General features: G+C 41.8%; 1 protein-coding gene across 6 annotated transcripts; it reads right to left on the bottom strand.

Moving 5' to 3' along the window:
* Positions 1–6,813: 6,813 nt before the first annotated feature.
* ttll4 (tubulin tyrosine ligase-like family, member 4) lies at positions 6,814–115,449 on the bottom strand. Of its 6 annotated transcripts, XR_012098990.1 has the most exons (20): positions 115,166–115,449; positions 77,587–79,111; positions 66,836–66,900; positions 65,538–65,643; positions 64,330–64,439; positions 62,064–62,174; positions 58,956–59,032; positions 57,730–57,924; positions 56,110–56,192; positions 38,955–39,083; positions 34,903–35,025; positions 33,542–33,640; positions 32,993–33,127; positions 25,550–25,666; positions 25,028–25,118; positions 21,522–21,732; positions 18,357–18,427; positions 17,566–17,648; positions 12,672–12,836; positions 9,517–9,633 (listed from the first exon to the last, which is right to left on the bottom strand). XR_012098990.1 is itself a non-coding variant. In XM_073046178.1 (19 exons), the coding sequence occupies exons 2-19, from the start codon at positions 79,032–79,034 to the stop codon at positions 9,549–9,551; spliced, it is 3,339 nt and encodes a 1,112-aa protein (XP_072902279.1). In that variant the 5' UTR covers positions 79,035–79,111; positions 115,166–115,449; the 3' UTR covers positions 6,814–9,548. The 6 variants fall into 6 exon arrangements, 4 of the variants coding, with proteins under 4 accessions (XP_072902279.1, XP_072902278.1, XP_072902281.1 ...); XM_073046178.1 differs by lacking the exon at positions 12,672–12,836 and having other exon boundaries at positions 6,814–9,633; XM_073046179.1 differs by lacking the exons at positions 12,672–12,836; positions 17,566–17,648 and adding an exon at positions 14,597–14,723 and having other exon boundaries at positions 9,503–9,633.
* Between the last annotated feature and the right edge of the window lie 10,732 nt (positions 115,450–126,181).

Here is a 126,181-nt window from a genome sequence, read left to right as displayed (position 1 = left end):
TGCTCATGGGCTGATTGTTCCACTCCCATCAGGGAGAAGGTTACTTAGCATCCATGCCAGGACCACCAGACTCAAAAACAATTACTTTCCCCAAGCTGATCAACAACTCCACCCATTAACCCACCCCACCATTTCTTCACCACTATATAATTTCCCGTCAGTCACCTTATGTGCAATACTCCAGTACCTAGTGTCACTTCATGAACATACAATCAATATTTGTATCCAAGCTATTGTATGTATTTATATTTACTGGTATTTATATTTATTTGTAGTGTGTTCTTTATCATATTGGTTTTTTGCTACATCTAATCCAAAATAACAATTTTTTTGTTCTCCTTACACTTGTGTTCTGGAACGACATTAAACAATCTTGAATCTTGAAGTCAAGAGGATTGAGAGCTTCAAGTTCTCAAGAGTGAACATCAGCAATAGCCTATGCTGGTCCAACAATATAGATGACATCTCAACTTCCTCAGGAGGCTAAAGATATTTGGCACCTCCCCTTTAACTCATACCAATTTTGATAAATGCATCATAGAAATTATCCTACCTGATGCAGCACAGTTTTTAGAGTCACCAGAACAGGCCCTTTGGCCCATCTAGTATAATCCAAACCATTAATCTACCTAGTCCCATCGACCTGGACCCAGACCAAAGGCCTCTATATATACCCCTCACATCCATGTACCTATCCAAATTTCTTTTAAATGTTGAAATCGACACAGCATCCACCAATTGTGCTGGTAGCTCACTCTACATTCTCACAACCCTCTCAGTAAAGCTCACCCTTATGATCCCCTTAAACATTTCACCTTTAACCCATGACCTCTAGTTTTAGTCTTATCAAATCTCAGTGGAAAAAGCCTGCTTGCATTTACCCAATCTATACCTACATAATTTCGTATACTTCTATCAAATCTCCCCTCAGTCTTCTACATTCTAGGGAATAAACCTCTTCAACCTTTACCTATAACTCAGGTTCTCAAATCCCAACATCCTCAAAAATTTTCTCTGCACTCTTTCAATCTTATTTACATCTTTCCTGTAGGTAGCTGACCAAAACTTGACACAATACTCCAAATTAGGCCTCACCAATATCTTATACAATTTCAACATCCCAACTCCCACACTCAATATATTGATTTACGAAACCACTATGCTGAATTTTTTTTTAAATGACCCTATCGACCTGCGACACTATTTTCAAAGAATTATGGACCTGTATTCTCAGATCCCTCTGTTTTACCTCACTCCTCAGTGCCCTACCACTCACTGTATAAGACCTACCCTTGTTGGTCTTCCTAAAGTGCAACATCTCACACTTGTCTGCATTAAATTCCATCTGCCATTTTTCCAGTTGGTCCAGATCCCAGTGAAAGCTTTGATAATCTTCCTTGCAGTCCACTACCTCCCTCAAACTTGGTGTCATCTGAAAATTTGATGATCCAGTTAACCATGCTGTCAAGGTCATCTATATCAAAAATCTAGATGATACACAACAGACCCAGCACTGATCCCTATGGCACACCATTAGCAACGTACCTCCAGTCAGAGAGGCAACCAACCATTCTCTGGGTTCTTCCACAAAGCCAATGTCTAATCTAGTTTATTATCTTTTGCAGGACCTTGTCAAATGCCTTGCTAAACCACTGCCTTTCCTTCATCAATTGTCCTGTTAAATTCCTCAAGAACCCCTATAGGATTGATTAGACACTTATTATGCTCAATGTTGACTATCCATAATCAGTCCCTGTCTACCCAAATACGAGGGATGATTGATAAGTTTGTGGCCTAAGGTAGGAGGAGTCAATTTTAGAAAATCTAGCACATTTATTTTTTAACATAGTCCCCTCCTACATTTACGCACTTAGTCCGGTGGTCATGGAGCATACGGATCCCTGCTTTGTAGAAGTGCTTTGTAGACCTCCAGAAGTGGTCAACAGCAGGGGTGATTGATAAGTTCGTGACCTAAGGTAGAAGGAGATGAGTTATACAGCTCTCGTTACATGCACGTGCAGTTCAACACTTTGAGTGACTATGCAGAAAGTTTAAAGTTAATAACTCATCTCCTTCTACCTTATGCCACGAACATATCAATCAGCCCTCATACTTCTATATCCAATTCCTGAGGATACCTTCCAATAACTTTTCCACTACTGATATCAGGCTCATGGGCCTACAATTTCCTGGCTTATCCTTAGAGCTTTTCTGAATCAATGCAACAACATTAGCCATCCTCCAATCTTCAGCACCTCATCCATGGCTAAGGATGTTTTAAATCTCTCTGCTAGGGCTCCTGGATTTTCTGCATTAGGCTTCCACGGCATCCAAGGGAACACACTGTCAGGCTCTGGGGATTTATCCACCCTAATTTGCCTCAAGACAGCAAACACCTCCTCTGTTATCAATATAGGGTCCATGACCTTGCTGCTGCTTTGCCTCACATCTATTGACTCCTTGTCTGCTTAAGCAACTTCAGGTCTTCTTTTAGCCTTCCTGATTTTCTTCTTAAGTGTTCTCTTGCATTTCTTATACTCCTTAAGAACCTCATTTGTTTCTGCCTGCCTATACCTGTTATGCACCTCCTTTTTCTTAATCAGGGCCTCAATATCCTTCAATGACCAAGGTTCCTTAAACCTATTATCTGAGCCTTTTGTTCTGACAGGAATATACAAACTCTGTACTCTCTAAATTTCACTTTTGAAGGCCTCTCATTTACCAAGTAAGTATGCCTTTTCCAGAAAACAACCTGTTGTAATCCACACTTGCCAGATCCTTTCTGATAGAATCAAAATTGACTTTTCTCCATTTAGAAATCTCAATCCCAGGACCAGATGTATCATCTTCTATAATCACCTGGAAACTACTGGCATTCTGATCATGTGATGCAAAGTGTTCCCTATGCAAACTTGTCATCCACCCTGTCTTATTCATTAATAGGAGATCTAGTATCACACACTCTCTAGTTGGGACTTCTATGCACTAATTAAGGAAACTTTCCTGAACACATTTTACAAACTCTTTCCCATCCAGCCTTTTTACAGTATGGGAATCCCAGTCAATATATGGAAAATTTTAAAAATCACCTAATATCACAACCATTTGTTTCTTGCAACAATTTGTGACCTCTACAAATTTGCTCCTCTAAATCCACAGACTGTCATGTGGGTCCATAATATAATCTTATTAACCTGGTCATACTTTTCTTAATCCTCAGCCTACCCAGAAAGCGATCTCTCTATAAATTTGCTCCTCTAAAACCTGTGGTCTGTTTTATTTATTTTAGAGATACAATGCGCAGCAACCCCTCCCCCCCAATTCAATTCTAGCCTAAACATGGGACAATTTACAATGGCCAATTAACCTATGAACTGGTATGTCTTTGGACTGCAGGAGGGAAGTGGGGCACACAGAGAAAACTCATGCATTCCACAGGGAGGATGTAGACTCCTTACAGATGATGTCAGAATTGTACTCTGATGGCCAGAGCTTTGGTAGCTTTGTATGCTACCAAGGCGCTGACTGCAAGTGGTCTATGATATAATCCTATTAATTTGGTCATGCCTTTTGAATTCCTCAGTTCTACCCATAAAGCCTCACCAGATGAGCTCTTCAGTCTGTCCTGACTGAGAACTGCCATGACATTTTTCCTGACTGGTATTGCCACCTTTCCCCCTTTAATCCCTCCCACTGTCACGTCTAAAATAACAGAACCCTATAACACTGAGTTGCCAGCCCTACTCCTCCTGCAACCAAGTCTCACTCATGGCTACAATGTCATATCTCCATATGCTGATCTATACCTTTTCTACTGTACTCTTTGCTCTAATATATGCAGCTCAGAACATTAGTCCCACCATCTTCAACCTTTTGATTCCTGACCTTGTGTGGAGGCTCAATGACATCTTTCTCCACCACTCCACTATCTGTTCTGGCACTCTGGTTCCCAATCCCCTGTAACTCTCGTTTAACCCTCCTCCCTTGTAACACTGGCAGACCTTCTCAATAGGATACTAGTACCCCTCCCAGTTCAGGTGTAAATTGTCCCTTTTGCATAGGTCCCACCCTACTTTCCTAGAAGAGGGCCCACTGATCCAAATATCTGAAGTCCCCACACCAACTACTTAGCCACATTAAACTGTATGATCTTCCCATTCCAGCAGAAACGGTGATGAGAAGACTGATGGGACTGAAGGCTGACAAATCCCCAGGTCCAGATGGTCTGCACCCTAGGGTACTAAAGGTGGTGGCCCTGGAAATTGCGGATGCATTGGTAATCATTTTCCAATGTTCCTTAGATTCAGGATCAGTTCCTGAGGATTGGAGAATGGCTAATGTTATCCCACTTTTTAAGAAAGGAGGGAGGGAGAAAACAGAGAACTATCGACCTGTCAGCCTGACATCGGTGGTGGGAAAGATGCTAGAGTCCATTATTAAGGATGAAATAGTGGCATATCTAGATAGCAGTAATAGGATTGGGCCGAGCCAGCATGGATTTACCAAGGGTAAATCATGCTTGACTAATCTGTTGGAGTTTTTCGAGGATGTAACCAGGAAGTTAGACGGGGGAGATCCAGTGGATGTAGTGTACCTCGATTTTCAGAAGGCATTTGATAAGGTCCCACATAGGAGATTGGTGGGTAAAATCAAAGCTCAGGGCATCGGGGGGAAGGCATTGACATGGATAGAAAACTGGTTGGCAGATAGAAAGCAAAGGGTAGCGGTGAATGGGTGTTTCTCGGAATGGCAGGTGGTGACTAGTGGGGTGCCACAGGGCTCGGTATTGGGACCACAGCTGTTTACCATTTACGTTAACGATTTGGATGAAGGCATAGAAAATAACATCAGCAAATTTGCTGATGATACTAAGCTGGGTGGCAGTGTGACATGTGATGAGGATGTTAGGAGAATTCAGGGTGACTTGGATAGGCTGGGTGAGTGGGCAGTTACTTGGCAGATGGCGTTTAATGTGAATAAGTGTGAGGTTATCCACTTTGGGAGTAAGAACAGGAAGGCAGATTATTATCTGAACGGTATAGAGTTGGGTAAGGGAGTAATACAAAGAGATCTCGGAGTCCTTCTTCATCAGTCACTGAAGGTGAATGAGCAAGTGCAGCAGGCAGTGAAGAAGGCTAATGGAATGTTGGCCTTTATTACAAAGGGAATTGAGTACAAGAGCAAGGAAATCCTCTTGCATTTGTACAGAGCCCTGGTGAGACCACACCTGGAGTATTGTGTACAGTTTTGGTCTCCAGGGTTAAGGAAGGACATCCTGGCTGTAGAGGAAGTGCAGCGTAGATTCACGAGGTTAATTCCTGGGATGTCTGGACTGTCTTACGCAGAGAGGTTAGAGAGACTGGGCTTGTACACACTGGAATTAAGGAGATTGAGAGGGGATCTGATTGAAACATATAAGATTATTAAGGGATTGGACAAGATAGAGGCAGGAAATATGTTCCAGATGCTGGGAGAGTTCAGTATCAGAGGGCATGGTTTGAGAATAAGGGGTAGGTCATTTAGGACAGAGTTAAGGAAAAACTTCTTCTCCCAGAGAGTTGTGGGGGTCTGGAATGCACTGCCTCGGAAGGTAGTGGAGGCCAGTTCTCTGGATGCTTTCAAGAAGGAGCTAGATAGGTATCTTATGGATAGGGGAATCAAGGGATATGGGGACAAGGCAGGAACCGGGTATTGATAGGAATTGATCAGCCATGATCTCAAAATGGCGGTGCAGGCTCGAAGGGCCGAATGGTCTACTTCTGCACCTATTGTCTATTTCTGGTCTCACTAGCACATGGGGCAGGTAGCAATCCTCAGTTCACAGAACTGGTGGCCCTCTTTTAACTTAGCACCTAATACTCTGAAATCACTTTGCAGGACCTCATGCAGGACCATCCTACCCATGTCATTGGTACCAACATGAACCATGACTTCTGGCTGCTCATCCTCCCACTGAAGAATGCTGTGGACTCAATTTGAGATGTCACTGACCTTGGCACCCAGGAGGGAACAAACCACCTGGAAGTCTTCTCCTCATCCATAGAGCCAACAAATCCTCTTTCATAATTGCTTGCCTCTGAGCCACAAAGCCAGACTCAGTGCCGAAGACCTGACTGCTGTAGCTTTCTTTTGCTAGGTCGTTCCCCCACCAGTATCCAAAATGGTGTATCTGTTGTTGAGGGGAATGGTCACAGGGGTATTCTGCTCCCACCTGACGGCATGGTATGACACTACTTTGCCCAAGACAGCAAAAAACTTCAGAAGGTTGTGGACGCAGCTCTGCCTCCATGAACTCAATAAAACAGCTAGCATAATCAAAGACCTCTCTCATCCCAGACATTCTCTCTTGCTCCCCCACTCCTCCATCGGGCAGAAGCCTGAAGGTTCACGTCACCAGACTCAAGGTCAGTTTCTATCCCACTGTTAACAATTTTCTCATTTGTAATTTAACGAATTTCACGGTACATGCTAAATATATAGTAAACCTGATTCTGATTCTATAAGACTATTGAACAGTCTCCTAGTATGATAAAATGGACTTGACCTCCCAATATGCCTTGTTAAGGCCTGCATTGCACTTTCTCTCCAACTTTAATAGTTTATCCTGCATGCTGCTATTGCTTTACTGATGTAATTAAATAATCTGTCTGGAAGCCACACAAAAAGATTTTCACTGCACCTCAGTACATGTGACAAACTAATTTACCAAAAATCCTTAAATTACACAAATCAACACTGCAGCCCCTCCACAATTTCATGGATTTTGAAACTGGATTGAGATATTTAGGTAAACAAACACCAGGCAAACAGGAGTACACAACATAGTTCTCTTTATTAATGATTTTTAAAAATCTGTTCAACACAACAGATTTTGAATTATTACAAAATGGCGTCACAGCTTGTAACTAGTGCACATCTCCATATGTTTATTGGAACACTGGCTCCTGCAGCTGGAAGCAAGTGCAGAACTAACGGTGGAGAAACCAAAGGCTGAACCATTTTGAAAATTTGAGAGACCTTCCCGTCTTGTAAATAATTCCTTTCATGAATGGGTTAATGTAGGCGAGACGCAGCTCTTTACAGGATTACCCATATAGTCCTTCATAGACACTGGAAAAACATCAAACCATTCCAGCTGTATAAAATTTAATACAGATACATGTAAAAATGGTGTAGATTCAACCCTTTTACTGTTAAATATTATTAAGAATCTTATGTTTAAAGCAGTACCACATTTCAGTCTTCAGCCTTGGGAATCTGTAATTAATATGCACACAGATGTTCTGAAACTTATTCAAATTATTGCCATGATGGAAGCTTGACTGATTCTGTTATGGGGGAGATAAAGGGCTCCAAGTGGTGACAATCACTAATTGCTCTTGCACCAACAGGCTTATTATTATTAAACCAAGTGGACTAAGCAGGCATCCCATGAGGGATATCCACTGCTTTGCTAATTAGTTGTTCTTTTACTAGTCAGAGCTAGTTTGACCCCTGGTTCATAGGTATATTGTAAACGTTAAAACTAGAGTAAGCACAAGACATGTTTAAGATGACGATGAAAGCAATCTGATGGTAGTAATGGTTCTATTCTTTCATCATTTCTAATAAAATTATCATTGTTTATGAGAGATCAGCTGTGGAATTTTATTGCAATCCCAGCATTTTCTAAAGGCTACAGAAACACCAGCAAAAGGAAACTGCAGCCCATCACTGCACAAACTTCAGTATGCCTATCTCCATCAGCTAAAGTGTCCCCAAAAGCTTCAGCAGGAAGCAAGCTGGACCAAGTGTTTCGTGGATTCCTTCAGCTTTCACAAGGATAGGGATACAGGTAAAAACAAAACAACCTTGTGGGGGCAATGGGAGAGGAAAACATCTCATTACATTTGGAAGGGTCAACATGGTTAAGTCTTTTACAACCAATCAGAATTGGGACACAAGGCACACTTTTTAATGCCTAGGGTGACAGAACAAAAAAAAATTTTGGATGAGGCACTTCACTCTTCAAGGCACTTTGTACGTATGCACATAAGGGTTGATTAATACTAGAAGTTGGAACCATTTGTCCTGAAGGGAGGGAGGGTATAAATGCTCACAATGGAATTTAGCCATTTTGTACATCCAAGAACAAGCAGTCAAATCAACTCCTCTCAAAATTAGTTGGGGCAGTTTATCCAGGTCACCATATTGACCTTCTGATAACATGCAACTGAAAGATGGAGATTAGAGACAATACTTCCTCTAGGTAGAAAGAGGTGAGAACTGCTCACCGAAATGAAGGAACTTATTCAACTTTTGAGAGGTAAAGACCAACGTACTGGGCAGAAACCTGCTCTCCCAAGTGAGTTCAGTTGTTTGTGTACAAAATCTCAGGTAGGAAGATGACACAAACAAGGTTAACATAACCTGATGGTTAATACACAGTGTATTCTTTTCTATTAAAATCCTTTTCCCATTCTTTTCTATGGTCAAGACTTTGCAACAGAACTATTCCCATCCCATCATCACCCACTGATACACTCTAACTTTGACAAGACTGGGTGTGTTCCAGTGGGTACAGAAAATACAAATCATTTATCAAGTCATCACAAATGCTACTCTCAGACTAATCAGTCATTTAGCTCAGATCTTAAAGCCTGTAAAAAGAAAACAACTGGTTACCGACTGATTAAGGCAGTCATGGTGCAAGACTGTTCACCAAATGCTGTAAACTGTTTCTGCAAACATTGCAGTTTTTACAAAATTCTAAAGTAATATTTTGCGAGTAACTTCTAGCTGTAAGGCAACATTAGACCTTGAGGGCTTTTTGGCATAAAAGAATGATAATCTTTAAATCACACAAGACACTAAGTCAATGACAGGTCACACAGCGATGCTTGCACAGCGAGGGATGGAAGAGAAAACAGCAGTGGAAGTTTGCATTGGATCTTAATGATAAATGAGAATTAACATTACACATCTTGCAAATATTCACTGGGCATGTCATAAAACACTTCTATCACGTCACTTCAAAGTCATTCTTGGTGGCATAGATCAACAATTTTGTTCAGCACAAGAATTTACAGCCCAATTGCAAGGCCATTTTAAATACTGTATAACAGTTAACTATGGAGAAGTAGCACTTGCGTTCATCCGAAATGGAGGATTATCAAGAGGTTAGCTGTTTTCTAACATCAGCCAAACGAGGAGTGGAGTGGAGTGCCGCAGGAAGCTGGTAAAATTTCTGTACATTAATTCAGCATTTCCTTAAGGCTAGCACTCATATAGATGCATAGTTTGCACTGTCATAACGTAGTAAACAACTGGTGTTAACGCCAGGTCCTGAATTGAAGAGGTTCTGTGCTTAACAAATATGGTCCGGAGAACAAGTCTGCACATGACAAAGGGTTAACTTCCTTGCTCTCCTTGACCTCTTCCTCAGCTGAGGTAGACTTAGAAATCAAGCTCTCAGGAATTGACTGTAGGTTCTGCCAGCAGAAAGGGATTGGCGGGAAAACGAGTATGACTCTGCTGGCCATCTGTGGTAGCAGCTTGTTCGACAGCCCTCAGGTCAGCTGTTGAGTGGTTAACTGCTTCTGTGGCGATGGATTGGATTCTTGCTTCATGGCTGTGCTTTGTGGTGAACTTTGACTGTGGGGGGGGGGAAAAGCAAGACATATTATGAAACATGTTGAAGCTTTATCTCAACCAATTTCAACTGTTATAATAAGAATGCATTGGGAAACTATGACTAAAACCTCTGTTGTTCAGTTGGCACCAACCATTTTTTAAACCAACATTCTATTTACCCAATCACATTTTGTTTAAAGTTTCAGAAGAGAAAGGCAACATGGAGTTGGTGTCTGAACAAAAGGGATTTATTGAAACTTGGTGCACATTAGGAGACCAGAAAAAAAACTAAACAGGACTTTCGAACAGCCTCATTCAAAGTTCAAGATTCAAAGTGCATACATATCATTTTCTTGTGGGCATACTCAAATCTATAGAATAATAAACATAACAGAATCAATGAAAGACCAGACCAACTTTGCACACTAGCTGAACACCCAACTGTGCAAATACAAAAGGAAAGAAATAATATAAATAAGCAACAAATATTGAGAACATGAGATGAAGAGTCCTTGAAAGTGAGCCCATTAGTTGTGGGAACATTTCAATGGTGAGACAAGTGAAGTTGAGTGAAGTTATCCCTTTTGGTTCAAGAGCCTCATGGTTGAGGGGTAATAACCGTTCCTGAACCTGGTGATGTGAGACTCCTGCACCTTCTTCCTGATGGTAGCAGTGAGAAGAGAGCGTGTCCTGGGTGGTGGGGATTCCTGATGAAGGATGCTGCTTTCCTGCAACGGCATTTTGGGTATATGTTCTCAATGGTGGAGGGCTTTACCCGTGATGGACTGGACTGTATCCACTACTTTTAGTAGGATTTTCCATTTAAGGGCACTGGTGTTTCCATTCTGGGCTGTGATGCAGCCAGCCAATATACTCTCCACTACACATCTATAGAAATTTCTCGAAGTTTTAGATGCCATGCTGAATCTTTGCAAACTCCTAAGGAAGTAGAGGCACTGCCATGCTTTACTTGTAATTGCACTTGGGTGCTGCACCCAGGACAGGTCCTCCAAAGTAATAACACAAAGAATTTAAACTTGCTGACCATCTCCACTTCTGATCCTCCAATGAGGACTGGTTCACGGACCTTTGGCTTCCTTTTCCTGAAGTCAATAATCATCTCCTTGGTCTTACTGACATGGAGTAGGAGGAGGTTGTTGAGATGGCACCACTCAGCCAGATTTTCAATCTCTCTTCTATGTGCTGCTACAGCAACACCTTTGATTAGACCCTGAATATGGTATTTTTGCTGGGCTTTGCCACACAGTCTTAAGTATAAAGTGAGCAAAGCAGTGAGCTAAGAGCACAGCCTTGTGGTACACCTGTGCTGATGGAGATCATGAAGGAGATGTTGTAGCCAATCAAAACTGACTGGGGTCTGCAAGTGAGGAAATTGAGGATCCAATTGCACCAGGAGGTATTGAGGCCAAGGTCTTGAAGCTCAACGATTAGTTTTGAGGGAACAATGGTATTGAACACTGAGCTGTAGTCAATAAAGAGCATCCTGATGTATGCATCTTTGCTGTCCAGATGCCCCAGGGTTGAGTAAAGAGCCAATGAGATAGAATCTGTTGTGGACCTGTTGTTCCAGTAGGCAAATTAGATCCAAGTCACTTCTCAGGCAGGAGTTGATATGTTTCATCATAAACCTCTCAAAACACTTCATCACTGTGGATGTAAGTGCTACTGGACAATAGTCATTGAGAAAGGTTACCACATTCTTCTTAGTCACCGGTATAATTGAAGCCTACTTTAAGCAGTTGGGTACCTCAGACTGCCGAAGTGAGAAGTTAAAGACCTCAATGAAAATTCCAGCTAGTTGATCAGCACAGGTTCTTAGTTATTAGCCAGGCAAACTGTCTGGGCCTCGGAGACTGAAATCACAGGATCAATATGGTTGTGGGAGCTCCTGATGGCTCCTCCATGTTTTGATGGTCAAAGCAAGCATAGAAGGCATTGAGCTCATCTGGGAGCGAAGCCCTATAGTCACCTATGTCACTTGACTTTACTTTATAAAAGGTAATAGTATTCAAGTCCTGACACAACTGTCAAGTATCCTTCGTTGGTTCAAGTTTAGCCCAAAATTGCCACTTCACCCATGAGCTGGCTTTCCAGAAATTGTACCTGGACCTTTTGTAACTTTTTGGTCACCAGACTTGAATGCCCCTGATCTCACGGTTCATTCATGGCCTCTGATTGTGTAAGACCAAGGAGCTGATTATAGACTTTAGGAGAAGGAAACCATAGGTCCATGCGCCAGTCCTCATTGGAGCATCAGAGGTGGAGGGTCAGCAACTTTAAATTCCTCGGTGATATTATTTCAGAGGACCTGTCCTGGGCCCAGCACACAAGTGCAATTATGAAGAAAGCTCTGCAGCGCTTCTACTTCCACAGGAATTTGTGGAGATTCTACATGACATCTCAAACTCTGACAAACATCTATAGATGTGTAGTGGAGAGTATATTGACTGGCTGCCTCACAGCCTGGTATGGAAACACCAATCCCCCTGAATGGAAATCCTACAAAAAGTTACAGCCAAGTTCCTCATGGGTAAAGCCCTCCCAACTATTGAGCATATCTACATGAAACGGCATTACAGGAAAGCAGGCTCCATCATCAGGAACCTTCCCACCAGTCAGGGCATGCAAACTTCTTGCTGCTGCCATTAGAAAGAAGGTACAAGAGCTTCAGCACTCACCATCATTAGGTTCAGAAACAGTTATTACCCCTCATCCATAAGGCTCTTGAACCAAAGGGGATAACTTCACTTGCACCATCATTGAAATGTTCCCACAACCTATGGACTCACTTTCAAGGACTCTTCATCTCATGTTCTTGATATTTATTGCTTATTTATTATTATTATTCCTTCTTTAATTTGCAGTGTGTTGTGTTCTCTGCCTGAACACCCTAATTAGGCAGTCTTTCATTGATTCTGTTATGGTTATTATTCGATAGATTTATTGAGTATGCCCTCAAGATTAATCTCAGGGTTGTATATGTACCTTGCTAATAAATTTACTTTGAACTTTGTATGACTTTGTGGGGACACACTCACCTACAACTGTTTTAATAAAGTCTGTGAAAGCCATTCAGATCCACAGATGAGTTCTTTAGTACAGCCCAGGCCACTGACTCAAAGTAATCCTACAGCCACTCCTCTGCGTCCCGCGACCACCACTTTGTTGTCCTCATCTCCGGAGCCTTGCTCTTTAGCCTCTGCCTATATGCAGGTAGCAGAAGGACAGCCAAGTGATCCCATTCTCTGATCATATGTGATTACGCATTAACCTAACTAACTGTATTTTGATTGTTATGTTTCTCCGAGTACATCACTACATGGGAGGCTTAATTAACAGCAAATCTAGACCTTGGTTTACAGAATAAAACAATTATCCATGAGTCTAATTTAGTTAATAGCAAATCTAAGTCTTTGCCACAACAATAGTTGCAAACAATGGTGTAGTTATAGCTGCATCCTTCCTCTTTATTGTTGAACCTTATCAGTGGTTCCCTGTTACATCAGCACAAGCTACATCCGATTCCACTAGTTTAACCCTCTCTGTTCCATAAGACATAGAAGTAGAATTAGGCCATTTGGCCTATCAAGACTGCTCCACCATTTCATCACAGCTTATTTATTTTCCCTCTCAACACCATTCTCTTGCCTTCTCCCCCATAAACTTTGAAACCCTTTAATCAAGAACCTATCAATATCTACTTTAAATATACCCAATGACTTGGCCTCCACAGCCATGTGGTAATGAATCCCACAGATTCACCACCCTCTGGTTACAGAAATTCCTCTTCATCTCTGTTCTAAAGAGATATCCTTGCATTCTGAGGCTGTGCCATCTGTCTAGACTCTCCCACTCCTCTACAAATAAAAGATAAAAGGGACATTTAAGAGACTCTCGGAGAGTAATACTGATGAAAGAAAAATGGAGGGATATGTGGGAAGAAAGGGCTAGATTGACCTTGAGGTAGGTTAAAGGGTCGGCACACCGTGGGTCAAAGGGCCCGTACTGTGTTATGCAGATGGTGGTCTATAAATGGAATGAGCTGCCAGAGGAAATGGCCAAAGGAGGTACAGTAACAACAAGCATATGGACAGGTACATGGATAGGAAAGATTTATACAGCTAATTTATTTTCTCTCTCAGTTTCATTCTCCTACATACCTTCTCTCTGTAACCTTTGATGCCTTTACCAATCAAGAACCTATCCACCTGTTTTAAATATACCCAATAAATTCCACAGATTCTAAGTCTGTGCCGTCTGGTCCTGGCTCTCACTATAGGAAATATCCTCTCACATCCACTCTACCTAGGCCTTTCAATATTTGATAGGTGTGAGGGGTTTCTTCTTTTATGTTACTGCTAAGGCTAATAAAATGGCTTCTTTGTTATGTTAACTGGTGAGAGAGTGCCTTCTCTCACAGCTTGTTTGGGTACTGATAACGAGAATTGTATTCATTTGTTAACCAATTGGGATAGGTGTTATTCTTTCTTTGGGGAGATGGCGCAAGGGGGTTAGAGGGAGTAGACGCGATGTTGTAAGCTGGGCGACGGAACAGACCCCGAGCAGGGAGACCAAGGCCCAGGGTTTTTGGCGAGGAGAGGAGATGAGGACAGATTCGTGTGGAGAGTCTGGTCGACCACCGTGGTTGGTCCCAGGCGGCAGGTCGAGGAGGTCGGAGGGGATCGAATGGTGGCAAGAAGACTTCGTTAACGGTTATGCACGAAGTGGTTGGACTTTGATAAGTTTGGTGCCTTTTACTTTTCCTTTTATATTGTATCTCTATTAAGTACATAGCTCCAGTAAGGTCTATAAAGTGTAATAATTTAATCGCATCTGGTGCATTGTCCGTTATTTGGCGCGGTGGGGACATCACACAGCGTCTACACAAGCTGATTACCCAGTTTGGCGGGGCCAAAGGCTGCTCCCTCTAGACGGAAGCGAGCTGAGTGAGCCTGAGGCTTACCAGGGGGCTACATTGTGGGTTTTACTTGTCCGGGATTGGATTCTGTGGAAGCAGACATCAGCAACCAAGATCCTTCATAGTTCGCACGCTGGATGGAAGAGTCTACAGGCGGAACAGGAAGCATCTGCTAAAGACAGGCGAGAGGGAGTTTCCATGTACAGATGCACTGGACATTTCCACAGATACAGACATGGAAACAAACGACACCAAGAGTGAGGGGCGTGACAAAACCCCACGACGCAATGAAGGTGAAGGTTTGGCACAGGCCGACAGAGGTGGAAATGCAGACCGCAAAGACTCAAAGGTCACTCGAGAGACTGACTCTGATGAACGACAAGCACAGTCACAGTTGTATCGCACGCGGTCTGGGAGACAAGTCAAACTTCCAGCTAGATACAGAGACTAGATCTACCTACAGTCTCACACAGTTTGAGGCAAAGTCACACATGTTATAAGTTCCAAGGTGTGAAATAAAAGGTTTATTAGTCTATGTTAGTAAAAGGAAATATACTGCTGTTAGTATTGTAAGATACAATGTAGAATACAGCATAAGAAATTAAGATGCTTTTAAGTTTATGTCATGACTGTTGCAATGTAAGAAAGGCATTGTTTTGTAATTCAGTGTTGTAAAAAAAAATCTTGAGAAGGGGGATGTAATGTACTGTGTGAGTATTCATAGGTCAGAGTGCGTATGACATCAGAATGGGGGTTAAGAAAATGGAGGTCTGTTGAACAAACGTGGTTGTTCAATCTACAGCAGTGTCCGAGTCACATCAATACTACAAAAGCCACTGTTGGGAAAAAGAACTCACATGGAAGTTTCAGCTAGAGTTTACCAGAAGGCATGTGAGAAATCAGCTGGAAGAATGTTCTATGGTCTGACGAAACCAAAATTGAGCTTTTTGGCCATCAGACTAAATGCTATGTTTGGCATAAGCCAAACACCGAGTCATCAAATACACACCATCCCTACTGTAAAGCAAAGAGATGGCTGCGTTGTGCTGTGGGGATAATTCACTGCAGCAGACCCTGGAAGGCTTGTGAAGGTAGAGGGTAAAATAAACGCAGCAAAATACAGGGAAATCCTGATGCAGTGAGAACTGCAACTTGGGAGAAGATTTGTTTTCCAGCAAGACAATGACCCCAAGCATAAAACCAAAGCTACAAAGAAATGACTTCAAAACAACAAAGGCAATTCCTGGAATGGCCAAGTCACTGTCTAGACCTCAGTCCAATTGAGAATTTGTGGCTGGATTGTAAAGGGCTGTTCAATCATGATCCCCATGCAATCTGACAGAAGAATGGGGAAAACTTAGTGTCCAGATGTGCAAAACTGATAGAGACCTACCCTCATATTCTTGAGGCTGTAATTGCTGCCAAAGGTGCACCTACTAAATACTGACTTGAGGGGATGAGTAATTATGGAATCAATTATTTTGTGTTTAATAATTGTAATAAATTTAGACCAATCTGTTGACATGTGTTTTTACTTTAACACAAAAGGGTATTTTCTGTTGATCAGTGTCAAAAAAGCCAAATTAAATCCACTATGATTCAATGTTGTAAAACAAGAAAACATGAAAACTGGCAGGAGAGGGTGATTGCTTTTTATAGGCACTAATTATATTAGTCTAATTATATGTCCATAAAGTGATATTAGGCACAGAAGTGTCTGGACATAAAGTGACTCTGACAGGAAGCAAGGTAGTGGTGGTGGAGGGGTGGGTTTGTGGGTGGTGGTGTTGATCAGCCTTAATGCTTGGGGAAAGTAAATATTTTTGAGTTTGGTGGTACCAGCATAGATGCTACATATCCTCCTCCCTGATGGAAGTGGGATCAATAGTGCATAAGTAGAGTGGATGGAATCCTTCACGTTTTCTGTATATATGCACTCGATGGCAGGTATGGGAGTTTTGACAACCCTTTGTAGAGCCTTCCTGCCATCTTGGACAATGTCTCCCATCCACTCCATAATGTACTGGTTAGGCACAGGAGTACATTCAACCAGAGACTCATTCCACCTAGATGCAACACTGAGCGTCATAGGAAGTCATTCCTGCCTGTGGCCATCAAACTTTACAACTCCTCCCTCGGAGTGTCAGACACCCTAAGCCAATAGGCTGGTCCTGGACTTATTTCCACTTGGCATAATTTACTTATTATCATTTAATTATTTCTGGTTTTATATTGCTATATTTCTACTCTATTATTGGTTGGTGTGACTGTAACGAAACCCAATTTCCCTCGGGATCAATAAAGTGTCTGTCTGTCCGCCACAGTGCAGTTTCCATTGAGGATGATGGGGAGGGAGAAGTAGTTGTGCATTCTGACTCTGAGGTCCATTGGTTAGGAAGTCCAACACTCAGTTGCAGAGGTGTATTTTGACCGAGGAGTAGGAATTTGTTGACTAAGGTATGTGGGGCGATCACGTTAAATGCCAAACTGAAATCCAGTAATTCTCAGATAAGTGTACTTGAAAGAATATTAAAGATTAGTGAGCGCACCTATTGTTGGATTAGAAAATTAGGTTTACTGTTAGATCTGTGGATAATCATTATATTTTGTAATCATGACCTAGTCTGTTAGTTAATTAAGTAATCCTGTAGTCACCATTATTATCAAAATGTAGTTTACTGGTAATCTCTTCAATTGAGAATGTAAAAGCTGTACCAAATTCATGTTCAGGTAGATCAGCTTTGACTGGTCCCCTAGTGTTCACCAGTTTTCAATGAATCGTCCATTATTTCAAATACTCATTCTGTGTGATCTCTCAGTCAAAAACTGATGAAATAAGGATGATTGTGTGTACATAAAAAGGCTTTCCTCGATGTTTTGGAAAAAACCACTGTAATTACACTGTTTAAAAATGACATGTAAAAGTAAAAGGAATTAAATTTAAAATGATTTTGGTTTAAAATGTTAGCTCCCATCATCCTTCCCCATTGAAATGTATCCTGTGATGTTCCTACCTCTCAGAGGAAGAGTTCAGCTTGCGCACTCCATTCTGGCTGACATCTACCTTTGGAGTCAAGTTATTTTTGGGTGCATGCCACTGGAGAAAGGGGGGAAAAGAATCTCATTGCTTCACCCAAAACAAATTAATGATCAATAATTGAAATTATGATAAGCAGACTGCCTGATTGCCTAAGGTTCAGAGACGTTGAGTGTTTATTTTGTACAGAGATCACGGAGAAAACTGAAAGCTCATGAAGGTAGTGCAAGGACACTAGGTTGGAGAGGGGAGATGAAGAGCAAGGACATTATGCTTTAGTTTGCAGGAAAACATTTCACAGAAACGTCAAACTATACTTAATACTGTCTCAACATAAGAGATTCTTCAGATGCTGGTAACACACACAAAATGCTGGAGGAACTTAGGCAACATCTAAAGAAAGGAATAAAGTGTTGACATTGCAGACTGAGTCCCGTTGAGGGGTTTTGGTTTGAAACGTCGACACTTTATTCCTTTGCATAGATGCTGCCAGATCTGATGAATTCCTCCAGCACTTTATGTGCGCTACTTAATAATATCTTGCACCTTATTGGCTACTGTACTTTCTCTTTATTCGGCACTAATTCTTTTATCTTGTACAACCTCAATGCAGTGTTGTAATGAAATGATCTGTATGGATGGTATATAATAGTTCTCTACTGCACCTTGGTGTATATGACAATAATAAACAAGTTCAACAGTACATCTTTTAAAAATTCTTCAAGTTAGATACCAAGGACTGAAGAGTTACAATTCTTAGTTACTCACGACATGTGCAGGATTAACAGATAATCCCAAGTGAACTCTTCTATAACTCAGTTCTTGCAGCATTTCTATTCCTGCGCATACAAGAGAAGATAATGATTTTCCTTTAAAACAAAACGTCCTTTATCATCAAACCAATGTATTCTTTTTTCCTAGTTTGATGCGATATGGCTCTTAGGAACTAGCTTCATTTAAATAATCAATACACAAAGCAGATGGAGGAACTGAATTCAGCAAGGAACAACTGAGAACAAGTTCCCAAGCTGTGACTCTGGTATATCTCAATTAAAAGCAAAATAAAACCATAAGTGTACAGTGAGTCATCATATTTCTTCCCCCCTCCCCCCCCCCCCCACCCAATGACAACCTCTGCACACTTCAGGTCATGTCATGTAATAATATTGCAAGCAAAATTGTGTATTAGTGCTGTATCCAAAACTTCAAATCAGATCTTTGACTTAAACTTTGGCACTTCTACACACTGTGCTTGGCAAACAGTTTGGAAATTAACTGCTGAGAAATTTGCAAGAGGATCACATTTCAAATGCAAAGCTGAATTAGCAATTGGCAATGCAGGCCGCAATGACAATTGCATAACTTGCAATACTAATCCAACTGTCAGTTCAAATCAAATCAAATGTACAGCAAGATCTGTACATAGACATGTATGCAAACTCGCTCTAGGGGGTGGAGGTGAGCTGCTTTCCTGAATTGCCCCAGCCCCTGTGGTGAAGGTGCTGGCAGGATGCTGTTTTTTAATTTTATTTAGAGAAACACCACCGTAACAGGCAAGCCCACACCATCTAATTACTTGGAGCAATGGAGGATGACAGGTGACCTGATAGAGGTGTATAAGAATGATGAGTATTGATTGTGTGGATAGTCAGAGGCTTTTTCCTAGGGCTGAAATGGCTAACACTGCCAGCAACAGTGGTAAAGGCAGATACAGTAGGGTCTTTTAAAAGACTCTTAGATAGGTACATGGAGCTCAGAAAAATAGAGAACTATGTGGTAGGGAAATTCTAGGCAGTTTCTAGACTAGGTTACATGGTCGACACAACATTGTGGGCCAAAGGGCCTGTATTGCGCTGTAGATTTCTATGTTCTATTATACCCATTTGACCAATTAATCTACTATCCTGTACGCCTTTGGAAAGTGGGAAGAAACCAGAGCACTGCAGGAAACCCATGGGTTCAAGGGGAAATTGTACAAATTCCTTACAGACAGCAGCAGGAATTGAACCTGGATCGCTGGCACTAGAATAGCATTTTGCTAAGCACAATGTTACCATGCCGCCCTGTTAGGTCACAAAATCGAGGGGGTAATATAACCCACTAATAATGAAGAAACAAAATTTCCAAGACAATCAGTCTCTGACTTAGAATAGATCTTGCAGGTGGCAGTGCTTCTTTGAGCCTACTCTCATTGACTTTCCAAGTAGTGGAGGCTGTTTGGAGAATGCTGCTGAAGAGATTAGATTTTTGCATTAAATCAAATCTGCAAAGATTGTGGTGGGCAGCTGATAAATGTCACCATGCTTCCAATGCCAACACAGCATGCCCACAACTCAAATAGCTGCATTACACTAACCACTAAGCTACTGTGTTACCCTGACAATTACAGGCATAAACATTGTTTCACTGAAGGGAACCCACCCTACATTTCATTCCCTGAGACCATAAGACATAGGAGCAGAATTAGGCTATTTGGCCCACTGAGTCTGCTCTGCCATTCAATCATGGCTGATCCATTTTCCCTCTCAGCCCAATCTCCTGCCTTCTCCCCGTATCCTTTAATGCCCTGACCAATCAAGAATCTATCAACCTCTGCCTTAAATATACATAAAGACTTGGCCTCTACAGCTGCTGTAGCAACGAATTCCACAGATTCACCACTCTCCGGCTAAAAAATAAATCCTCCTCATCTCCATTCTAAATGGATGCCTCTCTATTCTGAGGCAGTGTTCTCTGGTCTTAGACTCTCCTTCCATAGGAAATGTCCTCTCCACATCCACTCTATCAAGGTCTTTCACCATTCGATAGGATTTAATGAGGTCACCCCTTATTCTTCTGAATTCAAATGATCTTCATATGACAAGCTGTTCAAACCTGAAATCATTTTTGTGAACCTCTTTTGAAACCACTCCAGTTTCAGCATATCCTTTGAGTTCAGGGGCCTAAAACTGCTCACAATACTCTGTGAGGCCTCACCAGTGTTTTATAAAGTCTCAACATTATGTCCTTGCTTTTATATTCTAGTCCTCTTAAAATGAATGCCAACATTGCATTTACCTTCCTCACCACATACTCAACCTGCAAATTAACTTTCAGGGAATTCTGCACAAGGACTCACAATCCCTATGTGCTTCAGTTTTTTGTATTTTCTCTCCATTTAGAAAATAGTCAAGCCTTTCATTTTTTCTACCAAAGTGCATAACCATACACTTCCCAACACTGAATTTCACCTGCCATTTCTGTGTTCATTCTCCTAATCTGTCTAGGTCCTTCTGTAGCCTCTCTACTTCCTCACAGCAACCTGCCTCTCCATCTATCTTTGTATAGTCTGCAAACTTTGCAACAAAGCCATAAATTCTGGAACACCAACCAGAAAAGGCTCCCTTTATTCCCACTCTTTGCCTCCTGCCAATCAGCCATTGCTTTATCCATGCTAGAATCTCTCCTTTATTACCATGGGCTTGTAGCTTGTTAAGCAGCCTCATGTGTGGCAACTTGTCAAAGGCCTTCTAAAATCCAAATACACAATATCAACCTATTCTCTTTTGTCTATTCCGCTTGTTATTTCTTCAAAGAATTCCAACAGATTTGTCAGGTAAGATTTTCCTTTGAGGAAACCATGTTGACTACAGCCTAATTTTATCATGTACCTCCAAGTATCCTGAAATTACATCCTTAACAATCAACTCCAAGATCTTCTCAACCACTGAGGTCAGACTAACTGGCCTATAATTTCCTTTCTTCTGCCTCTCTCCCTTCTTGAAGAGTGGAATGACATTTGCAATTTTCCAGTCTTCCGGAAGCATTCCAGAATCTAGTGAATCTTGAAAGATCATTACTAAAGCCTCAACAATCTCTTCTTTAGCCACATCTTTCAGAACTCTTATTCTCTCTCTACTTCAGAGACAAAGACTTTATAACATTTTGCAGTACCTTCCTGCCTGTTCTGGCCGTACTTTTGCTCCCACAGGTCAAGCAAGATGTTATAATACCGGGGCTGTTCAAAAAATTGGAGATAGCGTGAGGACAACAGGCAGGGGAAGATCCGTTCGAATTGTCCCCGACGACTGTACTCATCCTCTGACTCCATTAACATCCGAATATCTTCAGGGGTGAGGATGTCCAACAGAGTGGAATAGAAATCCTGAAAGACAAAGAAATTAAATATAATTAAATAGCACTGCCCTGCCTTTAAAAAAAAACATTGCATCATTAATGTCTTGTTTTGAACAAGCTTTTTGTTCACTATCTTTTTTATGTATAAATTTTACATTGTCTAAATGACATATAGAACATCAAATTATACATATATAAGACAGTGATGCTACTGTAAATTTTTCCACTTTAGTTGGACTTGCTTTACATCGCACCTGCATTCTATCACACATGCATATGAGAATAGACTTGACCTAAGCATTTGTTATAAGGGGCTAATATTTAGATTGGGTGGCGAGGTGAAGATACCTCTCTTATCAAAGGAGGTACAAGGTACTCCTTCCCTCCTCTAGCCTGTAGATTACCCTTGGGCAAGATACCTTGCAGCTGCTTAGCCCCTGATCAGGGTCACATGAAGCCATGGGAGCAGGTAGTGGATAGTCATATTAGCAGCTAGTGCATTTCACAAGTCCTGGTTACATGACCACTGACACCAGGCAGACAACCTATGGTCTAACATGTCAATCATGGCCTCCTCTTGTGCCAAGATGAGGCCACTCACAAGGTGGAGGAGCAACAACTTATATTCCGTCTGGGTACCCTCCAATCTGATGGCATGAACATCGATTTCTCCTTCCAGTGAACATATTCCCCACCACCCCCCATTCCTCACTTTGACTTCTTACTTCTTCTCACCTGCCTATTATTACTTACCCCTGGGTCCCTTCCTTCTTCCCTTTCTCTTCTGGTCCAATCTCCTCTATCAGATTCTTTCTTCTCCAGCCCATGACCTTTCCTACCCATCTGGCTTCACCTATCACCTTCCAGCTAGCCTCTTTCCCCTACAGCTACATTTTTATTTTGGCTTCTTTCCCCTTTCTTTGCAATTCTGAAGCAGGGTCTCAGCCCGAAATGTCAACTGTTTATTCTTTTCCATAGATGCTACCCGGTCTGCCGAGTTCCTCCAGCATTATGTGTGTGTTGCTTTGAATCTCTGAAGAATACTGATAATGGATGGGGTCACCTATCTTGTAAAGACACTACTTAAAAGGTAATGCCAAACCATTTTTGTAGAAGAATTTGACAAAAACAATCATGGTCATGGAAAGACAATGACTGCCCATGACATACAACATGGAACATAACGAACAACGAACGTTTAGATAATAAACCCACTGTCAGACTTCACTCTAAGTGCAGTCTTAATAATCAAATCTATGCAAGATGATTGAACAGTTTTTAGATCAATTGATTTAGATTACATGTTAGCTCAACATAATATATTAAAAACTGATTTGCAGTATTTCATGTCTGGCTAAAATTTGATTTGCCAACTCTTCCTATTATTACTTCAAGATGGCGGCACGACGCAGTCTGCAGCGGCCTCTCTGGAGTTGATATCTGTTATTTGTCAAGCGGAGTGCCGTGCACAATTCTAATCTAATGAAAAACGGACGTGGGAGCACAGAGGAACATCTGGAAATCTCCAGGAAGGCCTTCTTCGTTGCTGCTGCTGCTGTGAGGTCCGGGTCTCTGCTGAGAAGAACAGGCCCCCAGTCCTCAGGGTTGCATTGCCAATGGCTGGTGGCGGGGGCATCTTAATACGCTCGGCAGAGGATGGTGCTCGGAGAAGCTGTGCCGGAGGGGATGGTCGGAGGCTCGGTGGTTCGACGGACTCGGAGTCCACTGCGGTCAGGTCGCCTTCACTGTGTGCTGTGTCTGTGAGGCTGGGTTCGACGGAGCTTTCATTGTGTGCTGCGTCTGCGAGGCTGAGTCAGGCGGCACCGTGGAAGTCCATAGCAGGGGTATTCCCTTCTGCCGCCGGCATGGAATGATGGGTCTATCGGGACCCTGAGGACTTGTGGAAACTGTGTGTGGTGGTTTCTTTCGAACTTATAGTCTTTTAACATCTTTGGACTATTTTTACCGTGCCCATGGTCTGTTTTTTAAATCAAATTATGGTATTGTTTGCACTGTTGTAACTATATGTTGTAACTATGTGGTTTTGTGCAGGTCTTGTAGCTTTAGTTTTTGGTCTTGTTTGTCTGGTGGGTTTGGAGCTCCTTTCCGGGAACGTGCTAAGATGGTAGCGCGATATTAAATAATATGCAGCAGCCTCTCCGGATTCTGGATTGGGGATTGCCAAACGTTACGTGGATTTTCTGGTGTAGTCTATTTTGTCATGTGCTTTGTTGATATCATTCTGGAGAAACATTGCCTCATTTTTTAACTGCATTGCATTTGTGGTTTTTAAATGACAATAAACTGAATCTGAATCTGAAAGTTGACTCGTGGCTTTGTATATTTTAGTCGGGACTGTGCTAACTTCATTCACGGTACAGCTATAACAACTCAGCATCCCTAAAATCCCTAACAGATTTTGCAAGATGCTGGAAATCTTGAGCAACACAAAATACTGGAGGAACTCAGCAGGCCAGGCAACAACTATAGAGGGGAATAAATCCTTCATCAGGACTGGAAAGGAAAGGGGGTGGGGGGTTCAGAAGTCAGAATAAGGTAGGGGGAAGAGTACAAGCTGGCCTCCCACCTTCCCTCCTGACCTCCCTTATTTGGTTCCATACTTCACCTTCCTCTCCTTTTAGTGTCAATCAACTGCTGTCTATTGTTGCCTCCACCCATCACTATTTCCACTTGTCACTCCTCCATCCGCCCATCACCTTCTCTCACCTGGATTCACCTGCCAGCTCGTGCCCCATCCTTTCCTAATGACTTCAGTTCCCCTCTATCTTTCAGTCAGAATGGAGAATCTCAACCTAAAAAACCAAGATTGTCCATTTCCCTCTAGAAATGGACCCATTCCTGACCCACAAAGTTCCTCCAGCAGTTAGTCTATTGATTCTATTATGCTTGTTTGCACAAACTCTACAATGTTAAATCATGGCAAGAAACCCAAACTGACAAAGGTAGATGGCTTCTCAGAATTAATTATTTGATCTCAATTTTTTTTTAAACAAAATAAACTTTATTCACAATAAAAAATATCTACAAGAATAAACCATACAATGCTTTTTCATTCTTTATATTCAAAGTCAATACTTTTAGTACTGTTCTATTACATTTCTACACTTCAATCAATAGCACTCTGCTGCAACTCATGTGGCCCCTTGGTCTCTTCTCCAACCTGGCCCTTTCCTCTCCAGTAGCAGAATAACCCTACACTGTGATCCTTCGCCACCGATGATAGTACATTACTTCAGGCGCACCTGTTAAAATTTTTTTGTACTTCAGGTAATGCACATTTAAGCAATGGAAAAACTACTTGCCTTGGATGGCGATTTCTGACTCAGGTAATATACCCGCTTCAGCTTCTCATCTGGTGAAAGTTCACTACTTTTTGGCCTGGTTGCTGATGTACTGTGGTTAAACAAAGATTATTATTTTCTTCCAAAAAAAACAAAGGAAAGACAAATGCAAAGAAAGTGGAATATTTAATCATCGTGGCTCTCCCCAGCACAATCCTTGGTCTCTGTTGCTGATTAGAGGGATGTATAAAGGGGGATGTCAGAGATAATTCTTGTGTTTAGACAGAGTGGTACCGTAGGTGCATGAAACACACTGCCAGGGCAATGATAGAGACAGACACATTACAAATATTTTTAAACTCAGATAGGCACATGGATGAAAGAAAAATAGAGGGCTATGTAGGAGGAAATGATTAGATTGATTTTGGAGTAGATTAAAAGGTTAGCACAACAATGTGGGCAGTGTTGTACTATTCGATGTTCTAAGATTTTGTCTAGTATATACCCTCCCAACAAAACCTTGAGAGACAGCAAACACCTTACCTTTTTGTGAGATTTGGCGTTACATCTTTTTCAGGGATAATGAATCCAGCTAGATTCAGAAGATCACTTATCATCTGCCCCTTGATGTTAATGTCCAATGGAGAATTTGAGTGCAGACTGAGCAAAGAGATTAAGAAAACTGGAATTTACAATGGTTCAAATCACAGCACAATATTTACCTACATAAATTGTTGCAAGGTAAATAAGTTTAGAAAAGCAAACACTTCTTGAAAACTATGGTAAGAGTCAGCTACTATTTTAAAAAACAAGCCTTCATTAAGAAAATCGAGGTAGATACTGTACTGAAAAACTGAATAAATTGTTGGAAGCAGAAGCAGCTTTTGTAGAGAAATAAATACAACAGTTCAGGTCAGTGAGTCTCCATCTCAACGGTTTTGGTTTGGCTTGCTCTGTTAATCATCTCCAACACTGATGGACTGGCATTTTTCTTAAATTATTATTGAAGGAGTTAGCCAAGCACATGGCCATACCATTGATCCTGTCTGCTCGTACTTAGTCACTCAAATCCTGCAACTCTAGCCTGAAAAAGCAAGCTAGACAGCAGATGGACTGCAATCTAGTGGATCACTGAAATATACACAGGACATTCGACCCATAGCACTGCACCAATTATTGGGTCTTCCCAATGAGTCCAAATCTTGAACACATTCCCTATTCCAATGGTACAGTAGCTTAGCGGTTAGTGCAATTACTAACCACACCAGGGAACATCGACTGGGGTTCTATTTCTGCCACTATCTGAAAGGAGTTTGTACATTCTCCAAATGGTTGTGTGGATTTCCTCCAGGTGCTCCAGTTTCCTCCTGCTTTCCAGTGATGTACAGGTTAAGGTCATGGTTAGTAAGCCATGAACATGCTACGTCGATGCCAGAAGCATGCAACTAATGTGGGCTGCCTCCAGCACAATTGTTGGACTGGGTTGGTCATTGCTGAAAATGGCGCATTTCACTGTATGTCTCAATGTACGTGTGACAGATAAAGCTATTCGTTGAAATGTTATCAACATTGTTATTTTTATTTTTCAACTTTGTTTAATTACATTTTGAATTTTCCCAGTGCATCTGTTTCTCTTTTCAGGCTGTGGGTTCAATCATGGCCCTAATGCTCTAATGGAAGCATTAATACAGCCAAGATTATGAAACCACATGTATGCTATTCTACCAATACATACCTTTTTTGAAGTTTGAATCTTTTAGCTCACCTCTGCAACAGAATCATTTTCTTGTAGTGGATTTGACACAAACCCAACCAATCGTGAACTTAATTTTACAGAAAATAGCAATTTTTGTATTAAAGCAGCATGCAGCACAAAAGCACATAAATTAATATCACTTGTTGTTATGCTTCATCTTGCATTTGTCATTAAAGAGAATTATTACTAAATAAGGCCTCAACGGTGGACTGGTGGTTGATGATGACACATCACAACAGCAGCGAAGGTGAAGAAGGCTACAGCAGTGAAGGATTCCCAGTTGTCTTGCATTCCATGCCACTGGACCCTGCCAAGGACTGTGTGGTGGCCACCTATGCATCAGCCTCCCCACGTTAAACAAAGTTACACAAAGGATATCTCTGTTAAGGGAATCCACCTTAACATCTCAGAGCTATACTTTACTGTCACCAAACAATTGATACTAGTGTACAATCATCACAGCGATATTTGATTCTGCGCTTCGCGCTCCCTGAAGTACAAATCAAAGTAAATAGAATAAAAATTTAAATTATAAATCATAATTAGAAAATAGTAAAGGGAAAGTAAGGTAGTGCAAGTCAGGTCCGGATATTTGGAAGGTGCGCCCAGATCCGGGTCAGGATCCGTTCAGCAGTCTTATCACAGTTGGAAAGAAGCTGTTCCCAAATCTGGCCGTATGAATCTTCAAGCTCCTGAACAAAAAGTGTGTTGGCTGGGTGGGTCTTGTCCTTGATTATCCTGGTAGCACTGTTCTGACAGCGTGTGGTGTAAAGTGAATCCAAGGATGGAAGATTGGTTTGTGTGATGTACTGGGCTATGTTCACGATCTTCTGCAGCTTCTTTCAGTCTTGGACAGGACAACTTCCATACCAGGTTGTGATGCACCCTAGAAGAATGCTTTCTGCGGTGCATCTATAAAAATTAGAGAGGGTTTCAGGGGACAGGCCAAATTTCTTCAGCTTTCTCAGGAAGTAAAGGCGCTGGTGGGCCTTCTTGGCAGTGGACTCTGCTTGGTTAGACCAAGTCAGGTCATTTGTGATATTCACCCCGAGGAATTTATATAGATCCCAGATCTGCCTCTACAATTACCTGAAGACCCAGCAATAAACAACTCCTTTGGAAAACATCATACTCAACTTGAGTGAATGCACTACTACTAAATACTGTTGCACTAACAAAAGCAACATTACCTTATAGGTTAGGTTTAGCAAAAGGCAATTCAATGAAAAGCAGCCTGCATTCACAATGGGCCATTTGTTTTTTAACTTTGCAGATGGAGCTACACAAATACCCATGTACAAAACTTAAAAAAGACAAAATGGTGGGCAATACAGGAAAACTGTGGTTAGAAAGGCTCAAGGATATCATATTTGCTTGTGGTGAACTATTGTTTTTCCAGGAGGAAGGAAATGTACTATGTTGGGGACATTAATTAACCAATTTGATATACAATGGATTCCGGTTAATTGGGTCACATTAAGACCAGTACACTTTGGCCCAATTAGGCAGCTGCCCCAATTAGTTGAAGTTTCATGGAAAGAGTTAAAAGGGTATTTAAAAAAAAAGACAAGCTGTAGCGGTGTGCTACACGCAGCGCTAAAATAACGACACGGAGTCGGTAAACTGCAATTAAAAATGATTTTATTCGAACTTCACAGCCTTGCTTTAAAGCCTCCCTCATCCCGCCCTCCCGGGCGCGGATGCTCTAAGGGACACGTACTCACAAACCCCCGCAGGCTTTTTCCCTTTGTTGCAGACCTGGCCTTTGTGCCTGAGCGCTGGCTATTTGTGAGCCGGTTCGAGTGCGCTAGGAAGTGGGTCGCCACATAACCCCCCCCCCCCCCCCCCCCAGAACCGGCGATACACCCCCCAATGTCCACAGTCTGGGCCGGACCCTGTTTGGGAGGTCGGCCTCTGCGCCGCGGTGCCGGATCACCAGGTATAGCGCCAACAGTTCCCAGTCAAAAGCACTGTATTTGAGCTCAGGTGGCCGCAGGTGTTTGCTGAAAAACGCCAGCAGTTGCCAGCGCCCCTCGATGAGTTGTTCCAGCACCCCACCGACTGCCATGTTAGATGCGTCCACTGTGAGGGCGGTAGGGATGTCCATTCTGGGGTGCACTAGCATTGCGGCGTTCGCCAAGGCTTCCTTCGTTTGAATGAAAGCAGCAGCGGACTCCTCGTCCCAGGCAATGTCCTTGCCCGGACCCGACAGCAGGGCGAACGGGAGTGCATGATTCGGGCAGCTGAAGGGAGGAAGCGGTGGTAGAAATTAACCATACCTACGAACTCCTGAAGGCCTTTGATCGTGGTGGGTCGGGGGAAATGGTGGACTGCATCTACCTTAGCGGGCAGAGGGGTTGCCCCGTCTTTAGTAATCCTGTGGCCCAGGAAGTCAACGGTGTCGAGCCCGAACTGGCATTTGGCCGGGTTGATTGTTAGACTGTATTCACTCAGTCGGGCGTAGAGTTGGCGGAGGTGGGACAGATGCTCCTGACGACTGCTGCTGGCTATGAGGATGTCGTCCAAATAGATGAATGCGAAGTCCAGGTCGCGTCCCACCGCGTCCATTAACCGCTGGAATGTCTGTGCAGCATTCTTCAGGCCGAACGGCATGCGGAGGAACTTGAAAAGGCCGAACGGGGTGATGAGAGCCGTTTTGGGGATGTCGTCTGGATGCATCGGGATTTGATGGTATCCTCGGACGAGGTCTACCTTGGAGAAGATCCGTGCGCCGTGCAGGTTTGCTGCAAAGTCCTGAATGTGTGGCACAGGGTAGCGGTCCAGTGTAGTAGCCTCATTCAGCCTGCGGTAGTCGCCACATGGTCTCCAGCCCCCTGTCGCTTTGGGCACCATGTGCAGGGGGGAGGCCCGTGGGCTGTCGGACCACCGGATGATCCCCAATTCCTCCAGCCTCTTGAACTCCTCCTTCGCCAGTCGGAGCTTGTCCGGGGGAAGCCGCCGAGCACGGGCGTGGAGGGGTGGTCCCTGGGCCGGGATGTGGTGCTGTACGCCGTGTCGGGGCATGGCTGCCGTGAACTGCGGTGCCGAAACCAATGGGAAATCCGCCAGGACTCTGGTGAAGTCATTGTCAGACAGCGTGATGGAGCTGAGGTGTGGGGCTGGCAACTGGGCTTCTCCCAGGGAGAACGTCTGAAAGGTCTCGGCGTGGACCAGCCTCTGCCTCGGCAGGTCAACCAGCAGGCTGTGAGCCTGCAATATATCCGTGCCCAGAAGCGGTTGGGCTACGGCGGCCAGTGTGAAGTCCCACGTGAACCGGCTGGAGCCGAACTGTAGCTGCACCGTACGGGTGCCGTAGGTCCTTACCGTGCTGCCGTTCACGGCCCTTAGGGGGGGACTCGGTGCCCTGTTGCGGGTGTCGTAACTTGTCGGAGGTAAGACGCTGATCTCGGCACCGGTGTCGACCAAAAAACGGCGTCCCGATCTCTTGTCCCACACATACAGGAGGCTATCCCGACGGCCAGCCGCCGTAGCCATCAGCAGCGGCTGGCCCTGGCGTTTCCCGGGAACTGGCAGGGCGGGCGACAACGGCGGGCTTCTGCGCCCCACCGCTGGTGGTAGAAACACCAGTGTTCGTTGGGTTCCCCACCCCTGCCTCTGGGGCTAGCGGGCTCTGCGGCCGGGCCTGGACTGGTTTGCTGCTGGGAGCGTGGCCTGGTGATCTGTGCGATGGACGCCCCACTCACCTTCTTGGCATTCCACAGCAAGTCCGCCCGGGTTGCCACCTTCCGGGGGTCGCTGAAATCCGCGTCGGACAGCAGCAGGCGTATGTCCTCGGGCAGCTGCTCCAGGAATGCCTGCTCAAACATGAGGCAGGGTGTGTGTCCATCGGCCAAAGACAACATCTCATTAATTAAAGCCGATGGAGGTCTGTCTCCCTAGCCATCCAGGTGCAGTAAGTGGGCAGCCTGCTCGCACCGTGAGAGTCCGAAAGTCCTTAGGAGCAGGGCTTTGAATTCCGTGTACATGCCGTCCACCGGGGGAGACTGTACGAACTCCGCAACCTGGGCCGCTGTGTCCTAGTCAAGGGAGCTCACCACGTAGTAGTAACGTGTGTCCTCTGAGGTTATCTGCCGAACGTGGAATTGGGCTTCTGCTTGCTGGAACCATAGGTGAGGTTGCAGCGTCCAGAAGCTTGGCAGTTTCAACGAAACCGCATGAACAGATGCGGCGTCGGTCATCTCCGGTCCAAAAATCGTTTGGACCGTCGGGGTCACCAATTGTAGCGGTGTGCTACACGCAGCGCTAAAATAACGACACAAAGTCGGTAAACTGCAATTAAAGATGATTTTATTCAAACTTCACAGCCTTGCTTTAAAGCCTCCCTCATCCCGCCCTCCCCGGGCGTGGATGCTCTAAGGGACACGTACTCACAAACCCCTGCAGGCTTTTTCCCTTTGTTGCAGACCTGGCCTTTGTGCCTGCGCGCTGGCTATTTGTGAGCCGGTTCGAGTGCGTTAGGAAATGGGTCGCCACAAAGCTACCAATTAACTCAGTAACAAATTATTTAAATGAAATACAGAAAAAATTAAAGCAGTACCATACTGCAGTGTATTAGTTCCTAGCTATTGACAAAGAAATTCATCCAGTTATACTGCTATGTTCTTTTGATTAACTGTAAATGAATAAAATCAGCACAGATACCTAGTGCAGACAACGGACTGCCTTCATTGTCTTCCTGCATGAAGTAGTATCAAAATCCAACAATAAATTTCCTGGCATCCTGTACAGTCACTACCTCGTGTCATCTTTATCACTTTTCTCATCTTCATTTATCCTTCCTTGGTGTTTTGATACAATGCTTTCGGTCATTGCATCACTTAATTAATCATTTTCATTGTAGAATTCATTTGATTGTTGATACCTTCAAATTCTTCATAGTTCCTAACTTGATGAAGTAGTGAAGTTTGTTTTATTTTCACTCCCAGCTAGTGACTGATACCACTGATGCTATTTAAAAACTATTCACTCTAAGCAGCATGTAGTGTCTAATGGTCACACAAGTGCACATGACTGATGCTAGTTAGAAACTGTTCAGCAACTGTATCCTGCTCCAAATTACTGTTCAGCAAGTCTCCTGGCCCAAATTAAGCAGGACACTGTTCCAAAGAATTGAAGGGAATCCTAGCTAGTTTCCCAATTAGATTTTTTTTTTAAAGAATTGTCCCAAATAAGCTGTTATTCCGATTATCCAATGCTGCTGGATTAAAGAACATGTCTTACATGGGGTTATGAGGCTCAGCGAGCTAGGGCTTATCTCTTTGGACAGGCAACTTGATAGAAGTGTACAAGAGGCATAGGACTGAGTTAATAGGCAAAGATTCTTTCCCCCCCCCCCCCAGGATGGAAATGGCTAATACAAGAAAACATACTTTTAAGATATTGGAGGAAACTACAGGGAGGATGACAGAGGCAGGTTTTTTTTCTACAGAGAATAGAGTGTGTGGACACTGCCAGGGGTGGTGGTAGAAGCAGATACATTAGGGACATTTAAGATACTCTTAGATAGGCATATGGATGATAGAAAAACAGAGGGCTATGTAGGAAGGAAAGGTTAGATTGATCTTGGAGTAGGTTAAAAAGTTGACACAACAGCATGAGCCAAAGGGCTTGCACTGTACTGTGCTGTGCTATGTTCTATGTTCCATAATAGTCTATCTTATCATTTTATATAAATTAACTGAATGGCCCCATGTGTTTATGAAAATAAATCAAACACAATACAAGGGGAAATAATTTTATGGTGATTCGAACAAATTATAAGGGGGCTATCAGAGATTTTTTTTAAGAACAGAGTGGTGAGTGTATGGGTCATGCTGCCAGGGGTGGTGGTTGAGGTAGAGACATTACTGGCATTTAAGGGACTCTTAGCTGGGCACACAGATGAGAAAAGGGAGGGCTAATTGGGAGGGAAGGTTAGATTGATCTTAAAGGGTTGGCCCAACATCATGGAACAAACGTCCTGTACCGTACTATTCTGTTTTCTATGTAATCACTTCTGCTTGCATGATTTTCAGTATAGGTCTCATAAGTAAAGGGGGAAAGAAGGGAGCTGATAGGATGATGAAATAGTGTAAAAGTAAACTTCTACAGAGAATAAACATTGAAAGAACTTTCATGACAGTGTGGAGGTTACTAATTTGTCATCAGTAACTTCACAGAAAAGCAGAGTAAAACAGATGTATAGGTGGGTAAATATTTCAATCTTATACCTTGGTGAAATGTTGACTTCTAGAACCCACATCTTCAAGTTCTCGTCAAGCATTATGTCAAATCCAAACAGTTCATGGCAAGTATAACGATTCTTTACATACAAGTTTATCTGGCTGTTCACATAAGACTCAGACCTGCAAAGCAAGATAAACAACAAATAAAAAATGAAACCACTCACAATTCATGGCTGCGTGAGCAGATTTTGCTCTAACTCCATCCATATGTTTGCAGATGATTCTACCATAGTGGACTGTATGTCAAATTACGATGAGTTGGAGTACAAGAGAGAGATAGAAAGCATAGTGACATGACAACAACCTTTCCCTCAACGTCAGCAACAAAAAAAAAAGCTTGTCATTGACTTCAGGAAGGGTTGTTAGTGTACATGCTCCTGACATCAACAGTGCTGATCAACTCAGCTCTCTAAAAGAAAAGTCACATACAAAAAAAAGACCATACTCACTGGGTTTGCTGTAAAAACAGAAAACAGACTGAGTTTGTCCATATATTCTGCACTTTACCCAACTGCTACTCATTTTATTACTCACGATATGATAGTTTTGATGATCACATCTTTCATTTGCTCCTGTAATTTTTCAATCTTCACTCCCTTTTGAGTCAGATACACCCACAGTGCTTTAAGACTCCTAGAAAGATGGGGGGGGGGGGGGGAAAACAGACAAATGATCAACTTTATTCGTAATGTATGTTTATACATATTTGCTGTGTTGTGTTGGTCAGGACGTGAAATGCAACAAAAAAAAAGACAATTGTAAAGAATTACATAAAAATGAGAACAAAGAATTACATAAAGAATTCATATATGTGGCCCAACATGGAACAGTACAACACAGGAACAGACCCTTCAGCCCAAAATGTTGTACCAGACCAGCTAAATTAGTTATCAAACACCCGCTAAACTAATTCCTTCTGCTTACGCATTGTCCATATCCTGTACATTTACATATCCAAGAGCCTCTTGAACACTCATATTTGCCTACACTTCCACCTTAGGCCACACATTCCAGACACTCAACACTCAAAAAAAAACTTGCCCCACACATCTTGCTTGAATTTAACTCCTCTCACCTTAAATACACTTGTTCTAGATATTAAGTATTAGACAATAACACTAAGCCTGACAAAAACTTTTGTAACTTCAAAAGACCAGTACAAGTAGTTAATAGATGGCAAAGAACAAGAAAAAAAAACAGAATAACCTCAGTATGGATGAAAAAGGATCTCCATAGGAATGAAACAGAGGCAGAGACAGGAAATGGAGATGTTGAGATCAGATCAGCTGGAAATAACTAAGGAAAAGAAAATGCACACAAAAAGCTGGAGGAACTTTGGGTCAGACAGCATCTATGGAGGGATGAAAGCTCAAAGCCGCCCATTGTGTAAAATGCAAGTGTTTAGTGGTAACAAGAAATATAGAGAGTTAATCTATTATAAAATTATTGTGCTTTATTTTCTAGCTTGCTTTTAGCACAAGAAAATGGAATTTTCCAACCCTGATCTAGATAAAGGCATCATTTCTGAGGAAATCTTGAATTTGATATTGAACTTGAATATGTATTTGATAACACAATGTTCAACCATGGTGCAAGAGTGATGAAGGTTACTTTGTCCTGACGATTTTCCATCTGCCTAGCTGAGTGTACCAGCAACAAGACTCAAACAGAACAATGTTAAATTTGAAACACAAGATATTCTGCAGATGCTGGAAAAACCAGAACAGCACACACAAAATGCTGGAGGAACTCAGCAGGTCAGGCAGTACGATGGAAATGTTAAATATGAGTCTATTAAGAGGTGTACTCATCTAGGTGAATAGAAAGTCATACATCACATTCCTAATGCATTCCAGAACAGGATCACTGAACAATGGTCCAAAACTTCTACTTACCACTTATGTCCTTGACAAAGCTTTTCACTACAGTTGGGCTTGTATTCAGCATTTAGTTTATTTACACTGTAGTTTGTGAGATGCATAAATTTGTTACCAAGCGTCTTCATGGAAGATGAATACCTGGACAATAAAAGTAAAATATGTAATTTTGCACAGAGGAAATGGGTTGAACTAACACTGGCAAATACCATTATTTCATGGAAGTTGTAGTGAGTAGTACTGTATTCAATACATTCAGTAAAATATGAACACGAGTACTGTTACACAGGTACCTGCTTAATGCAGAAGTGTAGTGCAAAATACTCCTAGCATTGTAATTTACACCAACAATAAAACCAGTAAGTTCTACCGGTCAGAAATCTTAAGGAAAAGTAAAACACAAATACAAGTAAAGGTCTTGGCCCAAAACATCAACTGTTTCTCTTCATGAATGCTGTCTGACCTGCCATGTTACTTCAGAATCCTGTGTGTGTTGCTCAATGGAATAAAAACAAACAGGTAGGAAGTAAATTGTAACATACACAAAATGCTGGAGGAACTCAGAAGATCAGACAGCATCTATAGAGAGGAACAAACAATCGACGTTTTGGACTGAGATCCTTTATCAGGGCTGGGAAGGAGGGAAGGATGCCAGAATAAGGTGGGGGAGGGGAAGGAGTGCTAGCTGGCAGGAGATAGGTGAGAGCTGGGGAGGAGGAAGGTAGGGACAGAGCAGATGAAGTGAGAAGCTGGGAGGAGATTGATAAAAAAGGTAAAGGGGCTGAAGAAGGAATCCAAAAGGAGAATAGTTCATGGGAAAAAGGGAAGGAGGAGGGGCACCAAGATAAATGGGCTAACTGACCTGACAGTCAGCCTCCGTGGAGCTGCTGCCTCACAGCTCCAACAGCCTTGGTTTAAACCTGACTTTTTGGTGCTGTTTGTGCAGAGTTCATACCTGCTCTCATGGGCTACTGTATGGTAGGACAGAGTCACAAAGTAATACAGCATGTAAATTTGTCTGTTGGCCCATCAGGTCCATGATGACTATAACATCCTCCTGGCTAGTCCTAGTTACCTACATTCCGCAATTGTACCCACCTTGGCCAGTTCCACTGGCAGCTTGTTCACTACCGTCTCTTTAAAGCTGTTAACTCTCAGGTCTCTTTTAAACCTCTCCCTTTCTGTATTTATGTACCAATCTTTCCCTGTAATTTATGTCCTCTAGTCCAGGTAGTATCCAGCAGTCCAGTACTATCATCCTCTGCGTACATCTACATTCATTAGTTTTCCTAAAATGTTTTGTCCCATATTAGAACATCCTATAGATCACTACAGGACAGTGCAGGCCCTTTGGCCCACTAAGTTGTGCCAACCTTGCAATCTACTCAAAGATCAATCTAATCCTTCCCTCCTACTTAATCCTCCATTTTCTTTTCTATCATCCATGTACCCAAGAATTTCTTAAATGCTCCTAATGTATCTGCCTCTCTACTACCTCTAGCAGAGCATTCCATGCACCCACCACTACCTGTGTAAAGAACTGCACCTACTGCAAATAATGGACTACCTTCATTTAGAGGATTGCATCCTCTAAATCTTTATTTTTATTGTAATATTCAGAATGAGTGTTGGTACCTTCAAATTCTTTGCATTTCCTAACTTGAAGTAGTGAAATCATTTCATTTTCACTCTTGGCCATATCTGGCATCTCCAAGCCTGAATGCATGAAATCTTGGTGAGTAAAGCAGTTCCAAATTGTCTTACTGTTTATTGTTTACCAACTGTGACAAAAATTCATTGATTTTTGCACACTCACACGCAACTGACAGCTTAAAAACTGATTGCTCTAAGCACAATGTCCAAAGGCCACACAAGTGCATACACTAGTTAGAACCTGTTCAGCAATAGTCTACTGCTCCAAGACGTACAAAAAAGCTGGATGAACTCAGCAGGTCGGGCAGCATCCGTTGAAAGAAGTAGTCAATGTTTCGTGTCGAGACCCTTCGTCAGGACTGTGTAATAGCCCGACCTGCTGAGTTGATCCAGCTTTTTGTATGTCTTGATTTGACCACAGCATCTGCGGTGTACTTTGTGTCTACTGCTCCAATTAAGTAGCATAGGGAATTCTGGCAGTTTCTCAATTTAGTGTCTGTTCTTTAAGAATCGTCCCAAATAATCAGCTGCCCCAATTAACTGATGGCTCAAATAATGGGAATCCACTGTATTCAAAGCAGAAATTGGTTCTTAATTAGTAAGGGCATCAAAGGTTACAAGGAGAAGGTAGGAAAATGGGGTTCAGAGGGATAATAAATGAGCCATGATTGAATGGCAGAGCAAACTCAAAGGAACAAATGACCTAATTCTGCTCCTATTTACTTGTGGTCACATCTTCTCTCACAGCATGTTCCAGGCACAAGCTCCATCAACCATACTTTCAACTGATCTAAATCCTTTGACGGCTTTCTTCACTGCCCACGACCCTGCTAACTTTCATGTCATGTACCAATTTATTAGCCTTAACAGGAGCTGCACAGCAGTATAATTGTCAGCACAATATTTTACAACACCAGCTTTAAGAAGGGAGTTGAATTCCCTTTTGCCGTCTATACATTTCCTGGTGCTCTGGTTTCCTCCCACATTCCAAGGTCAAAAGTGTTGTGGGTTAGTAAATTATGGGCATGCTATGTTGGTGCCAGAAGTATAGTGACACTTGCACCTGTCCCTGGCTCATCCTTGGATTATGCTGGTCATTGACACAAAAGATACATTTCACTGTATGTTTCAATGTAGATATGACAAATAAAGATTAAAGCTAAGCATTAATTGTCACGACACATTTCACTGTATGTTTCAATATACGTTTGCCATCAAATCAGTGAGGATTGCGCTGAGCTGCCTGCAATTGTCACCATTCCTCCAGGATCAACATACGAAACGTCTAAATAACAGAGGGCAAACACTTAAGGTGATGGGGGTAATTTCAAATTTGATGTGAGGGGCAAGTTCTTTTTTAAAAACAGAGTGGTGGGTGCCTGGAATGCATTGCCTGGAGTAGTGGTTGAGGCAGAAATATCAGGGACTTTTAAGAAACATTTAGATAGGCACATGAATGTGAAGAGAATGGAAGGATTCTGTAGGCAGAAGAGATTCATTTAGTTAGCCATTTGATTACTAATTATTTGGTTTTGCATAGAGTGGACTGAAGGGCCTGTTCAAGTTCATTGTCATCTGACTGTACCAAATATATAACCAAACAAAACAATATTCATTCAGATCACAGTGCATCCACCAAACATTAACACACACACCGCACACAAACCAAAATATTAACATAAGTTAATAAAACTCAAATGCATGCAGCATGCAGGTAAACCGTAAACAGTTCAGTACATAGTAAAGAGCACATTGACTTAGTGACAAAACCTTGATGGTAGAAGGGTATTCATTAGTCTCACAGCCTGAGAGAAGGTGGTGTTACCCAGTCTGGCAGTCCTAGTCCTGATGCTTTTGTACCTCCTTTCTATACTAATATTGATTTTCACTTCTCATATCGCTTGTGTCTACTCAAGTGCAAATGCTGTGGAGGCCAAGTCATTGGATATATTTAAAGCAGAGGTTGATAAAATTTAACTAGTAAGAATGTCAAAGCTTACGGTGAGAAGGCAGAAGAATGGGGTTGAGAGGGATAATAAAAACAACCATAACAGAATGGCAAAGCAGACTTGATGGGCCAAATAGCCAAACTCTGCTCCCAAGTCTTATGGTCTAAAATATCAAAAACAAGAGATTCTACAGATACTGGAAATCGAGAGCAATACACACAAAATGCTGGAAGAACTCAGCAGGTAAGGCAGCATCCATGAAGGAACAATTGACATTCGAGCTGAGATTGTTCATCAGGACTAAAATATCAATGCAATTTAAAAATTACAATACTCAAAGAGTAGATCAGCATCCAATTAGGAAAAACCATTAGAACTGCATCATAAAGCATACAATCAAAATCATTCTGTGACTCAAATTATACACCAACAACCATTTCATACACTAACCTTTTTTTAAAAACTTACTTGCAGCTTGCAAAGCGGACCAGGCCATCTGTAAACATGTATATCCTGAGAGGATCATACGAGGTTACGTAGACATAAATTCTCAAATCAAATTTACTCTCACCAATGAGGTAGGGTTTGTGCAAGTATCTAAAGCAAGCAAAATAAAGTAGATTTTACTGCAATGCTTGGAATTATTCAAAACTTAGAAAAGTTTGCTGCTCTTAAGGACTCTTTAATTCTGAAATAATAACTGAACTTCTGGAAACTCTCAGAAGGGCAGGCATCTGTAGAAAGAAATACAGAGTTAACATTTCAAATCCAAAACCCTTCTTCAAAACTGGGGAAAATTAGAAACTGATTTCAGTTGCAAAGAGGAGCAAAGCAATAGTTGGGACATAGGGAACATTTGTAACAAAGTAAGGGCATTAGATTGGCAGGTAGGGACGTTAGCGGTTGATCACGCATTTGTAATGGTAGCCCAGGCTGTACTAAAATACAGAACACTTTAGCACAGGAACAGGCCCTTCGGCCCACAATGTTGTACCAAACTAGTTTAAAAGTAAATCAAAAACCCCCGAAAACTAATCTCTCCTACCTACACAACATCCATATTCCTCCATCTTCCTCACATTCATGTATCTATCCAAGCATCTCTTAAAAGCCTTTCATGTATTTGCCTCTACTGCCACACCAGGCATCCACCACTCTGAGTAAAAAAAAATTACCCCTCACAACCCCTTTGAATCAACCCCCTCTCACCTTCAATGCATGCACTCTGGTATTAGACATTTCTACCCTAGGAAAAAGATAGTCTTTGTCCATTCTATCTATACCTCTTATAAACCTCTATTAGATCTCCCTCTCAGCTTCCACCACTCCAAAGAAAACAACCCCAGTTTGTCCAACATCTTATGATAGCACATGTCCACTAAACCAGGCAGCATCCTGGTAAAACTCTTCTGTACTCTTTCCAAAACCTCAACATCCTTCCTATACTGGGGCGACCACAAATATATGCAATACTCCAGATGTGGCCTAACCAGAGTTTTATAAAGTTGCAACACTTCCTCTTGACTTTTTAACTCAATGCCTCAGCTAATAAAAGCAAGATTTCCATAAGCTTTTTTAACCACCCTATCAACCTGTGTAGTCAACTTATGGAGCTATGAACTTGGGATTCCAAGATCTCTCTGCTCAGCAACACTGTTAAAGACTTGTCTTTAACAATGTACCTTCTCCTTGCATTTGCCCTACCAAAGTGCAACACCTGACATCCATCTGCCATATCTGCAAATGATTTATATTGCGCTGTATTCTTTGCCAGTCTTCTACACTATCCACAACTTCACCAGTCTTGCTGACATCTGCAAACTCCACCCATCTAATTTTCATCCAGGTCACTTATATACCGTACATCACAAACAGCAGATGTCCCAGCACAGATCCCTGTGGAGCCCCACTAATTACAGATCTCCAGGTCAAAGGAGTCCCTTCAACCACTACCCTTTATCTTCTATGCATAAACCAGTTCTGAATCAAAACGCCTAATTCACAGAAGACTTCATGCATCTTAATCTTCTGGATTAGCATCCCATGAGGGAATTTGTCAATCGCCTTACTAATTTCCATGTAGACAACATACACAGCACTCTCTCGTCATCTTGTCAAAAACAATCAAGTTGGTAAGGCACAACCTGCCACACACAAAACCATGCTGGTTCTCCCTAATTACTTTTGCATAAATATGACCTAAAATGTGGTCAGATTTTCATGCAAGTCCTAAAGCTAGATAAATAGAACAATTAAATAAACAACATATTATACTTGTTTAAAGAGCAAACACGAGGAAACCTACAGACGCTGGAAATTCAAACAACACATACACAATATGCTGGTGGAACACAGCATTTTGTGTGTGTTGTTTGATATTATACTTGTTCATTTATTTATTGAGAAAAATTATCCAAATTTACATGTATTTGTTGGAAGAAGTATGTGAACCTTTGGAGTAATGCCTTCTACAATAGCTATTTGGAGTCAGGTGTTACAATCAATGAGCTGAGATTGGAGGTGTGGGCTGGAGAGGTGCCCTGCCCTACAAAAGACACACAAAGTCAGGTTACTGCCAGAGCCTGCTCTTCTCAAAAAAATTTTTTACGTGCACCACCTCTCGAACAAAACAACTTTCAGAGGACCTTAAAAGTATTGTAGAGATGCATGAAGCTGAAAAAAGCTACAAAAGCATTTCTGAAGACTGAGTCTTCATTAGTCCATCATAAGATATATTGTCTACAAATGGAGGAAACTCAGTATTGCTGCTACTCTCCCTAGGAGTGAGCATCCTGCAAAGATCACACCAAGAGCACAATGTGCATTGCTGAAGGAGGTGAAAAAGAACCCAAGGGTAACAGCAAAAGACCTGCAGAAATCTCTAGAACTTTCTAAAGTCTCTGTTCATGTGTCTACTATAAGAAAAACACTGAACAAGAATGGTGTTCATGGAAGGACACCATGGAGGAAATCACTGCTCTTCAAAAAAAAATAACAACAACATTGCTCCATGTCTCAAGTTTGCAAAATACTATTTGGATGTTCTACAATGCTACTGGGACAATGTTCTGTGGACAGATGGCGAAAAACCATATATATTTGTAACCATATATGTTTATAAGGTTGAACTTTTTGGCAGAAATGCACACTGCTATGTTTGGAGGGAAAAAGGCACTGCACACCAACAGCAAAATCTCAACCCAACTGTGAAGCATGGTGGAAGGAGCATCATGGTTTGGGGCTGCTTTGCTGCCTCAGGGCCTGGACAGCTTGCAATTGTTGAGGGAACAAAAATTTCAAAATTATATCACGACATTTTACAGGGGAATGTCAAGGTAGCAGTCCATCACCTGAAGTTTATTAGAAGTTGGATAATGCAACAAAACAATAATCTGACAGACAAGGGTAAATTAACAACAGAATGGTATAAAAAGAAGAAAATTAGTGTTTTGGAATGGCCGAGTCAAATCCTGACCTTAATCTTATAAAAATATTGTAGAAGGACCTGAAGCAAGGAAGCCCACCAACATTCCAGAGTTGAAGCAATTTTGTAAAGAGGAATAGCCTAAAATTCCTCCAAGCTGATGTGCAGGACTGATCAACAATTACCAGAAACGTTTGGTTGAAGCTATTGCTATACAAGGGGGTCACACCAGTTACTGAAAGCAAAAGTTCACATACTTTTTCCACAAATATATGTAATATTGCCTCATTTTCCTCAATAAATAAGTGAACAAGTATAATATTTTGTGTTATTTATTTAGTTGGGTTCTCTTTATCTACTTTTAGGACTTGCATAAAGATCTGATCACATTTTAGGTCATACTTATGCAGAAATAGAGAAAATTCTACAGGGTTCACCATCTTTCTAGCACCACTCTAAGCCATGGGTTTATAAATGCACATATATCCTATTCCTAAGAACTTTCTCCAGCTCTTTCCCTCAACTGACGTGAGACTCACCAGTCTATAGTTCTCAGGATTTTCCCTTGTTCCTTTCTTAAAGAGAGGTACAACATTAGCCACTTGCCAGTCCTCTGGGACTTCCACTGTGGCTACAGAGGACACTGGTCAAGCACCCAGCAATCTCGTCTCCTTCCTCCTTCAATAACCTGGGGTAAATCCCATCATGCCCTGGAGACTTGATCACCTTACTACCCATTAGGAGACTTCATGCTTACTCCTCCTTGACATCTGAACACCCTTAACAATCAGCATTGATGTCCTGGTCCATGTCCCAGAAAAAGTGTTCTCAATTAAACTCTTCTTAGTTCCTGAATAATGCCCTGATAATTTCCAATTTAAAACTATCCGGCAAGGACCATACCTATACTTATCTATAGCTAACTGCTCACCCACTGAAAGGTCAGTCGTCTGGCCAGGCTCATTACCCAACATCAGGTTCAGTACAGCTCCTCCTCTCATTTGACTGTCCACATTTGATTTAATAAACCCTCCTGGATACAGTTAACAAATTATGCCCCATCTAAAGCCCTTGCACTAAGGAAATCCCAGTTTAAATTAGGGAAGTTGAAATTCCCCATGACAACAACCCTTTTATTTTTATACATTTCCTTAATCTGTTTACATATCTATTCCTCTATGTTCTGATGGCATTTGTGAGGGGGTGGGAGGAGTCAGTAGTACAATCCTGTCAGTGTGATTGCACCCTTAATATTCCCGAGTTCTACCCAAATGAATTCACTAATGGAGAGAGAAAAACATTGAGCCAATATCATATGGATAATTTATCACCGATATGGTTGGTTCCGTATCATAGGGAGGGGAAAAAAAGTTATCTGAAGTTGGAGAATTCAATACTGAGTACAGAAACTACCAAGTGCCCTGACAGAAGGTATTCCTGAAACTTGCAAAGGGCCTCATTATATCAATGCAAAAGGCTGCAAAGAGATAGAGTCAAAGTGCAAGAAGTGGAGAGTAAAAACAGACAGGCAACAGAGAAAAAAAAAAATCAGGACTCTTTACAGGTGCTCCACTAAGTAAATCACTCAGTCTGCATTCTGAGACCACATTGTGAACAGCAAATGCAGTACACTAGATTAGAAGTGAATCACTACCTCACCTGGAAATACAGGGGGGTGGGGGGCAGGATGCATCTAATGCAGTTACATATTTGGCAGGGGATAGGAGAGCAGACAGTAGAGTAATGAAGACTTCAAAATATTATTAGGGAGATGTGGGGGAATGCATAGTGGCTAGTGGAAATTATGAAGGATTAGATTCAAATGCAAAGGTTGAAAGGGTGGCTCAAATTTTAAAGTAAATTTATTATCAAAGTACCTATATGTCACCATTAACTACCCTGAGATTCATTTCTTGCAGGCATTCACAGTAGAACAAAAAAAATAACAGAATCAATACAAAAGTACATACAAAGACTGCCAAACAACCAAAGTGCAAAAAAAGACAAACTAGTCAAATGCAAAAAAAAAAGAAATAGAAATAATAACAATAAGTAGTAAATAAATAACACTGAGAACATGAGTTTTAGAGTCCTTGAAAGAGCTTCTGTGGGTGGTAGCTAACTGATCAAAATTCTATCCTGGCTGTGTTAAGAGAGTTAAGAGCAGATATGTTGGAAATAGGTGATGCAGTCAAGAGCCCTGCCGATTATGGTGGAGGGGAAGTCATGGATTGGGAAAACTTTCAGTGTGGTAAGTCTCATTGGAGATGGAGGAACTGGGAGAAGGAAAAGGAACATTAACAGAAGGCAGGTAAAAGAAATATAGTCATGACTGCTTGGGCTTATGACAGATATTTGTGGCTGGCTTGTCTCCCAAGATCGAGGCAGTACTGAGAAAGGAAAGAGACAAGAGACTGAAGGCGAGTCAGGGTGAAAAATGGTGGCAAATATAATCAAAATTTTCAAGCTTTGTATAAATGCAGGAAACAGCATCAATGTAATCATTGACGTACTGGATAAAGTTGAGGAGAGGGTCCAAGTAGGATTGAAACAAGGCCTGTTCTATGTATCTCATAAAAGACAAGTATAGCTTGAGCCCATAGCTACACTATTGATATGGAATAAATGAATTAATATTAAGAAGTTGCTCAATGTGAGAAAGATAAGCGAGGGGAATGAATGTGATTGTGATCTCCATCACGGACACTATCCATCATAAAGGACCCCATCACCCAGGAATGCCCTCTTCTCATTGCTACAATCAGGGAGCTGGTACAGGAGCCTGAAGAGACACACTCAACATTTTTGGAACAGTTTCAATCCCTCTGCCATCGGATTTCGGAATAGATTAGAACTAACCCATGAACACTACCTCATTACTTTTGCTCTCTTTTTGCGCTTATTTAATTTTTAATATACATTTTTATTATAATTGATAGTATTTTTATGCATTGCACTGTACTTCTGCTGCCAAACAACAAATTTCATGACCTATGTCAGTGATATTAAACTTGATTCTAATTTTAGTGGAGGATAGTTGGTTGAACCTCTGTTCGAGGAGAAAGCAGGAGAATAGGATTGAGGGATAATATATCAGACATGATCGAATGGCGGAGCAGATTCAATGGGCCAATTGACCTAATTCTGCTCCTATGTCTTAAGATACAAATGAAGAGCCCACACACCCTCCTGAAGAGGGATAAAGATGTAGAGGGATTGTTCATGCATAAAACTAGGAAACTATCAAAATGACCAAGTACCACAGATGTCACTGGGAAGGAAAAAAAGGTAAAAGTACTAAGTTTAATGGAGCAAGAGTAAGCTGAAATAGCTTGTCAGCCCATAGACTTCTGCTTGTGGATCGTGGACAGAAGACAGAAGGCCACAGGAGAATTGTGCACCACAAAGTCAGAAGGTGAGGAGGAAAGACCTTTGAGAAGATAAAGTCTGATGAACTGGGAGACAACACCCTGATGCTTTATGTCAGGGGGTAATTCAAGGGTTCATAAACAGTGAGTATCGAGTGATAATAATCATAAATTTTAAAAAAGCAAAAATGACTGGCTACATTGAAAAGATGGGCACATTTGATTGCACAAGAGATATTTGGATATTGTGTACTGAGTAAAGTGAGCACCATTTTAAAGCAAGTGAAATGGCCAATAAAAAGCAAGCGCTAGTTTGCTGAATGCATTCAGTGGGGAAGCACACAGTTTGATTTGAAGTTCAACTGCTCCAACCAAACCAGCCAAAATGTGCTTTGCTAAGATCATGAATGTAATGCAGGAACATTTAGAACTGAACACTTTACATTTCATAAGCACAATCAAAAGGAAAGGGAGTCTATTTCAGCATACATGGCAGAATTGTTGTCTGAGCATTGCAAGTTCAGTGATGGGTTTAATGATGCACTGATAGATCATATAGTTTGTGGAATCTTACAAGGAAGCATTCAAAAAAAAGGCTCCAAACTGAAGCACAACACAGTTTTAAAAAAATAAATAAATAAATCGCTGTATTATGGAAACTGCAGACACAGACACAATTGAGTTACAGTCAGGAATGAAACTGAGTGTGAACAAAACTGCAACATCTAACAGAAAACTGCCTGGCTGAACAAACTGTGTTACCGTTGTGGCAGGGGCTCACATACATCAGACCAAAGCAGATTTAAAGGTGAAACTTGTAGAAAATGCAGCAAAATAGGACACGTACAAAGAGATAAAGATTAAAAAGTCAAATCTATTTGCAAAAAGAGCACTAATCTGCATGTTGTTGACAAAGAATCTGAGAATGCTAAGAATGACAACAAACTGAATAGCATTGAGATTTATAATATCAAAACTAACGATAGATAAGCAATATAGCTTACCCCAGAAGTGAATGGCAAATTAATGAAAATGGAATTGAACACTGGCTTGGCTATTACAGTCTTTCCACAAAAAGTTTAAAATGCTATTTCAAAGATACAACTAAGATATACTTAAGAAAGGGTAACTCCTGTGCAAATGACATTCGTAACTGTGAAGTATAACAATCAACAAACCTCATTTGATTTGTATATGGTACAAACGGGGGGGGGGGGGGGCACCATTTTGGGGACATAAGTGGCTGAGACAACTACAAATTTATTGGAGATCCATACTCTATTTGCATGCCACATCCACTAATAGAGCATGTAAAAATGAATTAGGAAAGGTAGTGGATGAAGCCACATCAGTATTCAAGGATGGCACTGGAAAACTCAAACATATCCATGGTAAAATAATATTAACTGAAAATGCTACATCCAAGTTTTACAAAGCCCTTCCAATTCCGTATACCACCCATGATAAAGTAGCCAGTGAGCTAGATTGTACAGAGACTGAAATAATTCTTTCCAAGTTTAAGTGGAGACCATGGGCAACACCAGTGGTCACAGTAGTCATGAAGATTGGGTCTGTCAGGATCTGTGGTGATCTTAATGTCACCTTTAACCCAGTACTGAAGATAAATTAATACTCTCTGCCCAGGATAGAAGTTATATTTGCAAACCTTTCTGGAAGGAAACATTTCAGCAAAGTGCACTTAGCTGAGGCCTTCCTACAGATAGAGGTAGAAGAACAGTCCAAATTGTTGCTTGCTATAAATACTCACTAAAAGCTTTATCGCTATAATAGACTTATTTTTGGAGTAGCACTTGCACCTGCACTCTGGCAGAAAGCAAAGGACCAGGTGTTACAAGGCTGCCCAGACACTCAGTGTCACCTGCATGATATCTTTGTTACAGGAAAGGATGACAGGGAACATCTCCAAAATCTCAAGACAGTGTTGAAAAGATTAGAAGATTATAGGCTCACAGCATGACTCGTGTGAATTCTTTTAACCAAGCGTCACTTACTGTGGTCACATCATGGATGTACAAACATTATACAAGTGTGTGAGAAAATTCAAGCAGTGGTGGATGCCTCAAGGAAAGAGGACATGTCACAGCTGCAGTCTTTTTTGGGATTTCTCAATTACTATAACAGGTCCCTGCCAAACCTAGCTACATAGTTCCATCCTTGAACTCATTACTACTGATTGGAAAGCAATGGCAATAGACAAAGCAGTGTGAGGTGGCTTTCCAAAAGACAAAGGAAATGGTGACCTCAAACACTGTCCTCACTCATTATGATCCACACCTTCCAATGAAGCTTGCCTTATGGTATAGGAGTAGTCCTGTCACATGTTATGAGTGAACATCCCATAGCCTTTGCATCACATTCCCTGACCACTGCAGAGAAAAAATAGGTACTTATTGACAAGAGAGGCCTCGAGTCTGCTTTGGGGTGCAAAATATTTCAACCAGTACTTGTACGGGAGAGGGCTTACCCTTATTAGTAATCATCAGCCACTACTGTCCATTTTCAATCCTCAAAAGGGTATTCCATTAACAGCAGCAGCACTAATGCAGAGATGGGTTCTTTCTTGGAGGACACAATTACAAGATCAAATACAAGAGGACAACTAATCATGGAAATGTTGATGGATTGTCCCATTTACCCTTGAAAAAGGAAATATTTGAAAATTTACAAATGAAGACACTCTTCTTGACTTTTTTCCCTAATACAAATCTAAAGTTTTCATATTACAGCAGAGACAATCCAAAGCGAAAACAGAAAAGACCCCGCACTGTCTCAGGTCTACATAGCCATCCAAAATGGCTGCAATATGCAACAGAAACCTCAGTTCCCCCATTTTTTCCAGCTCCAGGATGAACTTGCCCTTGACTGGAGTTGCCTTATGTGGGGACTGCAAGTTGTTGTACCATCCAAGCTAAGAGCTAAAGTGTTGAAGGAACTACATGCTAATTATCTAGGCGTGCGTGGTCAAAATGAAAGCGCTGGCTCGAAGCTTTGTCTAGTGGCCTAGGATAAATCGGGAGATCAAGCAGCTTGATCCTGTTCAGAATGCCAACATGTCCAAAAGGTGCCCAGAGCAGGGCCTCTCCATCCCTGGGATGGCCTGCATTGACCTGGCAGAGGATTAATGTGGATTTTGCCAGACTATTCATGGGCTCACATTTTTTGGTAGTTGTGGAGGCAGCTACAAAATGTCCAGAAATGATCCCAATAGCCTCACATACTGCTGATGTGCTGAGAAGCCTCTTCTCAAGGACTGGTGTTCCACAACAGTTTAGACAATGATAATAGACCACAGTTTGTTGTAGAACAGTTTTAATTATTCTTGAAAATTAATAGAATAAGACATTATGAGACCGCCTCTGTCTGTTGATGGAGTAGCACTAATTCTCTGCTGCTCTTAGTTTTCTCTCCCTCCCCCCAGCTTAAATTTTGAATTTAAAAATTTTAAATTGCTGATTCTTGAAGGGGAGTAATATGTCTATGTCTACGAGAAGTGGGAAGAATCCGCATGAACCTACTGACAAAGGTAATGGAAAAGGAAAGATGCCTTAGGAAAGATCTGATGAAATGCCAGCATGGGCTGAAGATATCGTTCGTACACTGAAATCAATTCAAGATCAGAATAAGGCAAATAAAGATCAACTGGAAAAGAATAATGAAATGAAGTTATTTCTGGGAAAACTTAAAAATGTGGAAACTCAAGTTACTAACCATGAAGAGGAATTGAAGTCAACTAAGCAAAAACTGTCTGAAACTACAACTCGTTTGGAAAAATATTGTAATAAGATTATTGATTTGGAAACAAGTCTTGCCGAAACAACATACGAATCGTTGGATTGCAAGAAGGAGCTGAAAATGGAGACTTAATGGTTTACTTTGGTAAGCTCTTCCATGATCTATTTCCGACTATTTTATCACAGTCGCCTGCTATTGAAAGAGCGCACAGGCTGTCCACTTCAAAATTTAAAGATTCAACCAGACCAAGATTTATTTTGGTTTGTTTTCATCACTTTAAAATTAAAGATCAAATAATGCGACAGGCAAGAAAACAGAGTTTTCAGATTCAATGAGTCTGAGCTCCATTTTTATGAAGATTATCTGAAAGTAATGGAACAAAGAGCAAGATTTGCTTTGGTAATGAAACAAGCATATGATAAGAAACTATTTCCCTCTTTGAGTTACCCAACAAGAATGAAAGTTTTTCCTCCTAATTCTTCCCCACGTACTTTCTTTGATCCAAAAGTCACGCCGGATTTTGCCCAGGCTATACCTGTCACCGCCACTGACGTTACTACCGAATGAACTATTTGAAAAGTTGTTTGATTATCTGTATATTACTCACATTTCGAAAAGAAGATATATGAAGGCTATTTGAATATTTCATTGACAGATTAATAAAAGAAGAAAGAAAATCTGCTCATCATTACATCCTACTGGATTTTTTTTTGGAAAGAAGATTTACGGTTCAAGTTTGACTGTTTAAATGGTTAATTACATATTTGACTGAGAAAAGAGGATAAAAGGATTTGTTCCTTTTATCTAATATTTGGCTTGATGTTTTTTTGTTGTTTCTTAAATTACTAACTGATAGTTTTTTTTCCTACCAATAGGGTTTCCTTTTATATATATATCTGGGAGGGTTTCATTACTATGATATTACTAATTAATATTTTCGTAAATTTAGTTCGGTTAAGTATACTGTTAACTATTTTTTTTAATCTGTTTTATTATAGTGCCCTATAACCGAATTTAAAGTTTTCTTAGGGATTTAAAGCTAAACTTAAGATGGCGCTGGTTTTTCTCTCTTTTTCTGTTTAATACATGACGGAATGTAAACACTCTCCTTTGTCGAGACGTTACTGTCTTTCTTGCAAGGTCATTTTTTTTGTGTACTGGCTGGGGGGAGGGAGAGACGAGACCAACAGAGCGGCCCATGGCTTTGCATCTATCTTAGTTCGCTTGCCTTTTTTTCGGGATTTTGGGAGGGTGGGTGGGTTTAGAGTTAGGAGTTTTTTCCCATTGGGTGGTTTCAGAGCATGCGTCTTTTCTATATGGCTGTATTCTTCATCACCGCCATCTTTGATAATCCCAATAAAAAGATTGAAAATGAAAAATGGATAAAGTAAATCGGAATAAAATTATAGCATGGCAGTTAAATGGATTAATGTAATAAGTTGGAATGTACGTGGTTGGAATCATCCTATTAAACAAAAAAAGACTTTTAACATTATTAATCGATTCCAACCTGATACAATTTTTGCTCAGGAGATGCATATCAAGGTGGGAGATCAAAATAGATTTTTTCGCTGGTGGAATGGAATAGAACTCCATGCTCCTTCTCAGAGCAAAACTAAGGGCGTGTCTATCTTTATTAAATCTAATATATTTACTCAAGAGGATATTGAATCAGATTCTAATGGTAGATTTTTAATTGTTAAAGGAGTAATTTGTAATAGGAAGGTTGTTTTGGTTCATTTGTATGGTACTAATTTAGATGATCTTTTTAAAAAAAATATTTGCTTTACTGCCAGATTTAAATAAGTATATGTTGATAATGGGTGGGGATTTTAACTGTTGTTTAAATCCTATAATTGATAAGAGCTCAACTAATCAACGACTTCCAAATCGTTCTGTGTCAGTTATTAACTCCTTTTTGACAGATTTTGGGTTGATTGAATTATGGAGGCATTTACACCCTGATAACAGAGAATATTTTTTTTTCACGCTTATAAAAAAAAATTCGAGGATTATATTATAGTTGATCCCCGTCTTTTGCCTAATGTTAAAAACTGTGAATGTGACGCTACTACTATATCTGATCATGCGCTTTTGAGTTTGTCCTTTGAATTTGACTATGTCATTTTTGCCTGTCCACTATGGCGCATGTCTCAGACTTTATTGCAATCTCTGACTTTATCAGTTTTATCGACAGCCAGATAAAAGAATTTTTTCTTTTTAATGATATAGGAGGTATGCTTAAATTAATTATATGGGATACATTCAAAGCATTTTTACGTGGTCAGATTATTTTTTTTATTCAACTAAACTTAAAAAGCAGACTAAAGCAGAATTAGATAAAATTTCAAAACAAATTAAAGATTGTTAATATCTATGTGACTTCCCCTAATATTGACTTATTTTTAAAAAGTGTGTAACTTCAATCACAATATAACCTATTATTAACTCATCCAAATGAAGGTTATCTAATTAAGTTAAAGAGCCAATTTTATGTTTGGAGATAAAAATAATAAACTACTTGCATCTCAATTAAAATCAGCTGGAGCCAAGAGGCAAATTTTGAAAATTCGTAGAAAAGATGGTACCCTGGCTCGGGATTATGAAGAAATTAATAAGATTTTTCAAGATTTTTATACTGAACTTTATAAATGTCAATGCCCAGTAAACTCTTCTGAAATGAATGCTTTTTTTAAAACAAAAGATTGCTTTTCCTAAAATTTTTGCTGAGGATCAAAAAACTTTTGATGCTCAAATTACTGAATCCGAAATTCATAAAGCAATTTTCTCAACAGACAATAGGTGCAGAAGTAGACCATTCAGCCCTTCGAGCCTGCACCGCCATTCTGAGATCATGGCTGATCATCTACTATCAATACCCGGTTCCTGCCTTGTCCCCATATCTCTTGATATCCCTATCCATAAGATACCTATCTAGCTCCTTCTTGAAAGCATCCAGAGAATTGGCCTCCACTGCCTTCTGAGGCAGTGCATTCCACACCCCCACAACTCTCTGGAAGAAGAAGTTTTTCCTTAACTCGGTCCTAAATGACCTACCCCTTATTCTTAAACCATGCCCTCTGGTACTGGACTCTCCCAGCATCTGGAACATATTTCCTGCCTCTATCTTGTCCAATCCCTTAATAATCTTATATGTTGCAATCAGATCCCCTCTCAATCTCCTTAATTCCAGCGTGTACAAGCCCAGTCTCTCTAACCTCTCTGCATAAAACAGTCCGGACATCCCAGGAATTAACCTTGTGAATCTACGCTGCACTTCCTCTACAGCTAGGATGTCCTTCCTTAATCCTGGAGACCAAAACTGTACACAATACTCCAGGTGTGGTCTCACCAGGGCCCTGTACAAATGCAAAAGGATTTCCTTGCTCTTGTACTCAATTCCTTTTGTAATAAAGGCCAACATTCCATTAGCCTTCTTCACTGCAATCCTTCTCAATGCAATCTGGTAAGGCCCCAGGACTTGATGGTTATCCTGTAGAATTTTATTTAAAAAATTGGAAAATTGCTTTCTCCATATATGTTGGAGATGTTTAAAGAATCTTTTGTGAAAAGTGATTTACCCTCTACTTTTTATGAAGCTTCTATTTCTTTAATTCTCAAAAAGGATAAAGATCCTACTGATTGTGCCTCATACAAACCTATTTCATTATTGAATGTTGATGCTAAGATTCTCTCAAAGATAATGGCCAATTGGTTGGAGAGTATTTTGGGTTAAATCAGTTTTAAAGATCAAACAGGCTTTATAAAGGGTCGTCACTCTTTCTCAAATGTTCGGAGATTATTTAACATTATATATTCACCTTCTTCTAAAACTTCACAATGCGTTATATCTTTGGATGCTGAAAAAGCATTTGATCGAGTCGAATGGAAACATTTAATTAATGTTTTAGAAAAATTTGGTTTTGGTATCAATTTTAATAATTGGATTAAAATGATGTATAAAGCTCCTATTGCTATTGTTGTCACTAATAACTGTAGGTCTCCTTTTTTTCAGCTATCACGGGGGAAAAGACAAGGTTGTCCATTAAGTCCTTTGTTATTTAACTTAATATTAGAACCCCTTGCTATTGCTCTTCGTGAAGCTACAAATATTCATGGGATTTTTGTGAATGAGACCATGCACAAGATCTCTCTTTATGCTGCAGAATCTATTCCTGCTTTGCTAAAATTATTTGACAAATTTGGAGACTTTTCAGGATATAAAATAAATTTTAGTAAAAGTGAATTACTTCCTTTAAATGAATCTGTCTCTATATATGATAATATTCCTTTTAAAGTCACAGATTCTTTTAGATATTTAGGTGTTATAATTACTAAAAAATATAAAGATCTTTATAAAGCCAATTTTCCTCCTTTAGTGGACTCTATGAAGTATTCCTTTAGTAGATGGAGCCCACTTACATTTTCACTTGTTGGTCGTATTCATGTAGTTAAAATGATGATTTTACCAAAATTTTTATATTTATTTCAGAATATTCCTGTTTTTTTAACTAAGAAGTTTTTTGATCGGATTGATTCTATTATTCTATCTTTTATTCGTGATTATAAAAGACTAAGAATTGGTAAATGTCATTTGCAAAAGTTGAAAAAGGACGGAGGTCTCGCTTCGCCTAATCTAAGAATGTATTATTAGGCTGTTAATTTGCGGTATATGTCCTTTTGGTTATATTGGGGTGATAGGAATGATCGGCCAATTTGGGTAGACCTGGAACTGAGAGCTGTGAAACAGTTTTATTTAACTTCATTATTAGGAGTTGCTCTACCTATACAATTAGCTAAAGTTGCTCATTTAAACCTATATCCTGTGGTTAAGCACTCTTTACAAATTTGGATCCAGTTCCGCAATTTTTTCTTAAAAAATTTAAACTTTGTAGTATAATTTATTGTAATTACTTTTTTTAAACCTTCTTGGAGTGATCCAATTTTTTTACTTTGGAAAAATAAAGGTATTAATTCTTTTTTGGATTTATTTAAAGAAGGCCGATTGATGTCTTTTGAACAATTAGTTGATAAGTAATCTCTCTCATATTCACACTTTTTACAATATCTTCAAGTCAGACATTTTTTACAAAAATATTTAAGTCATTTTCCTTACATATTGGAGGCTGACTTGTTAGATATTATTATGAATATGAGCCCCTCGTTGAAAGGTTCTATTGGAAGAATTTAAAATTTATTATTACAATAGGATAAGTGTCCTTTACTTAGGATTAAACAGGATTGGGAGAAGGAACTCAATTTGACTTTTATATGGGATGATTGGACACAGATTCTGAAGCTGGTTAACTCTTCTTTGATATGTGCTAGTCATTCACTGATTCAATTCAAAATTGTACATCGTTACCATTTGATGAAGGAGAGACTTTCTAAAATATTTCCCAATGTTGACAAGTATTGTGATAGATGTAAAACTGTGATAGCTACACTGACACATATGTTCTGGTCATGTTCTATATTAAAACAGTAATTTCTAAAGCACTCAGAATCAATTTACAACCTAATAAATTGACTGTGCTTTTTGGAATAATTCCTCAAAATATCCATGGTATTTCTGTGTCTGACCAACATGTTATTGTGTTTGTTACATTGATAGCTCGGAGGGCCAGCTTGTTGAAATGGAAGGATATATCAGCTCCTACTTTGTCACAATGGTTCTCTCAAGTGATGCAGTGTCTTAGCTTGGAGAAAATTCGAAGTCGAACCTTTGAACTTTTATTTGATTTTGAGAAGAGATGGGGCTCATTTGCTCATTATTATCATTTCAGTTAACTGATAGATTTCCTCCACGATCTAAATGTAAATTTTTTTTGATATATCTTTTTCTTCTTGTTGGCAGTTTGATGTTTATTTTTAGAAGCTTTTTGTATGACGCATGGCTTCGGGGTTGTACCTCCAATGGGTTTCCTTTTTTTTCCCCCTCACTTTTCTTGCTTAGTAGGGTTTTTTTAAAAATTCACAAAATTTTCAATCCTTAAGATAATTTCCTCTTTTATGAGGCATTGTAAGTGGTGTTACTTCGATGTACTTGTTCTATTTTTGAATAATAATAATAATAATAATAAAAAGATTTGAAAAGAATAAGACATTATATCTGCACTCTTCCACCCAGGTACAAATGGCTTGGTGAAAAGCAGTGTCAGCAAAATGCACTACACTAATATTGAATTAGAAACTCACCAATTTCCTCCTTGCTTATCACAATGCAGCACATTCCACAACTCAATAGCTATGCCGTTCCTAGCTTGCCTCTTGCTTTCACACTTGGATCTTCTCAAACCCAATCTCAGAGGAGTTTGCAGGTCAAGCAGCTAAAATAAATTGAGGGCTCCTCATGCAAGGAGCTTCGATTTTCCACTCCTGGATAAGCAGTCTTGCTGAGGAACTATAGAGGTAGATCAAAAGTGGGTACTTACAAAGAACTAAACCACTCTCCCACACAGTTGAGATTGCATCTGATATCACCAAGAGACAACACATTGATCAGTTGAGGAGAGCAGTCAATTGTTAGAGAAGGAAGATGTCCAGAGCTGTCAGAACCACGTTGTACAGTCCCAGAGTCAACCACCAGAGGAGGCCACAGAACCTCAGATTGTTTCACGAGTGTCACCTGCCAAGCAGAGTGACCACCAACCACCCCCCCAAAAAAATCAGGAAAGACATTATCCCACGAGTAAAAAATCCTCCACAGTGATTAATTCTTTAAGCCTGAGTGGGACAATTTAAAATTTACTATGCTGTGAATGTTTACAATTTAATATTTCAGTAAAATGTTATTAATATTGTAAATATATTGTTTGATTGAGAATTCTTTATTTATATATTACGGGTAATATGTATATAAGTACGTGAATGGCATACATCATCATGCCACCCAAGCCATATGTGTGCACTTAATTAAAATAAAAATGAAATTTACACACCTCTTGGGCTCCCTTGTTTTACTTTCAAATAGTTTTATGTTTTGGATTTATAAAACATAACAAAAACACTCAGTAAAAGTACATTTGCACATTCATGCATAAATGTTTGTAGATAAATTAAGAAAAAAAAATCATACTTCTGAACCAGCAGAGGCCGCTTCTTTGGGATCTGATTCCACTTGTGAATGACTTGGATCCCAATTCCTCTTGCAGATGCAGGCTATTTAAAAAAAAGACAACACAAGAGCAGAGAAAGGCCATCAAAACGCCAATAGATTATTACTTCAGTCATGTTTCTCACAGTAAATTGACGAGTTCCATGCTAACAGGATTAGTTATTGATATGAATCATGAAAAGACAACAGCAATAAAACTCACAGCAAGTCATGAACCTCTGGTTTACAAAACACAAAGACAGTAAAATCGAAGAATCACAAATATAATGTAGAGGTTAGCGTAGTGCTATTACAGTATCAATGACACTCTACTAAGGAGGTTGTACCTTCTCCCCATGATTGCATAGGTCATCTCCGAGTGCTCCAGTTTCCTCCCACATGCCAAAGACCCATGGGTTGGTAGGTTAATTGGTCACATGGGTATAATTGGGTAGTATGGGCTTGTTGGACTGAAAGCCTGTTGCATCTCAAAATAAAATACAGGCACGTCACTACAGGCTGGGGTTTCCAGGGTTCTGTATGACCCATTTTTGCACCTTGGATGCAATTCATGTGGAAGAAATGAACAGTGAAAGAGCACCAAAAATATAGCCCAGTAACAAACTACAGGGTAGGAACAGGACTCACAACCAGATTTTTGCTGTAAATGTACCATTCGGACTCCAAGTTTACAGTAGTCCAGCCCCTCATCTAAAATGGGGTTCAATTTAGCCAGAGCACAGATAAACCACAATGTCTTGAAGTAAAAAAGTGCAATTTTCAAAACAACTAACAAACACAAAATGGTGGGAGGAATTCAAGTCAGACAGCATCTATGGAAAAAAACAATCGATATTTCAGACCAAGACTTCATCGGGACTTGAAGATTCTTGACTTGAAACGTCGACTCTTTATCCCTTCCCAATGATGCCACCTGACTTGCTGAGTCCCTCCAGTATCTTGTGTGTCTTGCTCTGGATTTCCAGCATTTGCAGATCTCGTGGTTATGATTTGCAGAATATGAGTATTCAATGCTTGTTTTCAGGAGCATAAAAAAAATTCCAATGAACTTAACTGGGGGATGTACAATGCATATTCCTGTGTCTTGCTTAAACATCTTCAATCAACTTTGGTGCAGGAAAAAAATTATGCATTTTTCCCACACTGTACTTCACACAGTTAATGGTTGTAAAGATCATGGAGAGGTAAACTTTGGCAAAGTACCAACAAATATTTTTGCTAACCAACAGGTATGCAAAGAAAAAGCAAGGAAATGAAACTTGGCTGCAGGGTTAAACCTGACCTCAGACAATGGAAGCCAAGATTGGAGGGCCCAGATAATATCCTTCTGTTTTAGCTATTAACTTAGTCATTTGGCTCAACTAGTCTGTGTTAATGGTTTGCAATAGGGATCCACTGAACGACACTCCTAATTTTTCTTCCCAGAGTCTTGTTAAGTGTACAAACAATGCTTTTTTTTGCTATTTCATCTGCTTCTAACCTATAAGTTTCACAATTACAGATCATAAATTGCTAAGTAAAATAGTTCTCATCTTTGTTCTAGTTCTTGTGTGGATCTTAGATAAACTGGTAGCAACTTACTGGTTTGATGATCCATTTCTGTTTGGTAGAGCCCTCTGCCCAGACGCTCTTCAGCAGTTTGATGTCATGAGGGAGGATGAAAGATTGTGGAAAAAAGTTGAACTCTCTTTTCCCAAATCGTACCTGCATTTTCAGTAGGTTACGCCACAGGCGATCCTTGCGCCCGATTTGAAATGATCCTGGAAAGTGATTCAGCTGGAAGGAAAAGTAAATACAAAAGTCTGACAACACACACAAAATGCTGGAGGGACTCCTCAGGTCAGGCAGCATCTACAGGGAGGACTGAACAATCAATATTTCAGGCTGAGATCCTTCACCAGGACTGAAAAGGAAAGCGAAAGCCAGAATAAGGTAGAAAGAGGGGAAGGAGTACAAGTTGGCATGTGATAGATAAGTTTAGGTGATGAGGTATGTGGGTGGGTAGGGGAGGTGGGATGAAGTGAGAAGCTGGAGGCGATTAGAGGAAGAGGTAAAAACCATCAATAAATGACACTATTAGTGTCTTAAACCATCTGGGTTCAAACTTGTGTCATTTATTGATTTTTATTTACTACTGAAATACAAGCAGGAATGCTGGAAATACTCAGCAGGTCAAATAGCATCTGAGAGAAATCTTTGTCAGTTTATCTCTAGTATTAAAGGGCATTTTCTTGCTTTTTATGTCAATTAGTCATAGAACACCAAACAGGCCCTGTAATCCAATTGGACCATTAAAGTTAGTCACATTTATAAGCTCTCCATATAACCTTCTAAACCTTTCCAATCCATCTTTTAAGTATTATTAATGTACCTGCCTCAACAACTTTCTCTGGCAGCTGATTCCACATAGATCTTAAATTCTTAAACTTTTATTATCCTCTCACCTTATAACTTTTCCCTCTAGTTTTTGATACTCCAGCTCAGGGTGAAAGGATGAATGCAATCAGCCTTTTTCCCAATCGATGCCCCTCATGATTTTATACAGCTCTGTAAGATCACCTCTCAGTTTTTCCTCTAAGGAATAAAGTCCTAGCCTGTTCAGCCTCTCAAGTCCTGGCAGCAGTCTTGTAAGTCTTTACCGCACCTTTTGCAGTTTTATAACATCATTCTAACAGCAGGCTGATCAAAACTGAACACAATACTTTCCAAGTGCAGCCTCAGCCAGGGAGTGGAGATTACACATGGAGGTCAGATTCAGATAAACAGATTGTAGAAGAACATCAGGTTCTCAAGTTCCAATCACTTACCTTCTGATACTCCCGGAGAGTTTTGAAAAGTGGTGACTTCATATGGTGTCCCCAGCAACCCAACCAATCGTACGATCCTGAAATGCACACACATCAAACTTTCAACTCAGGAAGGGTGGTTTCTCTCTCTCCCTTTTCGTGCCATCCCATCACATGCAAGCTTATCCTGCAACTTCTCGATCTGAAGGCCATTTGTTATCTTTGAACCCACCTGTGTACAGGAGAATATTGCAGGACAATGTGATATATACATAATGGCCACTTTATTAGGTACACCTGCTTGTTAATGCAAATATCTAATCAACCAATCGTGATAGCAACTCAATGCATAAAACCATGCAGATATGGTGAAAAGGTGCAGTTATTGTTCAGAATGAGGAAGAAATGTGATCACAGTGACCTTGACCATGGAATGATTGTTGGTGTCAGAGGGGTTGGTTTGAGTATCTCAGAGACGTGGGATTTTCATGCACAACAGTCTCTAGAGTTTACAGATAATGACTCTAAAAACAGAAGACATCCAGTGAGTGGTAATTCTGTGGGTGAAAATGCTCTGCTAATGAGAGATGTCAGAGGAAAATGGCCAGACTGGTTCAAGCTAACAGGAAAGCACCACTAACTCAAATAACCATGCGTGCTACAACAGTGGTGGGCAGAAGAGCATCTATGAACTCACAACACATCAAAGTGGATAGGATACACTGGGTTCCACTACTGGGCTACACTCAGGAGCCCAGCGTAGCTTCCACTGGATGCCCAACCAACTCTTACCCAATTTAAGACACTACACACATCAGTGAGAGGACCATAGATACACATTGGTGAAAGTTATACAAAAGCAGTGCTTAAACTACCAGCAATCAAGGGAATTGGCCTCAAAGTATAAAAAGTTTCAAATCCCTGCTTTATAACCAGGGTATCCAAACAGCTAAATAAATCTGAAATACATCAGCAATGGTGAATGTGAAAATATTAAATTAGAAACATAGAAAACCTACAGAACAATACAAGCCCTTCAGCCCACAATGCCGTTCTGAACATGTATTTATTTTTAGATATTACCTAGGGTTACCCATAGCCCTCTACTTTTCTAAGCAAAATAAACTGCTTATAAATTGTTGCAAAAATCTAAAATTATATTTTTACCAGGACACTGCTTGGATTTACAGAGAATGTCTTATGAGGACAGGTTGAGTGTGCTTGAGTTTTTCTCTTTGAAGCAAAGGAGGATGAGAGGCAACTTGACAGAAGTGTACAAGATGATAAAAGACAAAGATAAGAGTGAACAGCCAGAAACTTTTTCCAGGATGAAAATGGCTAATACGAGTGGGAATAATTTTAAGTTGAATGGAGGACAGTCGAGGGGGGATGACATGGGTCGTTTTTATTTTGCTTTTTGCACAGTGAAGGGTGCATGGAATGCCCTGTGTGGTAGAGGCAGATCCATTAGGGCCATTTAAGAGACTGCTAGATGGGCACATGAATGAAAGAAGAATGGAGGGCAATGTGGTAGGGAAGGGTTAGATTGATCTTCGAGTAGGTGAAAAGGTTGGTTCAACACCATGGGCTGAAGAGAATGTACTGCTCTGTGTTCTGCAAAATATGCTATCCTCCCCAGAGTGGACTACCTGTGGCTTCAGACTGCCAGAAATACATTTGATGCTTAAATGGTTCACCTAGTTGAAGAACCATAAATGTTGACTTTGCCAGCAATGGCAACACCAAAACACCAAATGAAGCAAAATATTATCCCAACCTCTGTTGAGGATGTTCAATGTTACCTACATTAGAATCAGATAACTGCAACATATTCCAGTCTAAGTACTGCAGGACATTCAAGAGCCAAGCTGAAATTCCACTTTTATTATTTTAGCTACAATTTTGAGATTCTAATGGACATATTGAGAATCAAAGAGCAAGATCTTTATCATTAGGAGTAAATTAGGCCATTCACAGTCCCACAAGTCTGCTCTGCCATTCCATCATGGCCGATTTATTGTCCCTCTCAACCCTGCTCTCTTGCCTTCTCCAGTAACCTTTGACACCTTTACTGAGACCCTCCGTTGGTCAGGGTCGACATGTATATTCCACCCTAGTTACCTGTATGATATGCAAGCCAGGGCAGTACGATATGGAGAGCAAGCTGTTGCCCATGCAGCAGGCTCCCCTTCTCCACATAACTGATGAATCCAAAGGAAAGGGAGGGACCGATACAGTTTGACTGTCGCAGGAGTTAGCAGTCAGCATTTAACTCAACATAGGACTGCCTCAGGGATTCCATCTCTGGGTTTATTCTCAAAGCCTTCCCCATGACTGGGTGTAGCAACAAGGCAGTGGAGATATGAGATCAGAGTTTTTCTTCTCTTAGATGAACTGCCAATTATGGACGAAGAGCCCCATCTGCCCAAAGCGACTAGTTTTAAGGCATGTAACCTGCTTTTGCCCCTTCTCTTGTCAAATAAAAACCATTCAGCCAGGGTTAGTAGCTAAACAAGTGAAGGCCAGGAAGTGAACTTAGTTGTCAGAGGTTATATAAGACGCATGTCATTGGGAACGTTTTAATAGGTCATGGGAGCTCATTGCCACTACCAACCGGCAATGGCAACCTAACTAATCAAGAACCTATCAACCTCCATTTTAAATACACCCAATGACTAAACAATGAATTTCACAGATTCACCAACTTCTGGCTAAAGAAATTCCATTAAAGGCAACAAACTAGTTCCAGTTATAAGTACTTGTAACAAGTACAATCAAAGATTAGTTTCCATTTTCTACACTCACACAAGTAAATACATTGCAATTATTTGCTAATGTTAGATGGACAATAGCTCTCACATCTGCAATCTATAAAATATAGAAGGCACATACAAATTAGCAGTAGCTATCGATTCCTCTCAGAGCAATATTTCACAGTGACCTTCATTGTTGCTGGGTCTAGATACAGGAACTCCCCACTCAATCCCAGCATCAGTTCAAAAGGCAGTAGTTCACAGTCACCTTCTAAAGGACAATTAAAAGTTAAACAACAATTAAAGGATAGGCAATAAATTCTGGCCATGCTCGGATGCTCTCACCATGTAAATGAAAAATAATGCAATATCTTACTTTTAGTGATTTTGAAGTGGGATCTGGCTACAGTGTTTTTCACAACTATGGGGGTTACAGCTGACATCTTCCATTTCATTTGCTTCCTTTGCTCCCATGGCAACTGTTCGACTATAAAGGTGACAATACAAGAAATTAAACAAACAAAATTTATATTACATTAGGGCATTATGATAGTGGCGTGCTTAGCACAATTGCTTTACAGCACCAGCAATAAAAAATTGGGTTTTGATTCCCATCTCTGTCGGTTAAGTTTGTACATTCTCCCTGTAACACTGTGGGTTTCCTCTGGGTGCTCCAGTTTCTTCCCACATTCCAAAGATGTATGGCTAGTGTAGATGAATTATGGGCATGCTATGTTGGCACTGGAAGCATGGCAACACTTACAAGCTGCCCCTATCACACCTAACACTATGAAAAGTTCAATTATTTAAAACAGGAAGCAGACAAAACACATGGATCAGCCAAGATTGGAGCTTTAATTTTGTGTGTGTTTGAGTTAGGTTCACTTGGCTTGTTTAGTGTTACACACAAGAGTCCTCAGCATGATTTTTTGCGACTAAGAATTACAGGAAACACACACAAAATGCTGGAGGAGCCCAACAGACCAGACAGCATCTACGGAAAAGAGTACAGTCAGTGTTTCGGGGATTTTCTCTTTTTAAGAATTACAGGAATAAGGTAATGAGAAAGGTAGCAATGATCCCCTTCTCTCAATACCTCCATCTCCGTGATATCTGCTCTCAAGATGAGGCTTTTCATTCTAGAACGAAGGAGATGTCCTCCTTTTTCAAAGAAAGGGGCTTTCTCCACCATCCACCATCAATGCAGCCCTCAACTGCCTCTTCCATTTCACACACGTCTGCTCTTACCCCATCATCCTGCCACCCCACCAGCCTCCATGTTCAGCACATAATTCTCTGAAACTTATGCCACCTCCAACAGGATCCCACCACCAAATACACCTTCCCCTCCCCCCAACTTTTTGCTTTCCACATGGATTGCTCTCTACACGACTCCCTTGTTCACTCGTCCCTCCCCACTGATCTCCTTCCTGGCACTTATCCTTGCAAATGGAATAAAGTGCTACACCTGCCTCCACACCTCCTCCCTATCATCCAGAGCCCTAAAGAGTCCTTCCAGGTGAGGCAACACTTCACCTGAGAGTCTGTTGGGGTCATTTACTGTGTTCGGTGCTCCCGGTGTAGCCTCATATATATCGGTGAGACCCAATGAAGATTGGGAGACCCGTTTTGCCGAGCATTTACACTTCGTCCACCAGAACAAGTGGGATCTCCCAGTGGCCACTAATTCTACTTCCCATTCCCATTCCGATATGTCTATCTATGGCCTCCTCCACTGTCGTGATGAGGCCACACTTAGGTTAGAGGAACAACACCTTATATTCCGTTTGGGTAACCTCCAACCTGATGGCATGAACATCGATTTCTCAAACTTCTGGTAATGACACCCCCCACCCCCCCCCGCACCATTTCCCATCCCTCCCTCACCTTATCACCTGGCCCTCCCATCACCTCCCTCTGGGGCTCCACCCCTCTTTTTCTTTCATTCATGACTTTGTCTCTTCCACCAATCAACATCCAGCTATCCTTCCCCCTCCGAGTTTTACCTATCACTTGGTGTTTCTCTATCCCCTCCCCCACCTTTTAAATCAACGTCCAGCTATCCCTCCCCCTCCGAGATTTACCTATCACTTGGTGTTTCTCTATCCCCTCCCCCACCTTTTAAATCAACGTCCAGCTATCCCTCCCCCTCCGAGATTTACCTATCACTTGGTGTTTCTCTATCCCCTCCCCCACCTTTTAAATCAACGTCCAGCTATCCCTCCCCCTCCGAGTTTTACCTATCACTTGGTGTTTCTCTGTCCCCTCCCCCACCTTTTAAATCAACGTCCAGCTATCCCTCCCCCTCCAGGTTTTACCTATCACTTGGTGTTTCTCTGTCCCCTCCCCCACCTTTTAAATCTACTCCGAGATTTTTTTCCTCCAGTCCTGCCGAAGGGTTTCGGTCAGAAACATCAACTACTTCTTTTCCATAGTTGCTGCCTGGCTCGCTGAGTTCCTCCAGCATTTTGTGTGTGTTGCTTGGATTTCTAGCATCTGCAAATTTTCTCTTGTGATTTGAAAATAGTACATTAGGCTTAATGGAGATCAGCAGAAATTTGCTAATTTATTTTTCATTGTAAATAAAGGCATTTGTTAATTAGTATAATTATCCTAAATAAGATTTACATTTCCTTTCTTACTTTTCTCATTCGGTGTCCCAAAGTAAATCATCAAAGGCATATCATGAAACAGGCTTTTTATTAATGCTGGCTTAGCAACTTGATGTTTACACCCAACATCAAAAGCATTCCTAAGGAAAAGGAAGAACAATTAGATCTGTATTAGAGCATGACCATGAATTTACACAGACAAAACACATGGAGGTATAAATACCTTAAGAACAAATAAATAATTGTTATAGTCTCAATATGAAAAACTCCCAACTACCTAGTCCATACTAGCAACTGGAATTCTAAGGAAGCATTTTTCAACTACAATGGAATAAAACCCTTTGGAAGATACAGATTAAGGAGTTAGGTGCCCAAAAAACCCTTTATTAAGCAAAAATTACTTAAGCAGGTGGTACAGTAAAACATCACATTTTATAGGGGATATCAGTTGCTATTAAAAGGTATAAAAAAGTTGGAGACTAGTCAAATTCTTCCTAATATTTGGTGGCTGTGGCATATCAAAAGCAAATCAACTTGTTTTGATAAGGTGAGCAGACATGGTGAAACTTAAAATTCATTCATCCCATGATTATTGTTGGATAGTAGGAGAGCAAGTGAGTCAGTAAATACTCCCACTTAAGTAGCTTTGTTAATAATAAAGTAGCTTAATTAATATATTGCAAACTATTAATTATAATATATCTATTTATATATATATGTATATATCTCTCATTTTAAAAAAATGTACCACACTGAAATGCTGTCACAAAACATTTCGTGACATTGTAATATTTTATTCTGTGCTCCGTAATTGCTTTTCCTTTGTACTATCTCAATCCAGTGAGGAGATGAAATTACCTGTTATAGTGGAAATTTAGTAAGTGAATGTTTGCTAACCAGAGGAGAACTGTATAATTCCTTCAACCTCACCAGAACGAGTGCAACATCTCATGGTGGCTGCTCACCACTGCCTACTCTACGATAATTAGAGATGAGCCACCAAATGTTAAGTACTTACATGTTTAAAAAGACCACACTATAAATAAGACTACATTTATTCATCCTAAATGACAATCTATACAACTTCTACACAAACAGGTACATAGCAAAGACAAAATCTCCTCAAAATGTGGCAGAAAGCAAAAGGAGAAGTAGCATACTGGATTCCAGGGAGTAGACTAGGGAAACGCAGGTACATGGAGTCAAATGAAATAATGTTGCTTTTTCAGAAAACCTACTTTATATCAGGAAACTCAGGCATTGCTTCATGAAAATTCATCTTGGTTGAATCGTCCACTGACATCGTAGAACAAGAATCTGCAATCGTTGAACACTCAGACTCTTCTGAAAAAGGTAACAAGAGGTATTTATATAAGGCTACTTAAATATCATAAAGGATTAATATAATTCTGAGAACAGCCCTTTATCATTAAAGTACTTCTCAAAAAGTAACATGTCTAAGGAGTGTAGCACAGATTGACTTAAATATGGATGATTCAAGTGTTTATGTCCGCTAAATTAACCTGAGTAGAGTCTATACAACTTGTAGGTTCAGTTTTAGACCTGACAAAATGATCACAGAATTATTATAGCATGTATAGAAGCCATGCAGCTAATCAAGAATAGGCCATCTTTCTGCAAGAGCTAACTGGTTAATCCCATTTTCCCCACAGCATTTCTTACTCCTCTATCTATTCAGACCTGTTTATACTTGAACAGAATTATACACAGTTTGTGGCCTGAAACTACACTTGGAATCTTGAGAACATTTTTCCCCAGGAGAGAGGATAAATTTGCTGGTGGGGGAAATGCTGATAATTTGCCATTGTAGCTCCTAGGGTGTCTAATATGGACAAAGTAAGTAGGCTAGGCAACTATTCTTTAGATTTTAAAGAATGAGGCAACCTTATGAGACCAATAAAATGCTTAAAGGACTTGACATGCTAGAAACAGAGAGGGTGCTCTCAGGGAGAGTGTCAAATAACAGTTAGTACCTTAGAAGGGCAATGAATGCTCAGTCATTGTAATCAAAATTGAAATTGATGTATTTTTGGATATTAGAGTAATAAATGGAAATGGAGATGAAGAAGGTAGAAGATCCACTGGACAGAACAAACTCAAGGAACTAAGTGCTCTTGCTCCCATTTATGATGTTCTTCTGTTCTTTGTGGGCTCTGAGTCTTGTGTAAGGAGAGCTGATCTTATATTCAAGGAAAAGTTCTTGCAAATCTCAAAAAACTAAAAAAAAGCAATAAACTACTTTGATTCAATCAGAATAAATATTAAAACTAAAAACTGGGAATGAAGGTCCTAACAATTAAAAAAACAGACTAAATCTCAAAGCTAGATGCAAATTTTTAAAAATAACAATGAAACTACTCAATAGCTTGAAGCCCAAAGGCTCCATTAGGAATTTGGTACAAAGTTAAACAACTTGTTACAACAATATCCACAGCATTTCACATAGGCTTGGAGTTTCTAGGGGGTAACATGAACACAACAGAATCTCTAAAGAACACCCAAGAACCAAATTTACCATCACAGTCCTGGCTGCTGGCATCCTCCAAACCATCTGCAAAGTCTTCCCCTTCAATGTCAACACTAGTTTAAAAAAAACATAATTTAGACGATTTCCAGAGTATTACACTCTTAATTATCAGAGTCATTTTCTTCAAAGTAATGTGTTTCTTCCACATAAAACTCTTGATAGCCAGGAAATTTTTAATAAAATGGTTGAAAGATGAGATTTTCACTGCATCTTGGTACGTGTGACAATAATAAATCAATACCAAACTATATGGTTGACAGCAACAGCAGCAATTGATATGAGAGGGGAAAAGAGTAGAAAATTATATAACTAGTTCTGCTTTCTGCTGAGTGACAGAGCTAAGGTAAGAAACTCACCCAGTAGGAAAATATATAACAGTTTACAACTTTTTATAGAGCGGACAAAAACATTGTTCACTTCCTCTAAAAAAGAAAGAGGAATATTTTTCAAGTACTGATAAAGGGTCTCACCCAAAATATTGACTGTTTATTCCCCTCCATAGATGCTGCCTGACCTGCTGAGCTCCTCCAGAATCTTAATTGTGTTGCTCTGTATTTCCAGCATCTGCAGAATCTCTTCGTGTTTATGACTTGCCTCTATACATTATCTCCTCTTCCACTGAAAAAGTGACTTGTAGGCATAACATTTCCATCAGTGCACAGGAACAGACCCGATGGCCTATGAAGTCTGTTCCAATCATGATGCCAAATTAAACTATGCCCATGGTCTATATCCCACCATTCCTTGCTTGTTCATGTATTCCTCTGACTCTTAAGCATCGCTATTATCTCCACTTCTACCACTCGGTAAATGACCTTTAAACTTCCCCTTTTTCACATTAAAAGCTGTGTCAAATAGTGGAGAATATTTCCAACCTGGGAAATAGACTATCTACTCTTTTAGACATTCCCAGTTTGATTCTGATGAATGGCGAGCAGATCACAAGCAAGCTAAGAGAAAAGCCCTTCAGAATTTGCAGCAAGAATAGGATCAGGATCACATAGTGATAGTTACTGCACTCAGCTCTAGAACATAGCACAACAGTACAGGCCCTTCAGCCCACAATATGCTGACCTTTTAACCTACTCCAAAATCAACCTAACCTTTCCCTCCCAAGCAGCCTCCATTTTTATTTTATCATCCATGTACAATCTAAGAATTACTTAAGTGTCCCTAATACATTTGTCTCTACTACTACACCCGGCAGCGTGTTCCACACATCCATCACTCTCTGTGTAAAGAACTTACTTTTGATAGACCCACCCCCATATTTTCCTCCGATCACTTTAAAATTATGGCCCCTTGCATTAGCCATTTCTGTACTGGGAATAAATCTCAACTGTCCACTCAATCAATGCCTTTTATCATCTTGTACACCACAAAAAGGCACTCACATCCTCCTTCACTCTACAGAGAAAAGCCCAAGCTTGCTCAACCCATGCTCAAAAGACATGCCCTGTAGTCCAGGAGGCATCCTGGTAAATCTCTGCACTCTCTCTAATGCTTCCACATCCTTCTTGTAATGAGGCGACCAAAACTGAATACAATATTCCAGAGCAAACACGAGGAAATCTGCAGATGCTGGAAATTCAAACAACACACACAAAATGCTGGTGGAACACAGCAGGCCAGGCAGCATCTATAGGGGGAAGCACTGTCGATGTTTCGGGCTGAGACCCTTCGTCAGGACTAACTGAAGAGAAAGATACTAAGAGATTTGAAAGTAGTGGGGAGAGGGGGTAATGGGAAATGATAGGAGAAGACCAGAGGGGGTGGGATGAAGCTAAGAGCTGGAAAGGTGATTGGTGAAAGTGATACAGAGCTGGAGAAGGGAAAGGATCATGGGACGGGAGGCCTCGGGAGAAAGAAAGGGGGAGGGGGGAGCACCAGAGAGAGATGGAGAACAGGCAGAGTGATGGGCAGAGAGAGAGAGAAAAAACAAATAACTAAATATGTCAGGGATGGGGTAAGAAGGGGAGGAGGAGAGTTAACGGAAGTTAGAGAAGTCAATGTTCATGCCATCAGGTTGGAGGCTACCCAGCCGGTATATAAGGTGTTGCTCCTCCAACCTGAGTGTGGCTTCATCTTGACAGTAGAGGAGGCCATGGATAGACATATCAGAATGGGAATGGGATGTGGAATTAAAATGTGTGGCCACTGGAAGATCCTGCTTTCTCTGGCGGACCGAGCGTAGGTGTTCAGCGAAATGGTCTCCCAGTCTGCGTCGGGTCTCACCAATATAATGTGAAGCTCTTAGCTTCATCCCACCCCCTCCGGTCTTCTCCTATCATTTCGCATTTCTCCCTCCCCCCCACTACTTTCAAATCTCTTAATATCTTTCTCTTCAGTTAGTCCTGACGAAGGGCCTTGGCCCGAAACGTCGACAGTGCTTCACAATATTCCAGTGTGATTTTACAGAGCTGCAATATTACCTCGTAGCTTTTGAACTTAATCCTCCTACTAATAAAGGCCAACACATCATATGCCTTAACATGACAACTTTGAAGGATCTATGGACATAGACCCCAAGATCCACCTGCTCATCCACACCGCCAAGAATCCTGCCATTAATCCTATATTCTGCCTAAAAATTCAACCTTCTAAAATGCATCACTTCACACTTTTCAGAGTTGAATTCCATCTGTCACTTCTCAGGCCTGCCATGCATCCTGTTAATGTCCTACAAAAGTCCTCCACACTATCCACAAATCCAACCTTCATGTCATGTTTAATACTGGGAGTACTCTGTAGCACCCACCCCCCACCGCTTCCAAATCACCCCCCAACCCCATAGCCACTGGGACAATGAGCAGCAGATAAATACAGTACACAGGTTTAGGAAAGTTGCAAAAACTACAGGGTTATTGTCATGGTTGACTTTGACCTCCCTAATATTGATTGGCCCTTAGTATAAAGTGTTTAGATGGAGGTTAAGGGTAAGCATTTTGATATCAAGGATGAAGGGATTGGAGCTTCTGGAAAAGATAGAGAAGTTCCTGGGGGCAGACAGGACATTACCCAAGGTACTTTGGGAAGCGAGGGAAGAGATTGCTGACACTTTGATGACAATCTTCACTCCCTCCTTGGCCAGAGGAGTGTACCAGATGGTTGTTCGATGGCAAATGTTGTTCAAAAGTAGGTAATAAGGATAATCCTGTGAGTCCTACATTAGTGATGGGCAAATTATTGGAGAGGATTCTTAGGAACTGAATTTACAAGCATTTGGAGAAGTACATTCTTATTAGGGATAGTCATTTGTGAAGGGAAGGTTGTGCTTCGTGAGCCTGACTGAATTTCTCAAGAGGTTGACAAAACAAACTGATGAAGGTAAAATGGTGGATGTTGTGTATATGAGTTTTAATAAGGCATCTGACAAGGTTCCCATGGCAGAATCATTCAGGAAGTCATGAAACATAGGGTCCATGGAAACTTGACTGCGTGGATTCAGATTTGACTAGCCCACAGAAGATGATAGAGCGTATTCTATCTGGAGGTTGTGACTAATGGTGTTCTGCACAGATCTATTCTAGGACTCCTGCTCCTGGTGAGTTTTGTAAATTACTTTTCTTTTTTAAAAATGGAAGCTGAGAGATGGGTTAGTAAGTTTGTAGATGACAAAAAAATTGGAGGTACTGTGGATAGTACAGAAGATTGTTATCAGCTACAACAGGATAAAGACAAGTTGCAAAATTGGACATAAGTAGCAGATGGAGTTTAATCTGAAAAAGTGTGAAGTGATACATTTGGGAAGATCAAACTTGAAGACAGAGTACAAGGTATTCTTAGCATTGTGGAGGAACAGAGGGACTTTGGGTCCAAGTCCATTGATCCTTCAAAGTTGTTGAGGAAATTGACAGGGTGATAAAGGGATATAGCCGACTGGTCTTCATTGATGGGGGGGGTGGGGGGGGGGGGGTTGAGTTCAAGAGCCATGACCCAATGCTGCAGTTCTATAAAATTCTGGTTAGACCATACTGAGAGTATTGTCCTCAGTTTTAGTCACCTCACATTAACAAGGATGTGGAGTTTCAGAGAAGATACAGAGATTTACCAGATGTTGCCTAGATTAAGAGAATATGTCTAATAAGGAAAGATTAATTGAGCTAGGGCTATGGATGAGAGACGATTTGATAGTGGTATATAAGATTATGAGAGGCATAGTGGACACCCAGCCCCTTTTCCCCAAAATGGCAATGATCAATACCAAAGGAAATCCATTTAAGGTAAATGGAAGGAAGTTTAACAGAGATATCAAAGGTACATGTATATAAACATATGTACACCCTGGGAAAGGTTTCACTGCTAATGTAATGGTCTGTCTATAAAGTGTTCAGGTTAGGGTTAGAGATAACGGGTGCTTTGGAATGTGAACCATCCAATGATTGTTTCCGTGCCATATGCCTGACACCAGGGTGATCTGGGTCTTTTGTTCAGCAGGAGATAAAGAGAGAAGATGCCGGAGGAAGGAGATCGTAGGACTCGACCTGGAGTGGAGCCATGATCTGACAAAGGCCGGGGAGATTGAAGGAAGATCAGCAAAAGGGAAACTGTGAGCTCCAACTTGTGCACATTAGACTGTTTCATTCAAATGGGCTCTTTTCTTTTTTTGCTTTTTCTTCACTAACCTTGTAGTCAAATCAAGAATTAAAAAGCTAAATCGTTTAATTGTATGCAGTGTACTGTCTTTTATTTTGTGGTACTGATTTGTAACAGGGTAACAAACCACACAGCATCCACACAAACGGGAGGTTTCAGGGTGGATTCGCATCTCAAACTCACCCATTTGGCAGGGCCAGAGATAGTCTTCCCTAGAACTACGCAGCCGACAGAACCTGAGGGTTACAATTGTGGCGGTATTGTTCGGGATTGATTTTATTGGATGCTGTGTGATTGCCCTGAGCATTGAACCAGTAGGTTGTATGTTTAAGTCTGTGCTAAACTATTGCCCAGTAAAGTGATTACGATACATGAGTATGGATGCTGCCGGGATTAAGCAGTGATGTGAATCTACAGGGTTACTGGTAATGAATGTGTACGTGTTGAGTGGGATAGATATTCGTACTCCTGATGTGTTGTTAATTCGACTTGTAAGTACTGTTAAAGCTGTAGGGAAAGTTATGAGTGTGGGGCAGAGGTTTGATAAAACGACGGACATAGACTTTTAGTTCAGACTAGTGCTGGCGTAACGGCAGTGGAACTACCTGTTACTATTGGGGCCCAGGGTGGGGGGGTGCCATGGACTGTCCATACTTTCCGGGAGGAGGAAAGCAAGGGAGCAGGCTGAATCGCAAGTCAAGTCTCCCGTAGCTGGGAGCAGAGACTTCAAAAACAGGGTTCTCTCATTTCTGTAGAGCAAGGGGAAGGAGTGGTTTGACTTGGAATGTCTAATTAGTCCCCCAGCAAGGAGGTAGCGGCCCTTACCTCCCTGGCGAATAAATGGGAAAATGCCCAGATTCAAAGTCCCAGCTATGGTAGCCTGTTCTCAGCGTGTACTCAGGAACGAAGTCCACCCTTAAAGGGGAAAGAGGAGTATGCGACTTGGACGGAGCAGACCTCTGAGTTGTTAGATGAGTGGCAGTGCTCTGATGACGTAAAACAACAGCAATTGGTTCAAAGTTTGAGCGGGCAGGCTGCTGACCTAGTGAGATCTGTAAAGGCACAGAACCCACTTGCCACTTCTGCACTCTACATGCAAGCACCAGTAAAGGTATTTGGTGCAATGGGAAACCCAGTGGAGCTCATGGTAGGGTTTCAGAACATGTGTCATGAGGAGGGGAGAAGCTTTCTGCCTATATTTTCGGCTAGAGAGGTAGCTAAATTGCTTGCGGCACAGAGGTGGACAGCTGAGGTGGATCAGTTATGAATGGACCAAATAGTGAAAAGTGCCCAGTCCCAGATCACTTGGGGTCTCTGACTGTCTCACAAGACGCACTCCCCTCCCCTCCCTTCCCTCATTTGTTAAGCTGATTGGAGAAGTACAAGGGGAGGAGAATGCATTGTTATCAGTGGGTGTGCCCAGCCCCCCGCCCCCATATGATGGAGCTGATAGGGAGGCATTGCCTCTAGGAGGATGGACTATGCAGAGGACTGCTAGCAGCCAGGGTCCTGTGAGAAGGGAGTGACCGATATTGCCTGTGGCGAAGAGGGACACTTCAGGCAGGAGTATGAACAATGGGAAACCCCCTGGAACCTAAGCAATGTGAGACGTTAGGAAAACTTAAGAGATTCAGTGAGGGGACGGCCTGACATATTGGGGGGAACACGTTCCCAGAATATATCAAAGAACACCCTAAAGCAAAAAACCATATTCCCGGAGGCTTAGTGGGGCAAAGCTCCACTGTATCACTAAGATAGAGGGCATTTATGCTAGAGCCATATTTGACACAGGGTCACAGGTCATTTTGCTGTAACAGTCACTAGAGATCTGGGGTCTTAGTGTGGGAGATCATCCATATAATGGTTATTTGTCAGTGAAGCTGGAGTTTTCGGAGGCCAATGTGGGATTGGTTGAGGTCCTTGTTACATTAGTGCTGGTTTGTCTGGACCCTGTTGAGAAGGGCGGTGTTTCAATTCTTGTGGGGACCAACATCCCTATTGTGAGGAGGCTAATGGGAACCTGCAGGGAGAAAACTGGAGAGAGCTTTCTGAGAATATTGTCCGTTCACCTGGTGTTTGAGCTGCTTTTGAGGAAGTGGTGGCTGCACTGGGCCAGATAACGAGTTTAAATGAGGGACTATGGGGTATCAAAGTCAATTGTGATATGGCCCAGGGAAGCAGCGAGAGTAATGGGAAACCCCAAATTTCCTGGAATGCCTGAGAAGTCAGACGTGCCTGCTGGGGTACTGGCGAGGCCTGAACTGCAGAAGCCCTCCGTTGTACAGATGAACAGGATGGCAGCAATTGTCAGGAAAACTACAAACAGGGAGGTCACCTTCAAGTGGGGGATGTCCCTGGCACATCTCTTCCTGGTGATGGTAATGTCTAGAATCCCTATGAGACAAGCCGGGGAGAAACTATCTGCAAAAGGGGGAAAGTTGACCATTGAGTCATTCAACTTTGGAGACTCCCCAGTACCTGCAGGTTGGAAGAGGAGGTTGACAGAGAAGATGTTGAAGGTGGAAGGTGTCTTTTCCACTGACGAGTTTGATGTGGGTAACCAAGGACAGTCGCAGCAACTTGCCCCTGCAGAGGTGGAAGACGTTCAGCAGCATTTGTGTAAGTTGAAGGAAGCTGGGATCATCACCAAGTCCAGAATCCCCTATGCATCCCCAGTAGTAGTGGCCAGGAAGAAGAATGGGAAGGTATGGATGTGTGTGGACTATAGGAGTCTGAGGGTAAAGAGTTTCTTAGCCCTTTGGAGCGAGGTGGGATACGAAATGTGGTGGCCTTTCAGTTGCTAAAGGCGCCTGTGCTGGCTTTTGCAAACCCCTGATTGCCATATGTACTGCATACGAATGCTAGCAGAGAGGGCTTAGGGGATGTCCTGTATCAGGATCAGGGCACTGGGTTGAGACCTGTTGCGTTTATCAGCTGGAGTCTATCGCCCTCTGAGAAAAACTATCCCACGCACTTTGGAGTTTCTGGCGTTGAAATGGGCTGTGGAGGATAAGTTGAGTGGCTATCTCTATGGTGCCAAGCTTGAGGTGAGGATGTTCAACAATCCCTTAATTTATGTCCTGATCTCGGCAAAATTGGATGCCACAGGCCATCGGTGGTCGGCAGAGTTGTTTGCCTGTGATTTCAACCTGAAGTACCGGCTGGGAAGCAGGAACGTTAATGCTGATGTTTTGTCCCGACATGCACATGAAGAGCTGGACAGGGACGGAGAGTGGGAGAGTGTTCCTGCCCCGGGAGTGAAAGCCATGTGCCAGTTTGCCATCATGGTGAAGGCAGATAGAAGGCAAGGGCAGGGTTGAACAGTAGATCAATTGGGAGCTTCTAGTGATGCTATTCCACAAGTTCACTGTAACCTGACTGCTCTGAAGACAAACCAGTTACTGGAATTGAGTCCTGGGGAAGTGGTAGCTACTCAGCAAGATGACCTGGACATCAATTCCATTCAGTCAACGATTGAAAAGGAAGACATGGCCCAAGTGGAGAAGACGAAACACGCTGCGGTGCCTCCATTACTGACAGAATGGCCTGGATTGGAGTTGAGGAATCGGATCCCATACTGGGTCACGTTGCCTATGTCAGCTCTTTGTAAGGATTTGATTTCACTTTTTACGACCAGAGCCACACCACCTCCTCTGCCTACCTGCCTGGTCATTTTAATACAGTGTGTATCCTTGGATATTAAACTCCCAACTATGATTCTCTTTCAGCTAGAACTCAGTAATGCCTATAATGTCATAGCTGCCAATCTCTAACTGCTCTATAAGATCATCTGTATACTACGTGCATTCAAATATAACACCTTCAGTCTGCATTCATTACCCTTTTCAACTTTGGTCCTATATTACACTTCCATCTCATCCCACTGACAGCAATTTTCCCCTATCATCTACTTGTCCTTCCTCAGTCTCACTAAACACTGCCCCTTCCTCAGCCCCATCAGGTCCCATCCTCCTGCCAAATTAGCTTAAACTCTCCTCAAACAGCTCTAGCAAACTTCCCCTCAAGGATATTGGTTCCACTCGGGTTCAGGTGTAGCCCCCCCTTTTTGTACAGGTAATACCTTCCCCAGAAGATATCCCAATGTTCCATAAATCCGAAACCCTGCCCCCTCCACCAATTCCTCAGACACAAATTCATCTGCCAAGTTATCATATTCTCACTCTCACTGGAGCATGGCACAAGGCAGCAATTCAGAGATTACAACCCTGAAGGTGCTGCATTTCAACCTTCTACCCATCTCCCTATATCCTCTCTTCAGGACCTTGTCCCTTTTCTACCTATTCTGTCAGTACCAATATGTACATGACTTCTGGCTGCTCACAATGGACCCGATCCGAAACACCCCTGACCCTGGCACCTGGGAGGCAACAAACCATGCCGGTGTCTCTTGCATGTCCACTGAATCATCTGCCTGCTGCTCTAACTATGGAATCCCCTGTCACTACTGCACTGGTCTTCTCTAACCCCCCCCCCCCTCCCCCTTTCTGAGCCACAGAGCCAGACTCAATGCCTGAGACCTGACCACTGTAACTTTCCTCTGCTAGGTCATTCCACACACCCCTCTCCCCAAAAAACTATCCAAAGCAGTATACCTGGTGTTGGAGGGAATGGCTACTGTTAAGGGTAGATCTCATCCCTTAGAATACTCTCCAGTAACTTCCCTGCAAATGAAATCAGGCTCACTGGCATGTAGATTCCTGACCTATCCATGCTATGCTTCATGGGACATTAGTCATCCTCCAGATACCTGGAACTTCACCAGTGACTAATGAAGCAAATATCTCTACAAGGGTTTCCACAATTTCTTCCTTGACCTCCCAATAAGGTCCATGGGTGCACTTGGCCAGTCCCTAGGCATTTACCCACATAATCCTCATAACATGCACATGATCCACATGCTCTACTTATTATCTCATTTCTTTGTCATCCATGATATTCTCCTTAGTAAACACTGAAGAAAAATAGTCATTAAACATCTCAGCTGTTCCGTACATAGTCTTGATGGTCTTTAAGAGAACCTAATCTCTCCTTAGTCATCCTTTTACCGTTAATATAATTGAAGACCCTCTTGGGATTATCCTTAACCTCACCTGCCAAATCCATCTCATATCTTCTTTATACCCTCCTGATTTCCTTCTTAAGTCTGCTCTTAAACCTTTTTTTAATATTCATTGAGGGATTCATTCTTACCTAGTTGCCTGAACATGAAGATCCCTTCTTTTTCCTTGACTGAGCCTCAATATCTTTCATCATCCAGGGTTTCCTGAACTTGGTATGCCTACCCCTCACCATAACAGGAACATGCTGCCCAAGTTTTTTGATACTACACTTTTAAAACCAACTGTTTCTTTGCCTTTAAATAGTCATCCAGTCAACTACAGCCATGTTCTGCCTCATGCCATCAAGTTCAACCTGTGGATTTGTTCTATCTTTGTCTATAACTATTTTAAAACCAATATATTTGTGGTCATTGGACCAATGTACTCACCAACTTTAGTAAATTGGCCCAGCTCATTTCCTATTGCATTGCTCCTTCCCGAGAATGTTCCCCTATATACTGCATGAAGAAACTGTCTTGGACGTACCGCACAAATTCTGCCCAAACCAGGCTCTTTGCATGCTGGGTTGACCAGTCAATAACAGGAAATTTGAAATCTCCTACTAGTATTACCTCACTATTCTCATAATCGTAGGATAAGTGTCAGAAGGAGATTTCAATTTTGACAAAATGTATATATTTCTATCAATTCTGATAATTACTTCAGTATCATTTCAACCCAAAATACAAAACCAGTACAGTTTTAAATAAATTGGGTATTTTATGGAATATCATGGATGCCAAAGTCCTGTGAGAATAAGAAGTGAGGTCTTGGATGAAACCACTGGGTATATTTAAAGCAGAGAATGGTAGGTTCCTAATTAGTCAGGACATCAAAGCTTATGGGAAGAAGATAGGAGAATGAATTTGAGAGGGATAATATACCAGCATGATGGAATGGCAGTAGACTCGATGGATCTGCTCTTATGCCTTATCGTCTTATGGTCTAAATATTTACAAGAACAATCATCTTTGATAGTGTACTAACATCACAAGAACAATTTGAAACACAATGACTACTTACTCTGAGTCCTGAGAATCTGCCTCGGTCTTGGAGTTTTCTGGATCTGTAACAATTTTGTTTCCAGGCTTGAGCTGCATGGCAGCTATCTGAAGTGTGAGTGAGCCAACATTAGCTTTGGGGGTGGAAAAGATCAATTGTTTCTTTGTCTGGTCAGATCCCTGATGCATACCAATGTTCTCTGGTAAGGTGACTGGGCTATTATTGTGGATGTTCATACTGGTGGACAAAACACCAGATGTTTTGCTACAACTAGTGATGGTATTTTCTTTACTTGTACTGTTTTCTTGAACTGGACGTTCCAAGTTACCATTGGTATATACATACTCAGACTTCAAGGCTGACTGTAAATTACTCTCCTTAATGAGATTTGGTACAGTTCTTTTAAATATTCCCCCAGCACTGTTGTATGTAACATTGTGAAGGTGAATACCTTGGGAAGACAAGCCTTCAGTTTCTTTAGAAAAAGTCACACATCGCTCATGGACATTATTCTTTGGAATGCGGTCTTCTGAAGATCTTTTCACAGCTTCAGTAAATTTTAATTCTGGATCACCAGGGATGCTCTTTGTTAGTTTGATAGCACTCTTCAAGTTATTACGGAAATGTTCATTTTGATGAACGGGTCGCTCAATTTTACCCTCTGTGTTAAGGCGAACAGGACTTCCAAGGGAGACCTTGGCACTGATCCCATTGTATTTAGTCGGGCTTTCAGCATCTCCAAACTCATTGTTACCATGAGAAGTCATAGGTTTGGGGCTTTTTTCCCATTTCTGGTGCAAAGGCACTTTGGCACTGGTAGGTCTCATAAATGCATTAGTGTTTAACAATGGTTTCCGATAGAGTGAAGTAGATTTACCTATATGATGAGGGTTATTTTTGCTCATGGACACAGGCTCGCAACCTGCACTATAAGAATTATAATGGTGTGTAATAGGCGAAATACCACTGTTCAATTTTATTAGGCTGTCACAAGAGGTTGCTCTGGAAGAAATTGAATGGATAAATCCATTAAAACATGATGAAGATGCTATTGTTCTATTTCCTAGCCCACTGAGCCGTGAACCAAGGGACTCGAGCCTCTGATACGATCTGTAGCTGTGATTAGTTCGATCATAAATTGATGAGGTTTCAAAAGGGCTAACCAAAACATTAGAATGAAAACCACTGTAGGAACTTGGCATTGTTAGTCTGCCATTACCCCCTGTCATAGCAGGATAGGAGTGAGAAGGAACATGATGAGATATTCCAAAGCAAGCATTTTTTTTTCTTACAGGTACAATCACATGGTAACCACCCCATTCCCATAGTGGGTGCTGGGCAACAGAATAAGATGGCCTACACTCCTGCGTTTGAAAAGCACTGAAGGGTTTTATGTTCGAGCTCGAAGTTTTGTGGTAGTTCTTGGAACTGGGATCTGTAGCACACTCCTCACTCTTGGACGAGGCCATGAACTGCCATTTTACTCACAACACAAGCAAACAATGGGAGCTGTGAAATTGGAAGACAGAAAACCCCTTCAGTGAACCTGAAAAACACAAGTAAAACAATAGCACTGAATGAAAGTTGAATAAATAACAAATTCAGACATAAAACAAATGAAAGTACTGCACGTATCAATAGACAATAGGTGCAGAAGTAGACCATTCGGCCCTTCGAGCCTGCACCGCCATTTTGAGATCATGGCTGATCAACTACTATCAATACCCGGTTTCTGCCTTGTCCCCATATCTCTTGATTCCCCTATCCATAAGATACCTATCTAGCTCCTTCTTGAAAGCATCCAGAGAATTGGCCTCCACTACCTTCCGAGGCAGTGCATTCCAGACCCACACAACTCTCTGGGAGAAGAAGTTTTTCCTTAACTCTGTCCTAAATGACCTACCCCTTATTCTCAAACCATGCCCTCTGGTACTGGACTCTCCCAGCATCTGGAACATATTTCCTGCCTCTATCTTGTCCAATCCCTTAATGATCGTATATGTTTCAATCAGATCCCCTCTCAATTCCAGCGTGTACAAGCCCAGTCTCTCTAACCTCTCTGCGTAAGACAGTCCAGATATCCCAGGAATTAACCTCGTGAATCTACGCTGCACTTCCTCAACAGCCAGGATGTCCTTCCTTAACCCTGGAGACCAAAACTGTACACAATACTCCAGGTGTGGTCTCACCAGGGCTCTGTACAAATGCAAGAGGATTTCCTTGCTCTTGTACTCAATTCCCTTTGTAATAAAGGCCAACATTCCATTAGCCTTCTTCACTGCCTGCTGCACTTGCTCATTCACCTTCAGTGACTGATGAACAAGGACTCCGAGATCTCTTTGTATTTCTCCCTTACCTAACTCTACACCGTTCAGATAATAATCTACCTTCCTGTTCTTACTCCCAAAGTAGATAACCTCACACTTATTCACATTAAACGTCATCTGCCAGGTATCTGCCCACTCACCCAGCCCATCCAAGTCACCCTGAATTCTCCTAACATCCTCATCACATGTCACACTGCCACCCAGCTTAGTATCATCAGCAAATTTGCTGATGTTATTTTCAATGTCTTCTTCCACATCGTTGACGTAAATGGTAAACAGCTGTGGTCCCAATACCGAGCCCTGTGGCACCCCACTAGTCACCACCTGCCATTCCGAGAAACACCTATTCACTGCTACCCTTTGCTTTCTATCTGCCAACCAGTTTTCTATCCATGTCAATGTCTTCCCCCCGATGCCCTGAGCTTTGATTTTACCCACCAATCTCCTATGTGGGACCTTATCAAATGCCTTCTGAAAATCGAGGTACACTACATCCACTGGATCTCCCCCGTCTAACTTCCTGGTTACATCCTCAAAAAACTCCAACAGATTAGTCAAGCATGATTTACCCTTGGTAAATCCATGCTGGATCGGCCCAATCCTATCACTGCTAACTAGATATGCCACTATTTCATCCTTAATAATGGACTCTAGCATCTTCCCCACCACCGATGTCAGGCTGACAGGTCGATAGTTCTCTGTTTTCTCCCTCCCTCCTTTCTTAAAAAGTGGGATAACATTAGCCATTCTCCAATCCTCAGGAACTGATCCTGAATCTAAGGAACATTGGAAAATGATTACCAATGCATCTGCAATTTCCAGGGCCACCTCCTTTAGTACCCTAGGATGCAGACCATCTGGACCTGGGGATTTGTCAGCCTTCAGTCCCATCAGTCTTCTCAACACCGCTTCCTTCCTAATGTCAATCTGTTTCATTTCCTCTGTTACCCTATGTCCTTGGCCCATCCATACATCTGGGAGATTGCTTGTGTCTTCTTTAGTGAAAACAGATCTAAAGTACTCATTAAATTCTTCTGCCATTTCTCTGTTTCCCATAACAATTTCACCTAATTCATTCTTCAAGGGCCCAACATTGTTCTTAACTATCTTCTTTCTCTTCACATACCTAAAAAAGCTTTTGCTATCTTCCTTTATATTCCTAGCTAGCTTGCGTTCGTACCTCATTTTTTCTCCCTGTAGTCTTTTTAGTTAAGTTCTGTTGTTCATTAAAAACTTCCCAATCATCTGTCCTCCCACTCACCTTAGCTCTGTCATACTTCCTTTTTTTTAATGCTATGCAATCTCTGACTTCCTTTGTCAACCACTGTGGCCCCTTTCCCCCCTTTGAATCCTTCCTTCTCTGGGGGATGAACTGATTTTGCACCTTGTGCATTATTCCCAAGAATACCTGCCATTGCTGTTCCACTGTCTTTTCTGCTAGGCTATCTGTCCAGTCAACTTTGGCCAGCTCCTCCCTCATGGCTCCATAGTTTCCCCTGTTCAACTGCAATACTGCCACCTCCAAGCTGCCCTTATCCTTCTCAAATTGCAGATAAAAACTTATCATATTATGATCACTACCTCCTCATGGCTCCCTTACTGCAAGATCGCTTATCAAATCCTGTTCATTACATGACACTAAATCCAGAATAGTCTTGTCCCTGGTCGGCTCTCGTACAAGCTGTTCCAAGAATGCATCCCGTAGGCACTCTACAAACTCCCTATCCTGTGGTCCGGCACCAACCTGATTCTCCCAGTTCACCTGCATGTTGAAATCCCCCTTAACTACTGCGACATTACCTTTGCCACATGCCAATGTTAACTCCCTATTCAACTGGCACCCAATATCCATGCTACTGTTTGGTGGCCTGTAGACAACACCCATTTGGGTCCTTTTGCCCTTATTGTTCCTCAATTCTATCCACACAGACTCTACTTCTCCTGACCCTATGTCCCCCCTTGCAAAGGACTGAATCTCATTCCTCACCAACAGGGCCACCCCACCCCCTCTGCCCACATTTCTGTCCCTATGATAGCACGTATACCCTTGAACATTCATTTCCCAGGTCTGATCTCCCTGCAGCCATATCTCCGTTATCCCAACAACATCATAGTTACCCATTCGCACCTGGGCTTCAAGCTCATCCGCCTTATTTCTGACACTTCGTGCATTCAGATATAGAATTTTTAGCCCATTTCTCCTCTCTCTGTTTGAATCGCTGCCTATTGTGCTTAACCCAGCTCCCCGAACTCCCATCGGGCTATACACCCCTAGAATTTTGTTGTCCTTGCTAAATTTACTTATTCTTTCAACACATTTAACTCCATGTTCCGTCAGACCATCCCTCTGTACATGTGTCCTCCTTATCACTTGTTCCGCCTCACCTTTCTCTACTACACACTTAATATTCCGGAACCGTGTAGTCCCCACGTGTGCTTTATTCTTCCTCTCGCTATCCTCTCTCATATTCTGGATCCCCGCTCCCTGCAAATTTAGTTTAAACCCCCCCAAGAAGCACTAGCAATCTTCCCTGCAAGAATGTTAGTACCGCTCCAGTTCAGGTGTAAACTGTCCCTTCGGAACAGATCCCACCTTCCCTGGAACAAAGCCCAATTATCTACAAACCTGAAGCCCTCCCTCCTGCACCATCCTCTCAGCCACGTATTAATCTTTATAATCTTTCTGTTCCTTGCCTCACTCGCATGTGGCACAGGTAGCAATCCAGAGATTGTTACCCTGGGGGTCCTTCTCTTCAGCTTCGCGCCTAACTCTCTGAACTCCCTACGCAGGACCCCCTCACTCATCCGACCCACGTCATTGGTCCCTACATGGACCACAACATCTGGATTCTTGCCCTCCCTCTCGAGCATAACCTGTACCCGATCTGAGATGTCTCGGACCCCGGCACCAGGGAAGCAACATACCATCCGAGACTCCCGATCTTCCCCACAAAATCTCCTATCCGCGCCCCTGACTATAGAATCCCCTATCAATACCGCTCTCTTCTCTTCCCTCCTCCCCTTCTTAGTCGAGGGTCCAACCTCAAGGAATCACAAATACCAAATTTACACTACATTGATGACTCACATAACATTAATTTTAATGACTAAATTCTAATGACTGTGCAGGTGATGCCTCCCTCCCAGATACGCTGAATAACTTCTATGTCAGTTTGAGGCGGAAAATGCCGTGGAAGTCAACCCCTCCTACAAATGACTGGGTGCTGTGTCTCACTATGGCCGATGTGAGAAGAACCCTGTGCAGGGTCAACCCACGGAAGGCTGCTGGACCAGACAATATCCCTGGTAGAGCGCTCAGAGGATGTGCAGACCAGCTAGCAGATGTTCTCACTGACATCTTCAATATCTCCGAGCAGCGCCACCGTTCCAACATGCCTCAAGGCCCCCACCATCGTCCTCGTGCCGAAGAAGTCTTCAGTGTCCTGCCTAAATGACTACTGTCCCGTTGCACTTACATCCATCATCATGAAGTGTTTCGAGAGGCTCGTCATGAGGCATATCAAGACCCTGCTGCCCCCCTCACTGGACCCCCTGCAGTTTGCGTACAGTCCCAACCGCTCAACAGATGATGCCATTGCCACCACCCTCCAACTGGCCCTAACCCACCTGGACAAAAAAGACACATACGTTCTGATGCTGTTCTTAGACTTCAGTTCAGCATTCAACACAATCATCCCTCAGAAACTGATTGGAAAGCTGAGCCTACTGGGCCTGAACACCTCCCTCTGCAACTGGATCCTAGACTTCCTGACTGGGAGACCTCAGTCAGTCCGGATCGGGAGCAGCATCTCCAATACCATCACACTGAGCACGGGAGCTCCCCAGGGTTGCGTGCTCAGTCCACTGCTGTTCACTCTGCTGACCCACAACTGTGCTGCAACACACAGCTCAAACCACATCATCAAGTTCACCGATGACACGACCGTGGTGGGTCTCATCAGCAAGAACGACGAGTCAGCTTACAGAGAGGAGGTGCAGAGCCAACAACCAGTCTCTTAATGTGAATAAAACAAAAGAGATGGGTGTTGACTTCAGGAGGGCACAGAGTGACCACTCCCCACTGAACATTGACAGCTCCTCGGTAGAGATCGTTAAGACCACCAAATTTCTTGGTGTTCACCTGGCGGAGAATCTCACCTGGTCCCTCAACACCAGCTCCATAGGAAAGAAAGCCCAGCAGCATCTCTACTTTCTGCGAAGGCTTAAGAAAGTCCATCTCCCACCCCCCCATCCTCATCACATTCTACAGGGGTTGTATTGACAGCATCCTGAGCAGCTGCATACTGCCTTGTTTGGAAATTGCACCATCTCGGATCGCAAGACCCTGCAGCGGATAGTGAGGTCAGCTGAGAAGATCATTGGGGTCTCTCTTCCCGCCATCACGGACATTTACACTACAAACTGCATCTGCAAAGGAAACAGCATTATGAAGGACCCCATGCACCCCCATACAATCTCTTCTCCCTCCTGCCGTCTGGGAAAAGGCTCCGAAGCATTCGGGTTCTCACGACCAGACTATGTAACAGTTTCTTCCCCCAAGCTATCAGACTCCACAATACCCAGAGCCTGGACTGACACCTTGCTCTATTGTCCTGTTTATTTATTGTAATGCCTGCACTGTTTTTGTGCACTTTACGCAGTCTCGTGTAGTTTAGTGTAGCTTTCTCTGTTGTTTTTTTACGTAGTTCAGTCTAGTTTTTGTACTGTGTCATGTAACACCATGGTCCGGAAAAAAGTTGTCTCATTTTTACTATGTACTGTACCAGCAGTTATGGTCAAAATGACAATAAAAGTGACTTGACTTGACTAAATCAGAGAGGATAGCCATCTTCCTAACCCTTAACTAACCAAGAACAGAAATCAATGAAATCCCACAATTGTTCAAAGAAATAGCATTTTATTTTTTATTTTTATTTAGAGATACAGCACAGTAACAGGTCCTTCTGGCTCAACGAGTTTGTGTCACTCAATTACACTCATGTGACCAATTAACCTACTAAGCCATACATCTTTGGAATGTGGGAGAAAACCGGTGCATCTGGAGGAAATCCATGTAGTCATAAGAATATAGAATATCTTTACAAAGAGCAGCAGAATTGTATCTGGGTTACTGGTGTTGTAATAGCCTTATGTAACTACGCTACCATGCCATTCTTTCAAAGAATATGTTGAGCTAAGCAAATGATGATGGGTGGTTGTTAGGCGTTCATTTAAAGGAAAAATTACACTAGAGGGATTGGGTATTTCAAGTTCAAGTTTATTATCATTCAACTATACACATGTATTAATCTAAATGAAATATTATTCCTCTAGAGCCAGGGTGCAAAACACAGTGCATATAGTCACACACCGCATATAGTTATGATCTAGTATAGTGGTCACCAACCTTCTTAAGCCCAAGATCCCCTACCTCCGCCATAGTCAAAGGCGAGATCAACCCCCAGATCGATTAGTTACATGCATGCACACTGAGGCAGAAGAGATCGGAAGTAAAACCCTGCAACCCGGAAGTAGAAATAATGTATAAACACCAGGGGTACCCACCCTTTATTTGCACTGCAGACCAGTTTAATATTGACAATATTCTTGCTGCCGCCCGACGGGGGGTGTTAAACACGACCGGAATATAACGATACTCGAAGCAGGTTCCTTATGCCCAGTCTATTCCGCAATGTAGTTTTAGCAGCTCTCGGCACTTAGCTTCTGTCCTGCTTGCCTGTTTTTTCTGCTCAAAAAACTCACTGGGTTTGTCTTTAAGTGCGGGGTGCTTGGACTCAGGGTACCGAAGTAGTTTTGAGAGCTTAATTGCCTCATTAGACAGCCTCCGTCCGCCCGCCGCCAGATGCTCTGGCCAGGTGCGGCTGGTCATGGGTAGGGTGAGAGGACAAGGTCAGGGCCGGAGGTCCCCGTGCTGGAGCCGCGGCGGTTCCAATCCGGAGAGAGCTACTGAGCGAGGAGTGCAACAGGGTGCCCGCCCACCCCCCGTTGTAGGGTCTATCAGCCGACAAAAGTTTGTTTCAGTAGATCGCAGCGCAGTAGCTGCTCTGATATTTACGGAACCCTGAGCCCGAATTAGATCGTCTGCGAATATTTTAACACCGGGTTCCCCACGAACATTCGATGTAGTGAACAGGTTTAGAGGCGGCGCCCATCTGTCCGCGCTTCGGGCCAGTAGCATCGGCGGTTCTCGCTGGCCGCTCAAGGCGAACCAGTGATCCCTGGCGCAAGGGTATCACCGCGTTTAGGCGACTGATGACCTCGCGTGCGTTCCAAGTTCAACAGTGGGCGTGACAGGGAATGAGGAAAGGTGCAGCTCACTCATATTGTTTCCTCGCCGCCCGGTGGTTGGGGACCACTGAATTACACTGTGTAAACACAAAGTACACTGCAGATGCTGTGGTCAAATCAACACGTACAAACAAGCTGGATGAACTTAGCAGTCAGCAGGTTGACTTTCATTTCACGGATGCTGCCTGACTTGCTGAGTTCATCCAGCTTGTTTGTACGTGTTGAATTACACTGTGTAGTGCAGGGAGCTATACACATGCGCGCAGGGCAGAAAGAACGGAACTAAAACCCCGCAACCCAGAAACAATCTCCCAACAGTATTTGTGTATTTATTTTTGATTTTTTTTTCCCCGGGATCTACTGGGGAAGTCTCAAAGATTGACCAGTCGATCGCGATCGATGGGTTGGTGACCGTTAATCTAGTACATACTGTCACAGAACAATATCAGCACAAGACCAAGTGGCATGGCCCGAAGATTGACAGGATGACAAAGTACATAGTACATGTTTATGCATTTGTAGATATCCCTGTTCCAAGTTTTAAAGATTTTACTGAAACATCTCCAAATGTTTCCATGTCAGTTATCCACGGAAACAAGGTTATGTCAAAGTTTGAACTACTTTTTCCTCTCCTGGCTGATGCTGCTCAACTTGCTGGGTGTTTCCATCTTTGCAGCTTAAAAACAAACTCTCTAAGATATCACAAGTACAATGGGTTGGCCACATGACTTTCCTAAAGACACAGGAACAGAATTATTCCATTCAGCCCATTACATCTGCTCCACTATTTCATCATGGCTGATTGACCATCTCAACACATTCTTCTGCCTTCACCCTGTAACAATAGACAATAGGTGTGGATTCCCCTATCCATAAGATACCTATCTAGCTCCTTCTTGAAAGCATCCAGAGAATTGGCCTCCACTGCCTTCTGAGGAAGTGCATTCCACACCCCCACAACTCTCTGGGAGAAGAAGTTTTTCCTTAACTCTGTCCTAAATGACCTACCCTTTATTCTTAAACCATGCCCTCTGGTACTGGACTCTCCCAACATCTGGAACATATTTCCTGCCTCTATCTTGTCCAATCCCTTAATAATCTTATATGTTGCAATCAGATCCCCTCTCAATCTCAACCTTTGATGTCTTGATTAATCAAGAACCTATCAACCTCCACTTTAAATGTACCTAATGATTTGGCTATCACAGCCGCCTGTAGCAAAGAATTCACCACCCTCTGGCTAAAGAAATTTTTCCTCATCTCTGTTCTAAATGGATGTCCCTCTATTCTGAGGCTATGCCCTCCACAACCATAGGAAACATCCTCTCCACATCCACTCTGTCTTTTCTTAGATAAAGGGCCCAAACAACTGACAACACCCAAGTGCAGTCTGACCAATACTTTATAAACCCTCCACATTACATCATTGCTGTTATAGTTTAGTGTTCTTGAAATTAATGCTAACATTGCATTTGCCTACTTTACAACTGACTCAACCTGCAAATTAATCTTTAGGGAATCCTGCACAAGGACTCCCAAGTCCCTTTGCACCTTTTCTCTTTGAATTTTCTCCCCATTTAGAAAATAGTTCATGTTTTTATTCCTTCTACCATGCATTTCCCTACACTATATTCAGACTGCCATTTCTTTGCCTATTCTCCCAATCTAAGTCCTTTTGCAGACACACTGCTTCTGCAACACTATCTGTCCCTCCACATATCTTTGTATCATCCACAAACTTGGCCACAAAGCCATCAATTCCTTCATCCATATCATTGGCATATAATTTGAAACAGAAGTGATCCCACACTGAATCCTACAGAACACCACTAATCTCGGCAGCCAACCAGAAAAGGTCCCCGTTATTCTGACTCTTTGCCTCAGACCAGTCAATCTTCTATCCATGCTACTTATCTTTCCTGTAATATCAGGGGTTTTATCTTGTTAAACAACTACATGAGTGGCACCATGTCAAAGGCCTTCTGAAAACCCAAATAAACAACATCCACTTATTTCCCTTTGTCTATCCTGTCTGTTATTTCCTCAAAGTATTCCAACATATTTGTCAGGCATGATTTCTCCTCATGCTGATTTTGGCCTATTTTGTCATATGTTTCAAGTACCCTGAAAACCTCATCCTTAAGAATGTACTACAACAAATTTCAAAACCACTGTCGTTAGGCTAACTGGCCTAAAATTTTCCTTCTTCTGCCTCCCTCCCTTCTTAGAGCAGAGTGACATTTGCAATTTTGCAGTCCTCCGGAACCATTCCAGAATCTAGTAATTCTCGAAAGATCTTTGTTAATGCTTCCACAATCTCTTCAGCTATCTTTCAGAATCCTGGGATGTAGTCCATCTGCCCAGGTTACTTATCCACCTTCAAAGTGTTCAGTTTCCAAAGCACCTTCTCCTTCATAATAGCAATGACAATCACTTCTGCCGCCTGACACTCTCGCATTTCTGGCTTTCTACTGGTGTCTTCCACAGTGAAGACTGACCAAAATATGTGAGTTAATTTGCTATTTCTTTGTCCGCAGTTACAATCTCTCCAACATCACTTTCCAGAGGTCCAATATCCACTCTCATCTCTCTTATACTTTTTACATGTATGAAAAAGCTTATTGTATCCTTTTTATATTATTGATCAGTTTACCTTCAGATTTCCTCCTTTCTTAGTGGCTTTTTAGTTGCGTTCTACTAGCTTTTAAAAGCTTCCCAGTCCTCTACTTTCCCACTAACTTTTGCTGTATTATATGCTCTCTCTGCCTTTAGAGTACTTCTACATTTTTGGAATCTATCTTTCCTGCACCTTCTAAATTGCTCATAGAAATTCCAGCTATTTCTGTTCAGCTAAGGTACACTTCCCATCAACTTTGGTTAGCTCCCTCTCATGCCTCCGCAATTCCCTTTACTCCACTAATACATCTGATTTTAGCTTCTCCTTCTCAAACTGCAGGATAAATATGAATTCTATCATATTATGATCACTGTCTCCTAAGAGTTCCTTAACCTTAAGCTCCATAATCAGATCTAAGTCATTACATAACACCCAATCTAGAACTGCTGTTTCTCTAGTAGGCTCAACCACAAGCTGTTCTAAAAAGCCATCGCTTAGGCATTGTACAAAGTCTCTCGAGATCCAGCACAAACCTGATTTTTTGCAATCTACATGCACATTGAAATCCCCCATGACTGTTGCAACTTTGCCCTTTTTACGTGTCATTTGTATCTCCCATTGTAATTTGTAGCCCACATCCTGGCCACTGTTCAGGAAACTGTACACAACTCCCATCAGGGTCTTTTTACACTTGCAGTTTCTAACCCTACCAGTAAGGATTCTACACCTTCTGATCCTACGTCACCTCTTTGTAGGGATTTTATTTCATTTCTTACCAACAGAACCACACTACCCCTCTTCTATCTACCTGACGTTTCAAGACAATGTGTATCATCAGATATTAAGCTCCCAACTATGATCTTCACAACTCAGTGATACCTATGTTACCTGCCAATCATGAACTGCGCTACGAGATCATCCTTCTTATTCCAAATACTACGTCCATTCAAATAAACTATAAGATCTTGCGAATAAAAATTGCGAGAGTCAAGTCATGCTAAACAAAAGCCACTGCCCTTACCTTACACTGACATCATTACGTCTTAAAGTAAACAATAACTCAATGATGGTGTTTGTGAATTATGTAGAACAGCTTCTATTACAAACAATAAGTGTCATCTGTCATCTATTTCATTACCCTACAAAGCCCCACCCCAGAATTCTCCAAACCAGCACTGAGAGTCCATCTGGAACTCTTACGAGCAGCTTGGCTCGAGTTCTGTATGCCTTGGTTGGAGTAACGGCAGTGTCTCTGGCTCATCCGGGGGTGGGCTGACCCGCACGTGGGAAAATGACAGTGGAACCATCCAGGTTTTGCTGGGCCGGTTTAAGGCAAGCTACAGAATAACATGCAGGTTTATACTTCCCATTTACAATGTCTTTTTGACCCATTCCAAACTGCAGAACAGGCCACCGTAGGGGAGCTTAAGGCAGTGATGATGTGTATCATGGCGGACAAAAACAAATGAGATAGAACGCAGGTCAATTGAAACACAAGAGTGCTATACGCAATGATGGGAGGTAGAAATAGGTGTAAAAGATTTGAGTTTACTGATGCGGGTGGAATGCTACTGAGAGGCAAGTCTTCTTATGGAGCCATTCGGAGCCCCAGCAGGACCCACAGGAAATGATCATGCCAACATTTTCCTGTCAGGAAGGCCCTCCGAGCAGCCTTTAAGGAACGGTGAAACTGCTTGCTCAGGCCATTGGACTGCAGGTGATATGCCCTGGTGTGATGTAATTTAATGCCAAAGTTCTGGGCCACTGCAGCCCAGAGGTTCAAAAAGGAGAAGTATTAGATGGGATGCCGAACCGAGTGACACAGGTGCCTGATAGAATGCCTGAGCCACATCCGCAGCCATCGACGATGCTAGATGGGCAATCTCTGGCCACCTGGTGGCACAGTCCACTGTGGTAAGGAGATGTGTGAAATTGTGGTGGGGGGGGTGGGGGGGAGAAGAAAAGAGGATCAACCAGTCCCTCATTGGTTTGGCCAAACCATTGCTCAGGGATCTCACCTCGAAAGGTGCTGATGGCACCCGAACGTGATGGTTAATTTTCACCCGCAGACACACAAAACATGCTGCACTCCAATCTCATGCATCTTTCCTAAGGCTGTGCCATGCAAACTTTAAAGCAACCAGTTTCTGTGAAGCTTTCCCACCTGGATACAAGAAGCCTTGAATGGAGTTAAAAAGAGTGCGCCTCCAGATTTCAGGCACTATGGGGCGAGAGCAACCAGTTGAGACATCACACAGGAGAGAAACTCCTGCATCCCCGAAGCCAGACAACCAGAGGCCCATGACAGCTGTCCTCTAAGCCTGGACCTCTGGGTTCGTAGCTTGGTCAGCTGCCAATGCCATGTCAGCATAGTCAACACTAATGGCAGCAGGTTGTGAGAGACAATCAGTCACAGTATTATTTTCACCCTCGATGCGCTGTGATGTCAGTTGTGAATTCCGGAATGTGGGCCAGGTGCCGTTGCTGCCTTGTAGACCAAGGATCTGACGCTTTGCCCACTGCATGCACGAGGGGTTTGTGGTCAATGAACCAACTCTGCAGTAAAAACAAAAATCATGGAGAAGCTCGCAGGCAAACTTCCTGTACTTCCTTTGGGGGGTGGGGGTGGGGCTGCTAGCTGAAGGAAGTGAGCAGCTGCCACACACCTCCAACTGTTCATGCACAGCACCCCACAGCATAGTCTGAGGCATCAGTGACAATGGCTGCAGGTGCGCTGGGGAATGGATGTGCCAGTAAGGTCATGTTCAAAAGACCTCGTTCGGTGTTGTCAAATACTCTGGTCATATCTACCAACTACACAAGCATGTGATTAGGGGCACTGCCTTTAAGGATACTATACAAGGGGACCACAAGTTCTTCAGCTCACGGAATGAGATTGTGATAGAAACTCACTGCACCCAAGTACTTTGGTAATGTGGGGCAATGGAATGCCCAACATAGCAGCAACTTCTAACAGCAGGGGTGTCTTAGCTTCTGCAGAGATGCTGTGGCCGAGAAAGTCAATAGTAGACAACCCCAAACTAGCATTTATTGGGGTTAATAATCAGCTCATGTTGGCTTAAGTGCTTGAAAAGAGTGGAGATGTGATATGTGTTTGGTTTTGGATGCGCTGGTGACAAAGTACGTCATCCAGGTACACAAAAAGAAAATCAAAGTCTTTTAACACAGAGTCCATTAGCCACTGGAAAGTCTAAGCTGCATCTTCCAGTCCAAACAGCATGCTCAGAAACTCAAATCTCACTACACACTGCATCTATTTGTATACCAACTGCCCCCTTCTCAGCTCCATCACTCCGGTTCCCATCCCCCTGCCAAGTTACTTTAAACCCTCCCCGACAGCTCTAGCAAATCTGCCAATAAGGAAATTGGTCCCCTTGGGTTAAGATGTAGTTTGTCCTTTTTGTACAGGTTGTACCTTCCCCAAAAGAGATCCCAATGATCCAGAGATCTGAAAAGCGGCCACCTGCACCAATTCCTAAGCCACACATTCATCTGCTAAATCATCCTATTCTTACCCACACTGGCATGTGGCATAGGCAGCAATCCAGAGACTACTAAGGGAGGTCCTGCTTTTCAGTCTTCTGCCTAACTCTCTTTATTCTCTTCAGCATGTCCTGATTCATGGGGTCCTTAATGATGTATGCCTTAAATGTTGTTATTACACCTACCTCAACCATTTTGTCTGCCAGCTTGTTCTACATACTCACCACCCTCTGCGTGAAAAAGTTCACCTCAAATTCCTTTTAAATCTTTCCTCTCTCACCTTAAATTTACACCCCCTAGTTTTGGTCTCCCTTACCCTGGGGAAAAGACTTACCTTCCATCTTATTTGTGCCTCACATAATTTTAAACATATCCATGAAGTCACCCCTCATTTTCCTATGCTTCAAGGAATAAAGACTTAGCCTAACTAACCTCTTCCTATTACTCAGGCCCTCTAGTCCAGGCAAGGTCCACATACTGTAAATCTTTTCTGCACTCTTTCCAGTTTAACTGCATCATTCCTTTAATAAGGTGACCAAAACTGCACATAGTGCTCCAAGTGTGACTTACACTCCTGTAACATAATGCCCCAACTCCTAAACTATAACTAGTACCCCAACTGATAAGAGCTAGTGTGTTAAATGCCTTTAACTCTACCACATCTATCCATCACACCACTTTCAAACTATCCACTTGTATGCCCACTATTCCATTGCACTCCCTAGTGTCATACCATTCATATTACAGGTCTTATGCTGGTTTGATTTTGCAAAATTTATCAGCCCACTCAGCCTAATTCAGAGTATTTATTAGTTGCCAGAGAAAAACCCCTAAGCTAAGGAAGAATTTGTATCGATGATAAAGAAATTCAGCATTGTCACAATTCACCCACCATCACATACAGTATGATCGTGTTCAATCTAACATTAATGATTTAAATAGAGTTTAATAAGAACTCCTCTGCTTGCTTCAGGCAAAGTAAATTTATTATCTAAATACGTATATGTCTCTATGTACTACCCTGAAGTATATTTTCTTACAGTCATTCACAGTAGAACAAAGACATACAATAGAATCAATGAAAAACTACACAAAGACTGACAAGTGACCAATGTGCAATACAAAAAAAAACAAATACGGTGGATTCTGGTTGTTTGGGACACACTGAGATGAGTACATTTTAGCCCAATTACTGACTGACCTAGTTAGCTTAAATGTCATGGAAATAGTTAAAAGGCATAACAAAGACAAACTACTGTTTAAATGAGTAACAAATTATGCATTTAGATGAAACACTGAACAAATCAGAGCACTATCAATATTACTACAGCATTCTAAAACTGTGTTGGTTCTCAAAAGTTATCAATGGAAGAATTCATGTTCTTTTGATTGCCTGTAAATGAACACAAACACCTAGTGCAAATAATGGATTGCCTTCCTGCATAAAGTCAAAACTTCAAAATAATCAAAAAATTGCAGCTTTTTAAAATCAGCATCCATCGGCCCAAAAGGATAGCATAATACAAGCACGTGCAACTGATACTACTGTATTTAAAAACTGTTTGCTCTGTAAATCTAACAGCTGTTTCTTGCATTTCCAAGCCCGACTGTTTGAAATTGCAGTAAGCAAAACAGTTCTAGATTGTCTTACTGCTTATTTCTCACCTATTATTAGTGACAAAAGTCGATGTCTTTTGAACACAGAGACATGAAACTGATGCTATTTAAAAACTGTTTGCTCTAAGTATGGTGTAGAGTCTAACTGCAACACAACTGCATGCAACTGACTCTAGTTAGAAACAGTTCAGCAATAGTCTTCCATCCCAATTAAGTGGCATAGTCTCCTAAATAAATGAAGGGAATCCCAGCTATATTTTGATTAGTTTTTGTTCTTTAAGAGCTGTCTCAAATAAATGGCTGCTCCAATTAACTGAAATCCACCGTAACAACAAATAAATTAATTAATAATTTTGAGAACTTGAGTTGCAGAGTCCTTGAAAGTAGGTCCATAAATTGTGGAATCAGTGTTGAGGTGAATGAAGTTACCCACGCTGGTTCAGAAGCCCAGTGGTTCAAAGGTAGTAACTGTTCCTGAACCTATAGTTGTGGGTCCCAAGGCCCCTGTACCTCTTTCCCTATGGCAACATTAGGTAGACAGCATGACCTAGATAAAGGGGGGTGGGGGTCATTAGAGACTGCTGCTTGCTTGGGGCTGTGCTCGATGGTACACAATGTTGGGAAGAGCTTTGCCTGTAATGGACAGAGCTGTATCCAACACTTCCAAGTTTAATTATCATTCAACCAGACATGAATATAGCCAAATGATGTGTTTCAATGGGGCCAAGGTGCAAAACACATTACCAACAATATAGCTCAAATCCGAGTGGCATGGCCTGTAAATTGATGCTAAGTTGTCCTGGTTCAGCTTGTTCTTCCAGCAAGAGTAGCACTGACAGGAGGAGATGGCCCCCAACCCAATACGGGTTCTAGCTTCTGCTCTCTTCCACACCGTAACGAGGGCCTAGTCTTTGCAACAGCCAAGGCAATGCGGCTCCTCTACCACTGGGCTCACCAGTGAACCAGACTTGTAGTATACTACATCACCAATATCCAACAGGGTCTTGCGATCCCAATAAAAATGTCCAAGTCAATCACATGGCCTGCCTTAGCACAACAAGTCCAGGCAACAACACAACAGTACATAATATTGCTGTAGGCTTCCCTAACTGATCAAGATTTCCTTGTAACCTACAATAACCTTCTTCATTATCAACACCTCCTAATTTTGTGTCATCCTCAAACTTACTGATCACTGAGCTATGACTGAGCAGCAAGTAGTTAATAGAACAAACTAAACATTTTATTTTGTTTATCTCTTTGATGGCAGCTCTGGAACAATAACAAGCAGTGCACATCTGGGATAAAAGCATAAGACAGGGTGAATTTCCATAGAAGAAATAATTGTACAAATGGAGAAACTGATCTAGCACACTTTACTTAATTCTGAACTAGCTTTTGGTTCTTTTAAAACAGAGCTGAAGTATATTTAAAGTGGACATTAATAGGTTCTTGATGAGTAAGGGTGTCAAAGGCTATGGGGAGAAAGCAGGAGAATGGATTGAGAGGGGTGACAATTCAGTTATTATTGAATGGCAGAGAAGACTCAATGGCCCAAATGGTCTAAATTCTGCTCCTATGTTGTATGATTTTTTTTGCCTATAACAAGCTCCCTCAACATGCACCTCAACCTTGAACTGACTACAAAACCAAAGGACTCAATTTCAAGGACTGCAGAACTCATGTTCTCAGCATTATTTATTTAATGCAGCACACACAAAATGATGGAGGAAATCAGCAGGACAGACGGCATTAATAAAAGTTGATGTTTTGGGCCAAGGCCCTTCAGGACTGGAAAGGAAGTAGGAAGACTCCAGAATAAAAAGGTGTGGGGAGGGAGGTGAAGATGGATAGCCAGGTGGGTAGGCAAGGTAAAGAACTAGAGGAAGGAATCCAATAGGAGAGGAGAGTGGACCATTGGAGAAAGGGAAGGAGGAAGGTATTGGGGGAGATGATAGGAGGAAAAGGCAAAGGGCTGGAAAGGAAGGAATCTGATAGGAGAGGAGAGTGGACCATAGGAGAGACGGAAGAAGGAAAACAGGGGAGATGTTAGGTAAGACTCCAGAATGGGGAATAGAAGATGGGGAGGGAGGGAATTTTTTTAAAACCAGAAGGTGAATCAATATTCATGGCATCATCCCATCATACCCAGACAGAATATATGGTGTTACTCCCCCACCCTGAGGGTGGCCTCATTGCAGCATGTCGGAACAGGAACGGGAATTAAAACGTTTGTCCATCAGGAAGTTCCACTTTTGGAAGATGGAACGGAAGTGCTTGACGAAGTGGTCCCCCAACTTACGAGTGATCTCAATGAAGAGGAAGCCACATCGGGAGCACCGGACACAATAGACAACCCCAGCAGATTCACAGGTGAAGTGCTCCCTGACCTGGAAGGACTGTTTGGGGCCCTGAATGGGGGTGAGGGAGGAGGTGAATCAGCAGGTGTAGCACTTTGGCCTCTTGCAAGGATGGGTGCCAGGAGAGAAATTAGTGAGGAGGGACAAATGGACAAGGGAATCACAAATGGGGTGATTCTGCAGAAAGCCAGTGGACGGGGAGGTGGTGGTAAAGATATACATTTGGTGGTAGGTTCCCTTTGGAGATGGTGAAAGTTGCGGAGAATGACGTGTTGAATGCAGAGGCTCATAGGGTTGTAGATAAGGATGAAGAACTGTAAGAGATGCGAGTGAGGGCAGCATCAATGGTGGAGGAAGGGGCATCCCATTCTTTGAAGAAAGAGAACATCTCTGATGTCCTGGAAAGGAAAGCTGCATCCTGGGAACACAAACAGAGACACAGAGAGAGACAGAGACTGAGAGGTGTTATAAGGAGACCAATTGAATTTAATGGCAGGGTGAAAGTTGGAGGCAAAATTGATAATAACAAAGAGCTCAGCATGGGTGCATGAAGCAGCACCTGAACAGTTGTCAATGTAACCAAGGAAGAATCAGGGAGAATTTCTGGGGTAGGCTTGGAACATGGATTGTTCTACGTAGCCAACAATAAGGAGGCAGAGCTGAGGATGAGGACCTGTTCTGCCAGACAGGGGAAGGTGGTGGTAGAGGGGAACTGGTTGGTTCTTTCTTTGAGAAAGAAGTGGAGAACTTTCAGGCCTTTTTGATGTGGGATAGAAGTGTAAAGGGACTGGGCATCCAAAGTGAAAGTAAGGCTGTCAGGGCAGGAAATTGATAGTAAAGAGATCAAGAGCATGAGAAGTGTTGCAGATATAGGTGGGAAGGACTGAACCAAGGAGGATAGGATGGGGTTGAAATATGTGGACACAAGTTCAGTGGGGCAGGAGCAGGCAAAGGCAATGGGCCTACCTGGAGAGCTAGGTTTGTGGATCTTGGGTAAAAGATAGAAGTAAATAGTGCAGGGTAAGGGAACTATGAGCTTGGTTGCAGTGGATGGGAATTCTCCAGAACTGATGAGGTCAGTAATGGTGTGGAGACAGTTTTTGGGTACAGAGTGGGGTCCTTTTCAAGAAGTATGTATGAGGAGGTATCTGACAGTTGTTGCTTGGCCTCAGCAAGGTAGAGGTTAGTCTGCCACACTACAACAGCACCCCCTTTGTCTGCAGGTTTGATTATAGTGTTGCATTTGTGCAGAGAGAGTGGAAGGCAGTATGTTCAAAGGGGGCAAGTCTGAAGGAGGAGAGAAGCGTTTATTTATCATTATGTATTTGCTCTTCCGCACATTGGTTGTTTGTCCATCTTTGTAGTTTTTCACTGATTCTACTGTATTTCTTTGTTCTAATGAATGCCTGTAAGAAGATGAATTACAGGGTAGTATATGGTGACATGTGTACTTTGATGTGTACTGTAAAGTTGTAGTTCCAGAACTAGTTCTAGAATTCCAGACACTGCTGATGAGTACCTGCTTTATTATTGTCTCTTGCCACTTAGCCATTATCCATCCACATCAATAATTTGTTTTTAATTGTAAGAGCATCAAATTATTTATCAAATACTTTATCAAAGTCCATATAGGTAGCATACACAGATAATTCTTTATCCATTACTCTTTTCAAGTCAGTCAGTTATTGTGGTTTCATGATATTGAAGCAGTTAGTGTAACATTTCACAGCATGAGCTGTAATATCAATTGGTTTTAATTCCTGCTGCTCTATGTAAGGAATTTTTACATACTCCCTGTGATGTGGGTTTCATCCAGGTGCTCTGGTTTACTACCATGTTACAAAGATGAACAGGTTAGGTTAGTAAATTGTGGGCACGCTATGTTGGTGTTGAAAGCATGGTGACACTTGTGGGCTGCTCCCAGCTCAACTCCGACTGTGCATGCTGTTGAATCAGGCAAACATTTCACTGTATGTTTCAATGTACATATGATGATTAAAGCTAATCTGTATCTTAATCTTTTTGTGGCTGCATGGAAGAGAAAGGCCAGCCTCACCATGAAATATTGCACATCCAATATTAGAGCGTTGTAGATTATTTTAACTATGCAGAAGTTTTATGAGATTCAAATCTAGCAGACTAACATGGAATCCGGCCACACCACAAGTTTTGCTCAAAATGAATGACTAACTGACTGTGGCAAATTGAATTCTTACAGCATTGGATTTAAGAGCAAAGGATTCTGCAATTGTCTACATTTCTTATTTATTAACCTCAGAAGAAAACAACTCAAAAAAAAGCAAATGAGTAACAACACTGACTGAAAGCACTATTAATTGACATAGTCAGGAAATACCACAAAATGATTTTCTTTCAATTGTCTTATAACAACTGAACAAGCAGAAACAAAATGCAGTTGGAATGAAAATTTGGCAAGCTGCTGAAAACAGTGACTTTACAGATACTGGCAGTATAAAGAGAAAAAATACTTACCCCTTCCTTTACCTTTTCGATAGAAATCTAACCTTTTAAGAAACTTCCAGACTTGAATTTCCAATTTATTTACAGACAGCCATTACTCACAAGGGATAACAAAATATTCTACATAATAATAAATCGCATAATGGTATCAGCTGAGACAGGTCAAGCAAAGTTGGCAACAGACTTATATCTTTAATGCATCGCCTAGAATTTATTGACAATGGCTTAGTATTTCATTGTTCTGTTAAAATTTAAATGAGGTGATGCATGAGTATTGTATTTATAAAAACAATTATGGCCAGGCAAAACTGGTTAGTCAAATGATTGCCAATTACTCAAGTGGATTCGGGAGGGTTGGTATCAGGTTGCATCGCAGGTTCTAAAGGACAATTAAAAATTCCAGTGAGGTGCAATGCCAGCATTTATTTATTGCACTGAATGAACAGAACTGGTAGTTAAAAATCTGCTTAACTACAGTATAGTACAGGTAGATATGCTGGCTGATGGTGTAGTGGAATCAGCGCTGGGCTTCAGGGCGAGAGATCCCGAGTTCAAATCCAGCCGGCTCCCTTGCACATTCTTCATCCGTGCCTGGGTTGAGTGTTGAGCTAGGAACTCGACCTCATAAAAAAAAGATTAAAAAAACCTGGAGAGGGATGGGCTCCATCAGGTTTCAGATGCCCAAGACACACCATATGATGAGCAATCACCAAAAAGATCGGTGAAAAAAGCTTGTCATGATGGCACCCTGACAACTCCACCAGGAGTTAAGGGTGCACACACACAGGTAGATATAAATTCATAATCTGCTTTTTAGCATATTAAAGCAGTCATATTTCAAGTTCAAGTTTACTGTCAACTATCTGTACATACAGTCAGCCCTCCTTATCCATGGGGGTTTGATGCCGGGACCCCCTGCGGATGCTCAAGTCCCTTATTTAACCTGTCTCAGTGCAGTAGACTTTAGGACTCGGCGGAGATCCAGACCTTATTTAACCTGTCTCAGTGCAGTGGACCTTAGGATCTGGCGGAGCTCAGGACCCGTCGCCTGCGGCTGTTGCTGTTTCTGTTCCGTTGACGTAAAGCAATCATGATCGAAAATAAAGTGTAAGTAATAAAACGATAGGAAAGAGGTGAACCGCCATTGGTCATTGGAAAAGCGTTAGGCTACAGTCGGTCAACAATCAGAACAATTTTAACGGATAAAGTGAGAATAATGGAGCATGTGAAGGCCCTGTCCTGGTGAAAGCTACAATTATTACTAAGCAACGCAGTGGTTTAATTATTGAAATACATATGTTTCTTAAGTGTTTTATATGCATAGAAAGGTAATATATATATACACTATATACTAAGACAAACATTTGATTGACTGATGCTAAATAATACTGGATGTACCTGTTCTGACTTAGAGAACTTCCGTGTTTTTTTTTTGATTCCTGATCCATGGTAACCTATGCACCTCGTATACCTAACCTCTTGTATACTTGAAATAATCTCTAGATTACTTATAATACCTAATACAATGTAAATGCTATGTAAATAGTTGTTATACTGTATTGTTTAGGAAATAATGACAAGAAAAAAAAAAGTTTGTACATGCTCAAATGACAAGTGTTGGAGAGAGAACTTCCGGGTTTTCCTGGTCCGCAGTTGGTTGAATCCGTGCATGCAGAACCTGTGGATAAGGAGGGTCGACTGTATGTACAACAAAATGAAACAATGTTCCTCTGGACCACAGTGCACCCACACAACATATACAGTGTATTCCAATTAAGCGGGACACATCAGGACCAGTACATTTTGGCCCAATTAAACGGTCGCCCCAATTAGCCAGTTTCATGTAAATAGTTAAAAAGGTGTAAATATACTTTGAGTAACAAATTATGTATTTAAATAAAAGACCAAACAAGCAAGAACATTATCAATACTACTACAGTATAATATATTAATGTATTATAGTTTAATGTACAGTACAATATATTAGCTCTAATAGTGGAATTAATGCAGTGTATGCTGCTGTGTTCTTTTGATTGACTGTAAATGAACAAAATCAGTGTAGAAACCTACTGTAGATAATGGACTGCCTTCGTACATTGTTTTCAATGGTTATATCCCCCAAATCTTCATTTTCATTGTAACATTCAAGATGATTATCAATACCTTTAAATTCTTCATAGTTCCTAATTTATTGAAGTAGTGAAATCATTTCATTTTCACTCCCAGCCATTTCGAGCATCCCCAAGCCTGAATACTTGAAATCGCAGTGAGTGAAACTATTCTGAATTGTCTTACTGCTCATTTCTCATGAACTACCAATGACAAAAAAAATCAGTTCTTTTTGAACACAAACAAATGCAACTGATGTTCACTCTAAGCCTGTGTAGTGTCTAATAGCCACACAAATGAACGTAACTGATGCTAGTTTGAAACTCTACGGCAACTGTCTCCTGGCCCAATTATGTAGCATAGTGTCCGAAATAAACAAAGAGAATCCCGGCTATTTTCTCAGTTAGTTTTTGTTCTTTAAGAGTTGGCCCAAATAAGCAGCTGACCCGATTAACCAATGTCCCAATTAACCAGAATCCACTGTATAACACATAGCACATAAAACAAAATATTAGCACAATTAACTTATTAAAATATAATGCAAAGTGCATATAGTGTGTAACCTGGTAAATAGTAAACAACCCACTATCCTAGTGAAAACTTAGTGGTGGCAGGGTATTCATTAGTCTCAGAGCCCCAGGAAAGAAGCTGTTACCCAATCTGGCAGACCTAGTTCTAATACTCCTGTACCTCCTTCCTGATTGTAGTGGTTCAAAGAAATTGGGGGGTAGGGATCGTCGGCAGTGCTTTGGACACTTTTCTGTACAATACTCCCACTAAATGTCAAAATGGGGGAGAGGGAGACCCTGGTAATCCTCTTGTCAGTTTGAAGCTTCAGATACAAACCCAGAGCACATTTAATGTTGCAATTATCACTGGACACTTCACAGAAGCAACTCAAATACTGGGGGGTAAAGCGTTCCTTCTTACATGGCATCTTCAGTCAACTTTGGCAGATGTAGGGAAGTGTATGGTCGTGCACTTTGATGGAAGGAATAAAGGTGCAGGCTATTTTCTAAACAGGGAGAAAAGTTAGAAATTGGAGGTGCAAAGGGACTTGGGAGTCTTCGTGCAGAATTCCCTAAAGGTTAACTAGCAGGCTGAGTCAGTAGTAAGAAAGGCAAATTCAATGTTAGTATTCATTTCTACATGACAACAATATAAAAACATGGAAATAATGCTGAGGCTTTATGAAGTATTTGTCAGACTGCACTTGCAGTATTGGGTCCCTTATCTTAGAAAGAATGTGGAAAAGATCCAAAAGAGGTTCACGAGAATAATCCAGGAATGAAAGGGTTAACATGAGGTACCTTTGATAACTCTGAGCCTGGATTCTCTGGAGTTTAGGAGGAGGAGGGGGAGTGATCTCGTCCTAGACAGAGTGGACGGGGAGAGGATGTTTTCAATGGTAGGGCCAGAGGGCACAGTCTCAGAATAGAAAGACATTCCAGAGTGAAGAGGAGGAATTTGATGAAGAGGGCACTGTTTTGTAATGAACCACAAGGCCTTTGATTACAAGACAGACTCCATATGGGTTTCTAATCTTTACCAGATGGCTTAATAGCTACAATTATTGACCCTTTCTCTTTCTTAAAATGCAAACATCAATAGCACTCTGCTACCACTCATATGTTCCGCTGGGGTGGTACACTACTACAATAATTGAGGGGCTTCCTCACCCAACCCAGCCCCTTCCTTTCCAGCAGCAAAAAAACTCACTAGTGTGGTTCTTCACCACCAAACTCCTGTAGTGGCTGCACCAAGCTTCAGTGCAACCTCAGCATGTACTTCTGCAGCCTGGAATGTGCCAGTCGGCAGCATTCCTCAGATTACCCAGTTAATGTAAACTGAATACTAGTCTTCAGATCATTAGTCCAGTATTTTTATTATAAATTCCAAGTTAAACAATACTCCATTACCACTTCTTGCTTATATTTTGCTGGAGACCCAGTTTTATCACCCTTTGCTGACTTCACCTTCTCAAAGGTTAGCTTTCAAATCTTCATTCTCTTTGCAAAGCCCTCTATAATTGTGAATATTTTTATTTCTGCTGTCTTCACCAGATCTGTACCTCAGATTGAATATTCTCCTCATCTGATCCAGATAACATGCACACCTAGCACTCCCCTGCTCAAACCAGTTTTCCCCTGACAAAGCTGAACTCAAATCTTTCAGACTTGCAATATCTCCCCAAGCTTGTGCTCCTCACATCTCTTCCTCCTTACCCCAAATCTAGGTCCTTGAATTTTTCCATATCTGATATGGGGAAAGGTTTCTTGCAATCTAACTTATCAATAACCTTCCTAATTTTATATACCTCAGTCATGCCTTGGGATGACCCAAAAGTGATTTAGCAGCCAATTTGAGGTAATTGTTAAATGTAGGCAGAATTATAATATAGGAAGCTGTGTGTTCACATACATTTTGATTTGAAAGATTGGAAAAGAAACTTCAAAATGTATTGATCTAATTACTTTTGAGTATAGAGCAATCTTTTCCAATCTATTATTATATTTCGGCACCAAGACTAGAAGGTGAATCTTGGTAGTGATGGTTTAGATAGCAAGTGCTATCCAAAGCACCAGAAGTTTTCCCCCATTACATCATAAAACTCTGATGGGAATTATATACAGGCTCCCAAACAGTGGTAAGGATGTGGTCTACAAATTACAACAGAAGATAGAAAATGCATTCCAAAAGGGCAATGTTACAACAGTAAGCGGGGCTTTCAATATGCAGGTAAATTTGTAAAATTAGGTTGGTGCTGGATTCCAAGAAGGGGAGTTTCTAGAATGCCTGCCAAATGACTTTGTAGAGCAGCTCATGGTTGAGCCCACTGGGAGATCAACTATTCTGGATTGGGTGATGTGCAATGAACTGGAATTGATTAGAGAGCTTAAGATAAAGGAACTCTTAAGAGTGGCCATAATAAGATAAAATTCACCCTACAATTTGAAAAGGAGAAACTAAAATTGGATGTATCAGTATTACAGCAGAGTAAAGGAAATTACAGAGGCATGAGAGGGGAGCTGGTCAAAATTGAATGGAATAAAAACACTCACAGGGATGATGGCAGAGCAACAATGGATGGAATTTCTGGAACCATTTCAGAAAGCACAGGACGTATTACTCTAAAGGCAAGATGACACAACCGTGGCTAACAAGAGAAGTCAAAGCCAACATAAAAGTGAAAGAGAGGGCATATAATAGAACAAAAATTAGTGGGAAGTTAGAGGATTGGGAAGATATTAAAAAGCAACAGAAGGCAACTAAAAAAAGTCATTAAGGAAAAATGGAATATGAAGATAAGCTAGCTAATAATATTAGAGGATACCAAAAATTTCTTCAGATACATAAAGTGTAAAAGAAAGTGATATCGGACCACGAGGAAATGATGCAGAAGAGGTAGTAATGGGGGAGCAAGGAAATGGCGGACAAATTAAATAAGTATTTTGCCTCTCTAAAGTGCCTCAACATCCTTCCAACAGTGGAGTGACCAGAACTGTATGCAATATTCCAGGTATGGCCTAACCAGTTTTATAAAGTTGCAACCCAACCTCCTGACTTTTGAACTCAGTGCCTTGACTAATAAAAGTAAGCTTTCCATAAGCTTTCTCAACCACCTTATCAACCTGTGTAGCCACATTCAAGGAGCTATGAACTTGGATCCGAACATCACTCTGATCAACAACACTGTTAAGGACCTTGCCGTCAACAATGTACCATCTCCTTGCATTTGCCCTACTGAGGTTTAACATCTGGGTTAAAGTCCAATTGTCATTTTTCAACCCATATCTGCAACTGGTCTATATTGTGCTGTATTCCTTGCCAGTCTTTTACACTACCCTCAATCTTGGTATCATATACACGTACTAACCCATACATCTACATCTTCATCCAGATCATTTATATACATTATTAACATAGAGGTCCCAGCACAGATCCCTGTGGAACTCCAATTACAGACCTACAGCTCGAATAAGTCCCTTCAACCACTACCTTGTGCCCTATACTCAAGCCAGTTCTGAATCCAAATAGCAATTTGCCGCAGATCACAGGCATCTTAATCTGCTGCATTAGCCTCCATATAGTAACAATCTTTCAAGAATCAATTGATTCTGACATATTTCCAAAGGAGTGAAAAATTGCAAATGTCACTCCACTCTTCAAGAAGGGTGAGGGGCAGAAGAAAGTAAATTATAGACTAATTAGCCTGAACTCTGGTTCAGAAGATGCTGGAGTCAATTGTTAAGGATGTGGTTTCGGGGTACTTGAATGCACATGATAAAATAGGCCGCAGTCAATCTGGTTTCCTCAAGGGAAAATACTGCCTGACAAATCTGTTGGAATTTTTTGAAGAAATAACAAGCAAGATAGACAACAGAGAATCAGTGGATGCTGGGTACTTGGACTTTTCAGGCGGCCTTTGAATAGGTGCTGCATATGAGGCTGCTTAACAAGTTAGAGTCCATAGTATTACAGGAAAGATACTAGCATAGATAAAGCAGAGGCTGATTGGCAGGAGAGAAAAAAAATGGAGACTTTACTACTTGGCTGCTGGTGACTAGTGGTGTTCCATTGGGGGGTATGTCAGGACCATTTCTTTTTACGTTATATGTCAATGGCTTGGGATGATGGACTTGATGGTTTTGTGGCCAAGTTTGCAGAAGATACGAAGATAGGTGGAGGGGCAGGTTGTTTTGAGGAAGTAGAGAGGCTACAGAAGGACTTAGACAGATTATGAGAATGGGCAAAGTGGCAGATATAATAGTGTCAGGAAATGAACGGCCAATAACTTTGGTGCAAGAAATAAAGGGGGAAACCATTTTCTAAATAGATGTTTCCTAAGTGGGGAAGACACAGCCTTAGAATAGAGGGGCATCGTTTTAGAATTGAGATGAAGAGGAATTTCTTCAGCCAAAGAATGGTGAGTCTGTAGAATCTGTTGCCACAGGCAGCCGTGGAGGCCAAGTCATTGGGTATATTAGTCAGGGCACGAAGGGACATGGGGAGAAGGCAGGAGGTTGGGCCTGTGAGGAAAAAAGTATCAGCCATGATGAAATAGTGGAGTAGAGTCGATGGCCAAATGGCCTAACTCTAATCATACATCTTATGCTCTTATACAATGCCATGGTTCCTTCAGTGTTACTTGAAGTTAGTAGGACAACCAGGCACCTGTAGGATATTATTTTCGCCCTTCACCCTCCCCACAGCCATGGAGGCTAAGTCATTAGATAGATTTAAAGCAGAGGTTAATAGGTTCTTGATTGGTAGGGCATCAAAGGTTATGGGGTAGAAGCCAGGAGAATTGGGATGAAAGGGAAAATAATTCAAAGATGGAATAGCAGAACAGACTCGATGGGCCAAATGGCCTATACTGCTCTTACGTCTGATGATCACTGAATTTTACAGTAACTTATAATATGTCTCTTCTTAACCTCCTCTACTCCGAAGAACAGATTTAGCTTCTCCAGTTTCCAATAACCAAACTGCTCCAGCTCAGTACCCTCCGAGAAAAAGAAGATCATCACCCCAGTGGAAACATGTCAACATCTATCTTGTAATCCTATTTTTGGTTTTATCAATAAATAAGGCATCAATAAAATCACAGACAATAAAATAACAACTTTTCTACAGAACTCCATGTTTTTCAGCTTTTTGTGATAGGATAATCCTCTCATCCCAGGAATTAGCACAATGGATATCTTCTTGGCTGGATCCAATACAAACTTATCTTTTCTTTAATAAGCAGACCAAAACATTATTCCAGACGCAGCCTCAAAAAGACACTACAACTTAACAATGCTCAGTCTTCTCCATTCAGGGTGAGGCCCAATGCAACTTGAAGAACCACATTTCATATTCCACAAACACACACAAAATGCTGGAGGAACTCAACAGGCTAGACAGCACCTATGGAAAGTAGTATAGTCCACATTTTGGATTTCCAGCATATGCAGATTTTCTCTTGTTTGTGATTTCATATTCCAAAGCTGGCATTTCAGGTTGAGACACTTAATCCAATTTCAAGTACCCTTTATTTCCTGTGTTCCAGCCTCTCCTGCAAATCTAATGTTATTTCTCCCAGCTTTGATTCCCTTTCCATACCCCTCCTTAAAAACCTCCAGCATTTCCATCCCTCTCCCCTCTCTATTCATGCATTTATCAACACACTTCACCCATCATTCATGCTTATTAGATTCCAGCACACTTTATCACCTGTCAGCCTGTCTCCACTTACGGTCTCTCCCTCCCACCTGACTCTCAGCCTCTTTTTACTGCCCTTCCTTGTCTGCTTTTATCCATCACTGACCTGTGCACAAGGTGTAATATCTAAACACATTGTTGGCTACAAGGCAACTTATAAATACAAAAAAAAATTTGGTTTACCATCACATGTACAAGGATACAGTGAAAACTTTGTTTATGAGCAGCATCATAGTCATAGAGCATGACATCACAGAAAGAAGCCTTCGTCCTATCTACTCTGTATTAACCTGGTCTTTTGCCTAGTCCTATTTATTTGTACCAGCACCATAGCCCTCCCTACTTCTCATCCACATACCTATCCAGACCTCTCCTAAATGTTACAACTGAACTTGCTTCTAGCACTCCACTGACAACTCGCTACACAATCACAGCACCATTCATGCAGATCACTTTATTACAACAGAGCACTGAGGTTGAACAAGGGAAAACAATAATAGAATGCAGAATAAAGTGTTAGTTACAGAGGAAGTGCTGTGCAGGCAGATGAAGTAAATTGTGAGGTCAACAGTCCATCTGCAGTTACAAATAAAATCTTCACCTCTCTTCCATAGAGGAAGTGACTTTAGGCAAGAAATCCAACAACAGGTATTTTGATAAGTCGTTCATTTAGATATCTTCACTTGGAGAATTGTTTTTGTCATGAATAGAGCAATCTACACAGTGCACAATGCATTGATAAGCCAGATTTTACAAAGATTGCTTAGATCCTCACTCAAAATCGAGTTTAAATGTATTGTCATTCAACTATATTCAGGTATACAGCCAAACAAAACAACGTTCCTCCAAACCAAAGTGCACGCAGACCACAAAATATTACCACAAATAAATTAATATATAGTAAAATACAATCCAGAAGATTGACATTTAGAATAAGATGCATTTATGATACCAGTTATAAAGTAAGCTGTATAACACTACTGGTGCTTCATATGTGATGAGATCTAGTTGGTGTCAGGGATTTCAGTAGTCTCACAGCCTGAGGGAAGAAGCTGTTTCCCATCTTAACAGCATTTGTCCTAATGTTACAGTACCTCTGCCTGCTGGAGGTAATGAAAGCACTGTACTGCTTTGCAAAATATCAAACCCTCCAGATAAATTAACTCACATTAATAGACATTATTATTAACACTTTGCTGAGGCCCAACATTAGTTAAATCATCATGCAAACAGTTTTATTTCACATTGCTATTGAAGACTTACATTATAATTCTGCAAGATAAATACATAAGCCTCTCCATTCTGGAATACCTGCTACCCCAGACCAATTCCAGGAAAGTACTATTGTTAACCCGAGAAGTTTAAACTGATAAAATTAACTCTTACTAATAATTGCCCTGAAACAAGATATTATGATACATTACAGAACATTATTGAACAAAACCTTATTTATGCAAGCACGCTCTTGGAAATGTACATATCACACAATTTAGAAAAAGGACAAATGTGGCCATGATTTTGAGACAGAAATTTCCTCAAGTCCTTTGAAATTAATCTTCTCGCATCTATTCTTAGCTTGTCTAAAGTAACCAGTCCGGCTACAGAAAACAGTGAATGGCTTCAGGACTGAGCCCTAGCCAGAGAGCAATGTGCAAGGGTGAGATCAGATATCCTGGGTGACAACTTTATAGGAAGTTTGTTCTTGTGGAATGTCTGATTTCTGGAGAAATTACAAGTTAGGTGGCGCCTTACTCAAAATTAATCTCCAGTGCCAAAATAAAATGAAGAACACATGAAATCCAAGTAGTCTGAGTGGGCAGTGGAGCCAGCTCAATCATAGTTCATCTGATCTTCACCTCAGCTCCAGTTTCTTACTTGATCCCGATTAAGTTTCATCTCAAGTTCAAGTTTATTGTCATTTGACCATATACATATATACATCTAAATGAAACAATGTACCTCTGGGACCAAGATACAAAACACTGTACATATATTACGGTACATAAAATAATATTAACACAAAATAAACAATACTCTGTAGAGTATTTTACGTACTTTATGTCAACTTGTACATATTACATATAGTTAAATATACAGCAGTATAATGCTACTGGCACTATCACACATAATGTGAACTGAGTAGCAGCAGTACAGGTAGATCAAAAATCTTCCAGCCTTGGAAACATTCTATAATCTTCCAGTGATTTTTCACCTCAGAAGAAAATCTTCCTTGTTTCAGTCTTAAATCAATAACTCCTAATTCAGACACTCTGGCCTCTAGTTTAACCATTCTCACAGCACCCACCTTTCCTAATCACCTCAAAAATCCTCAATTACATCACCTTTCATCTTTCTAAATGCCAATAAGTATGTCCATGTTGCTTAACCCTTCTTATTTACAAAATTTCTTCACACCTTAAATTTACAGTACACCTTCTCTGAACTGTCTTTAATGTGAAATGAACTTCCCCTTAAGTATGGAGACTAACACTGCAGTCTAATGCAGTCTCACCAACACTTTCTGCAAAGATTTCCACACTGCTCTTTTTCCCTCCAATTCCCTTGCAATAGGTTTTCTGTACTTGCATGTTAACACAGTGTTAAATATACAAAGAAATCCAGATCTCTTTGCACTGCCTCATTCTGTATTTTAATATTCTTCCTTTCAATTCTTTCAACCTCAGTGGAAAGCCTTAATTTTCCCCCACATTATACTCCAACTGCTAAATTCTGTTCCCACTCAGTCAACCAATATCCCTCAGCAATATTTTGTCCTCACTTACTGGAAAATTTGACTATTAACATTTGATCATAAAAAAACTGAGATGGCAGCATCCATGCTCATGGCGTTAGTTCCCCTCCAAATTACCATCTATCGAGACTGTTTTCTGTTAGATAATCCTTCATCTAGATTGCCTTCAATATCATCAGCTCTTACCTAGTAGTGTACTCTGGGGTACTCTGTCATTTGACCATAAGATATAGGAGCAGAATTAGTCCATTAAGTCTATCAAGTCTACTCTGCCATTCCATTATGTCTCTCAATCTGTTTCTCCTGCAATCTCCTGGTAATCTTAGATGCCCTTACTAATCAAGCAACTATCAATTTCCACTTAAAATATACCAATGACTTTGCCTCCACAGCTATCTGTGTCAATGAATTCCAGAGTTTTCACCCTCTGGCTAAAGAAATTGCTCCTCACCTCTGTTCTAAAGGGATGTCTCTCTATTCCGAGGCTGCGCCCTCTGGTTCTCGATTCTCCCATAATTGAAAACATCTTCTCCTCATCCACTCTATCCAGGCTTTTCAGTATTTAGTATTGAAGATCTAAATACACTTCATCTGCAGGCTCCCCCTTATCCAACTATTTACAGAACTCTAAAATAATTGAACAAAACTGTGAAACTAAATTTCTGTTTTTCTAACTGAGCTTTTAACTTTACAAAGTGTAAACAGGGACAATCTTGGGAGTTACACCAGATGACCAAAACAAGTTTGTAATGGCAGAAGACTAAAGCTAAGCCAATAAATGAAATTGGATGTGGGAAGTGGTCTTTGTCTCTCATAAAAATCCTTGTGATCTGTCTGGTCAAAAATACAGGGACTCAAACTGAAATATCTAGTGTAGATGGGCAAAAAGGTGTGTTGGACTGAAGGCCATTTCGGATTCCTATGACTGAAATATACTGCAGCTTTAAATTTTAAATTCAAAGGCATACAGGGTTTTGGTTCAATCAACAGAAAAACCCAAAACCACTCCAGAACTCTAGTACATAGCAATGAAAGTTAACTGAACCGCAACAAGATGATTGTCAGTCTTCCTTAAGTCAAAGTCAATGGATAAAATGTTTTATTATGTTTATTCCTGAAGTAGATAGTGCAAGCAAACAAGGGCAACATCCTTCAGATAAGTTCACCAAACTGCTTCTTTCGAGTGTGATTCTGCAACTACTGAAGCCTGCGATCTACATTTTGATGGTGTGCTTTCAGGCTGATTGAGCAGTCTGCCACTTTGCTGTCTCCGAGGGAGTTCAGTGAAGTTTCAAGCAAAGAGTGCAGACGTGAAGCCAAGAAGCCTGGAGACTCCATTTCTCAGTGATCCCGCTGATTAAAGTGTTGAGGAAGATTGAAATCAACAAGGACAAGAACGGAAAGCAAGTGGGTGTTCAGTGCCACCTGCCTGCAGGTGACCAGAGGATGGTGCCACAATATTGGGTGATAGGCAGCTGGAGGAGAAGGCAGATCCCCACAGATCTCCCACCTGGCACTTATCCCTGCAAGCGTAAGTGCTGCACCCGTCCCTATACCTCCTCTCTTACCACCATTCAGGGCCGCAAACAGTCCTTCCAGGTGAGGCAACACTTCACTTGTGAGTCTATTGGGGTCATCCGGTGCTCCCGGTGTGGCCTCCTCTGCATCGGCGAGACCCGACGCAGACTGGGAGACTGCTTTGTCGAGCACCTCTGCTCCGCCACAACAGACAAGATCTCCCCGTTGCCACCCACTTCAACTCTGCTTCACATTCCCTATCGGATACGTCCATACATGGCCTCCTCTACTGCCATGATGAGGCCAAATTCAGATTGGAGGAGCAACACCTCATATACCGTCTAGGTAATCTCCAACCCCTTGGCATGAACATTGAATTCGCCAACTTCCGGTAATTCCCTCCCTCTCCCTTCACCCATCCCAGTTTCACTCTGCCTCCTCCTCCAGCTGCCTATCACTTCTCTCATGATTCTGCCTTCTTCTACTACACAGTGCTTTCCCCTTACATTCCTTCTTCACTTTTCCTGCCTATCCCCTCCCTGCTTCCCCTCTCCCACCCCTTGATCTTTCTTGATTGGTTTTTAACCTGACACCCACCAGCCTTCTCCTTCTCACCCTCCTCCCACCTTCTTTATGGGGCCCCTGCCCCCTCCCTCTTCATCCTGACGAAGGGTCTCAGCCCGAAATGTTGACTGCTCGTTTCCACGGATGCTGTCCGACCTGCTGAGTTCCTCCAGCTTATTGTACGTGTTGATTTGACCACAGCATCTGCAGTGTACTTTGTGTTCATTATCTTAATCTTATGTTACGTACCCGTGACACGTGACAGTGGTACCCTTGTCACGTGACTGGGGTTGAAGTTATACTGGACATGAGGTAATGGTCTTGTGATGGTGGAGTGATGTCATTTTCCCGCCAGTAGAGGTCATGTGACAGGTTTTTTCTACAGGGTATAAAAGGAAGACCCACCCTGTCAGGTGGGGCAGTTCGTGGCTAGATTTGCCAAGATGACTTCATGTTACTGTGTGATTTAATGTGATGACGCAGTTTAGTTAAAAATGAAGTTTTATATAATGCCTAAAGTTTAAAAGGTCAGAGCCAACGGTTTCTTTGCTAAGGGAGAGTGAAGTTTGGAAAATGGAGATCGAGGAAAATCGATTTTCGATGGATTGACTTCGACCTTGCGTGATCCTCATTTGGAAGGATTTCGTTTACTATTCTCATGATAGTCTCCGCTGGAAAAAGCGGGAGATTGAGAATATTGTGGAAGGAAGGTCAGTCACTTCAAGTTGTTATATTTAATAAAATTCGACGTGGGAGTTCGACGCTGGGAATCAAAGGACATCGACGTGGAAGAGAATTTACATCGCTTTAAAAAGTCTCTCCTTTTAAAAGTACCGTGAGCTTTTGAACTGTTGGCATATCGCTTTAAAGAACTGAGATCTTTTCAATACTGTTTTAAAGACTGTTTGGGACTGCAACGCTATTAAGGACTGTTTGAGCAGCTGAGCTGGGATCATTGTTTGGGTTTGTTTACATTTGAAGGGGGTTTGTTATCAGTGTTTAATAAACGTGTTATTTGTTATAAAACCCTTCGTCTAACTCATCTATAATTATTGTTGCCTGAATACGTAACACTTAGCATACAGTCAACAGTCAAAAGATGGCAGATTCAAGTACAATAGAATCAATGAAAAATGGTAGCGCAACAGTTAGCATAACTGTATTACAGCGCGGGCAACTGGTATTCAATTGCCTCCGCTGTCTGTAAGGAGTTTATACGTTCTGCCTGTGACCAGTTGGGTTTCCTCCGGATTCCTCTCATGTTGACATTTGGATCAATTGGTCAGATGGGTATAACTAGGAAACATGGGCTTGTTACCATGCTACATCTCTAAATTAATAACTACAAAGATGAACAATCAATTAATGTGCAAAAGTCAACAAAATGTGCAAATCCAAAAACAAATACAAATAATAAGTTGCAAATTCAATCACTGTTGACCCATATTACATTGTTAATTCATACCATCAAAATCGTCACTATCTACAGAGACCGTTCATGCATCCTGTTGCCCATGAAACACGTCTCAGCTCAAAACGTCGACTGTCTATTGAGCTCCATAAGCGCTGCCTGATTTGCTGAGTTTCACCAGCATCATGTGTGCTTCAACAGACTACGTTGCCTGAGATGCCTTGACAACACTAAACATACAGTAAATAATAGAGGATTAATTACAGTAAATCAGCCCTCTGAGTAGATACACATCAAGAGAACTTTTCAAGAGTTGATGGCTTTGTAAGAGAGTGCAGGGAAGAGAGACAGAATGGAACTGATAGGATTGCTCTGCTGTGGACCAGCATGGACCTCATGATCCAAATTGACTCTTGTATCATAAGTTAGCGAATGCTGTACTGTTAACTCCCAGCTCCACATTCTATACTGTAAACACATTAAATTACCTATTTGCTGAACAGCCTGTTCTGTCGAGTATAACCTTGAGATCTTACCTCATGCAATGTTCTCCTCTCTTAGGACCTTTCATTGCCAACTCTGATCAGCTCTCACTCTAATTCCAAACCAGTAATTATTCAAGTAATCTATTTTATTTTGAGCAGTAATAAACAACAGGAGTGACAGGAAGCACACATGTACTTGTATATATGACAATAAACTTGACAGTAACTTTGAATATGATATCCCACCTTTTCACTGTATAGGGCATCTGCACATTTTGTTCTTCTATTCATGTATTACTCTGCTTTGATGATCCAGATTGGCTATAATACAGTTCTGAAAGAGGATACTAAATTTTCTCTGGAGCATCAGAGGCACAACATTGTGGGCCGAAGGGCCTGTAATGTGCTGTATTATTCTATGTTCTAAAACTAGACCTAATAGAAGTTCATAACATAAGGAGAGACTGTGATAAGGTATACAGTCAGAACCTTTCACCTAGGCTAGAAAAGTGAAATTCTAGAGGACATACATTTAAGGTGGGGTAGGGGGAGGTTCAAAGGGAGATCAAAGGGCAGAAGTTTTTTTTAAACCCACAGTGGTAGATATCTGGAAGAGGCTGTTAAGGTTAGGGGTGGAAACACATAATTGTAGAGTCTAAGAGGCATTTAGGCAGACTGCAGGGAATGTTGGGACATGGATCAGAGGGATTAGTTAGCTTTATCACACTGACAATACATCAAAATGCATCGTTTGCGTCAGCGACCAACACAGTCCAAGTATATGCTAAAGAGATCCCAGTGAAAACGTACTAACTCCTGCACAGCTAGCACTGTAAAGCGTTACGCTAACGCATCATGCCATACCGTGTAGCTGTACTTTAACTTGGCATGATGCCGGGCACAGACATCGTGGGCCAAAGGGCCTGGTGTTGTGCTGTACTTTTCCATTTCTTAAACTATCACAAAAATGAGCCTTCACTGATCAGTTTAGCGTGTACTATGAAAGGTCGCAGGTAAAGTCATCGGCTTATATCTATGAAGAGTAACTGCAACCTCCAAAATCTTGTCATCAGCTGGATCACCAGGTAGCGCCACGTGAAGAGCTCAGAGCCCAGGGTGATTACACGACCCGGAGGCAACCAACCAACAACCACCCCGTCCCAACCCAACCCAGGGGGCACAACCGCAACCCGTCGGCACCACCAACCCAGGGGGCACAACCCCATACAATCCGAAAGGGGCGCGACCCAACGACACCTCTGCACCCGAGGGAGGGGGGAGCGGTGGACCTGCACCCCTTCGCCCCGCATTCCCACCATCCAGGCAGCCCCTTCCTCACCTATCGGCGCTCTCCGCCCGACTGTCAGCCGGCGTGGGGCCTCCACCCGGCCACAGCAGGAAGCACCGCCGGGCCCGGGGGTTGGGCCTGGCTCCGAGCTCCTCCCCGTCCAGCCGGGGGCCGTGCTGTGCCTCCAGCTCCCGCGCACCCGGCCCCGCCGCCACGCATTGCCAGTAAGCCACCGCCGGGGTTCTTTTCTTCACTCCATTCCCGCCGCTAATTCACCGTCAACTCAGCCGGCGCCCAGCTCCGCTCCCTAGCAACGGGCGCCTCCAGTGACGCGATTGCGTAAGCATGGACGCGATGACGTCACCCAAGCCGCGTGGACGCGGTCACTGTGCTTTCGACTTGTCAATGTTGCTGGCGTGAAGCTGCTGCGAGTAACTTTTACATCGCACCTATGCCTACACATGTTTGTACAATTGACAATAGACTCAACTTTGGCTCTGATTTTCTGATCCGGTGTCTCTGTAGAAGAGTTACTCGGGCTTGTTACAGCATAAAAGACCACAAGACAATGGGACAGAATTAGGCCATTCGGCCCAGCGCTATTACATCATGGCTAATCCATTTCGGTCTCAACCCCATTCTTCTGCCTTCTCCCTGTAACCTTTCACACCCTGACTGATCAAGAGCCTTTCAAACTCTGCTTTAAGTGTACCCAATGACCAGGACTCCACAGCCGTTTGTGGCAACAAATTCCACAGATTCACTGTGGCTAAAGAAATAACTCCTCCATTCTAAATGGACATCCCTCTATTCTGAGGATGTGCCCGCTGGTCCTAGACTCTCCCACCATAGTAAACATCCTCTCCGCATCCATTATATCTCTGGGCCTTTCAGCTTTCGACAGATTTCAATGAGATACCTCCACACTTAGCATTCTTCTAAATTCCAGCAAGTAAAGGCCCAGAGCCATCAATCATACAATAAGCTCCTCATATGATAAGCCTTTCATTCCTGGAATCATTCTTGTGAACTTCTTCTGAACCCTCTTCAATGTCAGTACATCCTTTCTAAGATCAGGGGCCAAGTTGCTCACAACACTCCAACTGAGGCCTCACCAGTGCTTTATAAAGCTTCAACATTACATCCTTGCTTTCATATTCTAGATCTCTTGAAATGAATACCAACATTGAACTTGCCTTCCTCACCACCAGCTTAACCTGCAAGTTAACCTTCAGGGAATCCTGCATGGGGACTCTAAAATCCCTTTGCACCTTGGATTTTTGAATTTTCTCCATTTAGAAAAAGGTCTATGCTTTTATTCCTTCTACCAAAGTGCATGATCATACACTTCCTACAATGTATTCCATTTTCAAATCTTTGTCCAATCTGTCCAAGTCCTTCTACAGCCTTCCTGCTTCCTCAACACTGCCTGCCACCCCCCATTACCTTTGTATCATCTGCAAACTTGACCACAAAGTCATTAATTCCATTGTCCAAATCTTTAACATACTTTATAAAAACAAGCGGTCCCAACACCAACCCTTACGGAACACCACTAGTCACCAGCAGCCAATCAGAAAAAGCTCCCTTTATGTCACACTTTTCCTCCTGCCAATCAGCCAATGCTCTATCTATGGTATTACCTTTCCTGTAATACCATGGGCTCTTATTTTCTGTGGTACCTTGTCAAGGTTTTCAGAAAATCCAAGTACACAACATCCACTGATTCTTCAATGCTGCTTGTTACTTCATCAAAGAATTCTGATAGGTTTGTCAGGCAAGATTTTCCCATAAGAAAACCATGCTGACTTTGGACAATTTTACCATGTGCCTCCAAGTACCTCAAAACCACATCCTGAACAATCGACTCCAACATGCTCCCAAACACTGAGGTCAGGCTTACTGGCCTATAATTTCCTTCTGCCTTCCGCCCTTCTTAAAGAGTGAAGTGACTTTTGCAATTTTCCAGTCCTCAGAACCATTCCAGAATCTAGTGATTCTTGAAAGATCATTACCAATGCCTCCACAATCTCCTTCTGAACCCTGGTTCGTCTGATCCAAGTGACCTATCTAACTTCAGACCTTTCAGTTTCCCAAGCTCCTTCTCCTTAGTAATACCAGCAGCAGTAACTTCTGCCCCCTGACAATCTTGAACTTCTGTCATACTGGCAGTGTCTTCCACAGTGAAGACTGATGCAAAATACCTATTCATTTCATCTAACATTTCCTTGTCCTCCATTACTAGCTCTCCAGTGTCATTTTCAAGCCATCCATCCAATATCTACTCTCACCTCACTTTTACTCTTTATATATCTGAAAAAACTTTTGATATCCTCTTTGATATTTTTGTCTAGCTTGCTTTCATATTTCATCTTACCCCCTCCCCACTATAGTTTTTTTAGTGGCCTTCTGTTGGTTTTTAAAAGTTTCCCAATCCTCCAATTTCCCACTAATTTTGCTCTATTGCATGCCCTCTCTTTAGCTTTTATGTTGGCTTTGACTTCCTTGGCAGCAATGATTACATCATTCTGCCTTTAGAATACTTCTAAACCTGCTCACCTCTCATGCCTCTGTAAATCCCTTTATTTCACTGTAATACTGATACATCCGACTTTAGCTTCTCCTTCTCAAACTGCAGGGAGAATTCTATCATATTATGATCACTTTCTTATGGTTCCTTAACCTTAAGCTCCCTAATCTGGTTCATTATACAACACACAATCCGGAATTGCCATTCCTCTAGTGAGCTCAATCACAAGCTCCTCTAAAAAGTCATGTCATAGGCATTCTACAAATTCCACCTCTTGTGATCCAGCACCAACCTGATTTTCCCCGTCTACCTGCAAATTGAAATCCCCCATGACTATCATAATACTGCCCTCTTTACATGCTTTTTTAATCTCATGTAATTTGTACCCCACATCCAAGACTCATCAGGACTTATCCTTCATGAGGACTCCTGATGAAGGATCATGGCCTGAAACATCAACTATTTACTCTTTTCCATAGATGCTGCGTGGCCTGCTCAGTTTCTCCAGCATTTTGTGAGTGTTGCTACAAGGTCATCTACTTTATGTCATATACTGCCTGCATTCAAATATTTAACCTTCAATCCTGCATCCAACATCCTTTTCGATGTTATCCACCTTTTACACTGCAACTTATGCCACTGACTGCAATTTTGTCCTATCATCTTTCTGTGTATCATGACAGTCTCACTCCACACTGCCTCTGCTTGCAAACCAACAGCCCTATCACTCTGGTTCCCGTCCCCCTGCAAAATTAGTTTAAACCTTCCCAAAAAAGTCTAGCAAACCTGCCCTCATGTTAAGGTGTAAACCATCCCTATTGTACAGGTCATACTTTTCCCAGAAGAGATCCTAAAGATCCAGAAAGTTGAAACCCTGTCCCCTCCACCATTTTCTCAACCATGAGTTCATCTGCCAAATTATCCTCTTCTTACCCTCAATGGCGCATGGCACAGGAAGCAACCCCGAGATTGCTATCCAGGAGGTCCTGCTTTTCAGCTTTCTACCTAACTCCCTAAATTCTTTCTTCATGACTTCCTCCCTCACACTTATGTGCCAATATGTACCAAGACTTTTGGCTGCTCACCTTCCCTCATTAGATTGTTGTGGCCCTGATCCAAGATTTCCCTGACCCTAGTACCTGGGAGACAACATACAACCCAGGAGTCTCTATTGCATCCACAGATTCTCATGTCTACTCCTCTAAATATGGAATCCATTATCAATACTGCAGTCCTCTTCTCCCTGCTTCCCATCTGAGCCACAGCACCTGACTCAGTGTCAGAGATGCTTATTATTGAGGGGAATGTCCAAAGGAGTACTGTGCACTGGCTGCTCATTTCCCTTCCCTCTCCTGACAGTCAGCTATTTTTCTGCCTTCTTCAGTTTAAGGGTGACTACCTCCCTGTAGCTCCTATCCGTCATCTTCTCAGTTTCCCCTATGAGCTGAAGGTCATCGAGCTGCAGTTTGGTGCACCTGGTGTAAATATGGTTATTTCTGGCAGCTGGAGGTCTCCCAGAATTCTCACATCTCATACAAGGAACACAACACAGCCCCTAGAGCCATTCTCACTGTTCTAACTGTGCACTAACAGATGAAGAAGAAGAAGAAATTTACCAGATACTTGTTCTCACCTGAGCCTGTTGAGCTAAACCCTCCCCACTCTAACACTAGTCCAGTCCCCTCTGCTATTTCCTGCCTTATTTGCTTTTGCTAATGTGTGAAACCTCCTGCACTGATTTGACAGCAACTGTGTTGAAATCCCATGAAAGCTCCTTTAGTTAAATCTTTTACACCCCAACCTGCATGAGGCCTCCTGTGCTGATTAGACTGTGACTACGCTGCCTGAGAAGGAGGGGACTGGGTACTGCCTTATCTCAGTCAGTGCTAAAGACGATGGTAAGGCATGGCTTAACATCAAGGGCATGGCCTGGGTGGTGGGGGTCCTTGCAGATAGATGCTGCTTTCAGAGAATCCGTCTGGAACCTGCACACAAGTACCATTACAAAGGAAGTGCACCAGTACCTCTACTTTCTTATAATCTTGCAAAGACTTTGCATGTTATCTGAAACCTTGACAAACTTCTATAGATGTGCAGTGGAGAGTTTATTGACTGGAAGCATCACAGTCTGGTATAAAACACCAATACCCTTGAACAGAAAAGCCTACAAAAAGTAGTGGATAAAGCCCAGTCCACAGGTAAAGTCCTCCCCATCATTGAGCACATCTATGTGGAGCGATGTCGCAGGAAAGCAGCACCCACCATCAGGGACTCCCACCATCCAGGACATGCTCTCTTCTCACTGCTGCCATCAGGAAGGAGGTACAGGAGCCTCAGAACTCACACCACCAGGTTCATGAACAGTTATTACCCCTCAACCATCAGGCTCTTGAACCAAAGGGAATAACTACACCCAGCCTCACTCTCCCAACATTGAACTGTTCTCACAACCTATAGACTCACTTTCAAGGACACTTCATTTCATGTTCTTGATATTTATTGCCTATTTATTTTGTTCTCGGCTCACACTGGTTAAAACCTGAAGTACAGGGATAGCCAAGCACATTCATTTCTTCATTGCTAGGAACTTTTGTACTATTCTAGTGGTGTTTTATATTGTGGCTTTCTGGAGATTTATATAAATATGTATAGATTTAGGCCTAATGTTTAATAATATGATACAATGACCTTGGGATAATACCAGTTGTAGGTATATTGATTGAGACAATGTGTACCCTGTTCATGCTCCACAGTCTTTCAATTTACTCTTTGAATCCAGCACATTTCTGGTGTTGTTTATTTATTGATTTCTATGTTATGTGTGTCTGGAATGGCTGTACTCTTCTTGCTTGTTTATCCTGTATTATTATATCCAGACAGATATCATGGATTGTTGGTCCTTTATTATATACTTCTGATATTTTTTTTTATTAACCACCAGGTCTTATATTGCCACAAGGAAACCTTCTGTTTCTGCGAAGAGGTCTCCAACTCTGAGCCGGGTATTCGACGCTTCCTTGTCGACATCTAGTCTGCTCAGATAGTGGGAATGTCGTCCATGGAGGGTCACGCCTTCCATTTTCTTCTATAGTGATAATTTCTTCATTTTTCTGTGTTGTGCTTTCATTTAAATTTATCAGAATTGCATATGCTCGTGTGGAGTGCTGTTTTCATTGATGAAAATATATCCTTAGTTTTATCTGACTGTTGTGCAAATTTTGTTATTCTGTTATTCCTCTTCCTCCTTCTGTCATAGAAAGTGTTGTGTCAAATCCAAGTTTGTTCGACTGTACATACCGTTTTCTAACATTTGTCGTTGCATTTCTTATTTTTCTTAGTAAAACCAGATTAATTTCAGAAGACATTATGCCAAAAACAATATGTAAATATGGGTGTAGTGAAAGTGTTGTGTTCTTACTATTGAGCTCTGGCAGATTTTCTTAAGCTTTCAGGTAAATTTTGTGGAATGTTTTCCCTTTATCATACAATGATCTATTTGCTTTGCTCGTTGATTTCTCAGATACTTGTTTTATATTCATCCATCAATTGCATTGTATCCCGCTGCTCTGTTTTGTATTCCATTAGCTCTATCGCACTTTTCTTTATGCTTAATGTTCTGAACTTATTTAGTTCAAAGTTCATGCTTATATCTTTAGAAAATAGTTCTACTATTTGAATTACTTTAGATTTACTGATGAAGGAGCGTATAATTTCAAATCGTCCATGTATAGAAGGCGTGCCAAGGTGTAATTCATTTGGTTGTTTCTGATTTGATACCCAATTTTCATCCGATTCAGTAAATTAGAGAGCAGGATTAAAGCTAGACAAAACCATGGTGGATTTAGAGAGTCGCCCTGGAAAGTACCTTGGTTAATTTTGATAATGGTAGTTGTTCTTTTTTGGTTGTTAGTCGATAGGATGATTATAGTACACCAATACTTCATCAGACGTTGAAGGAATTTCGTAAGTATTGGGTGTAGTTTATGTCCCTGTAAGTGGTCTAAGTGCTATACCTGTCCATACACCTCCTCGCCCCAAAGAATCCTTTCAGGTGGGCCAACGCTTCACCTGCGAATCTGCTGGGGTCATCTATTGTGTTCAGTGATCATGATGTGGCTTCCTCTACATCGCTGAGATCCGTGGTAAATTGGGGGTTACTTCTTCGAGCACCTCCACACTATCTGCCACAAGTGAGACTTCCCAGAGGCAAAACATTTTAATTCCAATTCCCATTCCTGTTCGACCCATGGCTTCCTATTGTGCCACCAGGAGGCCGTCCTCAGGGTGGAGGAGCAGCATCTTATATTCCATCTAGGTACCCTCCAACCTGATGGTATGAACACTGATTTCTCCTTCCGGTGAACAAATCCCCCCCTCCACTTCCTCTATTCCCTACTCTGACCCTTCACTTCTTCTCACCTGCCTATTACCTCCCCATGGGTGCCCTCCTCCTTCCCTTTCTCCTATGGTCCACTCTCCCCTCCTATCAGATTCTTTCCTCTCCAGCCCTTGACCTTTCCCAGCCACCTGGCTTCACCTATCGCCTTCCAGCTAGCCTCCCTCCCCTCCCACACCTTCTTATTCTGGCATCTTCCCTCTTCCTTCTCAGTCCTGATGAGGGGTCTCGACCCGAAATGTTGATTGCTTAGTCTTTTCCATAGATGCTGCCTGACCTGCAGGAGCATTAGGTTCCACACCACCAGGTTCAGGAACTGTTATTACCTCTCATCCATCAGGCTCCTGGAGTGCGTAGATAACTTCACCCACCTGAATGCTGAACTGATTCTACAACTACAAGTTCACTTTCAAGGACTCTACAGCTCATGATATCAGTATTTCTTTTTATTTGCACAATTAGTCTTTCACATATTAGTTGTTTGTCAGCCTTTGATTGTGTATAGTTTTTATTTTGTAAATTCTATTTAATTTCTTTATATTTGCCTGCAAGAAAATGAATCTCGGTGTAGTAAATGTACAGTATACATGTACTTTGATTATTAATTTTACTTTCACTTTACCTTGAGTACATGCTGGCAGATGATAAGTGAGGGGAAGGTGGATGGGTGGTTGGCTGCCCTCATCAATTTCATCAATTTTCTCTCCAACTTCAAATCTGCTTAAAGTCGTGGAGCACTACAGCACAGAAAGAGCCCAGTGGCCACCCACTTCAACTCGACTTCCCACTCCCATTCCGACATGGCCTCTTTTACGTGCCACAATGAGGCCACACGCAAGTTGAAGGACCAACACCTCATATTGGAACCTCCCACTCTTGGCATGCACATAGAGTTCACTAACCTAGCATAATTTCCCTCACATTTTCCTTCTCTCCTTGTCCTTTCCCTCCCTGACAGTAGTAACAAGCAGAGGCATAACCCCAATGTGTTGTTGATTGGCAAGTCCTCTGCTTGAGATATTGTGATTTTGAACAGGAATGGGCCATTCAGCCCATCAGTTCCATGCCAGCTCCCGTTGGAACAATTACCTAATTCACATTTCCCTCAATTTTCCTGTGCCCCTGCAAATAGTTCCCTCTCACACATCACCTCCCCTTTCATCCTGTTGGATTGGACTGTGTAACTGTTATTTTCCTTATAGTTTAACTTGCTTGGGTTCTTACATAATCACCTATGTGTATGTAATCGTACAGTGTGTTTTCTAGTGGTTACAATTCCTCCGTTTCTGGAAACTCTTGGGTTTTAGTGGTGGGTATTGCATTACTTGAACGAAGGCGATCTTATTGGATGATTCAACAACGAAATTTGAGTAGAATTTATTGCTATCAACAAACTAGTTTAAAACGACCAGCCCACAGTGGATCAGCGTCTTTAGTCTTTGCCTTCCCCTTCTTTTGCTATTCTCCTTTTCTCATTCTTCTGTTCTTAAACAAAAATGGCCATAAGCAACAAGTTTTATACCTCAGTCTTGACATCCGAAGAAACTCGGATCAAAAACATCAGGATCCAACAATCCTTTCTGCCATTAACCAGCATTGAGATCATTTACAGCCATCAATCAGCCTCAGCTCCCCTGCCCATAATATACTCCAACATGAGACCGCCAACATTGATGCAATCATGTTTCCCTATCTGATGATCACATTTGTAAAGCCTTTAATTGGATAAATGACAAGTTAAATAAAGCGCTAAATTATATAAACAGAAACCTTTGCTATGTACAAACTCGAAGAGCACTATCCAAATAACAGGAAATGCAGATTTTGCACAATTATGAAAATTGATTTATATAATTTTAAATAGTCTAAAATACACTTAGCGGGAACCTTATTAGTTACCTCCTGTACCTAATAAAGTGGCCACTAAAAGTAAATTGTGTAGTCTTCTGTTGCTGTAGCCCGTCCACTTCAAGGTCGGCGTGGAGAGGTGGGTGCCTGCTGTACGGACAACAGCTTGATCTCCGTATCACACTGCCCTGGCAGGTTGGCAAAGCTGATTGTCCCGCTAACATTGTAACATTGCCCCTTTGCCCAGTTAGTCACCCCTCTTCGTTCTGTCCCTGGTCTAGTTTCCCCAGTAGTTCACCATTTACACACCCCAACAGTAAAACGATCGCTAGCTTGGCTAATCCAAACAACCCCTTTAGTTAACGTGCTCTACTGGTTTATAACCAATAAAAGATAAGGATTCTAGACACAGGCACTGCAAACAGTTTCACTTATTTTCACTCACTCCATTATATCGGTTTGGACACAACAGAACAATTTGGCTGGTTAGTGGGCGCAGGCGCACTACACCTTACGCGGGCAACACCAGTGGTGGGGAGGCATTATTCTTTTAGATTCCTCTGAGTATGTGGACGCTGACCTATGGGTTGAACTAAGGCATTTGTTGTGGAATAAATCTACAGTATTTTAGAATCTATCATTAAAATTTTCCAATTCTGCATCTGAAATAATTATTATCGTCTGGACAGTAGAATTTCCAGTTCATTTCGGGCCAGGCGGAGGCAGGTTTAAACGCTTTGCTAGAAAGGTGCGGAGGCTGGGGAATAGATAGATAGATAGATAGATACTTTATTCATCCCCATGGGGAAATTCAACTGTTTTTCCAATGTCCCATACACTTGTTGTAGCAAAACTAATTACATACAATACTTAACTCAGTAAAAAATATGATATGCATCTAAATCACTATCTCAAAAAGCATTAATAATAGCTTTTAAAAAGTTCTTAAGTCCTGGCGGTAGAATTGTAAAGCCTAATGGCATTGGGGAGTATTGACCTCTTCATCCTGTCTGAGGAGCATTGCATCGATAGTAACCTGTCGCTGAAACTGCTTCTCTGTCTCTGGATGGTGCTATGTAGAGGATGTTCAGAGTTATCCATAATTGACCGCAGCCTACTCAGCGCCCTTCGCTCAGCTACCGATGTTAAACTCTCCAGTACTTTGCCCACCGGAAAGTTAAGAAAAAGTGTGTCGTGGTGTCAACCTCGGGAGATTTGTAATATTTTGTACATACATTCTTGTCTTCATTTGTCTATTTGTAAATATTTATTTTCTTCACAACTTTTAGGCGGTTTTTGCTCTCTTTTTTCACCTGGCTGTAAATAAAATCCCTTGCACTAACATGCTGTTGCGCTTGCCATTTGCTTTTTTTCTCAGCTGGTGACCCTCGTCGGACAGGCTTACCCACGCCTGATAACGAGGTGTGGCAAGGTTCAACGTAATGTGTGTTCAGAAATTATTTTCTGTGCACTACTGTAGTAACGTGGCTATTTGAGTTACTGTGGCCTTCCTGTCAGCTTGAACCAGTCTGGCCCGTCTCATTAACGAGACGTTTTCACCCACAGAACCGCCGCTCACTACTCTCTGAAAACCATCTAAAGACGTCTGTGAGAAAATCCTGGATGTTCAGAAGGTTTTGAGACACTGAAACCACCCCACGGTCAGTCACTTGGGTCACATTTCCTCCCTGCCGTCACCTATCCCTGTGCATACCGCCCCTCTCCAACCTTCTTATTCTGGCTTCTGCCCCGCCCCTTCCTTTCTAGTCTTGATGAAGGGTCTCAGCCCGAATTAATGAGCAGATGTACCTAATAAAGTGGCCACCGGGTGTATATTTTAATAATCACTCCGCTGTGCGGTTTGCTTATTAATGCTAATCTGCACATAGTTTGCATTAACACTGCGGAATATCAAGAGCCTGTCTGGGAAAAGAGAAAGCTTGTCAAAAGATAATTGATAAATCAGAGGGATGCAACCTGGGGTGTGATGGTGGGGATGAGCTCCCACTTATTAAATGCTCCCAGTGGCGTGCATCTCAAATTGCCTCTGACAACCAGGTCCAGCTCCTGGCCTTCACGTCAGGCTTTGCTTCTAAACCCAGCAGAACCAATTCTACTGGCAGGAGACGGGGCAAATTGGTGACTTAGTCAGTCACTCCAGGCAGATGGGGCTCATCAGCTGTGACTGGCAGCTCACTTAGGAGAGGGAAAACTCAAACCTCCGCAGCCTCACGGCGAAACTCACTCATCGGGAAGGTTTCAGGAGTAAATCCAGAGCTAGAGTACTGAAGGC

This window comes from Hemitrygon akajei, chromosome 5, assembly GCF_048418815.1.
Source record: "Hemitrygon akajei chromosome 5, sHemAka1.3, whole genome shotgun sequence".
In the NCBI taxonomy this organism is placed as follows: Eukaryota; Metazoa; Chordata; class Chondrichthyes; order Myliobatiformes; family Dasyatidae; genus Hemitrygon; species Hemitrygon akajei.
This window is presented reverse-complemented; position numbering and strand designations above follow the sequence as displayed.

What these genes read in the sequence shown, in the direction of transcription:
- ttll4 (XM_073046177.1), bottom strand. Translation starts at nt 79,034, where the DNA reads ATGGCCTCGTCCAAGAGTGAGGAGTGTGCTACAGATCCCAGTTCCAAG. An exon ending in CCTGAGTTTCCTGATATAAA is followed by an intron (nt 64,440 to 65,537) that starts GTAGGTTTTCTG and finishes CCTTTTCCTTAG; the next exon opens with GAATGCTTTTGATGTTGGGT. An exon ending in GAAGTCAACATTTCACCAAG is followed by an intron (nt 25,667 to 32,992) that starts GTATAAGATTGA and finishes CTCTTTGCTCAG; the next exon opens with TCTGCACTCAAATTCTCCAT.